Source organism: Copadichromis virginalis, linkage group LG7 (genome assembly GCF_057382275.1).
Source record: "Copadichromis virginalis isolate Kocher_CV1m ecotype Utaka linkage group LG7, C_Virginalis_male_GT1.1, whole genome shotgun sequence".
Lineage (NCBI taxonomy): Eukaryota > Metazoa > Chordata > Actinopteri > Cichliformes > Cichlidae > Copadichromis > Copadichromis virginalis.
The window spans coordinates 42,836,155-42,980,333 of NC_140624.1; the positions used below are offsets into that span (position 1 = coordinate 42,836,155).

At 39.1% G+C, this 144,179-nt stretch overlaps 6 protein-coding genes and 1 long non-coding RNA gene across 11 annotated transcripts; 4 read left to right on the forward strand and 3 right to left on the reverse strand.

Annotated features, from left to right (window-relative positions):
* Positions 1-21,232: 21,232 nt before the first annotated feature.
* Positions 21,233-25,767, forward strand: LOC146705701 (ubiquitin-conjugating enzyme E2 G1-like). 2 transcript variants are annotated; one of them, XM_085463489.1, is made up of 6 exons: positions 21,233-21,587; positions 21,967-22,069; positions 22,166-22,263; positions 24,132-24,310; positions 24,491-24,597; positions 24,850-25,767. In XM_085463489.1, the coding sequence occupies exons 1-5, from the start codon at positions 21,545-21,547 to the stop codon at positions 24,584-24,586; spliced, it is 519 nt and encodes a 172-aa protein (XP_085319615.1). In that variant the 5' UTR covers positions 21,233-21,544; the 3' UTR covers positions 24,587-24,597; positions 24,850-25,767. The 2 variants fall into 2 exon arrangements, with proteins under 2 accessions (XP_085319615.1, XP_085319616.1); XM_085463490.1 differs by having other exon boundaries at positions 21,236-21,587; positions 24,487-24,597.
* On the reverse strand, positions 25,066-29,159 carry arpc3 (actin related protein 2/3 complex, subunit 3). Its single transcript, XM_085463488.1, has 7 exons — positions 29,035-29,159; positions 28,559-28,658; positions 27,910-27,986; positions 27,420-27,488; positions 27,159-27,285; positions 26,531-26,625; positions 25,066-26,133 (listed from the first exon to the last, which is right to left on the reverse strand). The coding sequence occupies exons 1-7, from the start codon at positions 29,038-29,040 to the stop codon at positions 26,071-26,073; spliced, it is 537 nt and encodes a 178-aa protein (XP_085319614.1). The 5' UTR covers positions 29,041-29,159; the 3' UTR covers positions 25,066-26,070.
* A 58-nt stretch (positions 29,160-29,217) lies between these two features.
* On the reverse strand, positions 29,218-32,620 carry gpn3 (GPN-loop GTPase 3). The gene is made up of 8 exons (XM_085463486.1): positions 32,431-32,620; positions 32,185-32,293; positions 31,837-32,004; positions 30,542-30,666; positions 30,305-30,420; positions 30,011-30,107; positions 29,774-29,902; positions 29,218-29,582 (listed from the first exon to the last, which is right to left on the reverse strand). Exons 1-8 carry the CDS (start codon positions 32,476-32,478, stop codon positions 29,517-29,519), a joined length of 858 nt encoding a protein of 285 aa, XP_085319612.1. The 5' UTR covers positions 32,479-32,620; the 3' UTR covers positions 29,218-29,516.
* A 381-nt stretch (positions 32,621-33,001) lies between these two features.
* On the forward strand, positions 33,002-37,876 carry rnf170 (ring finger protein 170). The gene is made up of 7 exons (XM_085463487.1): positions 33,002-33,238; positions 33,904-34,067; positions 34,367-34,442; positions 34,930-35,044; positions 35,293-35,366; positions 36,606-36,737; positions 37,143-37,876. The coding sequence occupies exons 2-7, from the start codon at positions 33,928-33,930 to the stop codon at positions 37,410-37,412; spliced, it is 807 nt and encodes a 268-aa protein (XP_085319613.1). The 5' UTR covers positions 33,002-33,238; positions 33,904-33,927; the 3' UTR covers positions 37,413-37,876.
* Positions 37,877-40,057: 2,181 nt separating this feature from the next.
* Positions 40,058-64,480, forward strand: hook3 (hook microtubule-tethering protein 3). 4 transcript variants are annotated; one of them, XM_085463481.1, is made up of 24 exons: positions 40,058-40,259; positions 48,174-48,259; positions 48,511-48,583; positions 48,720-48,770; positions 50,117-50,249; positions 50,374-50,441; positions 50,727-50,789; positions 52,000-52,083; positions 53,930-54,093; positions 54,201-54,341; positions 54,675-54,762; positions 54,923-55,036; positions 55,162-55,272; positions 55,633-55,717; positions 55,823-55,892; positions 57,367-57,507; positions 57,862-57,949; positions 59,469-59,503; positions 59,598-59,680; positions 59,837-59,937; positions 60,050-60,154; positions 60,295-60,366; positions 62,365-62,501; positions 64,042-64,480. In XM_085463481.1, the coding sequence occupies exons 1-24, from the start codon at positions 40,203-40,205 to the stop codon at positions 64,055-64,057; spliced, it is 2,166 nt and encodes a 721-aa protein (XP_085319607.1). In that variant the 5' UTR covers positions 40,058-40,202; the 3' UTR covers positions 64,058-64,480. The 4 variants fall into 4 exon arrangements, with proteins under 4 accessions (XP_085319607.1, XP_085319609.1, XP_085319610.1 ...); XM_085463483.1 differs by lacking the exon at positions 64,042-64,480 and adding an exon at positions 62,665-63,771; XM_085463484.1 differs by lacking the exon at positions 64,042-64,480 and having other exon boundaries at positions 40,059-40,259; positions 62,365-62,622.
* A 10,551-nt stretch (positions 64,481-75,031) lies between these two features.
* Positions 75,032-77,149, reverse strand: LOC146705706 (uncharacterized). Its single transcript, XR_014921722.1, has 4 exons — positions 76,757-77,149; positions 76,258-76,314; positions 75,657-75,746; positions 75,032-75,568 (listed from the first exon to the last, which is right to left on the reverse strand). It is a non-coding gene; the product is annotated as an uncharacterized LOC146705706 (long non-coding RNA).
* Positions 77,150-86,230: 9,081 nt separating this feature from the next.
* On the forward strand, positions 86,231-143,955 carry trabd2a (TraB domain containing 2A). The gene is made up of 7 exons (XM_085463480.1): positions 86,231-86,930; positions 88,255-88,815; positions 112,516-112,662; positions 113,141-113,315; positions 138,227-138,317; positions 140,078-140,350; positions 142,650-143,955. Exons 1-7 carry the CDS (start codon positions 86,826-86,828, stop codon positions 142,855-142,857), a joined length of 1,560 nt encoding a protein of 519 aa, XP_085319606.1. The 5' UTR covers positions 86,231-86,825; the 3' UTR covers positions 142,858-143,955.
* The last annotated feature ends 224 nt before the right edge of the window (positions 143,956-144,179 follow it).

Genomic DNA, 144,179 nt, shown 5'->3' on the forward strand with positions numbered 1-144,179 from the left:
TGAGGGTGGGTAGATGCGTCTCTAACAGCATCACCGTCAACACAGGAGCACCACAGGGAAGTGTCCTCTCGCCACTGCTCTACTCCCTCTACACTTCAGACTGTGTGGCCACCCACGGGATAGTGTTCGTTAACAGTCTGAATGGACCAGGGGAAGAAGTTGTTTGTGAGTCTGGAGGTTTGGGACCTGACTGACCTGAGGCACTGACCAGAGGGCAACAAGTCAAAAAGGTGGTGCACCTGTGATGGGCATGGTTTTGCTGAAACAGGAGGATCTGGCGATGGCCTCCAGGTTCTCTGCTCTGCTCTTTTCTGGGACTACCCCGAGGGGGTAAAAGAAGAAGTGGCAAGGGATTGGATCATTTGGGCTGCTTTGGCTATAACAACTAGCCACAACATTAAATCCGCCATTTTTGGCAGCTGATCTTTGGAACCTGTGAGTTGTGGGGCCATTGTGAAATCTGATTTTTCAACCAAGTTTTCTTCAACCAAGGCTGAACTGGGTGCATTGTAATGTTTAAAGAGAATATTACTACTCTAATATCGGACACAGTGTGAACAATGTGTGCTGCATGTCAAGGCAACCCAAGCTTTCCACACATCATTGTAAACTGCTGTCTTTATGATCCTATTCTGGATTGCTAGAGTTGAATAATTACATCAGAATATACTAACCACTTTCATTTCTGAGATTTCAGAATTCTTCAACATTGCTAAAAAGAATCGAGTGCTGCAAAAAAAACAACAACAAAAAACCCCCCCACGATAATCAGGTAAACCAAAGTCATCTATAAAAGTAATAATGACAAGGAGTAACTTACTGTTAATCATACATACACATCTTGCTGCCATGATGTGTATAGGCGCTTCCTATGTCCCAGGTAATGTCTCCAATCAGCCCAATGACACAAAGCAGCTTTATGTTAATGACTATTCACGTAAAGATAATATTGCTGCCTATGACGGAGTATGAATAAAAACAGAGGTTAATTGCACTGTGATTGAATCGAATCAAGTGAAAGCAGAGCAGTTAAAACATAATTAAGAAGGGGATCTGGTTGTAGATGGGCTTTCAGTTAAACCCATAAGTCATGAAATTGATTAGGGAAGATGAGCAAAGATACCGGATGCCCAGCATGGATGTCAGGGAATGATAGATCACAAGTCAGGCTGATCACTCTGCATCATTACGGTATGCACTTCTGCTATCAAAAGATGTCAGCTGGAAATGCTGTCATAACTTTTGACCTATTGGTAAATTGATGTTGATGTCAATTTGAGTCAGTAGTGAAGAGGGAACCATTTCATCAGTTTTAATATAAAGGTAGAGATATACAGTAAAATCTATGTTATTCATATTGACAGAAACACAAAGTTGGATTATGGTAGCCGGGGAGTTTGGATATCTAACCATTATGGATAGCTGCTTGTGTGCAATCTGGCAAGAGTGAGGTATTACCTGAGGACAGACTTCCATCAATCATATCAAGCAGAACAATATATAAAACTAGGGAGGCACAGCTAAGAACACAGCACCCATTTATCTTGTCCTTCATTATGGTCTTTCTCAATTTGCATTGATTGGCTACAGAAAATGAATGTTGGCAGTGAGAGAGAAGACTGAGCAAAACAGTGAAAAAAAAGAGGAACTGTGTGCAAAGAAGAGATGGGGAGGGAGACAAAGACATAGTGTCAAGATTAGAAGGGTAGAAAAACTCAAGCCAACAGTAATAAAGAAAAAGAAAGGTGAAAAAATAGATAGCAACAGCATGTCAGGATGAGGAAAAACAACAAAATAACTCAGGGCTTTAGTGTGAAAGTAGAAAAAACATGCAGCCCGATTGTGATGCAGGTTAATCACAGGCTTGGCCCTTGTCCAGCTGCTCCTGGTCACGGAGAGGTCAAGTAGGCCACATCCATCAGCAAAGGAAGGCAGGATAGACTCTTAAGTGGCCTGGTTCCTCCCCTTCCAGCCACTACAGAGTGATGACGGCCTTGTCTGAGATAAAGGGCGATCCGTTGGCCTGATTTGTAGCCAGTAGAACAATTTCAATACCCATCTTTGGCTTGATAGATGAGGTCCCTGTTTGATAAAGGGCCAATTTGCCATTGGGCCAATAGGGATGAAATTGCAGCAGTCGCCTTTATTTTGTCCTCTCCTCAAGCCATAGCAAAAACAAGGATGAAGGGAAAGAACCACATAATGCAAAACAGATACTCTGAAAATTAATCTTCATGGAATATTGCTCTGTTTGCTTGTGATTAAGTCTGAGGTTTGCTTTGATCACAAGCGTATCATGTTACTTTAAACAGCAACAGTCAGATTTTATTACATGAATGGCAGAAAAGACAATAAAAACATCTTTAAGGGGCTAGGCTGCTCAGCGGTATACATGGAATATTAAATGTCTCAATCAATAGGCCTGGTTCAGCTGTAGTAAAATAAGATAGCACCAAAGGATCTGCTTCAGCCTCCTGTCAATCTTCCCTCTAGACTTAAGCTTACACTGGATAACTGTTAAGTAGGGAGATGTGTCAAACTTTGGTTGCCAATCAGAAATCTACAGAATTGATGTCAGCTAGAGGGTATGCCTGTCATTACTACTGAAGTACCTGGATCGAGTTCTCTGGATTCCAAATTACACTAAAGCAGCAGCATACTGATTGAAATCTCTGGAGATATCCATGATCCAGAGGCTGTATATGCATCTTTTCAATTTGAAGGAGTCAAGCACCCAAAATTGCCAGAAGCCTTTGGGAGCACAGTCTTCTGTGTTAACTCCCAGAACATATCTGTAGTAATTAGGACTATATATTCTTTAACTAGCAAAATTGAGGACAAGGAAGTGTGGTAGGACACTTTAATGTCATTCCTCATCTAAGTATGCTGTGCACACTATGAGATCAGAAAAAAAGACCCAAAAATTGTGCTATGAAGAGTCTCTAAAGTTTTTTTTCTGTTTTTATTCAGTCCATGTCACATACCGGGGCATGTGATGCAAAATAAATACGCTCTTGGTGTGGGTGACAGGGCTCGTGTGGAAATGCTGAATATTCAAGAAAAAAAACAACAGTAACAAAAAGAGTTTATGATTGCCAGGAGCTGGCTTCAGGACACTGAGGACTTGTACGTTTGCACATTCTGAATGCTGTTAGTTTGGTCTTTGGAAAAGAGAAACTGATTATTTAGCCAGTTCTTCCTTTTATGTCAGCGATTTCCAACAATTCCAGTCGGTAACCTGAGCAGTGTGGGAATGGACTCAGGTAATTCAAAGTACCATAAGTTGAGTGACAAAAATTGGATGGACTAGTTAACCATCTGAAACGCTGTTCACATCTACTTATTTTATCCTTATTTTATTCTACGGTACCGTACAAAGGTAGTAGTCTATTCCTCATGCCTGGCTGGAATTTTTGTTTGTTTTTTTGTTTGTTGAGCCACTTAACGTTGATCTGTTGAATCATTCAAGTGTAAAAAAAAAACTTTAGACACTTTTTGTTACTACTACATCATCTGCTCCCATTTCTTTATCTGAATCTACAAAAGATGCCAAAGATAACATAGTTTGACAAACACGGCATTTTTGCACCAACAAGGTGATTCTTAAAGACCTATTATCAAAAAACTCAGCATATCTTAGCAGGGTGTGCAGTGTGTCCTCTAAAAACATATCAAAACCAGACACGTGGAGGACAAAAGAAAAGTGAGAGGCCTCAAAAACACTATCTAGCAAAAGAAAAGTATCTGAACCCTACGTGATTAAGAAAGAGGAAAACATCAAGCAATGAGCTGAGACAAGACCTAAGAGATGCAGTTCTTCAGTTGATCCATCTGCTGTTTGCCAATGCCTCATTAGAAATGGTCTCAATGAAAGAGTGGCTGACAAGTAGCCATAGTTAAGGAAAAGGAAACAGGGACAAAAGGCTGAGGTATAACAAATTACACAAATTGAAAATCAGTGGCAACAGGTTTATGGAGAGTGTTTGTTTTAAATTCTCTTCATTTATATGGAGGAGGACAGGAAGTCTAAAACTGCTTGAAGAAGAAAATTTGCTTGAAAGAGTTCAGGCTGTGCTGGAGACGAAAGATGGTCACGCTTAATATTGACTTTCAAACTTGTTACAAATGTACAACTTCTGTTTTACCTGAAATACTTTATTTCCATGTGTGTTATTATAGATTTCAATAGATCACTGCATCTATTACCAGTTGGCTACCAAAATAGTTTGCTATTTATCCATTTATCTGAAGAATTTTGAAATGCTATTATTGCTATAAGTTCAGTATACATTGGACAGAAAGCATCAAGTATATTATCCATCTTTGAGAAACGTCCATAGATGAATGAAACACTATAGTGATACCATGACGATAGTGTGTTTGCCATTTGTGAGATGTGCCAAAAGAGAGGAGAAGTGACATGATCTTCTGTAAGATGTGATATAAAAATATGTGATTTTTGACAATTTTTTACAATCCTCGAGAATACTTTAAATTCAGACATATTGATGCAATATGTTAAATGCAATTACACTAACCATTGTTCTGATTGCACCACCTGCCTTCATTAAAGTCATGTTGTGGAGTAATACATCAAAACTCAGCTTCTCAGACAGAGATTATTAGTAATCTTGTTTCTGCCTCCTGAGTCTCGTTATGCTTGAGAATTTCCTCCATGTGCACTCTGAAACATCGATGGTAAATGAATTTTAAAGAATTGGTCATTCAGCCTATTTTTTACAGACACACGGTGAATGACACGGAAAACCATTCAATATATTAAAATGCTTTCAAAACATCAACCGAAAACCAACGTCTACAAAAAAAAGAAAAAACAAAAGTGTGAGAATATCTCCCCTATTAACACTGGTCTAATTTAAAACACTTGAAGAAGAAGAAATAGGAAAAGAGAAATCTTCCATTTAAAATCAATGGTACTTATGCACCCTAAATCAAGGGCTTTCTTCCTCAACTAGACACAATATGGCATAATCATACTTTTTCCCAAAAGTAGATTAATATTTCAAAGTGTAACGCTCTTTCAGTGGGATATTAAACTAATTTTAAACCCGGCTGCTGCCCAAGCCATTTGCGTGCATGAATGATCTCCGTTAGATGTTGCATTATCCGAGCCAATTTTGTTTTCATCCTGTAATCATGTTAATCAATTCAGCTTTCTCCTGTGTCATAGCTCGTTGCGTATTCGTGTAAGTAAATAAATAGGAACACTGATGAACATTGAACACATGCAGCCTTTCATTCACGGTCACCAGCTGAGAGGACAATCAGGACAGCAGCTATTCCTGGTCACATGCCTGAGGGGGCCCTCTGTCTATTACTTTGCTAGACAATGCTCATCGATAGAGCAGTTGGCTTTTATAAGCACAAAGCAGTGAGTATTGCCCTGGTTTTTGACAGTAAGTATTTACAATGTCAGTTCTAAAGGTCCTGTACTGAATGTCAGGCAGCAATAAAAAACGCATTAGAAGTCTGTTTTGCATAACAGCTGAAATCTGTCTGCTGTCTGGGGCGTATGAGGTGTTATCGTGTGTATTTGCATTTAATATATAATTTATCTTAGATTTTAAAGTCAAGCACTTTTACAGAGCTGAAGTGCTGTATTTATTTGCAAGTCTTTTTTCACAAGAAATCTTTTAAGTAAGAAAGGCGTTTGTTTTTCTTTGACTTCTTGTATTTGTTTTTTATCTCAGCAGAGCAAGAATTCAGGTTGGATCTCTCTTTTTTTTGGTGACTCATTATACACATTTTTGTAAAGCACCCCTAATACGAAAACCTCAGTGTGATGTGTCACCTATACAGTGACAAAATTAGATTTATTTACCAGCCATTTATTAATCATTTTGACTGGCTCACTAATTTCCGGGCAGAACGGGTAGACTCCGAGGATGTTTGTGAGGGATGAGTGCATTTAAATCAAAGCAGGATGTAATCAGCCATGCAGGGTTTTGCGCTGTCCCCGGGGGGATTTAATACTCCATTATTTAAAGCAAGGCCCCATCATTGTGAAAATAAAACAAAAAACTGGCAAAGGTTGCACCGAGCTGTCAAACATCAGACTAACAAAAAACACCTGATTTGTAATTTGACCACATATCAGATTAGTGTTTTTAACTGGAATATTTAATCTTTTGTGATGACTTTTATGCTGGAACATTTCTCCATGAATAAAATTTGAACCTCACACTTTTATCACAAAAACTTGTTTGCTGTAACCTTTCATTTTCTTTTTCCTCAAAGCGCACTTTTTTTTCTCGCACATTCTGAATGATGTCTTAAAGGCTTAGGCACAAAACATATCCATACTCTTTCCAAATTAACACCCTATGCTCAAATCTACAACTGTGCTGCTGTTGTGACTGGAGTTGCCCTATATTGTTAATCTGGTGGGAATCAGCCTGAGCTATCTGAAAATGCCAGTTTTCCAATTACTTCTGTGTTTATTTATCCATCCATCAATTTTCTTAACTGATTATCCTGTTCAGGGCTGGAACCTATTCCAGCTTTCGCAGGGTGAAAGGCAGGTTGCACCCTGGACAGGTTGCCAGTCTATCAGAGGGGGACAGATAACCATTCACACCAATTTAGGATCACCGCCATTAACCAAAGATACATTTCTTTAGACTGTGTGAGGAAGCCAGAGTACCTGCAAAGAACCAATGCAGGCACATGCAGGGAGTACATGCAGGATGGGACTGAATGGCACTGTTAACCAATCTGCCATCCCATTTTTTAAAACCTTTTTTTAAAATCCTAATTTAATTTTGCATTCTATTTACCGATTTACTACTGTTATGTATATACTACATGTATCCATTTATTCATGTATTATGTCATGGAGACATTTATTTACCCAAACTAATTTATTTCTACTTTTTCTTTTTACATTCCTTTCTGCTTTATAATGGAAATGAGGGGGCTGTCACTGCAAGTGCACCTATTGATGATCAATGGAGGGGGCCCATTTTAACCATAGAACTAATAAAGACTGAGATCCATTTAGTTTTATTTAATGACTTTTGTTATTATTTTCTTTCAGTTTGCTCCACTGTATCTCATCGTCAACTGAAGATGAAATCCTTTATGTTGTACAAATTGAAATTTGTACAGCATAAAGGAAAATCTATTCTGGGATGGCAAGATTTACACTGTAGCTCACCAAAAGAGCGGGAGGAGTCCAAAGTTCTTATCTATAACATTTAGAGGAATCACTGGTGGTTGCAGCAGACTTTTCTCTAGTGTGTTTGTCCAGCAAAACTGTACAGAAAGTTGCACACTAAGCAACCTCTCTCTTGATGGAAAATACCAGACAAATAGATATGCTGTCAAATCATTTAAATCACGTAAGTTTCAACCTGTGTAGTCTTAAACTTGTAAATCTAAGGAAGCAAATCCTTCCCGTGTAAAATTTGGTTCACACTGCCATCTACTGAAAGGTGACATCAACCCTTGCCACATGTGGACCTTTTCAGAATAGGAAAGCTTTTTTAATTGAATATGAATCTTACACACCAAAACGATAAAGTATTATGCATGTTGTTAGAAATGTTATTTTAAAGTCACTTTTGTGGCAGTTGCATACAAACTGTCCCTGATAGGGGCTTGTAAGCTATGCAACTGACATTTTATCATACAGTAAATGTATAATTTCACTAACAGGGAAATCAAATTCTCCTATTAACCACTTTAGAATCTACAAATAGCAAATAAGCCAATGTGATTTGATGCTCCTGGAAAGATGGTACTATTTAAAAAAAGAATGAAAAGAAAATAATGTTTACTTAATCCAGCAGAAAGTGGCTCTCGCTGACTGATGGCTGCTGGGGCTGTGTGTGGGTTGTGATAAAGAAACTAGCCTGTGCAACAATTCCTTGTATCAGTCTCATGAGAATGAAGGTTGTTAGCCAAACTGCAGTGTGTCATTCAAAAAAGTAATTAAGAATGACTTGTAAGTTTTAAATGCCATATAAACTACCACTGCTTTAAATGAAACTTTAATGCTTTGTTCTGGATGAATAAAACTCCTGTTGCGTTATACTACACATTGTTGTTACAAGCAAACAAACCAGCATGTAGTGAATGATTGTCTATTATGCAGATAATAATGTAAATGAGATGAGTGCTTAAAACTGTATCTCTCTACGGTGCTGACATATTCAATCCATATTCTCTTTTTGTAGCTTCCTGTGGTGCTGAAACATTCAACAAAGATAGCAGTTGGTTCTATAATGCCCTTCCCCAGTGTCTTCTCCATAGTAATGAAATATTATCGCCACCAATCAGTGATTATAAATACAAAAATTCTTTAACTAATAACCACAGGCATAGACTAGTGCTGCATTGCAAAACTCACACAGTGATTAAAATGTGAAAAGATTGTTAGAATAGAGAGAACTTGATCAGGATTATATGCAGGTGTACAAAAAGTTCAAGGATTCATAAAATGACCTCGCTTCAAAATCAAACAATCACCGAAGGGTAATCAGAAAAAGTAAGAGCGTGTCAGCGGCACTTGTGCTAAAGCAATTTTATACATGAAAATGTGTTTCATTGCCTCTGTAATTATGCCATTATCAGCATTAAAGTATTGCTAATGTTTCAATTAAATATGTATTCTGAGTGGAGATCATTGGCTCATTACACCTTGATGAATACAACAAGAGTTAAAATGGGATTTGGCAGGGTGGGGAACCATAAGATCCGGTGCAGCAGTGCAGTTTGAGCAAAAGAATCACTCAGAAATAAGTCACATAATATCTTGTACTGTGAGTTCTAGTAAAGATTTTTTTATATTTTGGTTCTCATCAGACTTGTGCTGCTACTCACATATTCATTGCTCTAATTCAACAAGATGTGAGCAGATGTTTTATGAGCCATATGGCTGATTTCCAACCCTTAGACACTATAAAGCTAATATAAAGGTGAAATCCAATGAGTGAATTGAATCAGCATCAATCTGCCTAGAATAGTATTTTCATATAACATACAACAGAATAGTTATAAGCGTACTTAATTTTATTTTGCAAGATTTAAAAAAAAAAAAACATAACTCATCAATCATGTGTAGATCCTGTATTTGATTTAAAAGCTTTTAATTTGACTATTACAGTGGGGCAAGAAAGTATTTAGTCAGCCACCGATTGTGCAAGTTCCCCCACCTAAAATGATGACAGAGGTCAGTAATTTGCACCAGAGGTACACTTCAACTGTGAGAGACAGAATGTGAAAAAAAAAATCCATGAATTCACATGGTAGGATTTGTAAAGAATTTATTCGTAAATTAGGGTGGAAGATAAGTATTTGGTCACCTCAAACAAGGAAAATCTCTGGCTCTCACAGACCTGTAACGTCTTCTGTAAGAAGCTTTTCTGTCCCCCACTCGTTACCTGTATGAATGGCACCTGTTTGAACTCATCATCTGTATAAAAGACACCTGTCCACAGCCTCAAACAGTCAGACTCCAAACTCCGCCATGGCCAAGACCAAAGAGCTTTCGAAGGACACCAGGAAAAGTATTGTAGACCTGCACCAGACTGGGAAGAGTGAATCTACAATAGGCAAGCAGCTTGGTGTGAAAAAATCAACTGTGGGAGCAATCATCAGAAAATGGAAGACATACAAGACCACTGATAATCTCCCTCGATCTGGGGCTCCACGCAAGATCTCATCCCGTGGGGTCAAAATGATCATGAGAACGGTGAGCAAAGATCCCAGAACCACACGGGGGGACCTGGTGAATGACCTGCAGAGAGCTGGGACCAAAGTAACAAAGGTCACCATCAGTAACACACTACAACGGCAGGGAATCAAATCCCGCAGTGCCAGACGTGTTCCGCTGCTGAAGCCAGTGCATGTCCAGGCCCGTCTGAAGTTTGCCAGAGAGCACATGGATGATACAGCAGAGGATTGGGAGAATGTCATGTGGTCAGATGAAACCAAAGTAGAACTTTTTGGTATAAACTCAACTCGTCGTGTTTGGAGGAAGAAGAATACTGAGTTGCATCCCAAGAACACCATACCTACTGTGAAGCATGGGGGTGGAAACATCATGCTATGGGGCGGTTTTTCTGCCAAGGGGACAGGACGACTGATCCGTGTTAAGGACAGAATGAATGGGGCCATGTATCGTGAGATTTTGAGCCAAAACCTCCTTCCATCAGTGAGAACTTTGAAGATGAAACGAGGCTGGGTCTTCCAACATGACAATGATCCAAAACACACCACCCGGGCAACAAAGGAGTGGCTCCGTAAGAAGCATTTGAAAGTCCTGGAGTGGCCTAGCCAGTCTCCAGACCTCGACCCCATAGAAAATCTGTGGCGGGAGTTGAAAGTCCGTGTTGCTCGGCGACAGCCCCAAAACATCACTGCTCTCGAGAAGATCTGCATGGAGGAATGGCCCAAAAATACCAGCTACTGTGTGTGCAAACCTGGTAAAGACCTATAGTAAACGTTTGACCTCTGTTATTGCCAACAAAGGTTATGTTACAAAGTATTGAGTTGTATTTTTGTTATTGACCAAATACTTATTTTCCACCCTGATTTACGAATAAATTCTTTACAAATCCTACCATGTGTATTCATGGATTTTTTTTTCACATTCTGTCTCTCACAGTTGAAGTGTACCTCTGGTGCAAATTACTGACCTCTGTCATCATTTTAGGTGGGTGAACTTGCACAATCGGTAGCTGACTAAATACTTTTTTGCCCCACTGTACAATACATCTAAGATTTAAATTTCCAGTTTATAAAATTTCACTTGCTAAGCAATCCTTACATTTGAAAATGGTCTTTCATCTTCCTTTCCTGTCTTCTCTTTCTCACGCTTCTCCATCTCTGAGCGATGCACATTTCACTTTCTCTCTATGGGAAATGGCTACCGCGACTGTACATTTACAAAATTTTACAAAAACTGCATTTTCTAAAAAGGTTATTCCATTCACGCTCACTCCTCTTCTGCAGCGCTAGCTAGACGCTGAGTAGCACAACCAAAACTTTATTTGCCTCTGAATTATGAAAGCATCGCAGGAAAGGGAAGGAGAAAAAGAGATGTGTTGAAGGTGTAAGCGAGTGGTAGGATGCAATTATTTTCTTATTAGTGAGCCAGTGCAAATATCTTCATGCCATCGCTGGAAGTAATGCCAGGCCGCAGCACATAAAAAATTAAATAATTTGACAGTAATATGCATTAACCTGCCTATCAGATTTAATTGCTCATTAACTGAAGGTGCTGGAATGGTGTTTCAGATTGTTCCGGTGCTGAATACAACTAATGTCTCCCTTTTTTAAGCTTTTATTGACAGGATAGTAGAGCGAGTAGACAGGAAGGCAGAGAGATAGCATTGGTGGGAATGACATTCAGAAAAGGGTCCGGTGAAGATTCAAACCCAGCCCCTCCCTCCAGTAGTCTTTGGCAAATGGGTCACCTGCTAAACCCAGGAGCTATAGAAGGACCCCAACTAATATTTCTTGAATTAGTGCCGATTAATCAGCTTTTTATTGTGGCTTTATTTAACTTATTAGAGCTATTGAAACAAATCTGTTCTTATCGGTTAAAACAGTTGAGCCAGTAAGTGAGAATCTTCATCCTGAGCCCATAACTTGCGCCTATCACTTTCAGAGGGAGGGTCAAGGGGTCAGATTTATTTTCTTTCAGTGCCTGAAGGTACATTGCAAACTTCTTGGCAAAAATGTGTGTTGTGCATTGATAAAAACAAATATATGGAGGCAAGTGTATAATTGCAGAGCTTTCACCTGGTTTCCTAAATAATAAGGTGTATGAAGTTTAATCTACCCATAGGCACAGGCACTGCTTGTTCGAGGCAGTGAATCATTGTGAACCTTTAACAGCAATCTGAATTGCATGAGAGTAAGTAATCCCACTAGCTCTGCAGTGCAATACTAGGAACAACCTTTTCACTAATTGCTTCAGCAACAGCATGGCGACTTTCCATCACAGTATTCTGCAGTTTCATAAAGGTCAAAGATATTCTTCATGCTTTATCTAGCCCTTTTCCCCCAAAACTGTAAATGGTTCCATGACCACAATCATAACTGAATTAAGAAAAGTTATACTAACTTGTAATTGCATTCTTTGTATATATATACATATGTATTTAAAAAAAGCAGTCTGCTGAACCAGTGCATTTCAAATTGTTTCAACAAATAGTGAAATAATGGAACTGACACCATGTTTAGTAGTAATTGCTGCTACCGTTACACTGGCACAAACAAGTTTAGTAACAAGCAATTTCATACATACATATGCTCATTGATCATTTAAAGCACCTCAAAAACAACAGTGCACATGGTTTAACTCAAAGTTAAGACTTCTGATCTTCCCCTGCCGGTGGCGGACTCCCTCAGACATCGGTGCGTTGGTGGTTCTTTGTATCTGGGGGTGGGCGTCCGGGTACACACCGGCTCACTCCTTGGCGGCCGCTTATTGGGGCTCGCTCGGGCCACTTTGGAGGTGGGGTGCCCCCGGCCTCTCGGCCTGGGGCTCGGTCACTCAGGCACAGCTGGCTGCCGGCGGAGCTCACGGGCGCGTCACTGCAACTCCCCCTGGCTTCTGCTCCGCGGCTGCTGAATGAGCTCTCATCTGGGACTCTCCTCAGCTCTTACTGGGACAGTGGCGCGGCTGCCCCTCTGTGGGTCTTCCTTGGTCTCTTGTGTTCTGGGGGCCTCTGGATGTCTGGAGTTTTGATCTCCTCCATACCTGCTTGATACCATAGAGAACAGGGCTGTGGCTCCCCACACTCTCTAGCAGATCATTACATGGAGAAACCTTTGGAATGCAAGCATGCTGATCCACACAGGTATGCACACAGGTGTACACATGGGTATTCACAGATGCGGACTACAGCTTTCTTGGCTGCTGCCTCAAAGCACACTGTGCGCTGTCTATCTTGCGTGCTGCACAATATCGTTTATTATTTAGTAACTATTGATATCTATGACTAGCTAGTTTATTGTGATGGTGCTTTTTTTTTTATTATTATTATGTTGCTCTTTGTTGTTTGCTGTCTCCCCTGTTTTTTTTGTTTTTCTTTCTCTCCATACAGGTGACCCAGGAGTTGTTTTTTTTTTTTTTTTTTTTTTTCTCTCTTCCCCCCCTTCTCACCGTCTCTTCTCCCCTTTGGTTTTCTTTCTTCCTCTCCCCCTCTTTCTTTCATTCTTTCCCCCTGTCCTATTAAAAAAAAAAAAAAAAAAAAAAAAAGGATGACAAAGGATGAACTGAAGCTCCGCCATCACGTGATGTCACATGCTGCTGTTTCTGATGTCACTTCCAAAAAAAAAAAAAAAAAAAAAGACTTCTGATCTATTCAGGCCAAAACGCTGTGTGAAACTGTGCACAACAATTGGCGTCTACTTTAGCTTTGATAATACTGTCAGGAATCACATTGCCATCTGTGTTGAGAAGCACATGAAGTAGCAAGTGTTGGACTGTTTTCTTAAAGAGGAGTGCCTAAGGCTCAAACTTGTGCTTGCCTTTCAACATTCAAAGATACAATGTTACCTACTGAGTTCAGAGGGCGATACACTGCGTGACTACGAGGAAAAAAGAAAACTCTTTAAAGATGTTTAGAGCGCCTTTGCCATGCAAGGTAAAGAGATCACACAAACAGCCAAAGCCTGAGACCATAAAGACAAAGTTGTTTGTGTGATGTGTCTAACACCACCAGATAGGAGTGTACCTGACTGAAATGCTTAAAACCACTTCTAAGGAAAAAACAGCTTTTATTGTTAAGAGGTGCTCCGATAAGATCTAATAAACCAGACAAGCACAAACACAAGTAATTAAAATCATTTCTCTGAGGTACTCATAACCTGCCACTTCATCGTTTTCCTCATCAGAACATGCTGACATTTCAGTGAAACACAGTGAGTATGGTATATCTGATTTCCAGGCTTCAGCCAGCCACAGCTGAATTACAAGGAGTGGGCACTTTTCAACCATTGTCACAGAGGTCTAAGTAAATTATCAAGTAAGAGGTATAGGTCAGCAGCTAGTTTGCCTTCTCAGTGCAAACTCCACTGTGATTTTGAGACAACTCTAATCAGTGCAACAAATTACATTCTAATAACCACTGCCCTAGGCTCGGTCTTTTCTCCCAGTGCAGTCTTTCACAGATGCAGATGTATGCAGCATTTTTACCATCATCATCCTATATCATAGTCTAATGATATGGCATTTAATAGTACCATAACGATAATCAAACCAGCATATATATACAGTAAGTACAGCTTCTGTTTAATACCATGGTTATTTTTAGTGTGCTGAGTTAATATCACACTTCCCAAGAGCTCCATTACATTCACTTATAAAATGGATGTTGCAACATTGCCCCTCCTGGACCCATTGTTTGTGCATTTGTCTTAATTGAGGTCTAAGTTTTTGGCTTTCTGGTATAGACAGTAACAGTCTGAACCCAGCTGTAGTGTGTTTAGGGTTACCACATTGCACGTTTGCACAGTTATGATTCTATACTAATCAGCAAATAGCTAAGCAGCTGCAGGATGAGACTGTGGATGTAAAACATGAACTGAGCAACCAGTTAGTTACTGCAAGCTTGACTTCATTGCTTTGGATGAACCAACACAGAGAAAGATGCACACATCCAATTTAGACCCTGCCTTACCTATTTTAAATGTTGGACATTTAGATGTGTTTTTGTTTTCTGCAGTTTCCTGCAATGTGGGAGTTATGGAAAGCAGCATATGGAAAATGACAGTTCTTCTTCTTGTTGTTTTTTTAGTCAGGATGACAGCAGCATCTGTGAGCATGCAAAAAAAATTCACCCTTAAGACCAACTGAAGTAGAAACTCCTCCTGATACATATTTGATTAAAAAAACTGTCTTTTCTCTGCATTTATAATGGGTGCCTGTGGGCCAAAACCAAACAAGTCTGTAAAGGACCACCTGGGGTGACTAGAGTGCTGGTTCAGGCAGCATGAAATTTTCTGGAGAAGTCACAAGTTTTAGAGGAGCCGAACAAACATGTGAAAAGAAAACAAGGGAGATTAAGGGAGATCTTAAAAAAGTGAGGATGTCAGTTAGGGTGCTAATTAGTTAAAGTCCATGACATTTAATGTGCTTATGTTTCTGTCACTAGGCAGGGAATCTAATGATATCTTTTTAGATAAACACAGATTTCACACATTCTTCTAGGGAGGAATGACTCATGTGATAATGCAGATGGTTAGAGCAATAGAGTCAACTATAAAAAAATTTTTTGCATTGCATTACAGTGTCATAGGCTCAAAAACATCAGCGGGGAAAGCAAGTAATAAATATTAGGGAGAGTAGGTGAACTGGAATCTAAACATGTATTTTATTGCACAAAATGATTAGATCAATAAATTACTACACCAGAATGGCCTTAGGGGTGGAGACTAGCAATGCAGTGTGAAATATCAACGGATAGCATGCAGTTTTTCAATTTCAAACCAAGAAAGGTGGCCACATACTAACATGCATACAGACCTAATGAATCAGCTTATCCAAGTCAGGGACCAGAGGTGGGGAGCCTATCCCAGCTGTCATGGGACAAGAGGATAGATAAACCCTGGACACGTCGCCACTCAATCAGGTCTAGCAAGGAGAGACAGACAAGCATTCACACTCATGTTCACACCTACAGCTAGTTTCCATCCATCTATTTTCTTATCAAATTCAGGGTCGCAAGGAGGCTGGAGCCTATCCCAGCTGTCACTTGGGAACAAGGCAGGGTACACCGTGGACATGTCGCCAGTCCATCACAGAGCAAAAATAGATAGGCAGACAACCACACCTATTGCCACTTTAAAACCACCAGTTACCCTATTGTGCAGTCTTTGGACTTCAGGGAACCAGTGCAAACTCCACACAAAAAGGTTTCCAGTCAATTCAAACTTCTGACCTTCTTATTGTGCAAAGCCCTTCACCACTGTGCTGCCAGCATCTCTAATGTGTAAGATAATGAAGACAATATTAAATGATGGCAAGCTAAAGATACATGCCCTGAGTAACAACATGGAGCCTTAAATAAATCTTTAAGAAGAGAGGAAAAATAATAGCCAAGACGGTGAAAAGGCAAAATATGTGGAGGCTGTAAAATGACTGAAAGAGAATTAAGCATTTCACCTTCACAGTATAACACATGGATATCTATTTCTTAGAGAAGGCTGCTACAACCACAGATGATGTTTTAAGCCCATGCATTGACAGCATGATAAAGGGATCATTTTTGGTCAAGCCTGGAGTCATTTTAGAGGTTTTTTGAAGATCTGTATTGGGTGTTTTTGGAATGTAATGGTATTTTTAGAGATCAAAGCACATGTAGGCGTGGAATGCTATGAAGATGTTGCTGTAGCAAGTAAAGAAGCAAAATGAGATCAGTGTATTTGAAATCTGACTTAAAGGGATTTAAAAGCGGTCAATCATAGAGGAAAGTAACAAAGAGCCAGTAGAGGGAGTGGGAGGAGAGAATTATTATTAACCTTTATTTAACCAGGAAAAGTCCCATTGAGATTAAAAACCTCTTTTGCAAGGGAGTCCTGGCCAAGAGGCGACAACACGTTGAAATTACAAAGTTACATACATATTATAAATAACAATTACATTTTAAAAACATTTTTCTCTGGCTCTCTCAATCTGGACTTAAAAGCATTTAATGAAATAAGATCTGCTATCTTCCAGTCTTTTTGCATCATGTTCCATGTGAAAGGGGCAGCATAAGTAAAAGCCCTCTTTCCCAGTTCAGTTCTGGCAAATGGAACATTGAGCAATAAAAGATCGCTTGAACGCAGGCTGTAAGAAACAGTACTTCTCCGTGTGAGCAGATCGCAAATGTAGGTGGGCATTTGTCCAAGCAGGGCCTTATAAATAAAGATGCACCAGTGAGCAAACCTCCTGGAGGACAACGAAGGCCATCCCACTCGAGCGTACAGATCACAACAATGGGTCAAGGCCCTACAGTTTGTAATAAACCGTAAGGAGGCATGATAAACTGAGTCAATCTTATGAAGACACTGGGCGGAAGCATTCATGTACAGCAGATCACCATAATCTAAAACAGATAAAAATGTAGCATTTACAAGACGCTTTTTTGTCTCAAAAGAAAAGCAAAATTTGTTTCGAAAGAAAAATCCCAATTTTAGTTTGAGTTTTTTCACAAGATTGTCTATGTGAGGTTTAAAGGTCAGAGAATCATCAATTAAAAAGCCAAGATATTTATACGTATGCACCACTTCTATGAGGTTTCCCTCAAGAGTGGACACCAAGGGGACAGTTTGAGGAAATCTCTTCATGTTTGAAAACAACATTAGCTTTGTCTTTTCAGCATTGAGAACCAATTTCAGCTCCAGAAGTGTGTGCTGAACCACGTCAAAAGCTTTCTGCAACGATTCTATTGCCTTTTCAAAGTTTGAGCCAAAGGAATAAATAACTGTGTCATCAGCATAAAAATGCATACTAGCATTGGACACATTTTGTCCCAAATCATTTATATACATGATGAACAGCAGAGGTCCTAAAATTGAACCCTGTGGCACCCCAGTGTGAATATTCAAAAGTTCTGAGCACAGATTTTCACATTTAATGCATTGAGTCCTGTCACTCAAATAATTAGTAAACCAGGAGACAACATGTCTAGACAGCCCCAAAGAAAGAAGCCTATGCTTTAAAATGGCGTGATCCACAGTGTCGAAAGCTTTTGACAGGTCAATAAAGAGAGAAGCACAGTGCTGTTTTTTATCAAGAGCAACAAGTATGTCATTTATCACTTTTGTGGCAGCCGTGACAGCACTATGCTGTTTTCTGAACCCAGATTGTAGTTTTGAAAGAACTTCATTAGAGTACAAGAACTCTTTTAATTGCTCACTGACGAGAGACTCAAGGACTTTTGCCAAAACACACAAGTTTGATATTGGCCTGTAATTAGTCAAAATGGCCGGGTCGCCTCCTTTTAATATTGGCGTAACAAAAGCAGACTTCCAAACAAGTGGAATTTCTTTATTTTGGATTGAAAGATTAAAAAGGATCGTAAGAGGTTGTGCAATGTAATCAGCTGCTATTTTCAGAAAATAGGGCTCTATTAAGTCTGGCCCTGGGGGTTTCCTGTGATCTAAGGCTTTAAGAGCTTTATGCACTTCCTGGACAGAAAAAGGAGAAAAATCAAAAAGCTCCCCAATATATGTTTGGGGTTCTGTGCAGGGAATCATGGGGGCTGCTCCAACAGAGTTAAATAAAAAACCAGTAGCTACAAAGTGCTTGTTAAAGCTGTTTAAGACCTCAGTTCTGTCATAAACTGGGACAGAATCTTTTAAAATGAATTTTGGAAGAGCCTGTGATATTTTATTTATAGATAAGGACTTAATTACTTTCCAAAATTTCTGAGGGTTATTGAGGTTTTCTGTAGTAACAGATAAATAATATTCTGACTTAGCCTTCTTGATAAGTGTCGTGCATTTGTTTCTTAATTTCCTGAAGTCTAACCAGTCAGTCAGGGAATCGTTTTTCCTAGCTTTTGCCCATGCCACGTTACGCTGATGGATGGACTCTGATAATTCCGATGAAAACCAAGGGTTCTCCCGTCCCTTGACCCTAAAATTTTTGGCAGGTGCATGCTTATTTAAAATCTTCATAAAAATTTCTTTAAAATAAGCCCAAGCCAGATGGATGTCTGGTATCAGACTCAAGTTTTCCCAATTTACCATAGACAAGTCATAATGAAACGCTTGCTCATTAAATATTTTAAAATTTCTTTTACAGATGATACGCGGTTTACATTTAGGGATTTTAGTGTTCCTACTGGTAGCAACTACACAATGATCACTTAAATCATTACAAAACACGCCTAGAGACAGAAACTTATGAGGGACATTTGTTAGAATTAGGTCAATCAAAGTAGATTTGTCAGGACTCTTTATATTTGGCCTTGTAGGTAGGTTGACCAACTGGCTAAGATTAACAGAGTCACAGAAGGATTTAAATTCATCAGAAGCTATATTCAGCCAGTCCCAGTTCAAGTCTCCGGCCAATAGAAGTTCGTTATATTTTAATTTGGACAGAAGATGCTTTAGAGATAATAAAGTTTCCTTTACAGCAGACGGAGGCCTATAGCACCCAACAACTGTTATAGAAAGAGACTTTACTATTTTAATATCCAAAGCCAAGAATTCCATTTGTTTAGGAATAGATACAGATAAAACAATGGATACTTCATATCTTGATTTAACATAAATTGCTACGCCTCCACCTTTCCTAGGCCTATCTGTGCGATAAAGATTGTATCCCGTTATGTTGATGTCATCATCTGTAATAGATTTGGACAACCAAGTTTCGGAGATAATCACAATATCCGCGTTTGTCGATTTCGCCCAAATTCTGACCAAGTCCATCTTGTGTAATAAGCTGCGTACATTTAGATGAACACATTTTAACCCTGGCTGAGATTTAAAATCGGCAGGGGTCTGGACACTTTTCAATTCAGGTCCAGGATTTGGTTGCACATCTCCGGATATAAGTAAAAGTAAAACAATCATCATTAACCTTCGTTTTATATTACATTTAAAAGCATTTTCGTACTTTGCGGATGTTAACGACAAATACTGCTTTTTCTTAAGTGAAAGTGAAAGATTATACAGAACAAGGGAACCTTGTAATTTGGGTAATACTTCATATCGATTTAAGCTAGCAACCAGAGCCAGATGAATCGTTGGTGACTCCAGGTGCACTGCTACAGTTGACCTAGTGCCACTAAAATAAGTTTCACCCATACTCAGCTCATATTTTGCAGAATGGACATATATGCTAGATAAGAGTTGATGATGGTAACCAGCACTATTATATCCCACTATATGGAGTTTAGTTCAGGTTAAAAGGCCTGAATAGAGCAAAGTTTTTATATAGGCCATTTCTGCGAATTCAGTCATCCAACACAGAAATATAAAGGCTTTAAAGTCTTCAAAGTACCATAGAAAAAACAGTCTTCTTATTAATGGCCTTTATGTAGTAAGTATAAACACTATGTAATGAAAGCTTTCCAACTATTGCTAACCCTGACTAATATTTCTGTGTGTTGATTTCCACTTTTTTATATCACAGAACAGTTGTAATTCAGTATTCTGTGTCAACATTTGCCTACATTTGAGTGGTTGAATTTACTGTGAACAATTGTATCCAGAGTAAGTCTGACAAGACAAACAAGGGATTTTTACTTGCTCTCCATATATCACAAATCCATGCTAATTTTTTTCTTGTTGAGCATTAAGATTTTTATTTAAAAAATTTCATATCAAAATAAGGCTGAGAATATTTTTTATTGTATGAATATATTATTTAGAATATAAATTTCTAAAGTTCTTTGTGTCAATATATTTAGTGCTAAGTTGTCAACTTTGCCCATACTGTTGTGTAGTGTCTGTAAAAGTGTATAGTGAGTGATGCAACAGCAAACAGGACTTTATCATACTTACCTGTACTTAATAATGTCTTAAATCTCAAGCAGGTATGAGGATAAATTATCTAACAGGTTTGTGGGTTGCTTTTATGCATACTGTATATCTCTTAACAGTAAAGGTTATACATCAGAGGGTTTATATATATATATAGCCGTGGCAATCGTGGCTCAAGAGTTGGGAGTTCGCCTTGTAATTTGAAGGTTGCCGGTTCGAGCCCCGGCTTGGACAGTCTCGGTTGTTGTGTCCTTGGGCGAGACACTTCACCCGTTGCCTACTGGTAGTGATCAGAGGGCCCGGTGGCGCCAGTGTCCGGCAGCCTCGCCTCCGTCAGCGCGCCCCAGGGTGGCTGTGGCTACAATGTAGCTTGCTATCACCAGTGTGTGAATGTGTGCGTGGATGACTGGATATGTGAAGCGCTTTGGGGTCCTACAGGCCATTTACCATTTATAGGGCCTTATGTTTTTATTTTGCTGTACTAATGTAAGGTGACCTTGACGATCTTTAAGGCGCCTATAATTAAAATGTATTATTATTATCATTATTATTATGTTATTATTATACATTAATATGCATAAAGGAGAAACAAAGTGTTTTAGTCAGTTATATGTTTGTTAGGGAGATTTTTAATATCTGTAGTCTTAATGTTTCCCTGGTTAATTTGAGGTAAAATGATAGTTTTTTTTAAGCTAGCAGATAACAGAGGTTTTTTTTTTTTTTTGTTTGTTTTTTTTTAATGCACGGCATTTGGCTGTTTAACTGTCATTACATGTGCACATGATTTAATTTACGTTACATTTTTTCTAAAACCCAGTTGTATTTTTATTCGATTTAATTAAATATTTTAGCACAGTTTTAGCTTAGTTTTACCCTGACATTTGTGGTATGCTACGTACATGGGGAGGAAGATTTGCCTGAGAGATCTGACTCAGGGTAAAAATGGCTCACTACTTCCTCAGACCACTTTTTTTATAAGTCACTGACGGCGCTGTCTGAGAGAGAAGAAACGTGGACGGTGTAGTTTAAATCGTTTCCACAGCTTTAGTTTGTGTTAGTTACTTCTTACTCGAAAACATACATTTGTAAAATGACGGGACAGTCTTCGTTGTTATTGCGTAAACAATTATCAGGTAAGTTAGCTAACTGTTGCTGCTAAGTCTGTGGACACTAGCATTTCACTTTGTTTTATTGTCAGTCACAAGTGAGAAGCAGACGTGTTTCGTTTGGTTGTTGTTTAGTAGTAGCAGTGTTTGTCATATGTGACCTGTGTGTTTTATATATAAAAGCTTGAAAATGTAGTTGTAATGCACGTGTCGCGCGTAGATAGCGTGTCACACAGCTGTTAGCGGACATATGACTAAGGCTAGCTGCTATTGCTCAACAGCTACTATTTAAAAGTCAGTACACCCCCATTCATTACATGTGCTTACTCTCTCCATGTCTACTTGATGTTATTCGAAACACACAGTGTGGTGAGTTTAAACACGTTTGATCACTTTGAATCTGCAGAACTGATCAAGAACCCAGTGGACGGCTTTTCTGCCGGGCTCGTGGACGATGATAACATCTATCAATGGGAAGTGGTCGTTATTGGACCTCAAGACACATTATAGTGAGTGATTCTTGTTTATTGATCTTAACTAATGGATTTATATCCATCTGAAGCTAAAGCTGGTCTTGTTAACACCATCCTCTTTCTCATTTTCAGTGAAGGAGGTTTCTTCAAAGCTATCTTAACATTTCCTCGCGACTATCCTTTGAAGCCTCCTAAGATGAAGTTCGCCACTGAAATCTGGCATCCAAATGGTAAGAGCAAGCATCTCAGAACCTCTTCCTCTTTATGTATTCTACATCAAAGGATAGAAAATTAGCATTTTTCTTTGGGGGGGGGCTGTCTTAAATTGTGGTTATGATTATGCAAACATTACTTCTAATCACAGCCAATGGCTTAGATGGTAATTTATATTATTAAAAAATACAAGAATTATGAGTTTTAAAAATATATAAGCCTTAGCTTAACACTCGGGTATGTACAGTAGTGCTGTGCAATACTGCAGATTTTGGTATTGATCAGATATGAAGCAAATACAGGGCCAGCATTGCCGATACCACTACCTTTACCCTATAAATGCAGCTTATATACCGGAGAGCAGCGTGTGTGATTTACAAGATTAATCATCATCATTTTGCAATTTCTGAACACATTTTAATGACCACTAAATCACAGTGAAAACACCTGATGTGGCTGTCCAACACTGGACTGGAAGACCTACATAAAAAAAAAAAGATGTTTACTTTGCTCCCAAAACACAGATGGGAAAGTAGCAACTGTTTGCTTCTGTGACATGCCAGCATGCCCTGAGCAAAGCAAGAGGCAAACTGTGTATTATAACTACTTGTAGTAATCATTTAGCTTTAGGTGTTTTTAGTTGTTTGCATTCCCAGCATTAAATCAGACTCGATCTCAGTGGGTGTTGGTCTCCGCCAAGGCTTTTATTTGTCACAGACTCGTTTTATGGGGAGAATTTCTAGACACAGCTAATTGACGGAGGATATCGGGTCTTTTGTCTCAGCTTCTTGCAGATGATATGGTTTTGTTGGCTACATTGAGAAATGACTTTCAGGTTACACCCGAGTGGTTTGCAGTCGAGATGAGAATCAGCACCTCTAGGTCTGAGGCCACGGTTCACAGCTGGAAGAGAGTGCCCACTCTGGGTAGGGGACAAGTTGCTGCACCAAGTCGAGGAGTTCAAGTATATCTGGGTTTTGTTCTCAAGAGAGAGGAGTTGGGAAAGTGACAGGCAGATTGGTGCAGTCTTGGCAGCAGTGTGGGTGCTGTACTGGTTCGTTGTGGTGAGGAGACTAGTGTAAAAGTGAGTCTGTCTGTTTACCGACTGATCTATGTCCTTACTCTCACCTGTGGTCACAAGCTCTGAGTAGTGACTGAAAGAATAAGATCACAAGTGCAAGTGATGGAAATGAGTTTCCTCCGAATGGTGTCATCTTTCAGCCTTAGAAATGGAGTGAGGGCCTCAGAGTAGAGCTGCTATTCTCTTCCAGGATGTCTCCTTTGCCCGTTCTAGGTGACATGTTTTGGGTCCCAGGGCTGATTCAATACATGCTAGACAGATTATGTCTCTCAGCTGGCTGATTGGTTTCATCATATATACATAACACAATTAATATTTAGTAGAAATGATTGAAATTGAGTGATACCAGAGTGAAGGAATGGTAAATCTGCTTTTTAAGTAATAATGTGGATTGTACTTGGGACAAAAACTAATTATATTTATAATTAAATTACTCAAATTTTCATTTTATAAAATAAATAAATTGTGAATCTGGAAAAAATTCTTTAAATGACATTAAATACATAACCAATAACACTTTAAGAAGAAACATGTTTTGCTTTTATTATCATTATTTTGCTATTATGATTGCTTCTTCAGTTGGTAGTCTGTGTATGTTAACTATATCAGTAGGGTGAGGATCAATAGATCCATCAATCGTGTACTTTTAAGTGGTATGACATGAGCCACTTTTACCACAAGTGGTATGGAATAAGCCTATACCACACCACTTGTGGTAAAAGTCCCTTAATGAGCTTTTACCTTTTATTTTATATCTGCAGCACTGTAACAGTCTGTTTATTTTCCTGTTTTCTTTTATGCCAGTGGCAAAAAATGGCGAAGTTTGTATTTCCATTCTGCACGAACCTGGTGAGGACAAGTACGGCTACGAGAAGCCTGAGGAGCGCTGGCTACCGATCCATACAGTGGAGACCATCATGATCAGTGTCATCTCCATGCTGGCAGATCCCAATGTAGATTCTCCTGCCAATGTGGATGCAGCTGTAAGTGCTCATGTTCTCCGCTAGCTTCAGACAACGTGTAAGCTCTAAGAGAAATGAAGTAAACGTGTTACAGGCATCTCTGATTTGTGCAGCTTGTGTGGCCAAGATGTAGAAACAAGAAGTGATGGAGGGAGTAAATGACACTGTATACAATCACTGTCTATTATACCCGGCAGAAAGAGTGGAGAGAAGATCCTACAGGAATTTTTAAGAAAAAGGTGGCGCGTTGTGTACGGAAAAGCCAAGACACTGCTTTTGACTAAGGCGTCAGTCTGATCATCAGTTCTGTAAGTACAATCACCCTGATTTAACCTCTTCACATCTGCTAGGCTGCCTTTGAGCAAGTTTGGCATTAGCTGCATTTTAAGTAATGACAAGAAGAAGCTTTATTGTTCATGCATTACAAATTTATTTATTTATTTTTTTTGTTAGTTTGTTTGATTTTTAGAGCCCTCTGAATTCATAGCCTTCTACCATAGTGATTTACTTCCTTATGAAACTAGAACAGAAACTGAAATGTTTATTTTTTTCTTGGGTAGGAGCTGGATGTGGATTGCCCGTTGAGGGAGATGGCTGGCAGATCTTTGCAACTTTTTGCCAGTGAAGAAACTTCTTCATGAATATTGCTGAACAGCAGTAACATCAATGCTGCAGTTTTATATCATTACCACTTTATCAGCATTTCACTAGCAGGACATGTGCAGCCTTTTTGTGTGGCTTGCATACTTATGGAATTTGACAGTACACTGCTCCTATTTTGTTTTTTTCCCCCAAAGTAAATGTATTAACATAATATTTAGGATGATTTCCATAATTTAAGTAGTGTAATGTTAAATTCTGTGTATGGGGAAAAAAATCATCAGATTTTGGAGAAGGCACCAGGATAAATGCACCTTCTCTAAAGCTTGTTTATATTAATCTATTTATTTGTAGTGAAGCTGTTGCGTGTCGACTGCTCGAGTTTTTTTTTTTCCTTCAATTTGCAACACTGAGCCACTCATTTCACTATATATGCAGTTTTTCATTAATCGCAGTCATTGATCAGATGGAAATCTAGAAACACATCTTCCTCTTTCTCAGGTGCTTCTTCTTTCCTTTGTTGGTGAACTTGAACACTGCCTTAACTTCAGCAAGGACTGCATTTAAGAGCCCTTTTTTTTTTTTTTTTAACTCAAGGAAAAAAGGTGTCTCATACAAACCAAAGAGAAACCGTGATTTTAATTATTATTATTTTTTTAAATTAACAGACTTTCTTCCTATCCTTGTGATTGCATATGTAGAGTAAATGTATTCTCTCATTCCTATGGAAGAGGTCACAGGTCAGCAGTTATTTTAATACCTCTTACAGAAGTTTATATGTAACAGCTTTTTTTTTTTATGGTTACAATAGCATGGATATGTCAAATGAAATATAGTTGTATTGATATAAGTGTGAATAAAGTCGTGCAGATACTGTTCTTTCTGTAGAAACCTTTTCTTCCCTCCGCTGTACACCAACACATCCTTAAACAGACCTCAAGTCACTGAAGTTTTCCTTCACACCTAGTGGCACATTTGGTTAAAAACTAAACGGCAATAACTGCACTAGTTTCGCGTCTCCATAATTGCTTTATTGAATTAAGCACCAGCTCAATATAATCAACAAGTGAAGACATGCTTGAACATAAACTGTATAAAATCTTAACACAAAAGCAGACCCTCCTTTACCACCCCACCCAAAAATCCATCTTGCAAGTGTAGAAAACTGCAGTCCTAGTTGCTCACTGTCCAGGGGCTGACAGGCTTTTGTTCATGAACTGCTTCTTGACGAAGCAAACCCACCACTGAAAGAAGAAAAAGTTGGTAAACTTTTCAGTCAAAAGGACACGTTTCAGTGTTAACTGCTGAAACCTGCACATATTTAGATTGTAGAAAGCAGCTTAAATCTAGCATTTGAGCCTGTATCCCTCCTGGGTTAGCTGTGTGGTGACCTAGATTTGATATTAAGTTGTATAAATCAGATAAAGGAGGCAGGAAATCAAGACAGGAACAACAGTTAATTTTCGTTCGCCTCTGATCCAAATATGAGCTATGCAAGTTCTTTTCTGTATTGCAACTTAAATCCTACTGGATGCATCAGACACAGTAATTAAGGAACAAGGGGTGCATTAGCCCTGAGACATTTCCCTTGTCATGTTCACAGACCGCAACAGCCAATCACTTTGGACATGCCAGACTTACCTTGCTGGGTTTATCTGTCTGGGGGTCAAACACACGATCGCATAGCCTCAAGCCAGTCTCCTGTCGGAGCTGCTGGAGGTAGGCCCTCATAGTCTCTAAAGAAGGATGAAGAGCAAATATTATCAGTCCAGCCACAGACAGCAACAACTACTGTTTAACAGCAGGAAGGCATGGCTTTAGTAGTCGACCTTCCACATAATATACTGTACAAAAAAAAAAAAAAGATCCAGGCATTTAGATTTAGGAGTAAGATTGCTGTAAAAGATCTGAGAGGATTCACTTGGATATGGAGTTCAGTAAAATAACTCGATATTTTCAGGAGTTTTTAAATAGGGTGGAATTCCATTAGTTTCATGTGTAACAGTTGGTACTTTATAAATGATAATCACATAAGTATAAAACAACATTTTCAGCCCCAGACCCCTAAAGCTTAAAGGTCAGCATTTCTATTTTTACCTTGAAATATAAGAGGTGTACAAAGGAACCAGTCTAATTCAGAGTCAGGGAATTGAAACAACATAACCAGTTGGTATAAATATGGTGAAATGTCAAGTTTGTTTTTACTTATTTACTGATAAACACCCTAAGGCAGACAAACATGTACTAATCCTAGCTTGTGGCTTCTTACCTTCCTCTTGCTTGTTTGCAGGTTTGACATACATAGCATTAAGGGGGAAGCCAGGTTCTCCAGGAATGGGAAAGTTTGTGATGCCCAGAGTGTACATCTCCTTTTCTCCCTGGCTCCTGGAGCTGCACTGTAGAGCCACATATCCCAATGGAAATAGTTTGATTATGTTTTCTGGTCACCTACTTGAATATATATATTTAAGTAGCTCATTGCTACAAGTGATGAAACTGCATTAAGCCCTTTGTGGGGATTTCAATTTACCTTCTGTAGTTTCTTTAGGCATTCAGAAATATAGAGTGTGACATAGATCAGTGTCCTGTCTGCCTCATTCTGAAAGAAACACATGTACACACACATTTTTGAAAAATTTATATAAAGCATTGAGGTTACTGTAATTTGTAGTAGTTAGGTCTCAGAATTGAACAGCCTAAACTATGCAAACTATGAAAAGATTGCACTGTTTGCAATCACAGGAAGAGGCAAGCCAGGGCATGTGGAAAAACCAAGTGCTCAGCTGCTCCAGAGAGTAAGAGAAAACAGAGGAAAAGGGGCACCAGTGAGGTGCATACCTGCCTCCTTATTCAAATAAAACTTATTAAGCTACTTTAAAAAAAATAATAATAATTATATGTTGATACAATGGTGGGGGCACAAATACAGCAAAACCACCCTAAGGTTTATGACTATTTTGGTCTCCTTAAACATGGAACACATGCAATCAAAACAGTGCAAATGTCAATGAATTGCTTACCTTGATTTCATAGTTCTTGAAGAAAACATTGGCCTTGAAGTAGTAGATAGCCTCGTCAATAATATCAGAATCTACGCCTAAAATTTAAAAAAGCAAAGAAGAAATCAACAAATTTATGGCTCTAAATTCAGTATTTGTGCATGTGCATATGTATGTGTCACTGTTAAAATGTCATTTCCCGTTTTGGCCATGCAGGCCTTTTTGCTACCAGCAGAGCTCCATTCTTGATTTATGAGCTGCTAACAAGCAACTAGAATCACCCAATCACAAAATATAATAACTTTATTATTCAATAGCACTGAACCTGTCAAACCCACAACACCATGGAAGACTGAAATGAACCTTTAGGTGGAGTAGACACTACAAAATGCACCGTTTTATTACAGAAGTGCTCATAGACTCTAATGAAGAAGTTAGAAGTTGAGGATGAGCTTTTTACACCATATAAGGAAGTGTATCTGATGCATGTATCAGGAAATACAGTAGGGGTCATAACAAGATACAACCCATTGCCTAAAAATGACTTAACCAAATCAAAAAAACACTACTATAGACTTCACTACAATTGATATGCGTTATGTGAAGGACATTATCGAGTAAAATATACTCGATAAATATTACACAAGTAAAATATATCGCATAGCCTTACCGTCTCCTCTGGCTGGTCCTTTAAACTGAGTTTTGACGGGGAGCAAAGCCATGTTCCCCACCAGCCTCGTTTCGGTGGCCATCAGGTTTGAGTGATACGCCTGAAAAATATTAAAAGAAAAAGTTGCTGTCACCTGATATCTTTGGGAACATTTCTGCCAGATAGCATCATTGCTACTATGCTAGCCTGGTTTAATAGTTATGTTATCGTAGAACCAAATAATAAGAAGTAGTATAGGCAGCGTGCTAAAACCTATTTGCAACAAAGCATCAAACGCGAATTTGCGCTTTCTGACATGTCAAACATCGTTAAATTGCGACCCAAATGGTTAGGTAATTAGCGAACTATGCTAACGTTAACTCGGAGGCCCCTTTTTTCCTACTCAGTGGGATTTCAGCGCAATATTTCTGCTCTAAACCTAGCAGTAAAGTTCTCTGCTCGTCAATAATAGTGTGTTCCTTCTTATTTTTACTCACCGGCATGTTGAATGATAAATATCAGTCCAACTGCTCAGCGACAGAAATATTCCAACACTTGCAAGATGCTGCTTCCGTGCTGTCCCACCCTTCGGCTTTACAGGAAGTGGCCACGTGTCATGTGGCGTATCAACCAGCCGGGGGCGCTAAATAAACACTTTACATCACACGGGCGGCAAAACGTGTATTTTGCGTTGCATTTTATTCAAAAAAATATAATAGCAATATTTTTTAATAACTGCTAAGCATTTAAATGCATCAAACCACTGTTTTAAAATATACTTTTAAATGAATAGCTTCATTTTCATCAAAACAAACAAAAAAAAAAAAAAAAACCATGAAACATTATTTATGATATCCACAATCTTCTTCACGTGTCCATTTCTCGGTATCCATCCAGTTACAACAAACAGTCCGATTGGAACTCCTTTGCCAGTCTTGCTACACAAAGTCTGTATTTGCAGGATTGGCCGTACTCCGCCTCAGCTGTTCGCTTTGTCTTGAAAAATGTCGTCATAATTTAGGTTAGCAGGCTGTTCCTCAACCTCCTGTAGGAAAACAAGGTACAGAACAAAAAAAAACTGGTTGATCATGAAAAGCTATATAATGCATCTCACACACACACACACACACACACAGTATATTTATTATATAAATATATATTTATTATATATATATATATATTTATTTTTTTCCAGTTGTGTTTAATTGGGGTGGGTGGGTTGTGCTGTTTCTTCACCTTTGGCTCCTTAAACTCCAGGTCCTCTCCGTACTGTATTGAGAAGTCAATGTGTTGCAGTACTATGTTAATACCTTCTTCATCAGTGCGGTCAAAAGGGAGGAATCTTACTATACTGTAGTCATCAATCTAGATACACAAACAGATACTGTCTCATTAAAAACAGACAAATATATTAATAAAAATATCAATCTGGTCATAAACATGATGCAGTACCAAATCAAGGCCTTTACTTACGAGACCACAAATAGCTTTGGTTAGCTTCTTGAACTTTTTGCTTCTGATTGTGTTGGAGCCGTCTTCCATCATCGAGTACATGTCCGGGTCCAGGTATCTTTATAAAAAAAAAAAAAAAAAATGCAATGCATAAAAATGTAAGCAAATTAAAACTAAGAATTGTGTCTTCAAACATGTTCAGGTTTTGAATAACATGAAAAGAAAACATTAATCTAGTCCTAGTACAGACGACAAAGGGAATTACTTTTGTAGATTTTGTGTGCACTTAACATTGTCAATTCATATGAAACTTACTTTTCAATCTCCTTCTTTGCTTTGGGGCTATGCAGATCCATTTTTGTCATGATGTTTACCTGAGGAATCTCTAATGACACCATAGCACTGAGGGCAGCCATGACTCCAGAGATAAACTACAGTAGGAGACAAGTAAAAGGTGTGCTCTCACTATTACATTATGTTTGTGTTTGTACAGAAATGAAGTTAAAAAAGGAAAATCAAATAAATCAGAGGAAGACACTGTGAGACTGTTACCTTAAAAGACTCCACCATGAACTGCGAGTCAACAAGGAAAACTCCACAAACCCGAAACTCCCACTGCTGGAGCTGCTCCACCAGCTGCTTCATTACAGGAAGGTGTGTGTACAGCTCAATCTGCCCTGTAAAGAGAAGCCACGCTTCACACCAGTTCTATGAGGCACACACGGACAACCACTTTTCCAACGATAACATACCTTGTTCCAAGACTGAAATAATGATATATACACTCATCTGCCAATTTAATAGGTTTGTTACTCTCTAATGGCAGCAGCTCAACTACATTTAAGCATACAGACACGTTCAATATGCTGAAGTTTAAAGCAAGCATCAGAAAAGGGAAATATGGTATGGTTATTGATGCCAGACGGGCTGGTCTGAGTATTTCTGAAACTGATCTGCTGGGATTTTCCCCAAACAGCCATCAACAACCATCCGTAGGGTTTACAGACAACAGTCCAGAAAAAAAAAAAAAGAGCGCCACTTCTCTGGGTGAGAATTCTTGTTCATGTATGAGGAGAAAGACCAGACTGTTTAAAGCTAATATGAAGGCAAGAGTAAACTCATATTCATTACAACCTAGGTTTACAGAAGAACATCTCTGAATGCACAACATGTTGAACCTTGAATCGGATAGGCTACAGCAGCAGAACACCACACCAGGTGCCACTACTGTCAACTATGACCAGGAAACTGAGGCTATAATTTGCAAAGGTTCAAGAAAACATAATTTAAACCCCACAGCCTACCTGAGTATTGCTGCTGACTACCTTATGATCACAGTAAACCCATCTTCTGACTGTTGCTTCTAGTAGGATAATTTGTCATACTACAAAGCTCAAAATCATCTCAAACTATGTCTCGCTGCATGCTCAATCATCCAGGTAATGAAATCCCAAAACATTGATCCTGTCCATCAAAACCATAGCACTTTCAGTGGGAGAAACATTATATCACTCATCCAAGTGCCTTCTTCAGTCTCAGATGGCCAAAATCAACGTTTTGGCATCTCAAACAAACTGACAAATCTGCAGCAATTTTGTGATGCTATCGTGTCAGTATGGTCCAAAGTCTATAAGGAATTCACCGTGTTGAATGTATGCCATAAGGAATTAAGGTAATTTTGAGGGTAAGTGGTCATGAGTGTAAATCTATTTTGGTGATTTTAACAAAATTAACAAATAACAGTGCCCAGGATATGTTGAATCCCATCCACACTCCAGCACAAACAACTGCACTGTGCTGAAGCTAATGGAAGTCTGGCTTCAACATACCCTCTTTGAAACATTTACCTGGACAGTCAAACAATATGTAGTCATCTTCCACGTGGCCCAGGCTTTCCTCCAGCCAATCAAAGTTGTTTGCGAAGTACTCCATGCAGAAAACCAGACCTCCGTTTGGGCCAAATCTTAAAGACTCGTCCTCCATCACGTCATCCACCTGAATAAGCTCACGAATGTCTGAGAGCAAACATAATAAAGTTACCATGTGGGTTGTGTAAAATAACTCCTATATGCTAAATACTAAAGCAAGAATTAATGTTAGAGCCTAATTAAAAGCCATTTATCAGGGTTAATCGTATCTTCCTCTCTTCTATGGACACTACTATGTCATATAAACTAAAACTATGCTGCATTTACCTGCCATGACAGGGTAATCAAAGTGCTCAGCTGCTGGGTCCAAATTGACCACCTGAACCGAACGGTTTAAGGTCTCTGAATGCTGGACCATGGTGGAGCAGTAGGTACTCTGAAATGAAAATGAACTCCAGTAAACAAAAAGCAGATGCAGTCTGTGTTGAACACAAGACAACCTCATGCCTTAGCATTAGCCGAATAGCACAACAAGGTATTTCAACAAGTTTAACTGAATGAGTGATAACTTACCTTACCGCTACCCGCGGGACCCATCACTAGCTGTGCATAACGAGGCATTGTGCCTCAGTTAAAGAGAGCTGTGTAAAACTGGGTCCTTTTTGTCGCCAAAAGTAGCTTCGTAGAACTGTTCGTAATATTGATGGTGGTGCTTGTGCTTCTTCTTCTCCTTCTTTTTCTTCTTCGTCTTCTTGTAAGAAACATCTACATTGTATTAGCACTTCTGCCACCTATTGGTCAAAGCGTGGTTAACAAGCTTGGATCATTACTAAGAAATTTTATTGTTAAGTTATACACTATATGAAGACGTCTTTCTATTTAAGGTAAGACATTTCCGTCAGTAGAGACAGAATACAAGTCTCTCATAAATAATGAAGTTAAATAAACGTAGGAGAATACATACATTAAAAAGCTAAAACTATTTTTCTGAGCAGTTAAATAATTTCAGAAATTACTCTCTCTTTGTATAATATGTTTAATTTATGTAAAATAAAACAAAAAAATAATGGGATAAAGGATAAAGTACAAAGATAACGTCATTACTAAACACTAGGGGGCAGCATTCTGTCGTCGTAGCTTCTAACCTGCATACCTCTAAGAGAATAAGAAGGAAAGGAAGTCGTTGCAAACCGAAACATTACCATCGGCATGCCAAGCAAGAGCAACAACACGCAAGCGATGGCTCCTGGTCTCCTAATTTGACTGAGCCTCTAAAATCTGTCATAATTGGGGAGGGAAATGTCTCGATAGAGTGGATGGAGCGGATAGGTGAAGCTTTTGGAAAGAGCTTACCGACTGGAGGTGGACTTCTTATTATCAGGTGAGCTCTTTCATCATAGTCCGTCTTGCAAAACGTTTCAAATTACTTTGCACGTTACGTAAACAGTATTAGCTTCATTATGCTCCGTGCCACACTCTTTTGCTATAACTTAAGGCGGCCCTGCTAAGCCTGTCGTCAAAGAGTCGTTAAATGTCCCGTAAGAGCTCAGACTTAAAGAGAGAAGCTGTCCTTCTTTCACTGGTACATAAATAACTACAGGGCTCAATATTGTCTATGGTGGAGGAACTTCCAAAAGCCACGCACTGTCATTACCAACAGTAGCGGTGCTCATTAATGTGTTAAAAGCTAATCTACGCCAGCGCTAAACTTGGCAAGCGGGCGTTGCTAGCTGATAATAGCAACACAGTGAACGGAAGAATGCTACATGCAGGGACAAGTAGGCTAGTAGACTAGACATAAAGTGTCGCTACCCTATTTTTGTAACGTTTTGGTAAGAATGGACTGATCGCTGCTATTGCTAACAGGTCACTTAAAAACAACCCTTTAAGTTCGCAGCTTAATTCCGTAAACCCACAGATTTGTGGCATTCACAGACTTGGGAATACATTAGTGGAACCTCATAGTCCGTTAAATTATATAGCTTTTACTAACATTTAAAATTGTAATTAGTGATCTTTTTCTTCTTCTCCCCCTCTGTTTTCCAGAGTTGTAGGCTATGAGTGTGGGTGATGGAGGACGGTCAGCATGGGGACTTGGACTACTTGATCCAAGATGAGGACACTCTCATTGAAGGTGTCAGCAACCAGGTCTTATTTGTGGTGGTGCTCAGTGTCGCCTTCCTTGCAGGCCTCCTCACTCTCCTCTGCAGGTAAGCAATTGTTGTTTAATAAAAGGAAAGTGCCGTTTTCTTTTTCTTTGGATGACAGGTGTTCAGGACCGATAATATATGCATATATCTGAGGGTTGTAATCATGTAGAATATTGCACTTTAGGGCTACTCGTAACACTGATGATGAAGTTCATCAGTGTTACCGTTTCATTACTGTGTTCACAGGCAGTTAGTGTATTAAAACTTAGCTCACTGTCTTGGATTTGCATTGTCATGCTCTGTTTCATAGTTTACGCTGACAAACATCTGATTGCCAAATCATCCTTTGACATTTGCAGACAAGAGCAGCAAAATATTCATCCTGAGAATCAGGAGCATGTTAGAGCCGTCCGACAACAGCTCCAGACCGAGCAGGTAAAGACGCAAGCGCAGCTCTAGCCTTTTTAGCCCTACGTATTACTTGGAATCCTTTGAGTGGTTTGAAACATCGCCTGAACATTTCAAACTCAGAAAAGCAGAGTTTTGAGGATTATATTTTAATTTGGAGGATGTCATCCTTTACTAAAACTATTATTTTGTTGGTGTTTAATTTCTATGTTATCTTAAGAAAGCAACCTCTAAAATTTATATTTATCTCTGAAATTTAAAAGAAGCAATTAGTTTTGGCTCTAGAACTGGCAAAAGTCCAGAAGAAGGAACTGAAAAGGTTTAAATTGTCAAGTCACAACAGGAAGTTGCAAAAGGGCTGATTATAGATAAATATTAATATTCTTTTACAGCTAGTAAATAGTTTATAATTTTTATTGTTCATTTGGAGGGAATGACTCTCAAAATTGTGCGCTCTGTTATAACAAATGTGCTAAACGTTTTAATTTGTATGCTTTTGATTTTGATTTTGCAGGATGAAAATCCCCAGGCTGAAGCCAGGCAGCAGTATTACACAGACATGTCGTGTCCTGTATGTTTACAGCAGGCTGTTCTGCCTGTGGAAACCAATTGTGGACACCTTTTCTGTGGTGAGATTATTGTACAGATTTCAGTAATGTGCACTAAACAAAACAATATGATTTCATTCTTTTAATCGCTTATTTCATTACTAAAAAAGTAGTACAAAAAGTACAAAATTTCTACAAATGTTGACATTATTTGAAAATATGCACATCAAGGAAAACATCATTTGAAGTAAAAAAAAAAATTTTATTTTTTCTTTTTTTTTTTTGTGCTTTAGTTTTACTCATGTGCCATATCCTGTATTCTTACACAGGCTCCTGCATCATAGCCTACTGGAGGTACGGCACCTGGCTGGGAGCTATTAACTGCCCCATCTGCAGACAAATGGTGAGTCTTTCAGTACTTGTTAAAATGCACACTAGGGATATTCATAAGTTGCCAGCTGTTCTGTATTCATATCTTTGAATGCACAAAAATACCTTAATTCTTTTTAGGCGTTTAGCTACTGCCACAGTTGTTGGAAATGAGTGTTAAATGGAATAAGTGATGTGTCAGTCAGAGCGGTGCTGTGTGACCTGTCACTGCTCTACATATATATATATATATATTACCACCCAGTTGATTTATAATATCAACTGGCCGATATAACTATAAATGAGTACATAAAAAGAAAAACACATGGCAAATTTTGGGGAAAACTGTTATCTATGCCTCTAATGTTTCAGTAAAGGACTAGATGTTACAATCCCAGACAATGCATTGCTTTTAATGGAGAAAATCTTGAAGGATGGCTGTTATGAAGAAAGCAGCGCAGAAACTTTACCAGCAGCACACATCGTCATGTGCCTTCTTTTACCCAAGCTAGCCTGCCATTTCCCCTGCTTAGGTTTAGGGATTAGAGATCTGATCTAAATTGTTAAATTTGCGACACATCGTCCGTAGTGGACCTTGGATTCATCGGGTGTTTCGGCCATTATCACTAGACTCCTCATCCAAGGAGGCCCTGCCAGGGTTGATCAGGCCCTGGAGTGTGTCAATGATTTATGTTAAAATTGTTTTTCTCTCCTTCTTTCTCCTGTTTAATTTTCTACAGTTTATTTTCTATCTATTCACTACAACTGAGAAATACTTACCTCTTTAGCATTTATGGAGCCTCATTTCTTCAAAGGGACAGAAAAGGTGACAGAGAGGAGTAAGACAAGTAAGATGAGATAAGATAGGAGAGAGCAGAGAGGAGAGCTGGAAGGAGGCACCCGATCTGGCTTCCCACACCTCCCCGCCGGATCTGGCTGTGCGCTCTACCTCCCCACTGCCTACCAGAAAAGGGAAGAAGAGCAGAGGGGAGAAGAGTGGAACGTTTTTCATTCTTCTTTTTAGTTAGTACTACCATGAAGTTAACTGCACAGTCCCCAGGAGGCCCTGAGACAGCTGTAGCAGTCAACCAGCAAAACTTTTAATGTTATGTTTTACTCTTTCGACGCCCCCTGTTGAGGCAGGCCCGTGGTGGGCCTGCCTCATGCCAAAAAAAAGTGTATATATGTCAACCGATGTATGTGATTATCATCAATATCAGTATTGGTATCCTTCTTAAAAATATCTTTAATTTTTTTTTTCTTTTAATTCCAGGTAACATTGCTCTTTCCACTATTTCATGAGCACGCTGGTCCTCAGAGGGTACAGGATGGGGAAGCTGAACCTCAGCTAATATTAAGAGATATCAATGATTACAACCGCAGGTTTTCCGGCCAGCCGAGATCTGTGAGTATTTCACAGTGATATTTATTTAGATTGGGGCTTTAAGTTCGAATATTCATTCTGTACAACCCAGAATATGGTTATATTTTAAGGGGGGGTGCTCATCTGATTATGACCTGATCTGTCTCCTTTGGTCTTGGGAGCTGCGGACTTCTCCATTGTATAACTCCTTCTTTGTCTCTGTGAGTCATAGTCTGAAACCCAACAACAGTTATATTCTTGATACAAAAGTTAGGAAAGTTGTTAAAGAAGTGGATGTTTGCTCTCTCTGCAAGTCTATCATGGGAGACATGCGAAAGAGAGGGGTTTAAAATTTGCAGCCATCCATGAAATGGCCGATATGATACTACCTTAAATGAGATAAACGTGAGTTATTATTGACAACTTTGTTTCTGTGGTTTACCTCAGTTTATGGACAGGCTGCGGGATGTGCCCACTCTGCTTCGTCACGCCTTTAGAGAGATGTTTACTGTGGGTGGCCTCTTCTGGATGTTCAGGATTCGAATTCTTCTCTGCCTCATTGGGGCAATCACCTACCTGGCCTCTCCGCTCGACATCCTTCCCGAAGCGCTCTTTGGTCTTCTGGGATTCATGGACGATTTCTTTGTAATCCTACTTCTCTTTGTGTACATCTCTATCATGTACAGAGAGGTGGTTACTCAGAGACTGAACGGCTAGGCCTTCTCAAAAGCCTCGGGAAGAGTGAAGTCAACATCTGAGGACGTGCAAAAAAACGGAATAAATGTTCAAAGAGCAGTTAGTCGATAATACAGATTTTGCTCTTGCTCGCTCTCTCTCTCTCTCTCTCTCTCTCTGAAGCCTTGGATGTTATTTTATCACAGGAGATGGGTTAGCAAAAAAAAGTACTCTCAATATTGACTCTGTATATAGAATTTACCATTCAAGATTCTAAGGTCATATGAGTCAGTACCAACAGAAGCAGAATATAAGGATGCAATGTAAAAATCTACTTGGAGTCAGGCACTGAGGTCAGTCAGGAAAGTCTTTCTTGCCTGTCAGTTTCCAACCTTAACTAAATAGTCAACAGTGCCATGAACGGGCATTTGGTTAACGTGTATGTCATCATTATGGAGACAATCGTGTAAAACTGTAATGTCTTTATTAAATGGATTTAAAGTCAACAGTCTACATTTGGGTTGTCAGTTGACAAGCAAAGGTGTGTTACAAGAACCCTGTTAATGGGGTTATTAGAACCTGCTTTATTCATTTATAGTTACGCCCATATTTCAGTGATCTGTAACCTGCATAACCATGACTTGAAACCAATGTTTGTGTCAAAATCACTAAAGTTTTTCACCTGGAAACGTCTAGATTTATTCATCCATTCTAACATGCTTCGAACTTTCCTGGGCTTACCCACGTGAAAATATAGTGAACAACACCAACCAGTCTGATGATGATTTCTCAGTTAGAGATGACTTTGTTTTTCAAGAAAAGAAAGAACTGATTAAAGTTCATTTTTAATCATCAGCTCACTCAAGTAATGAATGTTAATGTCATGTTTCAATGTTCAAAGATTATTTTAAGGATTCTCTTTTTTTTTTTTTCTTCTTCACATTTCAGGATCTTAATCAGTTTGTCAGTGTCAGTTCAGCTTCACGCACTACAGAGCTTTTCAGAACGTCAGAGTCTCTCAATCTGTCAGATTTTGAAATGTATTAAAGTCTTATTTATGTTCAAATTAAATTAATGTTCTATACAAAATGTGTTTTACTGAGGATATAAATAAATGGGGGATTACCAAACTGTTCAAGTGTAAATCCAGCTTGAACTTCTGACTGGTGCACAGTAAATATCTCCACCTCAACTTCTTTTATTATTTTTATTTTTTTTTAGTTGTGATTACTTAAATAGGTAGTGTTGTCTAGTGGAGCCAGAGAGGGAGACTTCATTATCTGCCCTTTTCCCTCAAAGTTACTGTGTAACCATGGTTACTTTTTGAGCAATGAGTCCAGGCTATTTGGTTTCTGGGGATTCAAGCCAATGTTTGATAAGCTTGTCATGGTAGGCAAAGTAAAAGGAGCAGGTTAACTGTAAATTTCACTGTATTTCAGAGATTTAGATTACCAAAAAAGGAGACCAGCAGCTACCTCATGGAATGTCTTGTTTTAGGGTGTGCCCACATACCAGTATGTGTCATACTTGAGTACTGCTCCACTAGTGTCCCTTTCAGTTTAAACTAAAGCCAGAGACAGCAGCATATGTTGTAATGCTCCAGGTGAACTACATTTGAGAGGTTTTTTGGAAGTCCCACCCTGATGTAATCTTTATTTTGGAAGCATCATGCAAGGGGCACTTTGTGCACAGACTTCGTGTACATGCCAAAATGCATGTCAGAAATGTGTAAAAATGCTGCTTCTCTCATACAATCTATTAACATAATTTCAAAGATATCACGTGCACTCATTTTCTCAGGGTTAGTGGGATTCCATCTAAATTAAATGGAATTGTGGCAATTGCATGAAGAAATCAAGTGGTTTTCTTTTATAAATCATTAGTTGCTTTTGATGGGAATTTTTTGTGTGTGGTTAGACCTGCTCCAACTTTTTTTTTTACAATAGAACAGAATAGCCCTTTATTGTCTTTGTGCATGTACAACAACATTTTTGTGTGGACTGATTCTGTGTGGATAATTTGAAAGCAAGAAAAATGATCCACATGTGAAAAAATATTCAAGACAGTTGCCAATTTTCGCAGGAGTGGATGTCCCCAAAAATCCACGCCTAGGTCAGACTATGCAATGCTCAAAGAAATTACAACAAACCTTAAGAGCTACAGCTCAACAACAATAAAAGCGCTATATAAATACAGGCCATTTACCATTTTACCATTTACCAATATCATCAGTTGAACAAGTTATTGAATCATATGTTGGACTTAGTTATTAACAAACTTTCTGTATTTTGGCTTAGTTTTCTTTTAAACCCCACTGGGTGTCTCACTGTGAGAAGTACCCTCTGGTGCTCTCTATAAGCATTTAGACTTATGCTTTTACGCAGCACTGAGTCAGCTGTATGTCTTCCCAAGCTTATGCGCTGCTTCCGTTTTGCTTGCCAGAAAAAAAAGTAATTTCCTTGGATTGTTTTGTTTTTTTGCCTGTGATTGTGTCTACATATTTTAGAACCATAAATAAATGAATGTTTCATTTGGTGCTTGTTTTGTGCTAGTTTTCAGATTCTTTTGAAATAATAATTGGTTGTGGACTAGCTTTTCATGTAATTAATACCTGACAGTACATTCAAAGTGAGAACTGCCCTTTAAAACGAACTATAGACTCCGCCCACACAGCCCGCCTCTGGTAGACGCCGGACTAGCGAACCAGCGAACCCGACCATTGGCGGACGGATTGTGAGACACCCAGAGAGCCAGAGATCTCGGGAGTGTATGAAGCTGACTATCAAGTTCAGGCTCTCTTCGCCACGTAAAGTCGGTCTACGTTAGATCACGATGAGTACATCAGAGTCTTTGGATCGTATGGAAGTGTGTGAAAGCCTCTTAACATGGGTAAGTAATCGAGTTATAGTTGTTTTTCCGCTGACAGACGGTTCTCCGGCGCCCCGGCGACGCTAGCTAGGCTAATGGTAGCTCGAAGAGCTAACGGGAGTAACGTTAGCTGGCTAGAGGAAAATGACTCGCCTCACAGTGGTTACGTATGCAGGCCAGCTGTTTGCTGTGTTTAGCTGCTGATGTGTTGGTTGCTAGCCGCCAGCACACCACATACCATGGCTTAACTATTGATTTTTGATTCATGCGCTGTGTAATCGGGCTTTTATCTAACGTTATTTGAGCTTTCGTTTACTAAATCCCTACCGAATGGTGTGTCAAACCGCATTGGCCTTGTTATGATTTAAAGCTTCTTTTGGTCAAACCTTTTTTGTCTTTTCTTATGGTATGAGGATAAACGCTCGGCGTCTGCTTTGGGGTTAAATTCCTGTCATCGTTGTTCAGTGTAGCATATTATTATGTTCGCCTTTCTTCCTCATTCCTTCTTCTGAATAAAATGTTAATGCTAAATAACTTCTTGGGCTTGGATTTTTAACCAGACATTACCCTATATTGTTGATGCTCAGAGGCTGAAAACTGGGATTTAAGCTAAAGGCGTCGGACTGTAGAGTCACGTGCTGCAGACTGGTATATGTTTACATTGATCAATGAGGTCTCCCAACACTGGGTTTCTAGAAAAGGCATAACACGTTGTACTTGGAAAGCTGTCACATCCTCATTTACCATAGTATGACGTGACGATTGCTGATGGTTAAACCAGTGACCTTAAGGTTAATAAAGTGCTGCTCAGGCATTTGACTGGATGGAACGTTATGAAAACTCTGCATGGAAAAATTACATGTTTTCACAATACTCTAGTGGTAGAAATGTCAGAATTGTATAATGGAAACATCTATCTGGTGTTGGTTATATTGGAGCCGAGTTCATGCATGCTACCCTGCTTCTCTAATGTCAGCATATCTGCACACAAGCTGGTTTCTGAGCAGGTTCACTTGGGTCACCTGGATGTTGTTGTGTGATACTTGAAGCCATAAAACATCCAGTGATTCCAGAAACTTCACTGAAGATGTGTCAAGAAGAGCAGTAGATGACCCCACAGATTAGTTTTACACACATAGCATAAAATAATTGATTCCCTTTGTGAAAAGGCCCAGTAAACCTTTGTCATAGTGATAATGGATCTGGCAAACATGCCTCACATACCTTACATGCCTATTAACAGTGAAGATACATCAGTGACTAATTAGGACTAAAACGAGACAAGTGTTACTGGTTTAGATTAGTGCAGCATTAAGATCAAGCATAGCTGATTTTCATGCATGTTCTTTGAATTAAATTTGCAAGTACTATTTAATGACTTTGTAAATACTAGATTTGTTTGGAGAAACACTATTTACCTTCCCAGCTTTCTAGTTCAAAGTCTATAATATCCAAATGTGTTTGCATGAAGAGCAATGCAGGCAATTATCCTTTAAATTCACGGTGAGCCATTCAGCTTCATGTATTCTGCCTGCTGAATGGTCCGCCTTGCAAGCGCCCACAGCTAAAACAAGTGGAATATTTCCCGGACTGAGAACACGTGATTATCTCCCACTGCATGCTACATGTGAGTGTGTGTAGCTTTGGTAATTATCCAGACTTAATGAAAAATTAACTAGATATTTAGTATATATATTATACTAATATATATAGTATAGATATTTCTCAACTCATACTTTAAATATATAGGGTTGCACATGACTGGAAAATACACATCATGTACTTTTACTGTCATTATATGAAATTACTGGATGTTTAAAAAGAATTAATGAATAAAAGCCACAGGATTTAATGTTTTTGTTGTTTTTCATTAATTTGCCCTTGGGAAGGTTTGGTATCACAGCAGGTAGAGCAGGTCATCTACTAACTGGAAGGTCGGTGGTTTGATCCTTTTTGATCCAGTCTGCGTGGCAGAGTGTCTTTGGGAACGATACTGAACCCAGAGTTATTCTTAATGCATGTATCAGAGTGTGAATGTGCAGCACTTAGATGCTGCACATTCACACATAGAGAGAAGTTATTGTGTGAATGAGACATGTTGTATAAGGCCAGAATGCTTGAGTAGAAAGCCCTATATGAGAATCAGCCATTTACCATTAAATCTGAGAAAACACACAGGAGATGGTTAGTCTGGTGTATTTATCAATGTTGTGATTTAGGGTTTCGATGCGCTGCAGATTTGAAAAAGGCTAATCCGGCCTCTTAATACGTGATCGCTTACATTCTAAACTTTATTTAGTCGTGCACACGTTCTCCACAGCTGAGCATGTCCTGACCCAGCTGTTACTGCAAACTTTTAGGTGTGGATTTCCTGTTGGGTCTCAGTCCACCCCATGTGTTACCACCAACTTATGTACTACAGCTGACATTTATAATAACATGATTGTTTATTGTTTTTGGTTGACTAGCTGAGTTTTTACTTTTCACTACACGCTCATTTCCAAAAGTACATATGAAACCAAGTTTACGTGTTGCAGTGGCTTATGAAACACATCTTGATGAAGCATTGTTTTGGTTCAGTGGCCCTTTATGGTCTATACTGTCAGTCAATGTGTTCTTATTAATGCAAGAATTATCTGTGATGGCCAAAAATGTTTGTGGTAAACCAGGTAGTCTAATGTGAAGTTCCTGGTCAACCCTTTTAATACACTGCTGACTCGTGAGCTGAACCTGAGCAAAATTGGAGCCTCCAGTTTACAATACCTCAGTTTACACGATACGTTTTTCATAACTATAGTTTGTATCAGTTAATGACCCATATGGAAAAAAAAAAAATATATATATATATATACAGTGGGGCAAAAAAGTATTTAGTCAGCCACCGATTGTGCAAGTTCCCCCACTTAAAATGATGACAGAGGTCAGTAATTTGCACCAGAGGTACACTTCAACTGTGAGAGACAGAATGTGAAAAAAAAATCCATGAATCCACGTGGTAGGATTTGTAAAGAATTTATTCGTAAATCAGGGTGGAAAATAAGTATTTGGTCACCTCAAACAAGGAAAATCTCTGGCTCTCACAGACCTGTAACGTCTTCTGTACGAAGCTTTTCTGTCCCCCACTCGTTACCTGTATGAATGGCACCAGTTTGAACTCATCATCTGTATAAAAGATACCTGTCCACAGCCTCAAACAGTCAGATTCCAAACTCCGCCATGGCCAAGACCAAAGAGCTTTCGAAGGACACCAGGAAAAGTATCGTGAGATTTTGAGCCAAAACCTCCTTCCATCAGTGAGAACTTTGAAGATGAAACGAGGCTGGGTCTTCCAACATGACAATGATCCAAAACACACCGCCCGGGCAACAAAGGAGTGGCTCCGTAAGAAGCATTTGAAAGTCCTGGAGTGGCCTAGCCAGTCTCCAGACCTCAACCCCATAGAAAATCTGTGGCGGGAGTTGAAAGTCCGTGTTGCTCGGCGACAGCCCCAAAACATCACTGCTCTCGAGAAGATCTGCATGGAGGAATGGGCCAAAATACCAGCTACTGTGTGTGCAAACCTGGTAAAGACCTATAGTAAACGTTTGACCTCTGTTATTGCCAACAAAGGTTATGTTACAAAGTATTGAGTTGTATTTTTGTTATTGACCAAATACTTATTTTCCACCCTGATTTACGAATAAATTCTTTACAAATCCTACCATGTGAATTCATGGATTTTTCTTTCACATTCTGTCTCTCACAGTTGAAGTGTACCTCTGGTGCAAATTACTGACCTCTGTCATCATTTTAAGTGGGGGAACTTGCACAATCGGTAGCTGACTAAATACTTTTTTGCCCCACTGTATATATATCTCTTATAAAGTTTGTATCTGTGTATTGTGTCTTGTGTGAAACTTGTATGAAAAGCATACGAGAGTGAAAACAGATATACTGTAAGATCCATTGAAAAATTATATATAATTGTAATATAATGTAATATATATAATGAAACTTGTATGTTTTGGATACTTACTAAAACAATATATGAAAGTAATGAGAAAGTGGCCACTTTCATGAGTAAATCATATAAGTTTTTACTATTTCTTTTCCATATGGGGTGCTAGTAAACATGTCGCTTTTGCCTGGTTTCTTTTAACGCAGAGAAAAATCCAAGTGAGCTCCAAGCGAAGCAAAATTCCTCACTACAAATCACATGAGAATTTTCACTCCGCTTATTGGCCAGATGGATTTCCGGAAGGAGCAATAAAAGTAAACTACAGCAAGAAGGTGCTGTGTTCTGGACATTTGGAGAACATGGAAAATTTTGGGGGTTTTTTTTCACGGCTAATTGCTAGCCCATACAGACCTTTGCACATCTATAAACAAACTGCTCTGTAGTTCATTTGGAGCCGCACTGAGACCAACATCTTCAAAGGGTCTCGAATTGGTTGTTTTTGTCCACACCTGCGATTATTGTGTTCACAATCTATAAAAGTGAACCACACCAAGGGGGAAAACAAACCAGAGTTCGGTTTTAAACATAGGTTAGGGACTATAGTGGATATCTAGAAGGTATCTTTGGACCGCTTCCCACTTGTTTAAGAGAAGTTGCCTTGAGCAGGACAAAAGGGTAGCTGTCGAAGCAGTTTTTCATAAAAATCCAGGGTGTGCAGACGGTACTATTCCAGTAGTTGCTGAAGTGGTTGTTGGCCTCATTTTGCTCTCTCGTAAGTGCTTCAAGGCTTCTTGATTAGTATAATCGTAACAAGCTGAATGGAAGGTGATCCTGATAATTAAGAGGACATTTATTAGCCCAGTTTTGCTCTTGGACGAGTGCTTCAGGGTTCCACGATTAGTTTAATTAAAATAAGCTGATTGGAACATGAGCTGATGATGTCATTCAGAGGACATTTAGTAGCCTAGCGCTATCTCAAAAGTTGACATCCCATCTGAAATCAATAAAGTTTGAATTAGGCTTATATTATAAAATATTATATATAATATTTTACACTGGGGCTCATATTCTGTTGCCCTTTAGTCGAGGCAACACAAAGGTCTATCACCGAAGTTTTCTTTCCAAGACAGTATTTACCAAAGCATAGGAAATACTAACTAGATTTAGTCCTCTGTAACTACCGATTGCATGTATTTAGCTCTTGATTCACATAAACGTAGAGACTATAAAGGGGATGGATATAAAATTAAATCATATTTTTTATATTCAGTGATGTAATCCAGCATATTGGTGATAAACATTAGGTTTGATTGAAGGCTGATTGGCTATTTGTGACTGATGTAATTACTGGGTTAATTGTTTTTAGATTTGTGCCTGATCAACATTCAAGACACCAAATGTGACATAATTAACTAATCTCTAAAGGCGTTTTTATGAGGATAAGTGTACTGAACAGAATGATACTTGGCTTCATTCATGGAAAACGTGACTGCACAATGTCCTGCACCTGCACATAAAGCAACCCACCTGCACTGGTCAGCTTTGGCTTTTATTAGAAATCACATCAGCATACATTCCTTTCCGATGCTTTGTTATATAGTGTTACTCTATGTATTGCGCTGGTTTGGACAGTGGGACATGCAGCTAAAGCTGTCAAGCTCACATTACCATGAAAGCCACTATTGTTTAGAAAGAATAGTGTAGGATCTTTTTCAAGCTACAGCCACACAAAAATGAAAGGAAATTTTTATCAGTCAGCAAAGTGGAAAAGTAGCTGATTGATTTAAGATGACTTGAGGTAATACGTTAAATCAAGCACAAAAGCACATTGCGTGTCAGGGGCCGTGAATTCATTTCTTTTGTACAACTCTCACAGCGTGTTGTCAGCTAAGGACTGCCCGGCATAGTGTCACGTTTGTTAGTGGTCAGTGTGGTTTTTGCAGGGCTGGCTATTCCTTTATTTTCTTTCCTTGTCTGCCTTTCCTGCAAAAGGAAACGATGCAGACCAAATATTGCTGTTGTGCAGTACTAAGTTCATAACAATAGGGATCCATGCAGCCGTTTCTACTTAGATGTTTGTCTTGTCTCAGTTCCTCTTAACTCAGTGGCTGTTCAAAAGAAAAGGGATTTGTGTTGTTGCCGTGCTCGTATTTTAGTAACACATTTTAATACTGCCTAAAAAAGCTAACACAGCAAATGTTTTAAGAGGCAAGTCTTGCTATTATCGTCTATCCCAGTTCCATCAAATATAGGAAGTTAGTAAGTAACTGTATCCTGTACTTTAAAGCTGGCAAAAGAGTTTAAGTGAGCTGGTAGATGGAGTGAAAACTGTGGGTGTGGGTAATCAGGTGAAGTTTCTCTGCCTTTTCCCCAGTAATTGGTGTTACATAATCACGACTATTGTTTAGGTTCTCTTTTGTGTTGGCTCCTGGCCAGTGTCTGGCTTTCTGTTCCTGCTGCCTAGGACTATTTGACAAATTGCTTATTTTGAAAGCAGTAATAGATAAAGTTTTGCAGCTAATTGGCCCCCCAATGTAATTACAGTGCAAAAAAAAAAGACAAGCGGAAAAGACTCAAAATTCGCATCTAAACTGTAGCGTTACCTTTCATGTCCAGCCTAAATACAACTCTAGTCTAAAAGCTTTCCTTGTAGATGGATGTTACTGCAATGTCATGCTCTCCTCATACCACATGAGCTGTGTCCTTCTAAGGTGCACAGTGTCAAGTGTCTTCTTGTTTACTAATCTTGTTCTTTCCTAATGATGAAATAGTGCCGTTAGTTGCTTTTCTGTGACATAATAACACACTTCCCATGGTCCCAGACTTAAATTGTTAACTTAAAATATAAATTAGTGTGAAACTGTTAAAATAGTTAGAAATCAAATTAGTTTAGTACAGTAAATTCATCCATCCATCCATTTTCTTCCACTTATCAATAAGTATGTGTGTGGGTGTGTAGAACAGTGAATTCATTTTTCATTTTTAATCTTGTTTAAAAAAAAAAAAAAAAAGATAAAACACTCAGTTTTAAATAAATGTTAAAACTCGGTAGTGACAGCAAACACTTGTAAAAGTCTTGGTCCAGTCAGTCTCTCAGACTTGCAGCGAGATAAACATGTATTCAGTTCAGCCTTTTCAATTTCAACCCCGGCATAACGAAGCAGGGTGGGAAAACGTACTAGACATGAATTAAAATGATGACACTCACAGAGACAAGCAGGTAGAACCGGGACAAAGTTGCTGGTGTCTTTTTGGTACCTCTGTGTCATTCATTCAGTTTATGTCACTCACAGAAAAATAGATTGCCGCAAGAAACAAACCTCACTAACCTGTGTCGTTGTTGATGAGCAAAATATGTGGACGGCTGGTTGGCTTTTACTTTTAATAGAGGCCTTGCATTATGTATATACTATACTATATAATAGAAAGTGAGGGAGACAGAATTATGTACAAACAGGATTTTAACTAGGTTTTTCATCCCTTTTCTTAGTGTATCTTCTTCCTTTGGCTCTTGTAAAGTTGGCATGCAGACTGATATCACTTCTTTCTGGGCAACAGACTTTCTGCCAGAGGGGTATGCTACAGAAAAATATGGAGGGTAGGAAGAGAAGACATGTGAAATAGTTAGAAGGGACATAATGAAATAATGATATAATAGAAATTGAGCAGAATGACAAGTGAAGTCCGCAAGAGCAGTAAGTGTGAGTTCTTGTTAGTACTGTGGATGATTGAGAGTTATTAAAAGGCACCATTATAAAATTTGCAATGCGTACGGTGGATCTGCTCAGTGGACAGCAGATAAGTGTGTGATGATACTAGCCAGCATACAGCTGTGACAGTATGATTGTGAGCAAGGGATTCCCTAAAACAGGGCGTTTAATCTTATAATAGGTTTTTTCTAGTGTTTCAAACATGTTATGCTGTTTTCAACACACTGGTTACTCCTGTATAATTGTATAGTTTAGTTCTGTAACCAGCGCTTTGTTTACTTATTTCAGATCCAGACATTTGGAGTAGAGGCTCCATGCAAGACTGTAGAAGACCTGACAAGTGGTGTTGTCATGGCACAAGTTCTACAGAAAATGTAAGTAGTTACTGTTAATGTTTGTGTAGAAAGAAAATGCAATGTTTCTAATCAGTTTTTGATGAATTTTATTACATCATTGTAAAGTTTAGGTAAACAAATACAGTTTAATCTCTATAAAGTTATATTAAATCCATAGTCCACAAATGAATAAAAAAACCCCAGTCATTTCATTTGGTATGCTTTTTTTTTAATTTTTACCAAAGCCCACTTTGCATTGTTTTGTTTTGTTTTTTGTCTGAAATTTCTAGAGATGTAGTGTATTTTAGTGATGCTTGGATTAGTAGAATCAAGCCAGACGTTGGAGACAACTGGAGGTTAAAGGTAAACATGACTTACTCTTGATTTCAATAATAGCAAAGTGTGCATGAGATGGGCTTTGTCAAATGGTCTCTTTTTTATCAGTATTTGCTGATTAAACCTGAATTTTACTAATAATATACGTTCCTCTCTTTTACAGATCAGCAATCTAAAGAAAATCTTGAAAGGCATCCTAGACTATATCCAGGAGGTGAGAGTATTTAAATTATTATAATGATTTTAAAATGAACTTTCAGTACTTTACATCCAGACATTCTTGTAGAGGAGAAGTGATTGTCTACTCTACTCCAGTCAGCTTAAGTCATCACAAGTCCTAATAATCCAGTTGTTCTTGAGGTTTCTGATGTGATTTTATTGTTTAAAATTTACTGTTTTATTGGATGTGATACAACTACCGATTGCTAGGTTGCTAAGACATTGCCATGGTGGTCTGTAGTTAATCGCGTTTACTTTTCAGGTTATCTGTCGTGTTGTTCTAGCTGAGGAGTAGGATAAGTTCATAAAGTGTGATACTTACTGGAAATGGAGACCATTCGACTTGTAAGTAAAAGTTGTGTCCTTTGAAACGTGTTGGCTGCAGCACTGAGGCACAACTTTTACTTTGTATAAAGCCCTTCATCATTTCTGGTTTGTTTCACTTTTGACAGTTTAACAGCTCGGAGAGTAGCTGGCAAGAGTTTGTCGACAAGTCCATCACTTCCAATCAAACTATAAACGCAACAATATAGTAGTGACCAAAACAATCACAAGGCGGTATTGCCATCTGGTTGAGGAATACACATTTTCCCTTGCGACAGGTTACACAGGCCTATGTGCCTGGCACTCTAGCAATCGTTTTCCCAGCAACTACAGTCAACTTCCAGCAATGACTTGCAACTGGTCAGTGAATACTATTTCTTTCACTCATCTGGTTGCCAGATGGACTAAACCCCAAAACACTGTATATGTGTGTATATAATATGTAAAATACTTTAAAAAATGCAGACGTACAACTCACTTTTTTAAATTGTTCATAATATTGTGCGCCACCCCCCAGAACACACAACCAGAGCTTGGAGCTCACAGCTCGAGGGGACTGTGAAGTTCCTAGAAGGAACTCTGCTTTGTTCCAATCTGCCTTTATGTTTAAAGCTGGCAGGAAGTGGAATAAGCTCATTGAACTACTGTTTATTGCCACTCTTTCTCATGTGATGTTAAAAGGGGGATTCTCTTTTATCCTCTTGATCTATTTGTGTTTATGTGTGACAGTAATTGTTATATGGGATTTGGTGCTGTGTTACAGTCTGTGTTTTATTGAAGGAACTACCAGTTGAATTTGTGTTAGGATAATTTTTCCTTGCTTACGTGATTTTGTGTATTTGTGTTTATTGCTTGATCTCCCCGGTGACTGTGGATAGAAATGATCTAGTAACTGATGTAAATCTGGTAGAATGCATCTCTTCTCTTAGGAGATTCATGTTCTTGTGCATTGACCCTGATAAATAAATACAAACCAATACAATGTATAGCCCTTACATATTTCATCCTTGTCTCTAGGTCTTAGGCCAGGATATTAATGACTTCCCACTACCTGATGTTAATCTTATTGGAGAACACTCTGATGCAGCTGAGCTTGGAAGGATGTTACAACTTATATTGGGCTGCGCTGTCACCTGTGAACAGAAACAAGGTGAATATTGGATTTAAGAGGCCCATGTTCTGTGTTGTCTCCCTGCTTTACCCACTGATTCAGAAAGTTATGTGCTACTTTATACTTACTTACTCTTAATTTTGGTTTTCTCTCTAATCCCTAGAATACATCAAAACCATAATGGTGATGGAAGAATCGGTGCAGCATGTTGTCATGACTGCCATCCAAGAGGTACCTTGTTATCTATTTTAGACCTTTAAAAAGTATTATGTGCATATAATAACTAATAAATGAAAGTAAGAGTCTTTGATTCTTGCTTTTTAGTGATCAACAGCTAACTGGTCACATTTTTATGGATAAAAAAAACACACTCTGGTCACTGGTATTGTTAATTATAAATTTGAAACCTATTCGATTCAGGAATGATGATAAATAGTAATATTGATACCAATAAAACTAATGGTATCCATCGCTAGTGTTGTTTGCACTTCTAATCATTTTTGTTTGTATCTGTAGCTGATGACTAAAGAGACTCCAGCTACAGGAGGAACTGACTCATATGTGGATCTGGACAGACAGGTATGTAGATTTCAAGCTTTGACAAGCTCCTATGCAGCATTTCACTCAGGTTGAGATCTAGACTTTGACTCCGTCATTGCAACAGTGTGATCGTTACTTTTTCAGCAATCTCTTGTACATTTGCTGCTGTGCTTGGTCTGTTGACCCAATTTTGGCCATGCTGTCAGACAGATGGCCTCACATTTGACTCTTCAATACTTTGGTATACAGATCGGTTCATGATCCACTCAATTACTATAAGGTGCTTCGTACCATCTGTCAGCCATATCCTGTGGCTGACAAATGGTAGGAGGTGTGCTGATTGGCTGTATTTGGTTTTTCCTCTGCATCGTCACCAAACATCTCCGGTTTGGTGTCGTCTGTCCAAAGATCTGCTCTTTTCCAGAGCTCTTGTGCTTTGCTCAGATGTAGCTTTGCAAACCTAAGCCTTGTTTCTATGTTTGTTTTAGTGGGGAAAAAATCCTGACAACCCATCAAAACTATCCATACTTGTATACTTGTTCAGTCTTTTTCTATGAACTTTTTCTCATAATCATGTTAGAGCAAAGAACAGCATAGGCTTGAACAAAGTTGTGAAGGTAGCCAGCAAAATAATAGTTTTCCCACAGTCTACTCCTTGCTGTATATGAGCAGCAGGTAGTGTGAAAGGGCTGAGCTATTGTGCTGAGCCAGATTCATCCCCTTCAGAGAATTTGAACCACTTCCTTCAGGCTGCAGACGGAGAAGAACACGAGTAAGATGTCATAGGATCTAAACTTTTTTATTACCTGTGCAGTAGCGTTCTTTAGTTTTATGTCTCTCTTATTTACCTTGTGGATTTTTGTTTGGTTTTTTTGGGGGGGGGGGTTGGAGGATTATGTCTTATGATTTTGTGTACTTGGAATCTTTTGGATGTAAATTTAATAAAAACAATAAAAACAACAATGTTTTTATTGTTGTGTGTAGTTTTACTGCTTTTATATTGTCTTTCTATAAACCTTCTTTGCTATTGGATTAGATTGAATTAAAATTATTATTATTATTTTGATCAGTGAATCCACTGATTAGCAGCACCTGACTGCTACTTACCCTCTTAATTTATATGAAAATATTAAGGATGTACTTAATTTTTCACAAGTCTGCATGGAATTGTTTTCCTTTTTTATTAAGTGTACTACATAAAACATTTTGAGGAGCAGCAGTTCTTGATTTATGCTTAATCTGTTTTCAGCTGAAGAAGACAGTTGAGGAGCTGAATGATGCTTTGGCTACCAAGGAAGAGATTGCCCAGAGGTGTCGCGAGCTTGACTTGCAGGTTGGTTTTGTATGAATAACGGCCAGTGGTTTTAGGCTCTTCACAGCTAGCACCGTGTACATTTACTCTTCCACTACACTCCACTACAACCTATTACAATAAGGTTGTGAACAACTTTTCTGCTCTAACTCATTTGTTACATAAGTGTCATACTTCATAATATAGTTTACAGATATTTTTAGTTACACTTTAAAAGCAGCTCCATTTTTGGATTGATGTCATCAAAATTGTTGATTCAGTTGCTACTGATTGGCATGTCCCATAGTTCCTTATTTAATAATTGCCTTGCCAAATTGGCGATCTGACCCACCAGCCCAAAATCTTCACTGTAAATGAAAGACTGTTAATTGCAGTTGTTGCCAAAAAGTGGAGCTGTAATTTAAAGGGATACTTGCTCTCCACTTGTGTTGAATCAGTTTCCTCTTATCTTTCCTCTTTACTCTTTCAATACTGTTTGCCTTGGTTTAAAGGCTCTCCGTGCCCAAGAGGAGCGTGATAGACTGAGGTTAGACTTTAATGAGCTAGAAGAGAGGGTAAATCCAGACTTTATTTTCTTTGTTTCTTTCTTATGTTCATGGTGTGTGATTTTCTTTAGCCTGCTTGCAACAGGTTCCCCTTTTCCAAATTCTGTGTGCATGTATGTGTACACATTTGTGCACAAGCATTTGTGCACAAGCATTTGTGCACAAGCATTTGTGCAACTGTACACATTGTCCTGTTGGAGCACACCAGGCACAACTGCAGTTTGGTCTGGCTGTGTCAGATGTGGCTTTCTTTTACCTTGGTGTGTCCCATGCTTTTCCACAGCAATAGTAGAAAGCGAGGGAAATAGGTTAACATTTGAATTCAGAAATGAGTCACTTATTGGAAAAATGCGTTCATCACTGTTTAAACATTATGCAGTCTTCAGATTTTTATTTTTTTGGTTGCATAACTCTGATCAGCAAGCAGTCAGCAAAATTATTAAGCCTGTACCTGAAGGCACTTGGTATCTTTTGAGGAACCCGTGTGCTGGTTTTGGAATTAATTGCAGCTGATTTTCACCCTGTTTCCTGCGTTTTGAGCTGCACGGTTCGCATCTTTGATGTGATACAGTTTTGTTGCCATAAGGGAATTTTCACAAGGAATTTCGTAGGAATTTTAGACATGGAAGTGTTAAGCTTTTTAGAAGAGAGAGTGAGTCACACCATATTAGTTTAAAATGCATTTTTAAATAAAATAAAAAAGAGCAAATAGATTCACTAGATAATTTTCCTAAAGTCCCAGAAGGATTAAATTATTTTCCAGTGTTTTAAGGCATGTTTATAGACTTGATCCAGGCAAATTAATAAAAATCCCTTCCTTATTGACTGATTATATTAATTTTTTAAAGAAGGTTTGTATTTTCTCTCAACAAATTATATCAATATATCTAATTTTTACTGTTTACATTAAAATGCAGCAGCAGCTTTTGCTTTGCTTTGCCCATCACACTGAGAAAACACCAACCATGTAGCTCTCTCTGCCATGTTGGAGTTAATTGATTTGCCTTATTAAGGTGTGTTTGGTGTGTGTTTGTTAAACTAATGGACCTGGATGCTGTAAAGGAAACAAGCAAATTAAAGTAGCTTACCTACATTGTGAAAGTTATAAATCATCTCTAACTTGTTTCCCTTCTGCATCTCTTCTTTTCATGTGTTTAAAATCCCTTCAATCGATCATTTCCACACCTTTTGTGTTCCCGTTAATCTTTCTTTTCTCCACGCTGTCCCATTTTTCACCTTTTCTTATCCCATTCCTCTCATTTCACTCATGATTTCGTGTATCCCATTCTTTGGCCTTTTCTTCAACACTTCCCTTTCTCCAGGTGGCAGCCCTGCAAGAGGAGAAGAGCAGTTTGCTAGCAGAAAACCAGGTCTTAATGGAGAGACTTAACCAGTCTGACTCCATAGAGGATATAAACAGCCCTGCTGGACGCAGACATCTTCAGCTGCAGACGCAACTGGAGCAGCTACAGGAAGAAACCTTCAGGTCTCGATTTGCATGCAACGTGGAAAGGAATTTCAACAAGTCAGGGTTGAATTGATTAATGCCCAAAATCTGCAGGCTCAATGACACTTGTTTCTAATTCCCTCTAGGTTGGAGGCAGCAAAAGATGATTACCGGATCCGTTGTGAGGAGCTGGAAAAAGAACTTTTGGATGTGAAGTCCCAGAATGAAGACCTTACATCACTGGCTGATGAGGCCCAGTCTCTAAAAGATGAGATTGATGTCCTCAGGTATTTTGAGGATGCAAAACGAACCCTTAACATATTAAAATTATTAAATTAAAACAAACTAAAAAACTAATAAGACAGGAGCTTTGTTGTTTGTAGTAATTCTAGCTAAGGTGCTGTGAAGCACACGTTTTAATTTTAGCATTCATTCATTAGTAGATGTATTGGCCTAAAGACAGAAAATAAAAGAGCCAAGAAAACACTATGGCTTAAAAAACTTTTAGCTTTACAGCTTGTTATCTGTCCATAAACTAAACTTTAACTAATCCAGTGTGGAAATCAGCAGGATCAGTATGACAGTGGTGAAAATAAAACTGCTTGTTGTTTTCATCGCAGGCACTCATCTGACAAGGTGTCAAAACTGGAGGGCACCGTGGAACACTACAAGAAGAAACTGGAGGACATGGGACTGCTCAGAAGACAAGTACAATCTCTCACTCACACGCGCGCACACACACACACAGCAACTTTAATACAGCTTTTATTCTCATGAGTGCTAACACTGCAGTTCTTGAAAACGTGTAAATCAGATTGTGAAACATGACTTTCAGTCTAAAAAAAAAATGTATGTCCGTATTTTCCAGAACAAGCTTATGGAAGAGAAAACCACAGCTTTAATGCAGGCTAATGTTGGCTTAGAGGAAGAGCTACGAAAGGCGAATGCTGCCAAAGCCCAGTTGGAGACGTACAAGAGACAGGTACCTGTTCCTAAATAAATAAGTTTTACATTTTCCAAGTCTTAGTACTGTTTTACAATTTTCATGCTTGTGTAATAATTTTTTAGCGATCAGGTCTTCTTTTGAACTGTCATCTCTCTTCACAGGTGGTTGAACTTCAGAACAGACTGTCAGAGGAGTCTAAAAAGGCGGACAAGATGGAGTTTGAGTATAAACGCCTCAAAGAGAAAGTCGATTCTTTACAAAAAGAAAAAGATGTACGTATATTTAATGTGACTAAAATTAGGACTGATGACATACAAAAGAATTACTTTAATTTTTTGTTTGTTTTGTTTTTATGAAATATGCCACTTTACTGTTCTTTCAGACCTGTTTCTCTTTTTAGATGAAATCAAATTTGTTACAGCTAGAAAAGCCAAACCTTGTAACTTAGCATGAGAGGAAATTTTGACCAAAGGCTCTTGATAACTGGTACTTGCGCAGCTGTCTGGAAAGTATTTTACTGGAAATGTTTTACTACTAAGCACACTGATGTTGATTCCAGATCCTGCACTTCTGCTGTTTGACCTTCTGTCTGTCTCGCTCATTCGCACGTTTGACTCTTTGTCTCTTTATAGCGTATGCGAAGTGAGAGAGATTCATTGAAGGAAACTATTGAGGAATTACACTGTGTTCAAGCTCAAGAGGGACAGTTCACATCAGGTGAAGAAATGTCTTTGTCCTGAAATATAATAGGTGTAGCTTTGCCTCTTATAAGTTTAATGAATTCTTGCTCATCTTATTTACAACTAATATCTGTATTTAAAGGTTTATTCCCATTGGGTAGCAACGATGGTTCTGATTCACTGGCTGCTGAGATCACCACTCCAGAGATGCGGTATGTGTGTGTGTGTGTGTATATGTTTTAACCCATATGTTTTTGTGCCAGTTTGATTATTTTAAATGAAAGAGAAGAATAATGATATTAGATCATCCTAGAAGTTGGTTTTTAAAATAAAAAAGAACAAAAAACTAATAACTGAGTAACAAATACAACAGCAAACTATGCAAAAAGAATATAACTAATGCTCTGGTAAAATAAATTCACTTTTTAAGGCTTGATTCCTAAATTTTGGATAGTAAAGTATGTCTCTAGTGTAATTTATTTTACAACCAGATAGTTTCAAGCCCGCTTCAAGGCTTTCTCTGCTGTTTTATGGTGGATGGGTTTAGCTTAAAAACCCTGTAGAGCGTTATGTAATAATTGAGTGTGAGTTACATCAGACTGCCAGCAGCTTTCCAGGACAGCTGGATTTTCTGTTGGCTGGATAATATGCTTAAATTTTTATTCAGTACTTGTGAACCCAGGAAAAATGTGGATTTGTATACAAATCTTCTAAAAGCTACTTTCAGGGAGAGGGAAGGTTAACCCCATCCAGGCAGTTCATTTACTGTAAAGGTAAATGATGAAAACATGTTGTTTTGTGAATGACTAATGACTTTATGTTCCAGTTGATGTCTTTTGGTGACTTTTCAGTATCAACATGCTGCTTTTATAAGAGGCACCTGTTGCCTGTTCATTTGATCTGAACTGTAAAACAGGGAGTCGCACTCGCAGCTGAAAATTCAGTCCCTCAGCCAACTGCACCTCACCTGAAAGTCGTAGTCAGTACCTGTAGTCAGTAATAAATTGTTTGGAAACAACAGTTCTTCAGTTGGAATGGATTCATGTGCCATGCCCTAAAAACAGGGCTTGACACAAAGCTTCCTACCCATCCTGCTGTTTTGGTGATTAGCTGAATGTAAGGCTCTCAGGTGCTTTATATTCATTTGGCTGTCTGTCACACTAGAGCCCAAGACAAGGCTGGCCTCAAGCTTTATCTCCTGCTGTATTAAATACAGGGAATATCCAACCAAATTTGTGTAGATAACATTTTTGACTCAAGTGTGGAATTTGTCAGATTTAACCCACTGCTGTAACACTGTCAGGAGCACTAAAACGGAGCAGGCCATAGGTATAATTCATTAAGCAGACAGTGTTGTAATAAGGTGATTCACTACAGTGATTAGTTGCGCTGAAGTGAATATCTCACTTACACTCACTACTTGACCTGAGCTTGCTTGTGTGTATGTTTCCGTGCACAGGAGTACACCATTTCAAAGTGAGCCCTCTTCCTGTTGTGGTTGAGGTTTCCCTTTCTGCACGTTGTGCCCTATACTAACACGAGATGATAAAATAAATAAATAACAAAATATTGCGAATTTTAAGTTCATCATTTAGACCAATATTCTGAAGCATTTTTGAGACTGTGGTATAAAACAAGAATGCTTGTTATTTGAGTTTAATGCTCTTGATGCTTCTGTGTTTCTAGAGAACACGTGATTCGTCTTCAGCATGAAAACAAGATGCTGAAACTGGCTCAGGAGGGATCAGACAATGAGAAGATCGCTCTGTTGCAGAGTCTACTCGAGGATGCCAACAGGAGAAAAAATGAACTGGAGACAGAGAACAGGTTGGCATCGAGCACAAAGACATATAGCTTATTGGTATTAACAGGAAATCACCTATTACTGAACCCAGTGTCTCACTGATATAGAATCTGAGAAGAGCAAACAATAATATTGTTCTTCCTTTTGGTCTGTTCATATTAATATTGAGCCACATTTTCACTTGTGTGCTGGAATGTGGGTGATTCTCGCCTTTACTTCTCCACACAGTTGTTCTTGTCTTTGTTGTATTTCAGTGAATGACTTATCAGCTAAAAATCTCCTTCTAATATTGGATCTACAACAGTTTATTTTGCAGTTTGGTCACTGATTTGTTGAAAATAACAACACTGTGGTGAAACGTTGTACTTGTTATCTAGGTTGATAAATCAGCGCTTGATGGAGGAACAGAGTCAGGTAGAGGAGCTACAAAAGAATCTTCAAGAACAGGGTTCAAAAGCAGATGATGTAAGTAAATGCTTGTACTCATGTACTCATACTGTGTTTAATTCCAGCACCAGTTTACTGGTGGCAGTAAACACAGAAAGCAATCAAACTACACTTCAGAGAGTGCAGTGCTCTGTTTCTACTGACGGCTTAGGTCCTGGAAAGTCATGTGCAATAGTGAAAAAGGCAACGAACATTTTTTTCACAACATCAGCCTTTTTAATTCTTGTGCTTACCTCAATGCACTGTAAACATTAACAACTTCTAACAGCTTTTGCATTCCCCTTTCTGCGCATATGTCATTTTATTTATTTATTTACAATTATTTCTGCTGTAGCATTAGACACACTAGCTTTCTTGGGATGATGTCTAGCCATGTTAAAGACAGGTGTTTGAGGCTTGATTGCGACAGTGAACGAGATTAATACAAGCTCCTCAGCAATTCAGCAACTCTAATTTTTCTCCATCTTATTAACACATTTGCCTGCCGCCTCACCTCTGATGCTAAATGTTTTCATGGCCCTCCTCTCTGTTCCTTGTCTCTTTCAAACTAGTTCCTAGTATGGGACAACAGATTTTTAAGAAAATGCGATTTGGAGCATCTCCCAGGAAGGTTGATGTGAGGAAGAGAGTTTACGTGCATGTTTAACTTTGTCTTTACTGCCTGATTAACACTGATCTAAAACTTGTTTTCTTTTGTGGGGTTTCTGGTTTAATTTCTTGTCCGTCACTGTAGATCTTAGATCTCAGTATCAGCCTCATCTTTCCTTTCACTCAATATCACGAGAACAGTGTCTAAAATCATGCAACAGAAAGAAGAGAATGGAAAACTATTTCCCTCAAATAACATTGAAAGTACAGATGCAACATTTATGTGAGAATCAAAGATGTGAAACTGTCAGATTATTATGTCACATTTGGCACCTCTTTTTAATTTTTGCCATTTTGTTCTTTTGTTATTGTTATTTTCCAACTGTTCTCCACTGTCAGACTATAGTAAGTATATCTTTGTGATTTCAGCAAGTTGCAGCTTTTAGACTTTTCAGTTCTGATGTTTGCATAGCTTTTTAAAACATATTTATATTGACAAGAATGTGTAACCGAATGTAGCATTTACACTTTAGAGTAGTAGCAAGTCGCAAATATTCTCTGTTCTTGTGAGTAGTTTTAAATCCCCTCCCCTGATAGAAACCCCAAAGTCCTTGTCTTCTCCTCTAGCTTCCCTGTAGCAATCGGAGCATGTAATCTCTCAGTACTCTGAAAATGAGTTTTGTCTATACTGGCTGCACGTCGCCTTGATGTCAAATTGGGGACTGGTGCTGATTCAAAATGTAAAGAAATTAGGTTCCTGCTTTAATTGTACATTCTCAGTATCATCAACACTTTGACTATACTGAAGGTCTCTTCATCTCTTCATCTTTCCACATCTTGGATCATGATCTTTTCCAAAAACAGTTCAACGTACAGGAATGATTGAATTTTGATACCACGATTTCTAACACATTCGCCCGTTTTGTTTGTTTTCTTCTTTTTCTTCCAGTCTTCTATTTTGAAGAAGAAATATGAGGAGCACATGTGAGTGTGTTTTAACTTAATTTGCCCATGTCGCTTAATTCTGCATTTCATATTGTGAGCTACCTGATATAAGGTGCAATGTTCTTTTTCTTAGGGAAAAAGTACAAGAGCTGAATAATGAGCTGCTGAAGAAAAATGCCTTCATTGATGAAATGGAGCCGAAATACAACACCAGCAGTGAGTTTACGGTGATATCTGAATATGCAAAACATGCTGACATTTAAAACATTTTGTGTGTAATGTTGCTGTACAGGTAACTCTTCATGCACTGACATTAAAATGTATGAGTCAGTTTAAAGGAAATCTAAACTAAGATGCTGTTTCCCCTCTCAGTCCAACGAGTGGAGGAGCTGGAAGAGGCCTTGAAGAAAAAAGATGAAGACATGAAACAGATGGAGGAGCGATACAAGAAATACCTCGAAAAAGCCAAGAGTGTGAGTAAATGTTTACTAGCAAAGGGTCCATAAATGAATAGTCTTCTGTAGGGCGGGCTGTATGGGACACAAAACAAAAAACCCAAACATAACCTGAATGTGTCCTTCACAGGTAATCCGAACACTGGACCCCAAACAGAACCAAGGTTCAGGTCCTGAAGTCCAAGCCCTGAAAAACCAGCTGCAGGAGAAGGAGAGGATGTTGCATTCACTGGAGGTAATCAATTATCTAGTTGGGAATTAGGGTGCCTGAAAAAAGGGCCTGGCAAAATAAGTAATAGACTCATGTGCCAATATTTGTTTTAGAAACATCCTCCACTCTAAGGTTGATTTTGCCTTCATGTTTCCTCCAAACAGAAAGAAATGGACAAGACAAAGAGCCAAAGAGATCACGAGGAGAAACTGATTGTGTCAGCCTGGTACAATATGGTAAGGAGCACCTATACAGTCTGAAGCAAATCCTGGTGATACAGACGATTGGTCTTCTTTTTAAAATGCACTGTGGCACATACAGCTGAGATTTGTGGCCAAGCAAGTACACTCAACAAAAATATAAACGCAACACCTTTGTTACTGCTCCCATTCCCCATGGGATGGACGTAGAGACCTAAAATTCATTCCAGATACACAATATAACCATCCCTCCCAAACAGTGGTCACAAATCAGTCCAAATGTGTGGTAGTGGGCACATCTGCTATATTGAGATAATCCATCCCACCTCACAGGTGTGCCACATCAGGATGCTGATCTGACATCATGAGTAGTGCACAGGTGTACCTCAGACTGCCCACAACAAAAGGCCACCCTGGAATGTGCAGTTTTGTCTCACAGCAAGATGCCACAGATTGCAGTTTTTTTCTGCCTGTCTGGGGACCCAGAACCGGTCAGTATCTGGTGTGACCACCATTTGCCTCATGCAGTGCAACACATCGTCGCATGGAGTCTATCAGATTGTCAATTGTGGCCTGTGGAATGTTGGTCCACTCCACTTCAATGGCTGTGCGAGGTTGTTGGATATTCGTGGGAACTGGTACACGCTGTCGTATACGCCGGTCAAGCACATCCCGAACATGCTCAATGGGTGACATGTCCGGTGAGTATGCTGGCCATGCAAGAACTGGGACATTCTCAGCTGCCATCTGCCCTGAACAATGTGAACCATGATTCATCCGTGAAGCGCACACCTCTCCAACGTGCCAGATGCCATCGAATGTGAGCATTTGCCCACACAAGTCTGTTACGGCGACGAGCTGGAGTCAGGTCAAGACCCCGATGAGGACGACGGGCATGCAGTTGAGCGTCCCTGAGACGGTTTCTGACAGTTTGTGCAGAAATTGTTTGGTTGTGCAAACCAATTGTTCCAGCAGCTGTCTGGGTGGCTGGTCTCAGACGATCTTGGAGGTGAACCTGCTGGATGTGGAGGTCCTGGGCTGGTGTGGTTACACGAGGTCTGCGGTTGTGAGGCCGGTTGGATGTGCTGCCATATTCTCTGAAACGCCTGTGGAGACGGCTTATGGTTGAGAAATGAACATTCAATGCACGGGCGACAGATCTGGTTGACATTCCTGCTGTCAGCATGCCAATTGCACGCTCCCTCATTGCTTGTGGCATCTGTGGCATTTTGCTGTGAGACAAAACTGCACATTCCAGGGTGGCCTTTTGTTGTGGGCAGTCTGAGGTACACCTGTGCACTACTCATGATGTCAGATCAGCATCCTGATGTGGCACACCTGTGAGGTGGGATGGATTATCTCAATATGGCAGATGTGCCCACTACCACACATTTGGACTGATTTGTGACCACTGTTTGGGAGGGATGGTTATATTGTGTATCTGGAATGAATTTTAGGTCTCTACGTCCATCCCATGGGGAATGGGAGCAGTAACAAAGGTGTTGCGTTTACATTTTTGTTCAGTGTATATGTAGCAATACACAGAAATAGCTACTGTCAGGAAGTAATTCATAGCTGAACAAAGCATCTACTAAAGCATTGAAAGACAAAAATGTTATAATTGGAGCTTTTTTTAAATGTTGCGTATGTTTTCTGCTGTAGATAACAGATATAATACATTTCTCTACCACAGAGGGTAAACACCCCTTTTTGTTTGCCCAAGAAAATCACCACTAGATGGCAGCACAGACTATTCAATAACGTCAATGGCTGTTTGCTCATTATATATCTCATCAGTTGCTGGTATTATTGTTCATGAGCTGCTAAATCAGCACTAATGTTGAATGTCAGCTAATTTAATTTCCTATACCTCAGGCTTGGTGGACTAACTAGCAGATAATCTAATGACTGTCTTAATATGTGTGTTAACAGTCTGCGCTCCTTCTTGAGGGCTGTCTTTGACTTGGAGTGTTGCTGATTTGTAGTGACTTTCAAATGGGGCCTTAAGCTTTCCTCCTCTGTTTCTTTTACCAGGGTATGTCTCTGCAGAAGAAGGCTGCTGAAGATCGACTCGCCAACACTGGTTCTGGTCAGTCTTTCCTGGCCCGGCAGAGACAAGCCACCAGCACCCGGCGCCAGTATCCCGGTCACGCCCAGTCAGCTACCGCCAGGTAGATGGCAGTAGGGCACGAAATGCTGCAGCCAGCTATTTTACAAGTCCCCCGAACGATGTGCCTATTTTGAGGCGTTCTGTTTTCATTCATTTCTAATGGAAGTAAATGTTTTCCTGCATTTCCTGCCGATTGATTTTCTTTTTTTTTCCTTCTTGATCAGATCCATGAGGTAGAGATGCCAAGAAAGGTTGCCCCCAAATCTTGCACCTTTTTTTTTTTTTCCTCCTCCCCCTAAGCGTATTTTACCTTGACGCCCATCATGCAAGACTTCTACCTTTTATCAGGCTTCAGCATATTTAATAGGTTCTGACCAATCACACCAAACATCCTTTCTTCCTCCCTCTCTACCACTGACCTTCTTGAACCTGTGCTATGTAGTAAACTTGTGCCATGCAGGTTTTCCAGACTGCAAGGCTCAGAAGAATCGCGTGTCCTTGTCAAGTTACTGTAATTTTTGATAAGAGGAACCGCTCTACCTGTTCATGCAGTATTTATGCACATCTCTACCTGTAGTAACATTTTCAAGTTCAGCTTGTTTTTTACAGTGGACTTGACAGCTTTTCTGTCCTGCGTCATCTATTGTAACTCTTTATGATGTAGCTTTAAGGAGGTAAAAGCAACTTTTAGTTTAATGTGTCAGTGTTTCATTTCAGTCTCGACCAGCAAATACATCGAAGCATAGGATTATGTAATGTCTCGTGTAAATCTTTGATTTGCTTGCTAAATGTTCTAACTGATTTAATTGAGTGATTTCAAATAGGACTGCATGATTGTTGGTAATGGTGCAGCAATAATTGTGAATGGTAGCTTTTTTTCCCGAAGAAAAAAAAAAGACTTCTTTAGGTTTTGAAATTGTTCCAGGTGGTGCAATTTAAGACTTGATAGATTTCCTGTGCTAGTGTACATACTGGTGTAAATTAGTTTTAAGTATCTAAGAGAACAAGGAGCCACCAGCATTTACAGAGTTGACAGACAACACCTTATGTGCCATAGTGTTTGATATAAATGTCTGTACCTTGGCAATCTGTCAGGTTTACCTTCCCCCTAATATGACGTGACAAAATAATGTATTCACAGAACGTTTAGCGGTGAGATGGTTGGAGAGTTTTAGACCTGAGGACTGTCTGTTGAAAGAGATTTAGTTTCTGGATCATCTGCAGAGTGGACATGAAGACCTGTTCAGTGTCACACATCAGAGTGGACTGTTCCATATCACTTTCTATAATCAGCTCATTGCTGTCACAGTAAAAAGCACTTTTTTTCCAGGTTTGCTAAAGGGTGTTTAAAATGCGCACTACATACAGGTATATAACTTTAAATGGGAGTCTTAAATAGGGTATGCTTTTCTCAATATGTGTTTAACCGATTGTTTGTTCCGTTGTCATTTTCCAGTTTTAACGCATATCAGGAATCATAACTTACTAACCTTGAAATAATTTTGCTTGGTGTTAGATCAGGAGCAGATTGTTGATTTTAGGCCCTGCCATCTGACCATTACTTCTTTTCTTTTTTTTCTTTTTTTCCCCTCCCTCAACAGCAATGTCCCTGCATGACTGGCACACCAATGACCTGCCCGAGCCTTGTGTAGCCTGGCCTGTTCTTTATGTGGCCTACACTGACCCCCAGCTGGGCTAGGCTGTGGCACGCGTGCATGAACTACCTACCTGTTTGCATGACTTTGCATTGACTCAAGTCTGCGAATAACCAGCCCACTAGCAGCAGCGCGAGCACTAACAACCCTCTGCGGTGTCACGCATTATAACCTCCAGACAAACCCGGGGAGGAACGGGATTGGAAAAGAAAACCTTCGCTCTCCTTTCCCCTGTTAATTTTTCCACCATTCCGACTCCTTTCCCCACACCCTGATGCTCTTTGTTACATTCTCTCCTCCTCCCCTCTTGTAGCCTTCATAAACATGCCTGCTTGTTTGCTTCCACACTGCATCAAGTCTGTTACACCTACACAGCAAAATCTCCAGTGTTAAATTAACACTAGAGAGTGTCTATATGGGTCCACACCTCTGAGTGTTAAATACAACACTGTTGAGTGTTAAATTAACACTTTTGACAGTGTTATATGTTTAAAAGTAACCTAGTCAGTTTTGAAAATTAACAATGACTAACACTGGGCAGTGCTGATTTTCTAACACTGAAATATTTCTAACATTTTGAGTTATTTTCCAGTGTTAGAAAATCAGCACTGCTCAGTGTTAGTCTTTGTTAATCTTCAAAACTGACTAGGTTACTTTTAAACATATAACACTGTCAAAAGTGTTAATTTAACACTCAACAGTGTTGTATTTAACACTCAGAGGTGTGGACCCATATAGACACTCTCTAGTGTTAATTTAACACTGGAGATTTTGCTGTGTATGTTACAAACAACCAGGAAAAAGGAGTGGAGTAAGCCAGTTATCTGTCAGTCAAGTTTTGGGTTTAAATAGGCCTGTTCTCTAGTATTTATGTCTAACTTGATTTTGTTTGGCTGCTTAGGGATACCTCAATGACATATTCCTGCATACTCTGTTTATTTGTGTGGCTCGAGGATTGGGGTAATATTTGAGAGGTATAACCGGCAAATCAGTATGCATAACAAAATAGGACTCCATTCTGTTTTTAACTTCTACAGTAAGTATTTTTATGAAAGCCCTGAACATGTTGCTAGATTGCATCTTAAAAGTGCTTTTACCTCAAGTATTGAATGCAACCAGTTTTGGACTAAAGGCAACAATGCTGCCCGAAAAGTGTTTGCAGAGATATAAATATAAAGTGTTTAAATGAAAGACATTGTTACAGATGTGTTTTGAAAAGCAGTAAAAGCCCCCATTAAGCCTGCTTGCAGTTTTTTGTTGTTTTGTTTTGTTAAACGCACATCTACATAGTGTTTCTGATAGTAGCCAAATTTCAGTTGATTCCTAATTGATTAATATTTTTTTTAGAAGCAAATAACCTGTGCCCTACCATATCTTGGTGTATTTTACCTTGGATTTGAAAATTCTTGGTAGTACAGACATGAAACCGTGCATTAGCTCATGCAGGCTGATGTGCCGTCTATTCACTTAAAGTAAAATTGGTTCATCACACTAAAATTGGAAATGGTCTCCAGTGGTCCTGCTGACCATAGACTCTCCTAAAAAAAAAAAAAAAAAAAAAAAAAAAAAATTATATATATATATATATATATATAATTTTTTTTTTTTTTTTTTTTTTTAAAGGCCCTTCACATCAGACAGTTGAGAGGCATCCTGTATTTGGACGCTTACTACTTAAACATGTTACAGTATTAGTAATGGAGAACCATTGATGTTACTGAGAGTAATATTGTACATTTTATGTAGCTTCTTTAAATAAATGTCATTATTTTCCCTAAAGATTATGAAACTATTGAAAAGCGGGACTCAAGGTTAAATGTATGTCAAAAGTATGACTGCATACATTAATTTAAATAAGAGCGTTGGTTGCATCATCTGATTTAGTGCCTTTTTTTATTTGTTATATGAAAACATTAATTTGGTCCTTTTCTTTCTGTAACAATAGATCTTACACACACATTTATTTTGTTATTTGGGGAAAAATGTTAAATATGGATTTTAACTTCATAAATTATTGTGTTGGGCTTAATGTGGGCTTTTCTCTGCTTTTAATCTATTTTACTTCTATTTGATATGTTACATAAGCTTAAATGATTCATGGTGTGCATTTTTTTTAAAATCTTAACAGCTTATTCTTTTGCTGCTTGTACAGCAGTGTTAAACTTTTAGTAGTATTATAGCACCACTCATATTGTTACAGTGGATGTAATTTATCCATCATTTAAATACTTGTCTTATGCAACAAAAGGAAGATAAAGTTTGTGAACATGTACCTCCCGTTTCTTAAGTAGGAGAATTTTCTTAGAAATCGTTTTATTTAAAAAGTTTTTTTCTTTTGCTTTAACAAACAAATCACTCTTTATTTTTAATTTAATAATTTACTTCAGCCCTACAAATGGTCATGTTTTTTAATGCCTGCAAAGACTGGTGGGTTTTTGTTGTTTTTTTTTTTTTCTTTTTAGTGGGAAAAGAGGTTCATTAGCTCTTGAGGATGGATGTTTAACTGCATTAAAATGTTATCTCTGCAAGTCATGTTTGTTTTCCAAAACTGAGTAGTGGATGAATATTTTCAAGTATGAAGTCAGTAGCAAAGTACGGCGGTGTCTTGTCCCAGAGTTTTTGAAACCATTAGCCTGTGACCTCTGCAGTTTCAGCTGTAAATGTTATTCCACAGAACTCTTAACCGTCCATCCCCATACGCTGGTAAGAAATCTGTATATAATGAAACACATCCACATTGGGGTTGACCTGTTGAGATTTATATCAGGGATTTGAGGAAAACGTTTTTTTTTTAATCTCCCTTAAGAAAAAGCACAATGTCTTAACCCCTTTTATCCCAGTGAAATCAGCTCCTGTGTTTTGTTGCTCTTATTTGCATCTGTTTGTTCTTTAATAATACATCAAATCGGCTAGTTTGGACTACTTTCAGACCTCGTCAATGCCACTTCTTTGTCAGTACAAAGTAAAGTTACCTAATGCTGAGGTTATTACTCATTGTTTTCTAATTAACCGAACTCTAATTGAGAAAAGCAGTAATCCTACAAAACTCTGTCCTAATGTAGTGCATTTTTCTTTTAAAACATGCTTAAGATGAAATGACTACCCAGTATTCTCTGTTGTTAGCTGGTTGCGCACCTACAATGGAGACCAGTCAAACTGTATTAGAAAGAAAATATGAACAGGGAGCTGTTAACAAGTCGTAATCATAACGTGCAGTGTTTGCTGTAGGTTTTTGTTTTGTTTTTGTTTTTTACTCTGTGAAAATGAACAAAATTCGTATTGAAGTAGCAAATAACCTTCCATTTGCCAAGTTTTATATAGCTTGTATACAAACACACTATGTACATAAGTATGTGACTTGGGAAGCGTGTAGACATTTTAAGAATGAGGAAAGTAGAAATCCTGTCTACTTTGGATTATAGCACCTGTCCAACGAGGGCTTACTGATGAAAACGTGCTTCCTACACTGCTAAAAATGACATTGTAAATAAAGCTTGTATAAAACTGGCTGCTGGGCTTTCTTTTGTTATCACCTAAAACCACACATTTCCATTACTTGCTGTTAAAATTAATCTCATTTATTAAATAAGTTAAAATGTGTATTTCTCTTATAAGGCAATGATCAGTTAAGGGTAAACTAAAAGATTCTATATGTAAGAGGCCGTAAATGTCATTGCCTTATTAATCTCTTTACAACAAAGCTTCTTTCATTTGATCATGAGACAAATTCTGATGATTGTCTGTTAAAATGGCTTTTAAATCGAGGGTGTTTGTTATTATTTTGTTCCTAATGCAGAATCACTCTTACCTGCAAAATGCAAGTGTGGCATTAGTGTGCTTTCCCTATTATTGCACTTTGCCTCGTCTATCACCCCATCTTTGTTCTTCAAAGTCACTAATGCCAGAAGGGGTAGTGTTGAGTTTTGATTCTGCATGTCTGCTTGTCTTATAAACTGAATTTGCTCACTCATACTCAACCCGGCCTGGGAAACAAAGCAACAGATGCCCCTTGAGGCTGCAGACGCCAGAACTTCCCTGTATCAGTGTCCCATTCTTCGATCTTCTTTTTCTCACTCTAACCTCAGCCTCCGGGTTCTTCCTCGTGACACGTCAAGGCAGATGTCCAGAGTCAATATAAATACACTTCTCTGGTTACTCACTTCTCACACTGACAGTATGATTGAAAGGAGGAGAGGTCATCGTTGCAGTCCACAAAGGTAGGTAGGAGGCCATGGTGAACAAATGGATCAGACACAGGCCTGTCTCCCAGTCAGTTTGAATGTGTGCACCATTTGAAAATAAGGATACTAAATATTTCTTTTGGACTTACAGTTGCGTTATTATCTTAATGTCTTCCTCTTTTATGGTTTCTCACTGTGTTTTGGTTTGCATGGTCATAGAAAACTGCTGGGTTAGGTATAGGAAATGATTATGGGTTGGGTCAGGCGAGACCCTTTGACAGCATTACTCACATGTTAGAAAGTCTTGCTGCTAAAGCCCTGAAGGCAAGCTTCTCCCATGTTCACCAGGAAAGAAAGTGTAGGTTTACCTCCATGTCATACTTACTCCCTGTTGGGCTGACTGAACTGACCTACAAGTTACTAACAAAATTGTTACCGAAATTTCATCTGTTGTATATCATATCACAATTTCTCGTGAGAAAATGTTAAAAATCAATATATCAGTGTTTGAGTTTATATGAGCTGGAAAGTATGGACACTTCACATTTTGATTGTTGTATTGCAGTTTGCTAAACTTGATTTTGTATAATTCAACTACAAAGAATTGGAGAGGAAAAACTGAGGCCAGTGAAAGTCACAGACAAACACCGAGTCATGAACAACATGAATAGAGACTAACCAGAAGCACTGAAAAAAAATGTGTGGATTAGACAAATGCCATAAATTCTTCTTCTGTCTTTTGAAACCTAAATACATAGTGTCTGCTTCATTATAATGCCATCATGGTCAGACCTTCTCTGAAACATAATAAACTCAGAGATGAATTAATTTTAAAAAAGAAAGAAAAACAATGTTTCACATACATAAAATGAGGCGACTGTAATTTTACAGTTAAACTTTATAAGTTGTTGGCATGGATGAGGTGATTCTCTCTCTTTAATTTATTTTTCTAAAAATGTTGAACAGCTTGAACGCTTAAAGGCTGTGGAGCCATTGGAAGTGTGGTCTGTACAGTAAGGTACACCTATTTTAAAAAACATTGTTGCTCTTAACATGCTGTCAAAGAAACAGCATTTTTTAATATCCAAAGAAAATGTTGTCATTGATGCCAGATGTTTTTTCTCCCCTCCTTTTTCCTCTCTCCATTTCTCAGTATTGAAGTCATTACGGAAACATTCCATTGAAAGGAAAATCAGAGCAAATACGAGCTGTCATTTCCTTAATGAAAGAGCCTGTTACTATTTCTTCATAACTTAGCATTTGGCTGACAATATAGGCTTTATGACACTGTCAATTTACATTTCAATCAGGCTGCTGGGGGGGTGCAGAGGCCTGATAACACAAGGCTCTCACTGATGCACGAACGATAACACGCACACACACACACACACACACACACTCGCAGGCACACACGGATCAGGTGGTGGCACTTTTGGATTGAAGCCTGGTGGGTACCTGACCTGAGATTTTGACATGCACACAAAAACCAATGGGCACACACACCATCACTGTCAGCTAACACACAGGCAAGCCCTCCAATTTTCCATTATCATTTCTGGCATGACTTCAGTGAAACATAGGTGAGAAGTGCACCGGTGTAACTGAAACCTCATGCTCAGCCTGTTGACACAGTCAGAGAGTGAAAGGAAGGCAGAGTGGCTCTTTATATTGTGTTGACCCCTGCGAGAAAGGAGAACTGAGCAGAGTTTGAAGGGATCAGTTTGACAGACAGCTGCTGTGCGCAAAAGGCTGCGGTTTATAAAAAAGGTCCAAGCAGGCGATGCTTTTTGGAGACACGAGGCTTTCATTTGCCACGAAGATTTATTTTTTTCTGTCATATTATTGGCCTTATCACAGGCTTGTTAAAATGCCTTTGGTTGAGGGATAGGTTACAGAGTTCAGTAAACAAACAGAACACTTCTTCTCTACATGAAACTCCAGCCTTTTTATGTATTGGCCTCGTGTCCTGTATACAGATTGCTCATTAACCTCTTCAATTTCATTGCATAATTTATATATTGATTTTGACTTGCATCTCATTGTCATAAAACTAGTATGTACCATATGATGTTCTTGGTTAACCACATGCTTTGAAAAATCTTATTTTCCAAGTAGTAGCACGTGGCTTTTACTACTGATGCCCATTTCTCTATTTATTTATTCATAGTAATAAATGCTAATAGGAGATGTGGAGTATTCCTACATATATGGGACCTTTGATTCTATAATTCATTAATTTTTCTATCGTCAGCACAGAAACAGCATGTCACATCATAAACATGAGTGGTTAACATGCAGAAAAATGTTTGAAATGTTTTAAGTGGGATTCGCACAGGACTGCAAAAAGTCTTGAGCCAGGCCTCATTTCTTTCTTCATTTTGTTTTGAAAATTTAAAGCATGTGTAGGTATTTCAAGGTACATTGAAATACAGTATATAAGGCAACACAGAGCTTGTACAATTCTAACGAGCTTGTAAGTCAATTTTTGGTATGAGCGCCTTTATTCTTCAACACAGCCTAAAGTCTCTTAGGCAGCTTTCTTTTTGTTTCTTCAAGTAGTCTCCAGGTGTAGTTCTCTGGACTTCTTAAAGGACATTCAAAGCTCTTCTTTGGCTGCTTTTTGTTTTGACCTCTGTGAAGATGATCCCACACTGCTTCAGTAATCTTGAGGTCTGGGCTTTGGGGAGGCCAATCTATGACTGATTGTGTTCCATTGTGTGTGTGTTTTCTGTCCAAGTATGCTTTTATTGCATTGGTAATGTGTTTGGGATCACTGTCAGTGTGAGAAATGAAGCCAATCAGATGCTTTCCTGGTCGATCAAAATGCAATGGCCTGAAATGCTGTTCCAAACCATGACAGAGCCTGATGCTGATGACAATTTTAACCAAAAACGTCAAATTTGAATTCATGACTCCCGTCCAGTTCTTGTGTAATTTGGCAACCTCAGTCTTTTCTCCCTGTTTTCCTTCCACAAGACTGGAACTGAGATTAAAAAGCTCAATGATCAACTGAAGGTCCAGGTGGATTTTTTCCTGTTTCTTAAGAATGTGACTTTGGATACTGTTCATCTGTTGTAGACAGTTTTTAATGCCTGCTACTTTTTCTTTGCCCTCCACTTTCCTCAAATTTCTTAATTGCACATACAGATCAGAGATGTGCTGAGATATGCTAAGTTTTTGGCTAATAGCTCTTTGGGACTCACATTGTTGATGTAAAAATACAATGTTATACCTATTTAAACTGTGTAATCTTTGGGATGATGTGTTTTTGTAACAAAACAAAGTGCCCAAAGATGCAATTTAAGGTCAGTTAAAAGGTCTGGACTGTAAATGAGTGCAAAAGTAGCCAATGCCCAAAGAAAAGCTTTGAATGACCTTCAGAAAGCCTGGAGAACAAGACCACTTTAAAATGACAAGAAAGTCTGGCTCCTTGGAAACAAAACATTAAGAAAGAAAAAAAAAAACCCCAGTGCTCTTGCTTTTTAAAAATCTTTGTCCTCGAGAGGCTCTAAGCTGCGTAAGTACATTACATGAACATTAACCTTTACACCATGTATAAGTAATCAAGTTCAGGTACTGCAGATAGTACACACACACACACACACACACACAGGAGCAGAAATCCACCGGGCCAGAGGGATAAACGTCTGAGTGATCTCCATGGTTTTTGAGCCAGAGTGAGTAACACTGGGCGCCGTGACCACTAAATCAAAGAGCTGTTTGAACAGCTGCATTCCTTCACACCCCTTCATCCTCTCATTCTCTTGATGTGCAGTAATTCTAATTCTGGCTTTGCTGCTGACCCAAACCCTGTCCCCTTTCCATGTTCTGGTGTGATGGAGATCAAACTTAATGGAAAAGGAGTGCAAGCAAGTTTAGTCATCCTCTGATAATGAAAAGGTGTCTGTTTGAGTTCCAGTGTGATGATGAGACAGAGAAAGTGCAGCAGATTTATGGACACATGACAGCCTGAGTGAGTCGACCTGCCGTTGCTTTTCACATATACAGCTGCCCTCCTCCACACTCATTTACTGTTAGGCCTTTAGTTTTCAGTGACAGGCGTGGTAATTGGAGCGGTATGGACAAATCTCATACTGAAACAATTCTTTTGTTTTAGGTTTCTGACATTTTACTGGTTCAGTATCAGAATCAGAATCAGAATACTTTATTGATCCCTGGGGGAAATTATTTTTTGTTACAGTGCTCCATTTTAAACCAACATTAAGACAAGACAGACAATACACTAACTAAGAATAGTACAATATATACATATATATACATACATACATACATAAGTCACTCATAAATAAATAGTTGGAAAAGAAACATGTGTAGTTGTAGCAGCAAACAGTGTGTTAAGTGGATGCGTTGTACAGTACTACCTAATATTACTGTGCAATCATGTGTAATGATTATATTAATGTTTCTGTTCAATATTTCCTCCATGTTCCTGCCCCGATTTTTAACTTGCATGCTTAGGGTGATGATCCTGATCACTAGGCCAGTTTTATTCTACTCTGCATGAGTATTTAGCAACATAAACAACTTATCAGTAAAGTCTGGCATTTGACATTGTTCCTCCTACTTTGGGGGCCTACAAGTTCAACTTCAGGCCATGCAAACTATGTTACATCTGGCATTTAGTGATAGATCCTGAAAAAGAAATGAAGCATCACAGTTTCTCCATTAAAGTGTCATCTTTGAAGTCATCTGTTAACAGGACCAAACAGAGATGCTTACACTGGCGGTTTCAGGTGGTAGTTTCAGGTGGCTCTTCATTTTGAGAAGTTGTTAGCTTTTTTTTTTAATATAGGTATTTCCTATTGTTATTCACACTGCCTGAAATAAAACAGTGGTTTAAAAGAGAGAGCTAGGGGAACATTTAAGAAACATGTGCGTATTTAATATCCCACCATTATGACTGCATCCTTAGTGAGTATTTGTTGCTACAATCTCAGGAGAATCTTTTGGAAAATTGAAATGTAACTCTGAAACAAGTCATTTTTAAAAAATCTGCTTCAAACCTGAGGAGGAAAAAACACTGAAGGAGTAGTGCCTGCTGCAGCACTAATTCAAAACAGATGAGGTCTCTCAGCTACCATACTGGATTATAGGTTGACTTCTGTAATGATTCATCAGCATGGTGGACCCTGCAGGCTCTGGGATGGGTTTCATTGGTCTTAGTTTTGCTTTATTTCTTATCAAGTTGCTTTGCAGTTCTGTATTTTTATTTTTGAGTCTTGTTTTATTTAACAACATAATTAAAACCAAAGCAAGTGTGGATACAACATGTAATGTATGTAAAAGATGGACGTACCACTGTGATGTCACCTTTTGGACTTTGTATTTTGAAGCCTTAGCATCAGTGTTTTGATCTGATGGTTGAGTTAATTTAATTTCAGCCTCAAAGAAAATGGATGAATAAATTTTTTTCCACAATCATTCTAAACAAAATACCCTGCAAATAAAAAATGAAAAGAAAAATACATTAAAACTTCTTAATCTAGGTGTTTTTAATGAGATTGCCTCACCTAACACATATCGTGTATTTTTACATGTTCATTTCCCAAGAAATTGAAATCTTAAATCAGACCATGCCATTTGAAATCCCAAACTTTCTATTGTGTGATATAAAATTAACAGTTTAAATGACAGTTTTAGTGATTTTACCAACATCCAAAATAATGCTCTTTTATATGTGTTTATTTTTTTTAAAGAAAAGATTATCTGTTTCACTATACACAAGTCCGTGAGGAGAGGAAGCACGTTGAGCAGGTACACAGGCTGAGAGAAGACAGCGCTAATAAAAGGGTAATCAGGGAATTGAACACAGGAGGGAAACACAGGTGAAACAAATAAAAACGGTCATGCAAGGGGAGAAATATTAAATGGAACAAACAGGAGACAAATAAAAAATAAAACAGATAAAAGTAATTAACAAATACAGAGGTAGATAGTCAGCAACTTTACAGTGAGGAAAACACAGAGGGAGCTTGTTTCCACCACTTTTTTTTTTTTTTTGGTCAGTGGTGGAAACAAACATGACTTTTGGCCAATGCCAATAAGTTAAAATTTCCAGCCATTATCCCAAAACTCAACCCACCAACTCAAATTTCTGAGAAAGTAACTTGACATGTTGTGTTATCAAGTCGAAACTCTGACATAATAACCCCAAACCTCAACTCATTGAAGACAAACTTTTTTTTCATAGCGGCAGTAACGACCTTTCCTAAAAAACTGCAATTCACAAAATCCAAAAACACTATACAAACCTCAGAAGAAGAAAAAAACATCGATTTGAAACTAGAGTTCAAGGCCACAAAGAAAGTCCACACTCTAAAAAATATTTTGTTGCCTCAACTTAAAAAAGTAAGGTAACAATTTCCACTCAGCTTTTTAAGTTACAAATTTTGCATATTATTAAGTAAATTCAGCAAGTAATTTTTAGGTTTGGCTAACTCAACTTGTTTAACAAACCAACATGATTTACCTTGACCTCCACAAGCATAATTAAGTTTATTCAACCTAATATTAATTTAAAATTTCTGGTAAAATTAAGTTGAGAAATTACATTAGTTGAGTTACACCAACGAACTTTTTTACATATATCCTACTCACAATTATCCATGCCAATTAGTTTAGGTTTCTATAGTAGCTTTTCTAAAATCACACAAAGCCATTTCACTTATTCCAATTGATTATTTTATTACAAAACATTTTCAAAGTAATACACTTCTGTGTCAATACAACATAAATGAGACATTACAGCAGCCCTTTAATTATAAATGACTAAAAAAAGTACTTCATGTACATTAACATTAACATAAATTGGTATCAACTTGTTCAACTTGTCGCAGAATCAAGGAAATGACAAAAGATTTTAATGTTCAACAACAGAACAATCCAAAGCTAAGATTATATGTATTACAAACTTTTCTCAAAACTACACTCATCTAGGACTGCATACAAAAACGTAAGAGGCACATCGGAATACTACAGTCCAATTCACATTCGTTTCATGACAGAAGTTTGCACTTAACAGACATTACCCGTGGACTGGTTTAAGCCCATCAAGTTCCAGAAATACCTCTAGTGTTCTTTACTTGTTTTGGGTAGCTCAGATTGAGAGTGTATATAAGCCCCATCATTAAGGCACACACTCTGGGCACATCAAGGTCTTCCAGGACTGCTGTTCCTTCAATCACAATTTTAGCGACAGCTTTGAGAGACACTGCTGCACGTCTGGTGACTACAGTCTTTACCATTTCTTCTGGGAACTGTTGTTCACCATCCTGGCAAGTAGGTAGTTTAAATGGAAACATGTCAGCATTTTATGTGCCATTTAAAAATAAAACACAAAAGAATGCGAGATTCACCTACCAGCTGTTCTCTGAAGAGATCCTCTTCCTTCTCTTTCAGATACACCTTCAGGCAACGGGTTGCGACCTCTCTCTTCATTTCCACCGAACTCTGGAGAATAAAAAAAGCAAAACAAAACTTAAACTTACAGTTTATTAGGTGAAAAGTCAAAACTATTACATTTATGTGACTTGCATTGTGCCAAATATTGATTTTAAATATGTTTTTAAAAGAAATAAAGATGTAATCTTTGTAACTTCAATTTAAACTGTTACACACTGGCCTGCTTTAACTGCCCACTTTGCTAGCAATAGGATGAAGTGACTAAAAGTAAATGTAACCTCAATTTCATCAACAGCACAATTGTGCTTTTGATGAATAGGACCTGAATCAGAGAATGACATGAACTATAACTGTAACTGTAACAACTAATTCATCAATACACCTGCGAGGTACATTATATATACTTTCCAGTTTTAGTAGTAGGTGGGCTAAATGTTTCTCAATTAAATTAGGCAATTCCCCAATTTCTTCATCCTCTTCATTTGCTACATCTTCACACAATGGATTTTCATTATGTTCCTCAAGAGGATCATCTCCTGCATTCAAACGACTGACACACCTCTCTATCAGCTCAGGCTTGAAGTCATCCAATGAGTGAGGAGTGTGTTTTCGGTTCCTATGAGAAGCATATGTTCAAATGAGCAGTTACTTTTAGTCAGGGATAAATTCACCACATTTTACTCTGTCAGTAATTAGTTACCTCACCCGAGACCATCTTGTGGAAACACGAATTTACTCTGACACCATGATAAAAATGCAGGCAGCTACTGACCGGTTAATTTGAACATATACGGGTTCAAATTGAACATGCTCTGCTGTCGGCATGGTCTATCAGCTAACCAAATGTACCCTGACAAGTGACATGTTTTAATGTCTCTTTTATTTGTGAGGAACGTTTGCTAGCTAAAAGAAACGGCTAGCTAAACTTAAAAAAACAACAACAGCTCTACTCTGCTAAATTACGATTTAAACCATCAAATTTCAGTTTTTTTTAAATATGACATTTTAGAGTGTACAAATATAACTTGTAATTCATCTATTTAGAATTCAGTACTTACTTAACTCACCGAACACAGTCGAGGGCAAACACACCTCTTCTCCCACGAAGCCACAAGAATCCAGAAACTGTTGCGCAAGATACGAACATATGCTACGGGGTTGCCCTCGTCTGTCTGAATGGTCTCAATTCAAACAGGAAGGATGTTGAAACTCATTTTTACATGTTACACAAACTTAATATTTTCTGTTGTTGATTGATGACAAAAGTATTTTATTCAATATACTCAAACATTTAAGTTAAGGAGCTGTTTTTTAATTTTTGTGTTGCACTGACTTCTAACATTGATTATTCAACTCACTGAAACGTGTACATGTAGGCAACTTACTTTTTTTTAGCAGAAAAATGCTTTTTTGTTAAGTTCTACCGACAAACACAAGGAATATTTTTTAGAGTGCAGTAAGGTCACAGATCATCTTAGTGGTAGAGTCATCCTCCGGCTAACTTCCATGCAGGAAACCCTCCTTGCAAACAGAGAAGCCGTCAGTATTAAACCAAAAGTGCAGATTTAAGATCTTGTCACCTTCACCTTTTGTGTCACAGTCGTAACCACACTTTGATTGGTTCTTCATTAACTTTTTTAAAGATTTTTTTTTTGACTTGGTATAAATGCAATCCTCTACATATGTTTTTAAGTCAAGTTATTTAGCAACAATTCTTTGAGAATCAGAAAACTACTTCAAATTGTCACACGATCAACATTTTTCTGCTTTTTTACACCTAAGGAAAACCACACCGCACGAATGTGAGTCAAATATGAAAAACGTGAAAAACAGAGTTCAACAACAAACACTGAGAGGAACAATTACGAACATAAGCTGGGATCAGAGCTTTGGATCAAGTATACAAGGTATGTGTGTCTGCCCACAGATCCGCCGGGACACCCTGGATTCCAGTAAGTGCTTTTTACCCTGAACACCACTTCTGCCTTTGAAGCTGTGACTAAAGGCTCAGTCACACAACCACTTCCATCACAGCTAACCATACAGTCATGTCTTTTCTGCTGTCTGTGCCATTTGCCATTAATGTCATGTTTGTTTTTGAAACGCGAAACTATAGATGTTTACAAGTACCAGATAATTAAATGTGCTGTGACTATCAAACACAACCATCATGTGGTTTGTGTCCCTGCTAAAACTAGAAACTCTGTGTTGAGAAGTCACAGATTAGAATAGATGGGATTACTGTAAGCAGAGCAAAACAGCAGGACAAATTATCATGTCATAGGAAGAAAATGTGTGTGTTTTTCTTTCTTTTTCTTTCCAAAACCCAAAAAGATGTCATTATAAAAGTCAAATATCTGTGCAATAAAGTCATATTTTCTCTGCCTGACGAAGACAAATACCCTCCAGGACTCATTTATAAATACTCTAAATGACTCTGATTGTATCACGATTTTATATGACCACCTCAAACACAGGACACAACCTAGATCAGGATTTGCCTGTAGAGGACATTCCACAAGGTACCTCTGTGTGGTTTGTATAGTTAATAAAAACTATGAGTCACCATCTAGATTGTAAAAAAAATTAAGAAGTCTCTTTCAGTAAGAATATACCCAAATGACCTAAAATACCTTTACCCTAAATAGCACAGACAGACTACAGGCTTTGTTACTTTCCTGGGCATCTTCTGAGTCCTGTGTTTACCAAAAATATACCAGATCTATAACAGGTAAACAGATGAAGTGAAGCAATCAATGAGGGAAAAAAAAGCCATGTTGTGACAAACAGTTTAACATCCACAGCCTTGTTTTTTATTTTATGCTATCTTGTTAGCACACAAACTGTCCCTCAGCCTCTGGATCTTCTGTTTGGTCTAGTTTCTGTAAGAGAGACATAATGAAGTCTGTCTTTGTATATGATCTGTCTGACATCTATGTATTACTTACTTCTGATCTAACTTGATCGACTGATGTTCAAAGTGGTAAACAGAGATGGGCAGTAACGCATTACGTGTAACGCGTTACTGTAATCTGATTACTTTTTTCAGGTAACGAGTAAAGTAAGGGATTACTATTGCAAAAACGGTAATTAGATTACCGTTACTTTCCCGTAGGAACGCTGCGTTACTGCGTTACTAAAACCGTGATTTTTTTTGCGAGAATGTCTCATGACAGTGACGTAAGCGAGTGCGACGTTCGTGGCAACAGCTGTGTGCAGATCAACAATGGATCATATATCGAGTTCAATTCAGTTAAATTCAATTCAATTTTATTTATATAGTGCCAAATCACAACAAAAGTCGCCTCAAGGCGCTTCATAGATACAGGGAAAAACCCAACAATCATATGACCCCCTATGAGCAAGCACTTTGGCGACAGTGGGAAGGAAAAACTCCCTTTTAACAGGAAGAAACCTCCGGCAGAACCAGGCTCAGGGAGGGGCAGGGCCATCTGCTGCGACCGGTTGGGGTGAGAGAAGGAAGACAGGATAAAAGACATGCTGTGGAAGAGAGACAGAGGTTAATAACAGATATGATTCAATGCAGAGAGGTCTGTTAAGTGCAGGAGAGAGTATGAGCGTGCAGCGTTTAAAGCGTGGAAGTACTGACCTTACTTTGAGTTTGATTCCATAAAAAGTGACAAAAACATTAGTGTCCATTGTGCGTGGGAAGAATACTTCTTTTTACAGCGGAAAAAAAAAACCCTAAACGTCCAAGCAAGCACCGAGTGCGCTACGACGTAATGGGAAACTCACAGAGAAACTCGCGGATTCTTCCACTGACCGCTGCGGCACACCTGCACCAGGGTAAACCTCCGCCTACCTCACTCCTGCTTTACAGGTGAAACTAGAGCAAAAGGACCGCTGAGTCTTTGACTTTATTTATTTTCTGCTGTGTTTTACTTGCATCTATTTGAAAGACTGAGTGTAAACACAAAAAAATATTTTTTATGTGCTGGAATGTGCAGAAAATAAGTTTAAATGTTAAACTAATTTCTTCCAGTCAGAGAATGTTGCATATAATTAAATGTTTGCTTGATGCATAAAGTTAAAAGGTTAAAACTAATAAAACAAGTTTTAAAAAGAGACTTTTCCATTTGATTACATTTTGTATGATGGATTATGCAGAAAAAGTAGAATTGGGCAGAAAGATCTATCGCTTTATCACCTATTCAGGTTGTAAATCGTGTTTTTAAAAAGTAACTAAGTAATTAATTACTTTTGAAAATAAGTAATCAGTAAAGTAACGGGATTACTTTTTTGGGGAAGTAATCGGTAATTAGTTACTGATTACTTTTTTTAAGTAACTTGACCAACACTGGTGGTAAGTTTAATTGATCCAGTGAGACTTTGGCATGAACATCTGCATCTGCAGCCATTAAAGGAGGGAGATGGTATTGGAAGGTCACTTCTGGTCTGGCTCATTTGTTATTGAATCATCTATAGGAGCTCAGAGAACAATCAATAAATCATTTATCACCCTTTTTTAAATAATAAATTCGAATGAAAATATTATTTTAAACTTCACAAAACTCTTTGAAAACTAAAAGTCTTCATCTGTAACTTGAAAATGTCTGAGGCTAAAAACGAAATATAATGTGTACTATATATATATCCTGTGGCTTAATATTTTATGAGAATATCAAAACTTCTCTCATATCTGCACATAAAGCTCCACTCCAGGTTTAACTGAACACAATCTGCTTTGTATAATAATGTGTGTTGGAAATAAAAGCCAGACACCTCCACTAAAACCACATAGACCATTTTCACGCATGAACTGCCGCTCTGAACTTGTCTAGACATTACCACACAAAGGTACACGTGACAACACTTGGGATAGTCTTTAATCTGCCAGCTCCCTAGTAAAAAGTCCATGTGATGCCTGATTGGGCTGATGTGAAAAATATCAAGCAGGTAACTGTCCCGAGAAATCCCAGCTAGCGAGTGGGAGTCATGTCTCCTGGGTCCTGCAGGCTTTATCTGGGCCCCTACGTGCCTAAACCGAAGAAATCTTTGGAGTGAGAACATCTCCAAAGATTACTGTGCTAAATATCAAAAAGGGCATATTTGGATAATTTATCAGCCGGATTCCTCCAACATTATCTGGAGGTCATGTGTGAAAATGTCTACAGGCAGGCAATGCAAGCATGGAGGCAATCAGGCATCTGCCAGCACACAAGCCGCAGATACTAGAGCCAGGTCTTTTCAATTAGACACAATAAGACAGTGGTTTATATGACTGACCATCTGTAATCGGACAATTACTGGAACTGCATATGCAGTCCATATGATTCTCATCTCTTCCTGTTCTTTTTTTCGTGCCTGATTCAACACTTCATCAAAATGTGCTTTCCACTACCAATATCCACAGTTTAGGTCAGCTATTTTTCTCCCTGACTGATTACAGCTCAGGACAGGCCCTGGTTTCCCATCTAGAATCATCTGTGGATTTGCCAAAACCTCGTTCAAGTTAACTGAACTGTTCCTACATCACAGCTGTAGTCCTTCTGTCCCGCAGGTACTTGTCTACTTCTTCTGGAGGCCTCTAGGTCAGCCAAGCCCAAATGGTCTTCTTTTTCAGCTTGACAGCTTCCTTCATCATCGGTGTCCCCTTGATGATTCTTAGTTTGCAGCTCCAACAGGCGCTGACAGCCTACTGACCACAATTCAAGTAACCACCAGCACTGGGTCCAAACGTGGCTTTCTTTGCTTCCATGTCTCTAATATCCTCACAGTGTATCCAAAAATGTCCCGTGGAGGAAAAATGTGCCACAACTACATGTTAGCTGTTCACCCACCCAAGTGTCCAAGAAATCGCACCTCATATCTGATGATACAATCAGAAAGTCAAGCTTTGAACTTTGACCTTAAGTGTTTTGCTGCAAATAAGTAAGCCTGTGATTGCTAATAAGGTGTTTCTAGCACCGGAACCCAACCATGAGGTCTCACAAACATTCAGGAATATTCTCCAGAGACAAAACACACAACTCAGGTATAGTGTCCATTGGGCACCAGAGGCCACAACAAACTCTGGAAAATGGAACTGCAGGAGAATGGAGGCATAAGCCAGACAACTCAACTACTCAACCTCCCACACCAGCACGGGGTACTTCCCCAGCAGAGTGGTTAGCATGGTTCCATCTCACAGACGAAAAGTTCCACACCCAGGTTTCGCTGTTTAACGAGCCCTAGTGGATTTCAGTGGAGAGACCCATCTCCAAACAGGACATGTTTTGTTTATGTTTTTATGCATTCTTCTTTTGACCCAATATAAACTTCTTCTTCTTCTTTTTATTTGTTATATCTTGTTCATGGTGTTTCTACACACACACACACACACACACACACACACACACACACACACACACACACACACACACACAGTGGGGCAAAAAAGTATTTAGTCAGCCACCGATTGTGCAAGTTCCCCCACCTAAAATGATGACAGAGGTCAGTAATTTGCACCAGAGGTACACTTCAACTGTGAGAGACAGAATGTGAAAAAAAAATCCATGAATCCACATGGTAGGATTTGTAAAGAATTTATTCGTAAATCAGGGTGGAAAATAAGTATTTGGTCAATAACAAAAATACAACTCAATACTTTGTAACATAACCTTTGTTGGCAATAACAGAGGTCAAACGTTTACTATAGGTCTTTACCAGGTTTGCACACACAGTAGCTGGTATTTTGGCCCATTCCTCCATGCAGATCTTCTCGAGAGCAGTGATGTTTTGGGGCTGTCGCCGAGCAACACGGACTTTCAACTCCCGCCACAGATTTTCTATGGGGTTGAGGTCTGGAGACTGGCTAGGCCACTCCAGGACTTTCAAATGCTTCTTACGGAGCCACTCCTTTGTTGCCCGGGCGGTGTGTTTTGGATCATTGTCATGTTGGAAGACCCAGCCTCGTTTCATCTTCAAAGTTCTCACTGATGGAAGGAGGTTTTGGCTCAAAATCTCACGATACATGGCCCCATTCATTCTGTCCTTAACACGGATCAGTCGTCCTGTCCCCTTGGCAGAAAAACAGCCCCATAGCATGATGTTTCCACCCCCATGCTTCACAGTAGGTATGGTGTTCTTGGGATGCAACTCAGTATTCTTCTTCCTCCAAACACGACGAGTTGAGTTTATACCAAAAAGTTCTACTTTGGTTTCATCTGACCACATGACATTCTCCCAATCCTCTGCTGTATCATCCATGTGCTCTCTGGCAAACTTCAGACGGGCCTGGACATGCACTGGCTTCAGCAGCGGAACACGTCTGGCACTGCGGGATTTGATTCCCTGCCGTTGTAGTGTGTTACTGATGGTGACCTTTGTTACTTTGGTCCCAGCTCTCTGCAGGTCATTCACCAGGTCCCCCCGTGTGGTTCTGGGATCTTTGCTCACCGTTCTCATGATCATTTTGACCCCACGGGATGAGATCTTGCGTGGAGCCCCAGATCGAGGGAGATTATCAGTGGTCTTGTATGTCTTCCATTTTCTGATGATTGCTCCCACAGTTGATTTTTTCACACCAAGCTGCTTGCCTATTGTAGATTCACTCTTCCCAGTCTGGTGCAGGTCTACAATACTTTTCCTGGTGTCCTTCGAAAGCTCTTTGGTCTTGGCCATGGCGGAGTTTGGAGTCTGACTGTTTGAGGCTGTGGACAGGTGTCTTTTATACAGATGATGAGTTCAAACAGGTGCCATTCATACAGGTAACGAGTGGGGGACAGAAAAGCTTCTTACAGAAGACGTTACAGGTCTGTGAGAGCCAGAGATTTTCCTTGTTTGAGGTGACCAAATACTTATTTTCCACCCTGATTTACGAATAAATTCTTTACAAATCCTACCATGTGAATTCATGGATTTTTTTTTCACATTCTGTCTCTCACAGTTGAAGTGTACCTCTGGTGCAAATTACTGACCTCTGTCATCATTTTAGGTGGGGGAACTTGCACAATCGGTGGCTGACTAAATACTATTTTGCCCCACTGTTTATATATATATATATATATATATATATATATATATATATATATATATATATATATATATATATATATGATATTCTTTTCTCATTTTGCAATATTGTTGCATTAGAAAACAAAAACCCCCAAACAGTGTTGTATGAGTCACCTGTCAGGATCAAATGCATTCACCACCCCATCTGTAAAAATGAAACATATGTGGTCATTTCCATACTGTGAGACGCTTTTGAAGATTTTTCTAAAGAGGCCGAATCGGATGTTTGCTCAGGATCTCTCAGAAGACCCCAGTTCTGTTTGATCTTCATAAACAAAGCCACTTTAAAGTGGAAATATACAGATGTAATGTTGCATCTGTATTGACAGGAGGTCACTGAAATCCATTCCAGATTTCAAACAGACTTACTGCACTCAACTTGAACAAAATATTGTCAGTGTTTTTTGGAGTATTCAAAATTAATTTAACTAATAAAACTGTGGATTACTGGTTTAACATTTAGTTCACTTGTGCAAAAAATCTGACCATAAAACCAAATCATCTTTAAAGTCACCTGGTAAGGTTTAACTTATATCATTACAATAAAAAAACATTTTTCAACCCACAAGAACATAAAACTAGGTGCGTTTAATCTCCCCACATGCTGGTGTGTCATATGGTTTTTAGTTGCAAAGGTATTTTGCACTGACGTGACATTTTTAGCAACGTGTTAGTTAATCTCTGAGGAGTCATGAACCCCAGACTTCATTCTGATCCTCGCTCCAAGCGAGGTACTAAAACTGTGACTTCTGCTGCAATAAAAAACCATAAAAAGCACACGTTAAGGGCTCTTACACCAGGCATGCCATATGTGATGCTACATTGAGCTGGGGAGGATGATCGAACAGCCTTTGCCAGATAAAAAACAGGTGTGTGCTTAGTCGCACACAGATGATGTTCTTTTAATCTTCATACAGATGCACAGAACAAATGATCAAACACACACATGCGTGCACGCACACACACACACACACGCACACACACACATTCGAAGTTGTTTTCGCTTCTCTCAATGTGTCCTGCCAACAGATTGGACAAATTAGCTTAAGATAAAGATCATTTCCAGTAGATTGTTTATGTACATGATTGACAGTTTCCTGTTAGTCACTAACATCATTAGAATAAACTCAGAGGGACCGGCTTCTTTCTCAACGTAACACTCTGTCTGACACCGCTGCTTCTTTTCTGTCTTTACTTTTCTGGACTGAATTTGTCGTCTCACCCTTCATCCTATCTTCCATCCTCTCTGCTTCCTTTTTCTCCTTCAGTCCAGTTCTGGAACTTGCAGAAACGACTCTATCCACTAGGAGGCGCTTTAACCGATATTGGTAAAGTTGGTTTATTTACACACAGCTATGCAAAAACACAGCAGATTATTAGTGTACCAAGGGGAAATGTATGCACATGCAGCCACATATCTGATTATCATCATTCACTGCTAAATGATTTAAACGGATTTAAATCGCACGAGTCAACGCTGTCAATTACATTCGGTGAGCTTGACTCCGTGAGCTTAATGTCTTGCACTGTTGAAACCAATTATCATGCAAGACACTTTTCTCTCTCTCTCTCCAGCCGGTTCTATTTGTATGCAAACAGCAAGCGACAGAAATCGGGCCCCGGGGTCGTTCCTCGCGTCAATAAACCATTTCGTATTTACTCAGACGTCTGAAAACATCAACATGTGTTCACTGCCCCCGTGTGAACCAGGGGTTTCGAGCCAGAGCGCACAGATCGGCCTCGAGACGCAGATATAAACCTCAAGGCCTTACTTAGGAAATTCAGTCAAAAACTGCTAAAACATTAGAAAATGTAAAGCTGTGTTGGATCTAATGATAATACGACCTAATAAATATATAAAAATAGGTTACAAATACATTTTCTGCGTGGACCCTGAATAGTAAAAATGTCATATTGGTAGTCCTTATTTATTCAGGGCGAGGTGACTGACCTTTTCTCAGCTGCTGCATGTCTCTGCTGGCCTTTCATGAAAAGGTGAAGCTCTGCGGTTTCCTTGTCTGTCCCAGATGTAAGCCAGTGTTATGGCAGGTTTTCTCATGCGAATGCCTCCTGTTTGTAAGGCATTAAGGACTAGAACATGATAATCTATCCACGGGATCTCGAGCGGCACCCAAAAAAACAATGCCTTTGGGGCCTGCTTCTCTAGGGCGACAAAAAGAGACCTCATCAGTCTAACGATAATTGAAATCAGGGATAAATGCTGTAATCGGTGTAGCTTTTGTTAATCACACATATCGGTGATAAATTGCTCTTGATTTAAGTCTGGTAAAGGTATGCACACTGAATTCATTGACATATGAATTGTGATCGACGAGGTGACGTTTAATCAGATTACTGTATGTGAGTGTGAGAGAGAAAGCGAGAGAGAGAGAGAGAGAGAGAGAAAGGAAAGGGTGGACTGCAGCAGGGTGGTGGCGGTGGGGTTTATGCAGACAACCTGGGGGAGGGGGTGGGGTGGTAGGTGCTCATTCACACACGTCAGAGAGAGAGAGAGAGAGACGCAGAAACAAACAGTGCACGTCTCCGTGGATAGACGGAGCAGTGTGCGCAAAAGTTTGGGGTTTTTAAATATCTATCTGGCAAGTGCAGCTTCGTGCACCACGCTCACATTCACCGAACCAGACATCAGGAAAACAGAGGTCAAAACGTAATCCCGAGTTTTATTCTGATGTTTAGCTTCAGGTGCTGGCACGGCGTGGACCTGTTGCTTCAACTTTTGCAGGCAACTTTTGGATAAACTCGCGCAGTTTTTCTTGCCAGAAGGGAGTACAGAGAGGGGAGTGTGTGTCTGTTGGAGGGGGATCCAACATGACCAGCAGTGAGAGGATGATGTGACCCTGTGTAGACTCCTATGACCGCCTCTCTCTCTCTCTCAGACACACGTGAAGCGGCAGCGTCGAGTCCAGGAGGCTGAAGTCAACATGATTCTGTCCGGCGGTTTATCGGATACTTGTCATCTCATTTTACGTGACCGCACGGAGCCCAAGCTGTGGAAATAGGACTTGGTCCATGCTTTTTTGGTATAGTTGCTGCAAACACGTTGTGGTAGAGTAAACACAGGCCACCGTGCACGGTTTGGAGACAGCTACGATGCGGGGCACTTTGGGCGCATTCATTCAGTCCTGCCTCATACTGTTGGTCCGAGCAGACCAGTGGAGGCTGAAGGACTCCGCCAGCTGCGAGCTGAACAGGAAAGTAAGTTGTATGAAGAGAGTGTATGAGTGATCACACTGTTTCAGTTTGCAACAGTGTTGCTTTTTGTGTCTTTTCATTTGCTTTTAATTTTGCACTTTTTGCATAACAGATAAAATAGTTGATCTCAGACTGGACCTGTCTTGGATTTAGTTTTTTTTTTACTTAAACCCTCCGAGGGTTTTATAACTTGTAAAATCAGCCCAGTTTGTTTTTTGTGCAACTACTCACTTATCGTCATTATTTGTTTAATTAATAAATTGATGATCTGATCTTTGAAATCTGAAAAAAAGCTTCCAAATCTCTAATGTAGCTTTAACTTGAAAACTAACAATCTTACAAAGAAGTGGATTGCCTACAATTTTCTGTCAGCTAATCAATGAACTATTTCTTTTAACACTCCTTTTGTGTATTGGGATTGTGTTATTTGTAGATCTTTATCTAATCTACAAAAAGATGTGTGCATTCATAAAAATAACCTTTCAGTCTCTTTGCGAGTAGTCTTCTTGTAACACCGTTCATCATACCCCAGAGTAACTCAGACCAATTTGAGGTCAGATCCAGCAGCAACAGGAAGGAAAACATTCAGGGCAACAGCCTGTAGTCTGACAGTCACTGACATGTGTATTGTTCATTTGACACTTGGGCTCTAAGTGGCCTGTTAATAAGTCATTATCAGCATGTTAGTGGTCTGTCTAATAAACAGCCACTCACAGACAAAGAGGCAGTTGGTGTCAGACAGGCTGTAATGTAAACATAATGGAAAGACTGTAAATTTGCCCCTTTGTTTCTTTCTCGCTTGTTTTCCTATGTTTTTTTCTTTTCTTAGAGTTGCTATTGTTTAGATGCTACGTGCTTGGGTGATAATTTGATTACTTGAGCAACTCACAATTAGAATTAATTAGACAATCAGGAATCTCCTACATTAAGGATTTCTATATTTCATGAGATTGTGGTTTAGGACTATCGAACAAACATAAAAAGTAAAATATTTAGCACGTTATTATGAACCACTCAGTTTATGTTTGTTTGTGGTTACTGTGTGGAGTTTACGTGTTCTCCACATGTCTGTCTACACTGGCCTCCTCCTGCACTCCAAACACATACATGGGATTTAGTTAATTGATGATTCTAAATTGTGAATGTTTGTCTGTCTCCGTGTGTGATTAGCGACGTGTTCAGGATCTATCTTGCCTCTCGCCCTATCACACTAGGGATAGGCTGCAGACCTTCTGTGACCCTGAATTGGATAAGTGGAAGAGGGCCCATGAACGGGTCTGTCTATCTTGATTGTAGCTTTGCTAATATTTTTTTCTTGTACCCACAGCAAACTGACCTAAACTCCTTCCTGTGGATGATCAAACGGGACCCTCCTTCATATTTCTACGGTACAATCCATGTTCCCTACACACGTGTTTGGGACTTTATCCCAGAAAATTCCAAGCAGGCCTTCCAGGAGAGCAATATTGTCTACTTTGAGTTGGACCTAACAGACCCTTACACCATCTCAGCTCTGACCAGCTGTCAGCTGCTTCCTCAAGGTGAGAACCTGCAGGACGTATTACCCAGAGACATTTACAGGAGGCTTAAAAGACACCTTGAGTATGTAAAGCTCATGATGCCTTCTTGGATGACCCCGGATCAGAGAGGGAAGGGACTCTACGCAGACTACCTCTTCAATGCCATCGCTGGGAACTGGGAGAGGAAGCGACCCGTTTGGGTGATGCTGATGGTGAACTCGTTAACCGAGGCAGACATTAAGACGAGAGGGGTGCCGGTGCTGGACCTGTATCTGGCCCAAGAGGCGGAGAGGATGAGGAAGAGAACAGGAGCTGTCGAGAAGGTGGAGGAACAGTGCCATCCACTCAATGGGCTCAACTTCTCCCAGGTTAGTTAGAGAGATGTACTTCTTCATACCGTCTCATCTTTGCTTGTGTGAAAGTGTCAATATTGCAAAAATAACAGAAACACAGTGGTACAGCTGTAATCCTACAGCAGAGACTGTTTCAGATAAATTACACATGATGAGGAGAGTGAGGTGGACACATTGAAGCAATGCTATTTCCCAAACCTACAGTTACAATTTACACAAGCATAAAAAGGTCGCTGGGCTATAATTATCTCCATAGTCAACATTTAATGTGTAGCAGCACATAAGTTTCTAATAACTTCCACAGAGGAGTGATCAACTGATTGGACTTTTAAGATAAACATTATTTTAAGATGTGTGCTTTATCTGAACGCGATTATGTCTTTTCGAGTCTGAACAACATCCATCTCATGCTGATGATGCCAAATGATGTGATGTTACATGAAGCAGCTGGTGGGTTCAGGCTTCAGCCTTCATGCATCAGGCTTGCTTGTTTCAATAAACATCAACCTCCCCCCCCAACACTCTCATATATTGTAAAATACATCAGCATAAGACACTAGTATGTGTAATATAAATGATTGAGACTGTCCCTTTCCCTCTTTTCCCATAGCTTATGTGGAGAAAGGTGTGGTGTGAGTAATCAGCTGTATAAACATCCAAGCGCTTGTTTTTTACATCCTTTTGTTATTAAGAAAAAATGGATTCTAATAACTCAAGTCTGAAATCATCAGAAAAAAGGGAACCTTGTTCCTCAAACCTCTCTCACAGCCTTTCTGTTTATCTGTCTGTGCCCCTCGGTGACCCTTTCAGCATTACAAACATGTCTCAAAGACAGCAGCCACTATGAAATCATGTCGCATATTACTGTGGAATTTCTGCCAATGCTGGCCGGGAGTTAGAGGGATTACACCATTTAGCCTAACACCCAGAAGCTTAAATTGTTGTTATTTTAAAGGACGCCCTGTTGGCCACCATAAGTCTCAACTCAAACCACCCAACACCACTTATATAAGCATTCTCTAGAGATGGAAACAAGGGTTTTAATAATCTCACAGCACATATAATCAGTCATATGTAAAATGAATTATGCTTTTTTACTTGTTGGTGTAGGCAGTTTAATAGAAATCTTTTTTCCCCATGGCAGTGCTTACATCTTAATAAACACATGGCGTGTGAGTGATAGATGACAGTTACTGTGAAAGCATTTTTTCCCTCTCACTGAGGTAAGATGATTAGCTTGTGCTCTAAACATCTAAGACTGATTTAAGAATGGCTTTGAATAACTGTGAGTGTTTTTGATTAGAGTCCTCTAATAAATAAGAACTACAGGAGTATCAGCTAATTGCTAACCCCTTTCTAGAAAGCATGCTTTTTTCGTAATTAGACAAAATATCCAATGGCCAGTGGATATATTAATATAGTTTCGATATTTCCAGGAAATCTGCAATAATGATATTTATGACACTTTAGAAAAAATATGTTTTATTTGTTATTGCAGCTTGCAGCCAGTGACATTGATTTCTGCTACCAAAATTTCCATTTTCAATTCGTTGTTGTCACTGATTACAAGCTATGTAATTTGAAGTGAGAACCTACTGCTACAAGCTCCCAGCAGCTTTAGCTGAACTCTAAAAAGTCTGTCAGCGTAGCAACTAATAGTTCCCACTGCACACAGCAGGCAAGAATAAACAGCCAAACTTAACTCAACTGTTCCGCATAGACGAGACACAGTTATTTACAATATCTTAACTCAGGCACTACAATAATTAAACTTCTGGGCGCACACATCAGGCACAAACACAGGTGAGCCAATCCATTATAAAAACATTAAAGAGGATTCAGGTATTGCAGCTGTTTAGTCTCTAAAGATACAGCAGTCGGGACATACAACAGGCCTGTTTGCACACAGATTTAGCATATAATACTCGCCCCAAAGCCAGATTTGCACAGCATACAATATGGTCAAATGCCCTTCTGCAGCAAATGTAGGACTGTAAAATCACTGCCTAATAACAATATTAAACTGCAGCAGCTTATAATAGGCCAAAGGGTTACTTTCATCTGCGTGCACAAATATAATACTCCAAAGGTGCTCCGAGGTTTAGGCAATGAATTTCTTCACGAGTTCTACAGAAGAAATTGTCCCAAGTTTTCAAAATGTCTTTGAAGGCATTCATCAGCAACAGGTCTGTGACTTTCATCTGTAATGCATTGAACAGTAACCATGGCGTCACTGGAGAATAATCACTCTGGTGAGGCCAACAGGAACAGTTCTGAGAGTCATCAGGGGGATGATGCTCTATAATATGCTGGTCTTTTGCTGTGCTCTTTTATAAGCTAGCTGATAACAAAACAAGTGTTTTGATATTACTGTCATTTAAAAAAATGCACCATGTTTTAACTATTAGTGGCTACTATGTAAAGTCATTTGACCATGATAGCTGGTGATGTTTAAAGAAAAGAAAAAAACATCATTACTTGGCATTTTTAATATATTACAACTTCCTATCACACATTTCTTAGACAGCTGATAACAGGAACACTCTTGCCACTATAAAGGTTTTTAACACATTTACCTAGGTTTTTTTGGCACTTGGCAGGGGGTGCTGCAGCACCCCTACTTACCACGACCTTGAACAACAGCAAAACTGAGAGGAGCCCAATTCAGAACAAAGTTGAGCCCATTATAATGTAGCAGTTGTGACAAAGCATTATATAAAGTGATGTAACATAAAACAAATGTAAGCATAAAACTAGAAACATAACTGCTTAACACTTTTGTTTAACAGCAATTAAAATAACGGAATCTTAAAACCCTTCAGGAGCTATGTAATATTTTTATGTAATAAAGTAGTAATAAAGCAGAAATTCAAAAATATTTTCTAACCTGGTATTTTGTGTCTTGGGTTGATCATTTTAACTAGTTGGCTAAATCCCACCTTTTCCATCATGTAACAGCATCAGTAATTTCCATCCACCATTTCCTTTTTCTGTCTACTGAGCATGACTAGCAAGTGTTCCAGGGATGCTAGTTGAGTCATTTACTTTATTTACTGTTGGATTGTGTTGGGAGTGGTGAAGCAAGTTTGCCCTTTCCACCTTTAGCAGGATTAGTTTGTTGGAGGTTGCTGAAGTAGCTCCCTATTTAGGTACTACATTACCATCAGAGGCTAGCATTCTGTTATGGCGATATACTGATATTACGGCAGGCTCTGTATCCAATGACCACTGGTATTGGCCCATGTTGGTCTTGTTGACTGATGTCAGAGTATAACTAGCATAACCGGCTATTGTTATCTGTTTCGTCACATCAGTTTTATAAAATGTTTGAAGGGACTGAAAACCTAAACAACTTCATATGTTCTATGATGATTTCTGTGTTGCCCTGGCACAATAATGAAACAAATAACTAACACAAGATAAAGAAAACAGAAGGACATTTTGGTAACAACTAGTTGTCTGAAGTTTGCACTGCTTGTACTGCTCAAATGGTGATTTGGTGTATGCACCTGACATTATCACCAACATTTGCAAAGAAGTTTAAATGCCCAGAATCATTTACGGGAGGTGGCATATCTCCTAATTCATTTCCCGAATCAAAGTTGGCCTGTTATGAAAGACATTGATACTTTGCTTATTTTGTTGTATAGACATGGTTGTTAGACATTATTAATATCAGAGAAAGGTTGCGGGTGGCTGAAATTGGGTTTGTCAACAGACCTGTAAAGTGATTAAACCTTCCATCATCGCAGCTTCCATTTAATTAGGTCCACAAAACCTCCAGAAGGCTCAACAATGGATTGTAGTGTCCTGAAAACAACCCCTGTCCTGATCCTATCAAAACAACACACAGCTTGGCACTCCGTAATTTCCACACTCAGTTTCAGTCTAATCACCAGCAGCTCGACTGACGCCTTCACCCCGCTGGCTTAAAGCAGCCTGCTTTATACCTTTTTTCACAGTTCTGCCTTGTAGTTGAAAAGGGCAATTCCATTTAAAGCCTTTTAGCTCAACTCAACTGTAAGATGTCCAGATAGAGTGTGATGAGTGAGATACACGCTTGGTGAAACAATACTGCCGCCTCAGCCACCAGTCTTGACAGAGATGTTTAATCAGGCTGCAAATAGAGAAGCACATTTATGGTTTGTAATAGTCTCTGTAATGTTTTCACTGGCTATTTGGCTCTGGCATGGAAAATAAAAATATTTAATGTACTGAAACAGTGAAAAGTTCTCTCCTCGTGCCTTTGTTAAGGACAAACCAGCATGTAGGCCTGTTCACTTCCAACAACTCAGATGGGTATGCATTTGAAGTAAAATTGATTTTCAAAGCCACAGTTGATGTAGACATTCTCTTCTTTTGTGAAAATTCAACACAAAACCTTTCCACAGCTGATTGGATGACTGCACCACTAGCTTTATTTCTGACTTTCGCACTGGAAAATCATGGTTGCCCTTCAGGAATTTTACCAAAACCTTGAAGAAGTTTAAGACAAATAGGTTTTGCAATCATGTATAATTGGACATCCAAAGTACATCTTTTAATGGGTTTTGAAGGCTTGGTATTTGTTCTAAGAAATGAAAGAAAAAGAAGGAAAGAATTACACAATCATCTCACTGTCATTTAGTTTTCATAATCTCAACTCTTTCCATAATCAGCTAATGAGCCAGCTTCCTGCCTTCTCTGAATATATCCAAACAGATAAATTCACAGAGGGGAATGCAAATGACATAATGCAGTCATTTACATATAAAGATAATGCTGTACATTTTGAACAAATCTTTCCCTGAAAGGTTTCTGTGGTTTTGTACTTGAGACATTCACAAAGAGATAAAGTAATTGCATCAAGCAAGGAAATTTGAGCTCTAAAGTATATGAATTTTTGAAAAAGTTTAGATGTTGAACTACTGCATGCAGCAGGAATGCTTCTTGGACCGATGGCTTAGGAAATTTAGAAAAATTACTGGATTCATGGATCTTAAAGGCAGGCAATTTGTTGATACCCTAGAATATTGGTACCCGGTGCAACTTTTTTACATAAAAAAGACAAGATGCGGCTTTTTTTTTGCTTGTCAATATAAATTAAGCACATTTAGGTCATTATTTTCATGCCACAACTTATTATGCTTTCTTTTGTCGCATCTCTAATCTGGCTAAGCATGACTGCTCTTATTCTTGCGTGGTGCCCCTAGTCTTTTGAAGAGCGAGCTCAGCCTTGCCCATTACACTAAGTGAGCTTGTTGAGGACAACAATAGCTGCATGAAGGCTGGCTTTCTCTGTCACTGTTGCTGGATACCCACAAGACATTCCACACCTCAGTGGAGCGGACCTGCTAATGAAAGTGTTGTTTCTTTGCTTCCATCATTGGGTGTAATGGTGCATGGAGAGGTGATGAATGCGGGTCTCAGTGTACGTCTAGGAGAACAGAGAAAGAATTTTTTGAGCCCATTTGGTTCATTCATGACCAGGAGAACAGGGAGAGCTGAGATGCAGACTGAGATCAGTAGAAGAGCCATTAGGGAAGGAAGGCGTGACTCCATCTTCATTAAAGGTATCATGACGTTACCTCTGTTTGACAACCTTGAAACTCCATTTGTGGTATTTTCTTTTCACAAGAACTGACGAGCCACTGAGCTCTGGATGTGCAAGGTTTCATAAGTCGAGGCCTCATGATATCTGAACAAAACCCACATTTATAACATCACAGACTCAGAATGAAGCTGTTTTCTCTTTCGATGGAGCAGTTCAGTTCTCATTAGACTTTCAGTTCGCCTCTCTTCCCTCTTTTTAGGCTCGTCTTTTTTGCCTGAGGAGAAGCATAAGATATTAGAGAGATATTTTACTAAGGAAAGCCAAACACAACTTCTGCCTGATGTGAAATTCAACACGGACAAGGCTCAATAGCACTAGTGATTTTAACCTAATTATCATATCTTCCTGCATGTCTGTAATCCAAGCTGTTTTCACACATGCACATCAGCCCTGAACTTTTTGAGCCATCACCCTGTGGAGGTGCACACGAAAAGCAAATGTAGATCGGATATGAGGCCGTCTTTAACCTGCTGTCTCCTTACAAAGTTTCTGTGCTGTTCAATCGAGTCCACTTGAGAATAGCACAGGTCACTGTCAGGTGAGTTCACAGTGAGCGAGTTGGTGTCAAGTGTCCTGCCTCCTGCATACTTTAACCCGGCTGTGCCCTCACCTAAGAAAAAAAACCAGAGTATGTCTTGTAGTGAGAATGTAACCGTTTCAGACCATTGACAGCAGTGTGCTACATTTGAGAAAGTGCAACTTTAGACAGTGTCCCAACCTGATTCACCCAAGAATATCTGAGGTTCACGTGTGAAAATGAATTGCAACTGTTTCTGGCCTCAAATTCAAAAAGGCTTCTTACTGCACTAACGTACCCATTGCATCCTTTTTTTTTAAAAAATCTCTACAAAACTGTTTGAACTTTAAATACAATTCTACATTTATGTAAGAGCATCAAAAGAAGATATGGTAACAGAAGTGTGCTGTTACAGGAACATAATACTAAAGAGCAACTACATGAACAAAAAAAGTATTAATGCCCATGGGAGGAGCTTGCCTGTCAAAACCGAATCTATTGTAAGCAATAAACAATATAAATGTTAATTGTTTTGGTAATTTCTCAGCTTTCAGTGTGCTGCTCTGCACAAGACTTTGTCACTTATGCATGAAGCCACACTTCCTCCATGGTTCAGATTAACTGCACAGATATGAGCGCATTCGTAACAGTTTGTCTAACTCTCAACCGGAAAGCAAAGAAATGTATTTCTCAGGGATTTACTGACTAGCATATTCTAGGCCACTAATGATTCAAATGTTCCATCCATCCATTCGCTTCCGCTTATCCTTTTCAGGGTCGCGGGGGGTGCTGGAGCCTATCCCAGCTGTCATAGGGCGAGAGGCGGGGTACACCCTGGACAGGTCGCCAGTTTGTCGCAGGGCCAACACACAGGGACAGACAACCATTCGCACTCACATTCACTCGCACATTCACACCTAGTGGCAATTTGGATTATCCAATTAACCTATCCCCTCAAGCTGCATGTCTTTGGACGGTGGGAGGAAGCCGGAGTACCCGGAGGAAACCCACGCAAACACGGGGAGAACATGCAAACTCCACACAGAAAGACCCCGGCCTGATGTTGGAATTGAACTCAGGACCTTCTTGCTGTGCGGCAACAGTGCTAACCACCGTGCCACCGTGCTGCCAAATTAAAATGGTTTTATTTGAAAAGGAACCATGCATTGTACCAGAATTAGCTTAAGGCTGGCAACTTAAGTTAACTATTTTTATGTAGCCTGGCATCCAGGCTGTTTAGTAGCTTCTACTATGGGACGAGACCTGCCTATGAGTTTTTGTTCAAATATGTTGTGGGGTAAGATTATAGATAAATCTTTTTTTAATTAGATAAATTAAGTTAAAATAATTTAGCTCTTTATCAAAATGCAAAATTCAAAACTATTGCTACACTGCAGGTAATTGTTGGTCACGGAATCAGTGAATCATCATCACTGCGGGCAGGGCAGTGGTATTGGTTTTGGCTGGGAAAACAAAAATTCTTTCGTTTGAGAAACAGAGAACATATGGAGTCATAATGACAGTATTACACAGTAATACACAGGAGCAAATCTGATTAGAGCTCATTTGTCCAACTGAAAAGTCATAGCAGTGAGCATGTGACGAGAAAAATGTCTGTGTGTGCTCTTATGGCTGCAGTCAAAATAAAGGGAAAAGAACAGCATTTTAACATTTTAACCTGCACTTGAATTTATTAGGCTCATTACGGTACTCTTGAAGTCGAAGTTAAATGCTCTGCCAAATAATTGTCTTGGCTTAAAGAATATTAATTTGTTATTTTGGAGAAATGATGAATCGTGCATATTTTTAAAATAACTTGCTAAAACGGTTTTGGCAACGAAACATCACTGTTTGAAATATTAAAGGCAAACATGCAGTGCAATTTTCAAAAAGCCAACAAAGCAGATATGGACTGAGCGCAGGAGGACACGATCTAGTGAAAAACATTTATTTACATGCAACCTGTTGCCCAGGTGTTGCAGTGCAGCTGCATGATCTCATTCATATTGCAGAAAGTCATTTGTATTCTTATGCCCAGCATTAACTCGAGCATTTCGTCTCTAAATTGTTTATAAAATAATTTATTATCTTGCTTCACTCTACTTTGATCACAGGGAGTAAACTGCACATGTTTAATTACAGCTTGGGGCGTGTTTGTCCAGTGTATATTTTTTCATATAATTGCTTGTATCCGTTTATTATTGCTTGCATGTGCACGTGAATATTTCCATGTACATGTGCACTTCTGTGCTTGTTTGCAGGAGTTGGATATGAATGATGGTTTGTATCTGTGTGTATGCGTAAGTGCATGTTTATGTGCATATACAGCTCTATGGTTGAACTTTGAACATGCCCTTACAGCTTCTTTCCTCGGTTTCATGTCAAATGGCGGTGCTTGATTTCCTCCCCACTGTTGACCAAACAGTCCCGTATTAGATGTCTGGCATTTCCTCAGACATTATCTGTCAATCTGTCTCGATACATGACACCAGAGACAAAGAAGCGGCAACTGTTACTCCCAAATCACTTTACAGATAGAAACTGAAGCCTGGCAACAAGTCAGAAAAGAATACAAATCAAAAATCAGCAGTCTGTATCGACTCTTGATATGTAGTTTGTATTGGCTGCTTTCATTTTAACAGCAAAAAAAGAAAAAAAAAAGAAAAGAATAAAACACCAGAGATTTTGTTTTTCTCCTGGTGGTTGAGGAGTTGAATGTGGTGCCATTCGCTTTGGTGATTGCAAATATTCATGTTCATATTACAGCGCTCCCTTCTTCGCTTTAAAGTTTACACGTGTAACGTCTCAAATATTTGAGGAGATATTAGAGAGAATTTCTTTTATTTCTCTTGTTGTCAGGATATTCTTTGTGTGATCACTGCACACCTTTTTAAAAGAATCATTAGAAAACCGGCGTCATACCGAGCTAGAAAAATGTTACAAATTCCATTTTCCTGTCCTGTGTAAGTCCACCCATTTGCATAGTTTTATTTTTTGAGTATATTTGCTTCAAAGTGGATGAGATTCAGCTGGATGGTGCCAACTGCGTGCCAAGAAAAAGAGCTTTGATTCCTGAAAGTATATACAGTAATACACTCCCGCCGAGCGGAGTTTGACTTTTTGAGACTGCCGCAGGCTTTTCCTGGTTGTGTAACACAAGCTTCTGCTGCTCAGTTAGGGATTTAATAGCTTGTCTTTCTGACTTAACGCTAAGTCATGAAAGTTTCTGCAGGTTCCAGACAACATTACACTGCATTCATACATGGATGCTCCAAATTAAAACATAACACTTACACTCAAAGCTTTAGAAAACATAAGCTCTTAAAGAAAACATGTAAAACTGCACATAATAGCTGCCACTTATGTCAAATAAATGCAAGTCACTAATCCTGATCCAGGGTAACACAAGTTAAACACACTTCATTAGAAATAATTCATCGCTGACTTGATCTTTTTCAAGGATTAATGTATAATAACTGAATTGGGACATGTAAAAATAACTCAGATGAACAGAAAGATATCTCTGAAACTGCTTATTTTAATAGGCAGTTTTCCATCCACTGTTCCAACATCTGATTATGAAACCTTACTGAAAGTAAACAGCTCACAAAGAAACATGGATTTTGTTGTTTCACAGTGAACCGCCGCCTTCATTTAAATAAGAAAAGCTCAGCATCTGCAAATGAACTTAACCCTCACATACTAAGGCCTTCGCTTAATTAAAGCTAATGTAGGTTACATGTAAGAGCTGCGGGAGTCGTTACGACACTAATTTCAATTTGTTTGGTGCCCATCAATCCCTCTATTGTAGTGTAAGTTAACATTTTTGCGGGCTGTATGTGGTTGAGGCCCCGGGTTTGTTGTTTATACTAAGTCGTGACCAATTAGCATTAAATTAGCATGTGACTGATGAAAAGTAAGAAATCCCATACATGCTTGTTTTAGTGTAATTTATTTCTGTGTGTTGCAAAAGAGATACAAGCTAAGTAAAAACAGTTTAGAAGTAAAAGTGTCATGATAAAGGATTTGTTAAAAAAAAATAAAAGGTTGCTTCTCATGGTTCAGTCTTGACTCTGGTAAATTTTATCCTGTTTGTTTTCCCATGACTGATGAAGCCATTGATCAGGATTACTTGATAGCTAAATTGCTGTAATATCGCTAATGGCTCAGTCACACTAGAGTAAAAGTCCACAACTGCCTTGCGACTAGGAAAAATCAGTGCCTCAGTGTCCGAGGCAAGCGTGCGGGTATAACTCCCTCAAACGTTAGTCAACCAAGGTGATTGTGCGAGGTAACGTGTCTCCAAACAGTCACGGTGCGACTGTGACTGCAGACAGATTGGCAAAGATTTGCTAGCAATTTTGGAAAAGTGACAATTCGTGAACAAAGAAATATTGCAAACACACTGCAGTTGATCTAAGTCAGTCTTCATTGGTTGTATTCTGGTTATTTTACTATATAAAAGCAAGGTTGCTGACCGCCTGAATTTGAATCACATCACTATTTGTGGTGGAAAATCTGGATTTCAGTTTCAAATGTGTGAGGTTCTAAGTAGCCTCTGAATGCAAGTAGTTCATGTGGATTTCTGTGTGTGTAGATGTGCAACAGATTTGCAGTTTTTGCTGGTAGTTAATCGCTGTTTCATCACAAACAAACCCTATTGCCAACCTGACCCATTCAATCGCAAACTTACAGCAGACTAATAACAGACTGGCCCCATCTTAACAATTCTTAATTGCTATCTTGGTGCACCAAAGCTGCTTTGAAGATGGCAACTAAATGCAAGTGGTCACAGACCTGGCCTCTGTCTTCAACAACAAGATTGTGAAATAATTTCCGTTGTGTCCGCGGTCTCTGACCTAGAGAAAACAGTGGAACACCTTTCAAGGAGGTATTATCAAGCTGGATCATCACTGAATGCTGAAAAAAACATGGAGATGCTTTTTAAATTAACCTTTCGCCGTATGACATGATTTCTCATAAATTCTGCCTGGTAAGCTTATGCTTTCTGTGTGCTGCTGAGGTTTGTGGCTGGTCTGGATTAAATCCAGTTACTCCACTGCCTGTCGAAGTGAGCCAAACCTGGCTGGACTTCAGCCGAGTGATACAAGGCCAAAGCTGTCCGCAAGCTCCCACACAGAGGATTAATAGTTTCTGTGTCACCTGGAACTTGTCAAAAGGTTTTTTTTTCTAAAGGACATTTTTTAAAATTAGGAAAATAATATATTTATCATTTTTAATTTGAAGGAATGTCAGATAATTATATTTTCATATGTTTGCTTTGAGGTCAGCTTTCTCATACTTAGAAAAAAGTTGATTAAACATTTGTAGCACGTATTTCCAGTTAAGATTTTTTTTTTTTTGGCTTCGGCTTCAGTCTGTAAAATACAATGATGTTATTGACCATTAAATGAAGCAGGTAAATGATTCTGATAATACTTAATGTGTTTGAATAAACTTTTAAAAGAGATAAATGACCATAAATGCACTTGTGTCCTTCTGGCTCCAGTCCACATTTTTGGGGTTTCGGTGAAGTTTCACAGGTGAGTGCCACACAGCACACTTTGTGAGAGTTCTGCACAGATGTTTTGAACTGTCTCAGTGCTGTTACACACCTCATTCACAGCAGGTCTGTAATGAATAGCTGCCTTGAGCATCCACTAGATTTCTCCCCCCCCCCCAGCTAGGTGATGATTTCTTAAATACATTGCAAAGCTGCTTTTTGACCATTACGTGCCATTACTAACGTGTCACTTGCCAGGCTGTGTTCAGTTTCAGAAAACACAGCTCGACCCACTATTAGATGCTTCTGAGATATTTTTTGCTGCGTGGCAATTTCTACAAATTAGCTGAAAAAGTGAAATGTTTTGTAAATGACGAATAGCTGTCATGTTGGGAGTGGAGGCCAGGACCTTACACATGCTGCAAATGCAGCGAAATGAGGAAGATGCTTTTGAAATGATCTTTTTGCTGTATTCTGCTGAGAATTCTGGTAATAACTTTATTCATTCATTAATTTAAGATTAGCTACAATGTGTGTATGACGAAGGAACCAGTCATCGTTTAAGGTAGCCTTTGACAATTAGAATCATCTTCATAGTGCTGGTTTTTAAGGTTAGCATGAGCTGGAGAGGCCCAAAAAAGTTACTCTGTAGCTTAGCTTATTATCAGTGTTCCACTGTCAGACTAAAATTGCTCCACAAAACCTTGCCCACATTTTCTCCTCCTTTTATAACTTTGTATTGACAAAAATTGCCATGTGGGTAGCCTTCACATGATTCAGATCTGGCACTTACTTCTTTGTGTGGGCATAATTAAACACTCTAATTTAACTCTTTATAGAATTAGGCATGGTAACCATGGTTGATTAGACAGTTGTGATCACTTACACGAATATCTGACATGAGCTGGCAAAGAGACACCGAGCTACACATGCTCCACAGCTAATCAGGACCTGCAAAGGTAATCAGATAGCCTTTACCTCAGGCAGCAGCACACCACAGACATTGTCAAGCTGTCCAAAGGAGAGGCAGGAAAATTTCTGTCTTTCCTTGGGCTTTTGTTAGGTGCCTTGCATGCAGACCTGGTCTTCTTTCATTGTGAAGCAGTACACCTTATGGTGAAAGCATTTGACAGTAAATAGTGCTGCAGACACTCTGCACATGTCAGGTTAGGACACTATTTAGCTGATTTTTCTAAAAGGAATTAAGCTGCTCACATTCTAAAAAGAAAAGCATTAGACTGTCAAAGTAACTACTAAACATTGCCTCACCTGTCCCTGCCTCATTTTCTTACCCAATTGGAAAATTGATATATATGTGTTTTTGGCTGAGAACAGAGCTAATTGGAGGTTTGAGTGTCACACGGCCTGCACAGTTTCCCTTTACCTGAACGAAAAAAAAAATGGTAAAAGCAATTTTTCCAATTCTGGAAGCCCGTAGTTGATTTCGATAAGATCTTTTCAGAGGAACACTCCTTTTGATAAATCGCTGCTAAGATAACTGACACATATTGGTCTGAATACAACGGCAAATGTGATGGTCTGGTGATTTGACTTGTTTTGTATCTGTAGATGAAGACAGATATGTTGTATAAACTTATGCGGTGTGTGGTTTTTGTGTGCCGTGCATTTTTGTCTGCGTGACGTGCTATATGTGTGTTTGAATCATTTTTTGAAAATAGTCAAATATTTTACATTATTGACATTGCTGCATTCAAATACCAGGCTAAAATAACGTTTAAAAAACCTGCTATGGTGTACCTAAGCCTTTGTGAACACATACTTTTCCAGCATTTGTGGAATTTCTACTCAGAAGTTGAGGCGTTTTTAGGTTTGGCTTTTGAGGTTTGAGTTTCAGGTGGTTTTGTGACTTCAACAAAACTGTTTGGTAAGGTTTTTAACCTATGTATTTCAATACCATCGATATAACTAATTTTCATGGTCTGTTACTTGCGATACTTTTTCTGCCCCCAAACATCGATTTTGTTTATCTATTTTCAAAGTAATTTAGAAAGCAAAACCTACCAGACTCACTCTGATGCAAACTGCTCAGGTGAGTACTTGTTGCTTTTTATTTTAATTTTGTACTCAGTATCTTTGTTGTTGGGGAAAAAAACAAGCACGCTGTATTTTTTTTTCACATTTGCAGTTTTTCTGAAGTCACACACTTTGAAACTGTTTCTGAGTCTGCAATAATAAAGAAACTTTACAGACATGATGCAAAGTTTGATTCCTCACCATCTAAACTTGTATGCAAACCACTCTTTGACCCTGTGTGAATCTTTCATTGGCTGTTTCTTATTTCACAGTTTCCTCCCCTTATCTAAAACGTGTTGAAGCCTCTTCGCTTGCTGTTTTTACAGTATATTTCATCATTTGTGTTGCTTTGACAGTTGCTATTTTGGTGTCAGTTTGCATATCAGGATGCTTATATTTGTACCATTCACAATAGTTGCAGAGGGACACTTCTCTGAAAACTGAACTCCCAGCACATTTGTGATGTTTGGATGTTTTTCATATTTTGTTGACTGTTCATAAATCTGTGGTTGTGAAGCTGTGGGAAGTGGTAGATGTCTAGACAACAACAACCATCACACTCTCTGATTTTCACTTGGCCTACCTATCTTTTTTTTAACCGCTATTTCTTTTTCTTTCCGTGGAAACACGATTCTCTCTTTCCTCCCGCTGTTTGTCTCAAAAATATTTTCACCCTCTGTTGATCTCCTTTACTTCCTTTGTCTCCTGTACTGATCAGCCTGACAGAACAATAAACAGATTAATTTCTCAGATGGTTTGGATGCAAGGGCCCATTTTCCATTGCATAGACTTATTCTGTAGGTGATTGGGAGGTGTAGCGTTTATACTGCTGATGGCGTTAAAGGTCGATGTTGAGTTTATTGGGATTCCAGTCTCTGTTTTTGTTTAGAATAAGAGAAGTGATGCAAGCTGACTGAAAGTGTTCACATGCATATTACTGTAAATAAGCGTGTGTGCTTGTGCATGTGCCTGGCTTCTTCAGTTTGGTTTGCCCGCGGTGATTTGGTTCTGAGTCTAGGCCAGTGGTAAATAGCACTATGTGGGTTTTTAATTCCTGCTGTGTCTTTATTTCTTGGAGAACTTGGAGAGCAATTTCTTATCCTGCTGTCTGTTGTTGTTTTTTTAAACATCATTTGCCCCCATCATCCTGTGCAGTGAGGAATTTGGTGTATTTCAATTCAATGTCCAAACTTTTTACGGGATTAATATACAGATTCAAAAAAGTATAAAATAATCATCTTAACAAAGCAATTTAGTCAACGCTGTTGGATTAAAGTTTTGGGCATGTAGTAGTAGTAGTTTGAGTTTTCCCTTTTCCTCTTCTTCCGTAATTTACATTTCCCATGTAAACCTTTTCACCTTCAGCCTCTTTTTGTCTTCATATGTTTCCATAATTTCTTTGGACTTCTGCATCTTGACTCTTTGCAGTTTCCTGTTTTCACATGTGTGCTGAATAAAGGTTCAATTATCTGTGTAGCATGATGTGGATGACTTAGAATGCATGTGATTGGTCTGTGTTTACTCTGTACATACACTGATAAAGACAAAAAGCTGGTTAAAATAACCTTACTACAAATACGAGAGTAGTTCTGCAGAATATAACAGAATTGTCAACTCGAAAATAACAAACTACGTCCATTCTTTGAATCACTGTGGTTTGGCAGCGATGTAAATGGATAAGCTTTTAATAAATACTCCTCTGGCCTTGCAAGAAACCATCAAGCAGTCTTGATCTATGCATTGTTATCGCCACAGGCTAAGGATGAAATAGCTGCCACCATCACCAAGGGGGCAAAGTTTGTGGAATGAGTGCACTGAGTGGGATTTTTCTGTTTCTGCAGAGGTTGGAGTGCAAAAGAGCACACGGACTAAAATGCAATTCATGCATCTAAAACTATGTTTTTTATAAACTCGACACTGAGATATTTCCAGATATTGGAAATACTGGAAAGTCTTTTTCTTGCCTGTATCCTTGCTTGGCTGTTTTTTTTTTGTCCAGCTGCGATTCCCAGTTTGTTGATGGCCAGCCATTTGTCTACAATGGCATACAACACTCTGCTATTGAAGCAACCTGCTGTACCGAAATATTACAACTTTTTCCCAGATGAAAGAAGATAAAACAATTTATTTCCGACGTGGCCGGTGGCTAATTTTTGCCTGTTTGAGTGTGGAAAATCTTGAATTAATCTACTCTTCTTTCTTTGCCTGTTTGCGTGATAACACACATACATTCTCAGATGGTCAGTGTGCGTCTGCAGTAAGTGTTCGCAGCTGTTTTGGCTTGAATCTCGGCATGAAACAGCTTGGCAGTGTTGTTCTTGACTCGTGCTGTCCTGAATTAATAGTGTTCTTTCAGTCAACAGACAGTCGTCGAGATTGATGGCTGTTTTCCTTGTGGCTCGCTGTGTTTTCAAGATCTTTGTGTTGTGTCTTGGTGGACCGAGTCGCCGAGTGGCTCGCTGGTTGCTGTGTGGGCCTGTTTTGTATGTACGTGTGAGAGAAAGGAAGAGTGACAGGCAGGAAGACAGAGGCAGGAAAATTTTGCGAATAGTGGACACTCCTGTTTGGTCACTGTCAGAATGTGTGATGACAGGTGGCAGCATGTGTGTGTGGGAAAGTGTGTGTTTACAGTGCTTCTATGTTGATTAGGAAATTAGCTTTGCACAGAGAAGCCACTGTTGTTATGTTAATTTATATAAAAAGTTAGAAAAGCTGGAGTTACTGAACTTTGACATTTTGGCATTTTTACTTAGACAGTCAATCAGGTATAAGAAGACATTACAGTAAATCAAGGGGCTGATCACAGACTAAGAATGACCCTTGTGTGCAAACGGCGTGTTGTTAGGACTCCTGTACAGCTTGTTCAGGGTATAGCGAAGCAGTATAGCCGGATAGAGCGCGGGGGTTTGAGAAGTTGACATTTCAATCACCACAACCCCCACGATCTGCGCGCGCGTGCACACACACACACACACACACACACACACACACACACACACACACACACACACAATGCGCGTGTAGAAACCTCGAGCCATTTGGTTTGAGGCTGATTCCCTGTGACAGCCTAAATATTTGGCTGTGTCAGGCACCAAGGTAAATGCACCCCGCAAGAATGTTTTTACAGGGCGAGAGAAAGGGAGAGAGAGACAGAAGGGAAGCGAGGAGGGCGAGAGATAGGTTTTGGACAGAGATAAATAGAGAAAGAGAGAGAACGCACAGAGAGGAAGAGAAGGAGAAGTGTAGTCACGGTTTCATATGAATGTGGTCTGAGTGCTGGCCGCTGGTTTCTCTGTGATGTACATGGAGCATGTGCTCATTTTTTTTATGTGCTGAAGTCTGGAGGCATAACTCTACTCCAAATAATTAATCAATAAGAAATTGTATCGACACACTCTAAGTTTAAACTTCAGCCTCCCAAGAGATCTATGAGGAAACAAAACATGCACATTAACTTATTCATTGAAAACATTTTTAAAAAGCAGACAAAACAAACATATTACTTTACTGATAACAGCTATTAGTGAAATCCTTGCTCATCTTAGATGACTTGGCTTTTATAAACACACTTGTGAAGTAAAAATTGCTTGCTGATGATTTTAGTATTTTAGTGATTTAAAATGAAACTGTGGGCTTAACCTGGCTATTAAAGGAGTTGTTCATGTCAGCATTAACTCACAAGGATCATAAGGATTAGGAAATATAAATGGTATATGAGGATACTTTTTCCCTAAAGAGAGAGAATACGTTTTTGGTCATTATTATTTTCAAAGCTTTGGGCCTGATGACTTTTTTACTTTCTCCTCTTTCTTTCCTGTACAGGAAATCCTTGCCCAATACTTTCCTTCTTTTGTTGCATTGGAAAATTAATAAATCTTTCTTCAAAGGTCTGCTCTGAGTTCTGCAGAGCGGGCAGTAATCCATGATGATGAAGCATTTAAGCACACACACACACACACAAACATATAGGCACAGACACATACATGTACATATAAACACACTAAGATGAGACCTAATCTTGTACAGGTTATACACACGTACATACACGAAAACATACACACGGAGCGAGGAGGTCATTAGTGACCCGAGGAATGTAAGGGTCAAATCTTAAAAAGATCTGATAGAGGGGATCTATAGGATCAAAGGAGAGAAGGATGGAAAAAGAGGGAGTGAAGGAATATGCAGGATGAAAGAGGAGAAGAAGGGAGGTATGAAACGATGGGAGGATAAATGTGTGAGGGAGAGATGTGTAGGCAAGTCGGAGAAAATATGCTCAGGGGAGTTGGAAGGAGGGAATTGAAAGAAAGAAGCAACAATACGGATAAGTCAAACTGACAGGTGTGCGTATCTGTGTTTAAATGGTGGGTTTTCAGCAAGAAAGTGAAAAGGTTGCGCTGTGGTGAAAGATTTATGTGTGTGCGGTGGGTTTCTGTGCGGTGGGAGTGTCAGTGAATGTCTGCTGAATAAAACACTTTATTTCCACTTTTGCAGCCGCAATAGCCATTAAACAGCCGTTTCTTTACAAACATAAAGACAAAAATCATAAAACTGGCAGTATCTTCACTTTTTTTAACCACAGTCTTATAGAAAAAGAAACTTGCTATGTTTTCTTTCGCTTTTCAGCTTGTAGTTATGGTTTAAACCACCTTTTTAGTTTATTTAGGTTTTCTCTTTATTTTCATACACCTTTTCCTGGCTCAAAACCAATATTGGATATTTATTTGACCAGAAAGCAGCAGAAAAATACAAAATAAACACGTTATGTTGATTTTTTTTTCTCAAGACTGTTAGATGTTACACTGAAACGCGAAAGTTCGTTTTTCATGGTTTTAAACCTCTGAAACCTCTGAAACTGTGGAGTGGACAAATTGAGACTTTCAGTTTAAAATACACAATGAGACTATTATGAAAGAGAAAACAATCAATTTGAAATCAGTCACATTTTTTTAATCATCTTAGGTATTAGAAGTTCAGCCTGTTTTGTCTGGAAACTCAGATAAAAATAGACGTTACTTCCTGAACCCCATCACAATCAAATCACAGGGCATTGGTGTTTAAATGTTAACTACCTGAGGACAGCACAAGGTCTCCGAATCACTGTTTTGTGAAGTCCTAGCAGTGCTGCTGTGCTCCTGATGGGTCTTGTTTTAGGGCTGACTGCTCTGACTAACATTTCGCTGATAACATCACTCATAAGTAATTCAGAATCCCCGTCTCTGCCTACTTCTGCCTGCATTCGTCTTCGTCTATACTCTCATCCTGAGGTTTCATCGATAACAACAGTAGTGAAAGTCTTTTCACTACTGTTCTTTTTCTCTCCCTTTTTTTCTTTGTTTTCTTCTCTATTATTGGTCTGAACCTTTCTCTTACTGTTGCTGGTATAAATCATACTCAGTGCCTGTTTCTGTCTTATTTATGTGCATGTATGACAAAGAGAAAAGGAGACTTGTATTACTGTGATAGCATCACAAGCAAGTAGGAAACCGAGGAGCTGTTGGGAGTCTTCATTTGTACTTGGGAGATTGCCTGGAAGATCTCTGTCTCACTCTCTCTCTTTCTGTGTGTGTGTGCACGCATCTGTCTGAGGACATGGTTTGTCAGCAGTGTGGATAGCCTACTTTATAAAACGTGTGTTACTCCATATGCTTTTTCTGCTCACTTAGGCACACAAAAACAGAATATTTGGAAAAATCACAAAAAAACCACAAAGACGCTTGCACGCACCAGCACACATGCTCATCTTTAGTGTCTCATTAAAGCCCAGCTGAAAATTAAACTAGTCAAACACTCTCTAAATCTCAGTGCCAGCTCTTACAATCAGAATAACATAAATTAGCTGGAGGCTTTGCCATAAAAGGAATATAGCTTTGTGTTTACATGTTGGTCACATTATGCCAGATTCATATTATGACATGATCTCTCGTATAGTTTACATAGTCTATATATTTATATACAGACCAAATGTGTTGATGACATTGTTGGCGAGATTAAAGACGTAAAGTCATCTTATCTTTGCTTGTTATGATTATGGTGATTATGATGGCAGCATTAAGGCCGAAATATACTGAACCTAAAGTAACATGAAGCAGACCAGTGTTGAATGCTGCTGGCTGTTGTGCCGCTGTCTTTCCCTGGATACAAAAGAGGTCCTTCTCTAAACTGTGACACTATTCCTATTCCTATATTATTCCTGTGTTATGGAATTAATTGTGCTGACTTATTTATGGTGCCATCACATTAGTACTGAATAGGTTTGTCACCAGAACTGAAAGTTTCGATACCTTTTGACACCAAACCAAAAAACACTGATACTCGAATACTAATTGATAAAGAAAAAGCACAGATTATATCGCATTAGATACTCATTTGCAGCAGTATTGAAATCAACAGTGCTTTCTTCACTTCCACCAGCTGACGCTCTGCTTTACACAGCCCCACTGTAAGCTGACAGGCTCACAGCCCTTCCCCTCACTAGAAGCTGAACACATGAAAAGTAGTGCAACAAACTTGGTGATGCTTATTAAAAGACCAACAGCCCACTCTTTATCAACAGTTGTCATACATGTTAGCCTGGACACATGTTACCTGATTAATTACAGAGCTGCCGCGTGCTATCATTAAAATAGGGTCTAGTGGCTTTGGCTAACAATAAAATGCTAATGCTAATTTTGGACTTAGGGATATTTTATATTCAGTGCAGTGAATTGACGTCAAATCTGCTGTCACTAGCCACCGTTTCTTGGTCGTGCACTTATCAAGTTTTGTAACCTGCTTGAAGACATGACTGTGTTGTTTTTTTTCCCTGCTGTTTTAATGGTATATCAGTAGAAATGCTCAAACATTCACAGATTATATAAAGGGAGATGTTGGAACAGTTGAAAAGATGATACTTTGTGGACAAAACTGGAAAAAGCAGTTTTTTTCTCCTTGTTTTGATCTCTTCTTCTCCTACATCAGTGCACATGTAGTTCTCTGATCAGGAAAATAATGTAGTGGCTACCTGCTTTGCTGCCATAACAGAGAGCATAAATGAATGAGGCCGTGAAGCCAGCAACCTGGTGGGTATACTGGGGCCTTTAGAGAGCAAACATTATCAGTCCTGCTCATCTGTGTTGTTAATGGACAATGTTAGTTTGTCAAGATAGCAAAAATTATTTGTTTTTAAAAAGTATTGTGTTTCTTTTAAAGAAAGACACCTAGACAAATGATTCAGTAGATATATCTATAGCAGGAACTTTTCATCTAATTGTTTGTCCATTATCTAACTTTGGTGTAGAATGAATGACAAGGGATCTTTATTAATAGAAAAAAGCTGTAAAACGTATGAAAATATCCTGAAAAGTTCAAAATTAAAAAAGCCTTCCAGTGAAACGGACTGGCATCTTTGCTTGCCCGATTTTGACCCCCGGGCCTTATGTTTGACACCTCTGCTTTAGAGAAAATCAACATTTGGCTCTGGTACATGTTCCTTCACATGATTTAAAGCATCTTTCCACTTGGCTCGCAACCAAATGACAATTTTTACTAAATAGTTGAGGAGGTGTAACACCTTAACAATACTCTACAAAACTCAAAACCTTAAACTAAGACTCCAAACTCCAGGGCGAGAGCAGCAAGAGTTTTTTGAACACTCCAAATCTCCACATGTGGGAATCTGACCGTGATGATGTTTGCTCTAGATGCACACACCCACCCCACTCCATCTCCACAAGAGGGGAGATTTCCATGACAAAGGACAATTATTGACTTTCATTGGCTCCGCTTTCTTTGATATCAGCAAGGGGTGTGTCTGTGTGTCTGTCTGTGTGTGCAGGAGGGGGCGGGTTAGGGGACAGCAGAAGAAACAGGGGGATCTGATGAAAGGAGCCGAGTGGGGAAAAAGCACCCGCTGACCCGCAATGGAGTAGTAGAAGAGGACGATTACAGCAGAAAGAAAGGAATGATTTGTTAAGGTTTTCTTCCTTTCAGTCCTCCACTTTACTGCTTTTTTTCTGTTTCCTCACTTTCTGGTTAGTGTTTTCTTTCTGTCTGTCTTATTCCTTCCCCGCATTTTTTTTTGTACTTTAAGCTGCCTATATATGACTGATCCTCCCCCTCACCCACACCTCCGCTCCCTCCTCCTCTCCCTTCACTACCATAATTTAAGGGGCTGAAAGGCATGGCGAGCACAGAAAGAGGAGAAGGGAGAGCAGTGAAAAAGGGGAGACCCTGCAGATGAGGGCCTTCCTTCACGGAGATGGCACAGATGTGAGGGTGTTTTTGTGAAATGAGTCGGGGAGGGGCGGCGATAGGCTAATTTGCGTGGCATAAAGACGGGGGTCCTTTTCATATGCAGAGCTCCACTTTGATGCGCGGCCGATGAAAGCTGGAGGGAGCACAGAGGAGAGGAGAAGAGAGGGTGACGGAGGGGTTCTTTGTCCCCCTGACAAGAAGGCATCTGCTCCACGCTGCTCTCCTCTCCTGCTCTCTTCAGCTATAAGGAGGCTCCCACAAAGGGGAAGCCGAGGGGGAAAAGTGTCATCGGAGCACCTTAGAAAGCAGAACATAAAAAGCAAAAACATAACAAAAAAATAGCCGCTCAGGTCCGCCTTGCATACAGATACGCATATCGTTACAGAATTCAAGAGCTGAGGCTTCACACACAAACTGGTGAATTGCAAAAACATGCTGACATACTGTGGACAAATTTACATAGTTCCACTGCTAACCAAAAACGTATTCACTTTGACTCATTGTTCCTTTTGAGAAGCAAATAAACTATACAAAACTTTCTTCTGTCACTGGGATTGAGATCAATGGCTTCCAGGGTGAAAGGTGTGTGTTTGTGTGCATGTGTCTGTGTGTGTGCGGTGAGAGATCAGAGGGAGACCATGCACTGAGGTGACTGGCGGTGCTTTCTGTACGAACCCCTGTCTCAAGTCTGATGTGTAGACTGTACAGCTTTCTGAGCATGTGCGTGCGCTGATGTGCAATTGTGTATATCTATATTTGCATGTGCATGTGTGCATATGTCTTTCATCTCACCAGGCCTCTCTAACCAAACACTGGCTGATTTCATGCTCACACAAAAGCTGAATCTGTGCTGCAAAGCTGAAAGGGGTCCAGGCAGAAAAAAGTGTCCTTTTTAAAGTGGTTAATTCAATAGGACACGTAAATCAGAATTTTATGCCCAGTCTTGCCTAAAATTTAACATGTTTGCTGTTTGCTGACAGTGTCTGTCAGTCAGACTAGTATAGCTCAACAACTTTTAAATGGAATCCTATAAAGAGTGTACATAAAATAGTTTTCAGATAATGGATCATTTTAACTCTAAACCAGGCTGGACTCCAAAAGGCTAGGCATGCTGCGCTATGTTGAAACTGATAGCTCCTCTCCATTTCCCCACTGTGGCAGTTACCACTACATATCATCACAGCAAAAATCTTCCTTATGTGGATTCCTCGCTTCTCAAGATTTTCCGCTCTAGGTGAGCTATCCTCTCACCTTTTATCAGACATTTGTGTTTTTTTTAGCAGCAGAGCTCCTCTCTCTTACGGATAATTGACATTGTCTTGCATTGACAGCCACATGTGCTGTCATTTCTCTTGATCCTCTTTCTTTGTTGTTTTTGTTTTTTTGTGTTGCATTGCTCAACAGCTGATCTGGGAATATCTTTAACTCTCAATTTGATTCTCTTTGTTTGGCAGGCCTTGAAATAAAACCTCAGAGTCACAGAATGAAGCCTCCTGAATACAACTGTCATCATTAATAGCATTCTTCAGCTGCATGGCAGTTTTAGCAGTGGCACACTGCACAGCCAATAACTGTTCAAAGATTGCTTTGGCTTGTAGTTGAGAGGGCACTGTTTATTGCTGGTATCCAGTAATTACACCAGAACATACCAATGCTCACATGTATGTGTGAGGTTGCTGACTCGCTGCTTGTTTGATTGTTAGAAGTTGTATTTTACACATATAATTGACATTAATTTGCTTGATCTTCATATTTTTGACCCCAGAAAAACCTCTGGGTCTTAGAGGGAGGTAGAAATAAATCTTTCATTAATTGGTTATCCCTGTCTTATTTTAGGTGATCTTTGCCCTGAACCAGACTTTATTACAACAGGAGTCTTTAAGGGCAGGAAGCCTACAGGTCCCATATACCACTGAAGACCTCATCAGGCACTACAACTGTGGAGATCTCAACTCCATTATCTTCAATCATGACACATCACAGGTCAGATCATCCACAATCTCATCTTATCTTGTCTTGTCTTATCTGTAACTTTCAGTCTGTCTAATAAGCTTAGATTCATTTTGATCTTAGGTTTGTCCAACTGGCACAACCCTTAACCTTTTACTTTCACCCCTAACCTACTGACCCACCTCACCTTCTTCTTCCCCCACCCCACACACCCCCAGCGCACACATGCACTTTCTCCATACTTAGCTACTTCTGTTCTTTCTTTGCCACCATTGCTATATGTTTCTCCTGCCAATCTCATGAGATCTTTGTCAGTCCAAAGGCTTTTAAGTCAATTGTACCATCAGTCATGTAAAGAAAATAAATAAGTAAAAACCCTTGAACGATATGTCTTAAGAATTTCAGATTTTTTATTGATTCAACCTTAGTCAAAGGTTTGCAAATAACCTATAAATAAACAATCATGTCTTCTGTGTTTTACTTTCATGGCCAACTACCTTGGGAACTATAGGTCCCTAACTTCAATAATGTGACACTGCCACCCAATGAGCAGGCCACTGCCCAGGAAATAGACAGCTACTTCCGACAGGAACTCATCTACAAGAGAAATGAAAGGATGGGCAAGAGGGTCAAGGCTCTGCTTGAGGAACACCCAGACAAGAGCTTCTTTTTTGCTTTTGGAGCAGGTTGGTGTTCTCTAATCTACACAAAATACACACAGAAAAAAATGAACAGTGAACTCTGTGATCAGTGTTTGGAGTATCAGCTTTATAATATGCAGTGTGGGTTGTTGGTTTACTAGTGTGTTATTAGATACAGTAAATGCCGCTATATACGTATAATATCCCAAATCCACGAGTTCCTCCCCGTGGATACTTCTATGTGTATGTGTATTTGTAAAGTGGTAATGAGATCTTTCCTTCAGTCCAGACCAAAACTCCTGGACACAAATTTACTTAATTACCTTCAAAATGACTGAATGAGTGAATGGTCTGTGTGTGTGTGTGTGTGTGTGTGTGTGTGTGTGTGCGTGTGTGTGTGTGTGTGTGCATGGCGGGGCCTGGGGCTCACTAAGCCTTGACCCCTGTGGGACATGGTCCTGCTCCCGGCTGGATGCTTCTGCCCGTCTTTGGGATGTGGATGCTTGTTTGTTCTGGGGTGCGTGGCTGGATGTTCCAGTGTGGTTGTTGGCTTGCTCCCTTGGTGGCAGGGTAATAATAATTACTTTTATCCATTTAATATAATGACTTTAATTCCAGTTTTGTTTGAAGAGCACTCCTACAAAGGAGATTAGAGACTTCTTAGTCAGAGCAGCTTAGCAAACTCAGGTAGAGAAAGCAAAGACATCGTAACCTCCTAAGACCCGAACTCTTTCATGGCATGCATTTTTAATTTCTCTTTGCTATTTGGGCTGATTGGGACCGGATGAATGTAAAAACAAAGAATTACGTGATTTTTATTTTTTTTTTACCTGATTTTTGTTTCTGAGAAAAATGAGATCCACATATGAGGGCATTCGCTTTAAATTTCGATAGAACAATAGCAGTATAATGTCCTCATAAGTGGATATCAGACACTTGTAGAGCAAAATGTAGTATTTTGGTCTAAACAACTCAAAATGTGATGTCCACATATGTGGACGCCAGGTCCTAGGAGGTTAAGGAAGAGGTGAACAGAAGCCCCAGAAAAGCTGAATTTAGCTTGTCTTCCCAGAACTGAAAGGGCAGAGTCCAGAAACACACACATATATATACATTTATACATATAAGTGGGAATTCGTGTCTCTTACTGTTGTCTTTAAATAAAGAAAACAATTTTTTTGGATGTTATTGCATTGGATTTATGGAAACCGGTGCTGCTAATCAGCCCTATGAATGAATAACTCACTGACTGATAGATGGTCTTTATCAACTTTGAGTCCAAATAGTTTAGTTTAAAGGAGATCTTCTATAAACCATAATTTTATCAATGCAGGGTTAACCAGAAGCAGACTTGTGGTGTGTTTGAGTCATTTAGAAATGTCAGCATAATACTTTGAATTCTTTTAACACTACATAGCAACCTCATAAGTATCACCCATCTAATAAAAGAATCCAATGAAAACAGGGACGGTGATAAGAACAGAAATCAAGCATACTTCTATGTGTGTGTGTGCGTGTGTGTGTGTGTGTGTGTGTGTGTGTGTGTGTGTGTTCACTTTATGTGTGCATAAGTCCATCAGCCAGACTTTCTTTATTCTGTTTTGAAAATGGACAATCAATTGATTCATTCATTTTCTCTATCCTTTGAATTTGTCTTTGTTGTAAATCACTGATTGATCTATTGATTATATTTTGGACAGTTTTCTAATGTAATGTCCAACAATCAGCTTATTTTTGCATAAAGTGTTTACAGATAATTAATAACACATCTATAAACTATTTATTAGCCATCAATAAGGGGAGTCTTATTGAAAAGTAGCGCCATTACATTCTGAATTTGGCATGTCATAAAGTTTCAGTTCATTTCATACTTCTTATACAGAGCTGTATGAGAAGAGTGGACCAAATTGTATTAATTTCTTAATCCAATTTTGTTGTTTTGTTTTGTGTTTTTTTGCTTTTAAGCAATGTTACTGTGTAAACCTTTGGGGGGTCATTTTTGAGTAGAACAGCAGTGAGCTTTGAGCAGAAAGAGAGAGGCTTTCACAGACTATTGGTCTGCTGCAGGAAACAGATGAGGAAAAGCAGATGAACACACACACACACATACACACACACACACACACACACAAAACCCACTCCCAGTGCCTAACAAGGAGTACATTTCAGAGCTATCCCCTAAGGAGGTGCCTTTACAAGGGCTTGGTCTCTGAAGGTGTGTGCCTCTGTGTGTATTTTTGTATGTATGGGTGTGTGCTTATATGTGTGTTCACTGTGCATGTGTGTGTCTGCATGTGAGCTGGTGAGTGAAAGTGATATGGCCAATCAGCCCAGAAGCATTGGTCTTAGACATATGGAGGGCAGGTTAGGTCGTTGTGTACAAGGAATGGGATGTGGCACACGATGGTCCCCACACACACACACACACACACACACACACACACACACACACACACACACACACACACACATTACACAGGCCCCTGGGTATCTGGGTAAAATGTGTCCTTAATTATCCCGGGTGGGGTCAGAGGACAAGCACACTCACGCACACACACCGGCTACAATGGAGCCCATTATGTCAGGGTACTTCGTTTCCCTGTTGCTATCAGCTGTGAGATCTGTCTTATCACTGACCTTATCATGTCCCTCTGATTCGTTAAAGAATGTTTAAACAGATTAAAGATTTTTTTATGTTCCACATTTTCAAAGCTTTAGGTAATCTGTGATTATGAATAATGTTAACTTTAGATTAAATTTGATTCAGAGGAATTAGAGTTGTGCTTTTTGAAACAGCAGTAGCATATTTGACATATTTCTTTTCCCGGGTAATGATCCCATTTGACTGCAGAGGTCGGCCTGCAGATTCCTGACTGACCTATGTGGAAAATTGTTGAGGGTTTTCATTTTTGCTTTCAGTAAGCTTTATTGCCACAACAACTTAAGTACACTGGAAATAAAATAATGACCTAAAATAACTTCAGCATTAACATTCTAATATAGTACAAAGTTAACTGTGATGAGGAAATATGGCTGTTTTTTTATATTTAATTTTTATTTACATGATCAACGCAGTTTGTCTGTTTGTCTGTCAGCAAGACAATTCACTCACTGGCCACTTTGTTAGGTATACTTCAGTAGTTCTGAAGCGCACTTCTACAAAGGAGATTAGAAGCGTTGTAGTCAGAGCACCTTAACAAGTTCAGATACAGAAAGCAAAGTCAATTTTTAAGTAACACGAGACAGAAAAGCTGATTTTTTTTCTGGAACTGATGGGTAGTAAATGGCACAAATTGAGCCTAATCAGCCAGTCACATGACACAAACTCAGTGCTTTTAGGCAGATATGTGCATATAGACATGCTAAAGTTTAAACTGAGCGTCAGAATGGGGAAAAAGGTAATTTAAGTGATTTTGAATGTGGCATGGTTGTTGGTGCCAGACGGGCTGGTCTGACCGTTTCAAAAAACTGCTGATTTGCTGGAATTTTCTTACACAACCATCTCAAGGTTTTCCAGAAAATTGTCTTACAAAGAGAAAATAGCGAGCAACAGTTCTCTGGATAAAACTGCCTTGTTAATGCCAGATGCCAGAGAAGAATGCTATGAATGCTTCAAGTTGATAGCAAGGCAACGATACTTTAAATAATTACTTATTATAACTAAGGTATGCATAAGAGAACCTCTATATGCACGCATTTAATGCAGATTGGCTACAGCAGCAGAACATTACACCGGGTGCCTCTCCTGTTAGCTAAGAACAAGAAATTGAGGCTACACTTCAAACTGGCTGGTGAACAAGCCGAACTAGGAGACGCATAGTCAAAGGAACCCGTAAAGGTTTTGTGCAGATATGTATACCTTCTGTCATAATTGAACAATCGTGCACTGGATTTGACCCACAGTTGTTATCTTTGACTGTGTGAGCCATATTATGTGAGTATTTAGGTGTTTTTGCATTGTACGAAAAAAATAAATAAATCCATGAATGGACCGTAGTCACACACTAGAGTAAAATGCTTTCGCACCCTAAATAATTTCCCATACAGGAACACATACACACTGATTTATACACCAAGAAAGAATTGCTTTGTTACACGTGGGTGGAAAACGAGGCCCTGCCAAAGTCTTTTACCTGAACTGAGCTGTAGGGGCTAAACTGACTGGTCAACTGAGAAATTGTTATTTAATTTCTTGTCATCATTTTCACACTCATGTTAAAAATTCACCAGAATGTGGCCTGTGATTGGTTTGCATCCCAGCTTTCACTGTTAGATAAACTTTGTTTTTCAGCAGTCTGGCCAGAATAGTGGTCAGGAAGGCAGCAGTCAAACAAACAGTAGCGGTCGCTGGTCAGTACCTCACACTACACTTTAAGGCCCAATGGAGCAGACACATACACACACTCTCACTCTACACTGGCTGTGTCTCTCTTTACTCCCACCTCACACTTTGTTGTCTAGAGTCCTTTCTTCTTTTCCTTGTGCAAACTGCCTGTTAATGCAAGTTCACAGAGTGCAGTGGGTAAAGATTTGAAGAAGGAAAAGAGATGCGGTGATAAGAGCCGGTTATAACAGAGTCACATTCATGGTGCACAGACCTCTGTGACCACCCAGTAGTTCTGGTTGTTATGAGAAAATTTAAGGTAGAAAAAAGTTTCATACACCTGCAGCACAAAGTACCCTGTGTCATGCTTAGTGCCCCATCTTTCTGCTAAAGCATAAAAACCAGGCTTATTAGAGTAACAGAGACATTGCCCCAGTCTTTCCTGTCATCCTCATACAAAAACATGTCAATAAAAAGATTTTGACTATACTGGGATTTGAGCCAGCTTTCAGCGATTTGCCTTTTTAAAAATTTTTTAAAAGTTTTTTTAACAACATAACTCATAATGGTGTACATATAATATTTGCCAGTTCTTTAGTCCTAGAAGGAGCAGTGATTTTAGACTCAATATATTCTGCCCTTGTCTTGACCATAATGGTAAAACTATGAAGGTTTTTCCAGTTTTACTTTGCGTAGCTAAACAGCTATCCTGTCACAACTTTGTACTTTACTGTACTGTAAGTAAATACCTCCTAGAAATTTGTCTTTTCCCCCCACTTGTTTGTCTGAAATACCACGCCCATCACTCAACGTGAATGATGATGTTGAAAACGTGCCATATGTTCAGACAGACATATGGAAGTGGTTATTGCTCCGCTCCATAGGTACAGTAACCCAATCCATGTATACAATCTGAACCCTTGTTCCCTTTATAATCTCTGCCATACCCTGGCACGCTTGACTTTAATAAAATGGTGTGTTTACATATCGCTAAAGGCCGAGAGCGACGTTCTGCCTGCTCTCAAATGTTTTTTCTTTTTCCAGGCTGAACTTGAATACATCCATGTTTCAGCCTGAAGCTCCTTAGCACACCATGATTCCCCTGAAAATCTGCTCCAAAACCACAAATTTAAATATTTGCGGCAGTGTAATAGCCAGTGTGGTTGACAGGCTCTAACGGTTACTGTACTTTGAAATGTTTGACTCTTTTCACAGACAATTAAGGTTTGACTTTGGATCTTTTGCTGTTTAGGTTGGTACAGCCTTGCTAAAGTGAATACCCCTTGGTTAGTGAGCTGTTTAGTACTGTGGGTATGCCTGTAATAAATGGATGTTTTGGCTCATGAGCTGCAACTCATGACAGAAGTTGACATGAACTCATAACTCACACAAAGCACCTTGACAAGTCAGTATGTGGGATGCTCTTGGTACTGGAATCCCTTGATGAACTGCTGAGTCCTCTAGTTTCAACATAAGCAAAGGGTACTAACATAGCCACATTTATAATGCATTTGTTTGCCAAACTATTTAAAAGCAACTTAAATAATAAGAATATATCTGGCATATTCCAATTGGAGCCCCCTCGAGCCAATGGACATGACAGTGAATCCAAATCCCACTACCATTTTAAGATGGTAGTGTGACAGTAACCATTTTCAGCTGCTACTTTATATCAGTTTTTATGTTAACAGTGAAGTTATGTGGCTTTTATTGACACATAAGTGCTGTACCACAAAAATAGAGTGAAGCCAATAAGATAACCGTACATTTCTCACTGTAAATAACTCAGAAGCTTTTTTTTGTTATTTTATGATGTGATAATGATACAGTTATTATTTCACAATTATGTGAAATAATACATGCAGAAGCAAAAATGTTCTGTATCACATTTAATGTTATAGATAATCTCAATTGATATTTGGGATTCAGGTATTTGTTTTTGTTTAATATTTTAAAGCATTATTTGCTGCCAATGGTTGGTGCTGCTCTCCCAAAGTGCAGAGTAGGATTAGGATTAGGTTTAGCAGATACGATGACAGTCATATGGGAGACGGGGTACACTCTGGATAGGTTGTCAGCTAATCATATGGCATGAAGCAACCACTGACACTCACATCTACACCTACAGGCAATTTAGAGTCACCAGCTTACAAAGCATGCTTTAGTCTGTGGCAGGACTTAACCACTGGCACAGTGATAACATTGAGCCTTGGGGAGTCAGTAAGTTTGAACCCAGCGGTAACAGCGCTAACCACCGTGCCAACCCCATATAAACATAGGTTTGAATATTTCCCTCAATGTAAATATAGTTGTGATGAAGAGTTAAAACAAATTGATGCAGAATCTATAGTTTATGATCCTGCTACACACTGCAATCAAACCATATTCAGCTCATTTGAAAAGCATTACATTATAACTGTTGTTACAACACTTTTTTGTGTAAATAAACTAAGCCTCTACTGCCCCTACATACATAAAATGGTAGCTTCATAGGATTGACTAGAGATTTCTCCAGGTTAAATCTTCCACATGCATGGCTCAGATCTCTGCTGTGTGTTTTTACTGTATGCACGGCATCACCGCTGCCACTGCCCCTTTGGTTTTTCTCGCCCAGATGGTGTGAAAGTCAAAAAAAATATGGTGCTTTTTTCACAGCAACCTCACACTCATAAACAGCCAGTTTACAACTGTTTGGGGTAGTCGCTGACACAAGTAACACACATGTCATCCAACACCATTAAAATCCAGACCAGACCTACCACACACCGGTTAGGGAAACAGGCAGCTAGGGCCAGACCATCTGCCAATCCTACATTAAGTCCCGGATTTAAGTTTGAATGACACCTTTATGCCTAACCTTTTTTTTTAAGGTTTAGTTTATGATGATACATTTAATGATAAATGAAATTATCAGTTATTAAGATATTTAATCATGTTGATCGAATAAAACAACAGCTATCAGGTGTTTTTTTTTTTAAAAAACAAATCTGAAGAGGTGGACACGGTGTGTTTACCACCTCCAGAGTGGTAAACACACTGTGATGAGGTTTTGTGTCAGAAGAGAGGAACAACTAGCTGCTTTGAGTTCAGCCAGACAGACTTTTACTTATTATTTAAAACTGTGAGTAGTTTCTGTTTGCATGTATAATATTAAACTCAGCCCAGATTAAAAGACAAAACATTTTAGCAATCAGATGTTAAGATACCACGATCTGTAATGTATCATTAGCACATGCAATGTCTTCTTCCATGAGGATAAAAGAGCGATAAACCTGTCAGCCCCTCTGGGTAACTAACTGCTTGTTAAGCTGCTGAGTGAAGCGCTCCTAAATATATACATTTTGTTGAAGTCATCTGGTCAAAGGCCTCAGCCTCTGTACTTGAAAGACATATTTCCTACAGCTCACGCTTCTCTCTCGGCTGCAGCACTAAATGCTTGTCACAACAGTTTGCTGTGATTTATTAAAAGAGTTGAACTCCTCACCCACTGACCTCATTCAAACTCAGGAGTATTTCCTTATCCACCTGGAAAAAGGCTTTTTACATGCCTGCCCAGAGGCTCAGTTTCATTTGGACCAGAGGTAACTCGCTTCTATATAAAAGGGGAGAGGGAAAGAAAAATGACATCTTTAGCAGCAGCAGTGCATCTATTGATGATTTTGAGTGGAAATTTCTCATGTACAGTTCCTGTATGAATGAGTCTGTCTCTGGCTGTACGGTGACTCTGTACATTCAAACAAGCAAAGCAAGGTTTGACCTCAGTAACTTCTTTTCTGGCTTAGATTAGCTTTATGTGTCCTGTACACAGTGTTGGGAAGGTTACTTTTAAAATGTATTCCACTACAGATTACAGAATACATGCCCCAAACAGTATTTTGTAATGTATTCCGCTATGTTACTCAATGAGAGTAACGTATTCTGAATACTTTGGATTACCTAATATATTATCATGCTTTTTACAACTACATGAATCTACATTGCTGTGTGATTTATTACTTTTACTGAAGGTTACTCGCCATACCAATACCAACTAGATGTTAAAATCTTAATATAAAGTGAGTAACAGTAGGTGGACATTAGGTAAGGCTGCACTTTTTGCAGCGATCTCGTATAGAAAACTATTCCGCACGTATATAAAACAGGTCCACGGCTCCGAACCCTAACGGCATAAAACCGTAAAGAGACCTCTGGCTAATACGTCGGGTTCCGTGTCGGGATCGCAGCCGAATACTAGCTTTACTTTGTTGTCTGGGTCAACTTTGTATATATATATATTATATATTTACATGCTTCCATCTCCTGTTTCTGGTCGGTGACATCTCTTACTTTTCGACTCTCTTTCTTGCTCCCTCGCTCACAGACACATAACGGGTATGGCAGTCCATTCTCCCTGCAGCACGGACTACACTGCCCATTTTTTAGTAATCTTTTGGAAAATGCTACATTGGCTTCGATGTAGGAAAACTCATAGGAGACGTATTAATTTGGGTCTAATTTGATTTTGAAAGATGGCAAAAACTCACAGCTCAGGCTTCAGTCACACAGACCTTGAGACAGGTAGAGGACACCCTTGCAACCTCTGGCTGTTAGCGAAAAAAAATGTATTACCCAACTGGTTGGCAAGTGTTTGCTGGAGGTTGCTGGCTATTGCTGGCATGTAGCACCAAAAACCTCTTTGTGATGGTTTTGATTATGTTGCCATGGTTGCTCACAGTTAGAATCAAAGATGCTTGCGAACTACTAGCCGAGCTGCAGTGAAACTACTGCAACACAAACGAGAAATGGAGAATCTTCACCTTCAAAGTAAAAGTTGTCCCCTTGCAGCTGCAACCAAGATGTTTCAAAACGTGCACCTTTTACTTTTAAAGCAAATGGTGTCTGTTTCCTTCATTCATTGTTTTACAAGTCAGAATCTTCCATGCAAGCTACAGTGACAGCAGCAACCTGCCAGCAACCAAGCATTTGCCAGCAGGGTTTTGATGCAGCACCATATGTCTTTTGGTGACCTATTTCATTTTGAGATTGCCAGCAACCACTTTCCAACCAGTCTGGGGAACACAGATGTTTTCTTAGCAACCAGATGTTACCAGGGTTCACTGATTGATCTCTAGGTCTAACTGGAGTTTTAAGTTTCACAGACAGCCAGCAACCACTCACCAACCAGTCGGGGAATACAAACTTTTCCCTAGAAACAAGGGGTTGCCAAGGAGTTGCCAGCTGGTTTCTAGGTCTGTGGATTGGGAACTTAAGGCTTCACAATGGGACTTAACTAACCAATGGGTGATGTCACAGTGGCTTTCTCAATTTTTATCTGCAGTCTGTGGGATTAAGTAAGAGTTCAAACACATACCAGAGCTGACAGAGTAACCGAGCGAGGAGGAGAGTAGATCAACGAGGCACTCAGAGAGGTTACCTTTGCTCATGGCTGAACAAGGGAGCTGTACTTTACTAATTTAATTCAATTTATTTGGGACAGTGCATGTTAATGAACATACATGTAAAAAAAATGTCTAACTGATGATATTTCTCTGACCGCTTATTGCTGAAAGATTATTTCTGCTCAAGAAATGTAGGTCACTCTAGCTTTTACTATTTGGGGGAGGCCTTATGCTCAGGGGATTCTTTTCTGTAACATTAGGACCTGACACTTGGACACTTGGAACCTCTGCCTATGCAACTTCTATTTACATCTGCAGAAGTATGAAGGTTAGGCATACTGAAGCTGGGGAGTAGAAATCACCTTATCTGGAAAGAAGAGTAAACACAGACAAACTCTGAAGCGAGGGGCCGTCCTCTAACTCCCTGTGAGAGTATAGCCTACGGAACTGGACGACCTAGCCTGCCCTAACATGTGCTCATCTTTTTTTTGTAGAAATACTTGATTGATGTCATTTCCATAACAAATGCATTTTTATTTTGTGTTTTACATCTGTGTCCTCTCAAAGATTATATCTGCAAGAGGAGAACTTGGTCTTACAATGTTCCCACAATACTGTTTGTGCAAAGAAGAAGCAAGGAAGTTAATGAACTACCGTTTTAGTTGAACAGAGTACAAATAGTCGTTAGCTTCATTAGAGTCCTAAAATGAATGACTTGATAAATGAGTGAGTTTCATGTGTCCTAAATTATAAGCATTAGGGAAATGAAGGTGCTGTCCTCCTGCTAAAGATGCAGAAAGAACAAAATAATCAGCTTAAGATGGTATGGTTTTAATTAACATGTGCTGAAATTACCCTTTTGTGGGTCATAACTTCTGTTTGGCATTTAAAAAGATCTGGAGTGAATGAGAGGTTTTAATCAGAAAAACATCATTTTTAGGTTTTGCCCAAGCTGCTTCGGATGTTTTAGCTGCTGCAGAATGTTTTCTTATGAAGCTAAAATGAGAAAGCTGGAGGATGTAGGCTCACAGTTCAATGCAGGTCACAATCTTTTTAAATAGGTAGTAAAGGATAAAACAAGAGTGAATAGAGACAGAGGACGAACAACCGGGAAACTGTCTGAAAAAAGTGCTTTTGAATTTGTCAAAAAAAGGAGAAAAAGAAAAGTGATTGTGTTGTAAAGGCAACACGGCAGTCACAAACGTCCGGGGAGACTTTAAAATACTCTGTCCCGTGGATCTGCTTCTAGTTATAACACAGACCTAAAGCAAAGACAATATGCAGGCCTCGTGGACAACTGCTACAGCTCTTGCAGATTACTCAAACTAAATGGGCACAAAATTGCACTCCAAGCCACATGTTTTAGATGGAAGTCCTGTGAGAAAACGTCTGAGAAAAATGACGATCTGGAATTCTTTTTAAAAAGTGAGAGGGCATCCGACTCCCCTTGGTATATTTTTTTTCTGTGCTCAAACAGTTGAAAACCTGAGCAGAGACTCACAGCAGGATCGCAGAGGTTTGTGTGTGTGCGTGTCTTGTTTTTGTTTGAGAGGAAGTGGTTTTTGAGGCTACAGTATGCAACCTCCAGGAATACATTCTGGTGGCAGAGTGTAACATAACTGGCCATGTTGTGTAGACAGTTTTTCATTCTTTTGCTGTAAAAAAAACAACAACTGATAACTTTTGACAGTCTTTAAAACTTTCTGGCTTTTCTGGATTCAGTATAACGGTAATCAAAGTCTGCAGTATGTGTTGCTCACACAGAACAAAGCTTTGTGTCTTTGCTGACAAGTACACTCGTCTACCTTTTTATTAGCTTCCAGTGTCCTGACCATGAGATTGTGAACCACTGGTCAAACAGACCCAGAAGAAAGGATAATAATAATTACATACTCATACTCACTCATTTACCTGCTTATTAAATATCTCAAATCTCAAATATCTAATCAGCCAGTCACATGGCTGCAACATGTACATGCCTAAATACATTTGCATGTGGTTTCAGCCAGTTCAGCGTCAGAATTGTTTAGCGTCAGAATTTGGGAAGAATTTAAGTGACTTTGAACATGGAATGATAGTTGGTGCCAGATAGGCTGGTCTGAGTATTTTAGAAACTGCTGATCTCTAGGGTTTACAGAGAATGATCTGAAAAAGAGAACATGCCCAGTTGATGCCAATACAAAAATGCCTGTTGTATGCCTTGTTGCAACCAAGTTATGCAGAAGCGTATCTCTGAACACAACACATCGAACCTTGACGGACGATGCCACTCCTTTCAGCTAAAAACAGAAAAGTGAGGCCACAATTTCAACAGGCTCACCAAAGTTGGATAACAAAAGAATGGAAAGCTGATGCCTGGCCTGATGAGTCTCAATTTCTGCAGCAACAGTAGGGTGGAAGAGTGGCTCCATCCAGCCAGTGGTGGTGGTGTAATGGTGTGGTGCATGCCTACCATGCACGTCCCTTTGGGACCACAGTGTATCCATCTCCTGATTGGTTGCTTTCTACAGGATAATGCGCCTTGTCATCTCAAATCATCTCAAACTGTGACAACTCATGACAAAGAGTTCACTGTACTCAAATGGGCTCCACAGACATCAGTCTAAATCAGGGGTGTCCAACTCCAGGCCTCAAGGGCCGGTGTCCTGCAAGTTTTAGATATCACCCTGGGTCAACAAACCTGATTCAAATGATTAGTTCATTACCAGCCTCTGGAGAACTTCAAGACATGTTGAAGAGGAAATTTAGCCATTTAAATCAGCTGTGTTGGATCAAGGACACATCTAAAACCTGCAGGACACCGGCCTTCGAGGCCTGACGTTGGACACCCCTGGTCTACATCCAACATATGACCTTTGCAGTGTGGTAGAACAGCAGATTTATATTATGACTGTACAGCTACTTTCTGATGATATCATTTCAATATGGACCCAAATATGTGAGGAATGTGTACAGCACCTTGTTCAGTCTGTACCATGAAGAATTAGGAGAGTTCTGAAGAGAAAAGTTGGCCTAACCTAATACTAGCTAGGTGAACCTGGTGAGTATGTAAGCTTGTATAATATTGAACTTGCAATAGGCATCTTTTACAAAGCCTGTTTCTTTTTCTCAAAAGAATATATCTGCATATATCAAATTGCCTTCTCTTTCTTTATATAAATGTCTTCATTGTGCATACATTTTTCATCTGTCTCACTTTACCGTTTCAAAAAGTCTCTACCATGCAGCTGAAGAAACAATTAAATTTAACATGAAATCCAAAGACTGTATATCAGTAAGAGAGCGTTCTCAGTCACGGGTATTCAAACACACGGGTATTTTTTTCTCCTTCTTGGCGCTTGAGACGCTGAACTGGATATAAGCACTGGAAAGTGACGAGTACAGTTTTTTAGGAGCTTTACTTTGATATTTCCACTTTATGCTACAGTCAGTTCCAGGCTGTAGGTGGACAGGTGGCCCAGCACCATCCCCTATTAAATATTCTCTGAAACTTTATTTGTAAAATGAGACATTCAGTGGTAGGGACTTTCAGAATTGGCATTGCTCCGGTTTATTTTGTCAGAACTGCTCGCTTGTAAAGAATTTTCCAACTTTGATCACTTTTTCACAGTCAATGAGCCGGTGTGTACTCAAGTCCCTTAATGTCTTGGCAGAAGGAGCTAAAAATGAGGACTGCGCTGAGCGAGAGAGTGTAGACTATTGCAGCCTGACAGATGTAATCCCTAACACGGCTCCAAAGTGCTGTGTGCCACCACAAATTTTCAAGTGAGGGTTTATTTAAAAAACAACCTCACACCACATACCTCTTATGTGCCCTGTTTTTCATTTAGGCTCAGCATAAATTTAAAGCTGCAGTTGCTCAGCACAACCTTAAAAACTTCTTGCAGACCCTTGAGCGGTTATCACACTAATTATAAGCATGGTTCATGTTTAAAAAAAACAAAAAAATGCACAAAGCAAGACAAAGTAATTAAATGACAAACGCATTTAATGATCCGTCTTCATCAATTCTGCAAGTGCGAACAAAGTTGCAGCAAATTTGCACTAAGCAATGCAACTCCATGTACTTTCTCTCACATTCTCCCAAATAACATCCACATTAAAGAGACCATTATTCCGAAACACTTGTCTGGGACAGAGACGGTGATCATTAAATAACAAATTGGTGGTAACAAACAGTGTCAGATGAGATGAAGGCAATGTAATCGATTTCCTCTGAAGCACCTAAAACCTTTCTGATCCAAATTATGTGAACGAGGAGTTCACGTCTAGTTGTAATGTCTTCTCAAATTCACATTTCCTAATCTCCGTTTTCCCTAGTTTAGCTTGAGCTCAAGATATTTGGTTAATTGTTTGAAAACCACCACCAAGCTAACACCGTGCTTCAAACTGTCTTGTCCCCACTCATTTATTCAGGTTGGTGGTAGTAAGCCAACTTTGCGTGGGCACAGCTTCAAGATACAGTCTACAGAATCTCAATAGTTTGTTTTAGCTGTAAAACTGTGGCCTTAAAGGATGCTCTTGTCCTCTGCTATCACAGTCTGGCATCTGAAGTCTTGACATTCCTGTATTGCTTTGCAATCTGTTTTTCTTTTGTAAGAAGGATAAATCTGCTCTTTTGTTTCTGCTTCTGTCTTGAATTGCCTTGTTTTCTGTCTGCATTTATGTCTAGCTTCTTTGTTTTGCCTTCCCTGTGTGTCTCGCTTTTTCTTTGTCATCTCTACTTCAACAGCTGTGTCTGTTTACATAATCCTGATTGCTATCAGTTTGATTGTAAATTGTTTTATTTCACTGAATTAAGCCTATTAGTGAACTGTCTGTCACACAGTAACATGCCTGAGAGAAGTACAAGGAGAAATGTTTTGGTATTGGTGGAGATGTTAGCATTCTTTGGCCTAACTCTATAAAGGTACGTGGTGTGTGGCTTTCTCTTGTGTATGATCAGTCTTTCAAATTCTTACAGCCGTATCACAACCATCATTTATCACAGCTTTCTCTTATCACTGGCATCTCCCTTTCAAAACCACATCCTGGAGGAGTTTGAATGAATGAGGTCTGATTGTAATGATGTAATATGTTGTCGAGTCTGACTAAAACAACACATGAAGCTCTACTGCTGTCCTCTGTGCTGGACTGCTCTGATGCTACAGAGTCCACCATTTTTAAAGTCTTTGTGGTAAGTTATGTTTTTGAAGGACCTGCAAGAGATAAAACTGTACTGAGTTACAATGTAATATAATCTACAGTTAGAAAGTTGATGTACTCCAATAAAAGGCTTGAGACTTGGGTGGAGACTAAATCCGCTGGCTTGTATGCACACCCGTTTAACCAAAGCTGTCTTGGTTTTGGCATTCTCTCTTATGCTTTCACGAAAAGAGTACCCTTATCCTGCAGGGGGTTTGGATCAAAATGACAGCACATATTTGCATGTAACATCATGCTAAATTTATTCCAGGCAATGACATTGACATTAAAAAAAGTTTTTTTCCATGACTCATCCAATGGTAAAAAAAAATCACGGTGCCCACAAGGATATGAATAATGTTAACATTAAGAGTTTCAGCGCCACAAGCTGGCTGCATGAGATAATCTAGTGTATGCCTCTGATACAGGATTATTTGGGCTGTGATTTTAGACCATGGTGGCATCATAACATATCTTGCATAATAGCATTTTTGTAGATAGAAATTAAATGTCAAAAACTATAAAGTGAATATATATAAAGTGAAGTGCTTTAGCATTTTATAGTTCATGTTTAAAAAATCAAATGTTTTAGCCCATTACTAGGTGGTTGCTAAGCTGCATGCTAAAGTCATGCATCACGAAAAGTACCTTGGATATAAATTGCATTCTACTTGTTGTGAAATTAAAATGATTTGATGGTTTTATATGTGTATAATATGTGCATAATTGGTACAAATTTGTACCAATTATCATCTGTAGACGGTTGCTTGGCAATATTTTGGTTGTTTATCTTTTGAATGTATAAGAGGAGTTGTGACTTTGTGCGTTGTAGGAAGATTATGAAAGTTTCATGTATGTAGAACAACAGCTGTTGCTGTGCAATCACACTGTGGTATTCAGATTAAACACTCAGTGGTTATTTCATGTATTTCCATTCTGTCACCTTCAACAGCAGTGTTATCAGTGTAGCTCTAGTACCAACTATGCATTTCTCTGGGTAGGTATTTGATTTGCTATTGTAAAATTCTCAGAGTCTCAACTGGATGAAAACTAGTGACTGACCACGCCACTAGAAAGTTTGTTTTGTTCAATAAAATTATACTATTCTATTATTTTAGTTAACAATATATCAAGTCATATTATGCCAGAACTTTTTATATGACCAGTACTTTGGTTTTATGACCCAAAGTGATTTTATTTCCCATCACCCTCAGCGTACTGTACTTTTATTTCTGTGGTCACTACTAACATTTTTTAGTTAAAGTAAGATGGAATACCTGCATCACATGAGAAATGCATCTTATTCAAAGTGTTAAGTAGATTTGCCACCAACTTTCCTTGCAACTTTTTTTTGTTTAAGAAGAAACAAAAATCACTGCATCAATATTTATTAATTATTTAATACTCATTTGTTTTGCTCCAATCTAAACTTTTGAGTCAGATTTTAGTTTCTTGAAAGTAAGCGGCACTTTTATGTAAAGCTTTTTTGATTTCATTTGTTGTACGCCAATTGTTCATTTTTTCCTTAAAATAGAAAGAAAAAAGTCGTGAAGCCTGCTTTAAAATCAGTGAAACAAACCATTCACAAAAAAGAAATCCAGTATTTTCAGCTGTATCCAATGAAATGTTTTATCCGTCTACAAATTATGATAGAATAATAAAGTGAAGATTGATAGACTGTATTACAAGGCACTGTGTGTAATTACTCTTAACTAGCTTGACAGTGTTTAATCATCATGCCTGTGGTTTGATATTACTTCCAACTAGGGTTGCCAACCGTCCCTTAAAATACGGAATCGTCCCGTATTTCGAAACAAAAGTACACGTCCCGTATTGAGCTAATAAGGGACGCACTTTGTCCCGTAATACAGTGAGAATCAAAAGTAGTCTATAAATGTTAATGGAATTAACGCTTTGTTGGAAAACATAATTCCCAGCCCCTCTCCTGCTTTGTGACCAATGAGCTGACAGCACACTTATGACAATTCGAGTATGACAATTCAGATTACCGCTCATCTCATTGGTCGAGGAAAGGTCGCTTACGGAGAAAATACCGGAAGACAACAGATGACCACAACAAGAAGCATGGCCAACAGAGAAACAAACGCCGACACGGCGGTGCAAGTCTCGGACGACAGTACACCTAAAGCTGGGCAAACACTGTGCGATTTTTTCAGTCACGTTATTCAGCTCCTGCTCAAACTGCACGATTGACTCGCAGGGGTTAGACGTTGGTAGGTCACGATGCAGGGTCTCACACTATACCGCCCGATGCTCTGATGCGACCTGAGTGCTCACACTGTGCCTCCATAACATGAAGGTTATAACAGAAAATCTGTCGCGCTCTCTCTCTCTCCGTCTTACACTCACACAGACACACCACCACCATCAACTTTGCTAAATTGCTAATGAAAAACATGATCAGGCAGCTGTGATTGAGCAGCAGTGTAAATCCAACTGTTTTCACGGTTGTTGTGGTCGTGATAATTTTGTGATGCCACATCGAAAAGGCTCGGATGAGCTTTTCAAAGTTCTACAAGTTGTGCCTCCATCGCTTGTGTCCAGATCACACGCTGCACAGCCGTGCTGCTCCGTCTTTTACACCAACGTTTACGTGTTTGCGCGCGAGCAGTGTGAGCGGCTGTGGTGAGAACCTCAAGAGCGATTGATGATCGGGAGCTGGTTGTGAGGTGTTAATCACTTCTCGTTACCCCACGTATACTACACGATGAAGGCCAAAATCGGTCCGATCACTCAAAAATCGGCTCAAAATGGGCCTAAAACCGCACAGTGTGAGCCCAGCGTTAGAGCAGCAATGTTTGTTCCCCTCAGAGAAAGGGAAGAATGGGAAAAGGAAAACACCTGGCTGGAAAAAGTTAATATGGGCATGTGCGGTGAATATCAGCGCTATGTGGCCAGAAGTGTGATAATATAATTTATTTTGTGTAATAAACAACTGCAAGGATAGATGATTACAACAAATAGATGACTAATACATAAAAGTAATACATAGATGAATAATGATGATGAGTTAAGATGCGTAATCATGGGAACAAGCGGGTTTACAAACAGGAGCAGCTGATTAGCATTAGAAAAGCTGAAATAATATTTCAACTGAAGCCGATTGTACTAAATGCACTAAATGTGCACTGTTACAAGAATATTTTTCTTTCTATTGTTTTCTATTATTTTAAGTTAAGCAGGACAGAGTTCTTTTAAAGAAAGATTTACTTATATTCTCAAAAGTTAAGCATGACAGGCTTCTGTTTAAGAAGGAGACCTGTTTTATTGTGTTAATGTTGTCATTTTGAGCTAAAAATAAATGGCTAAATGATCATTTGTTTCACATGTGTTCATATCACAAAGAATACACATCTACTTAAATCAAATTCAAGTCAAAGGGTTAAAAAAATAATTTCACACACAAAAAAAGAGCTAGAAAATTCACCACACTGGGAAGGGTGAAGACAACTGGGTCGCCCGGCCCTGGCCACGAGGTGTCCCTTTCAGGGAGTTGGCAACCCTACTTCCAACGGTGTCCTGTTCTTTTCAACCAAATTGCATGTGACTGATAATTGATGAGGTTTCAGTTTAATACAAGGAGGAATTGACTGTCCATCAAGGACATGCAAATCTATGACTTAACCAGAGATTAAAAAAGTGCAGTGTAAGCAGAGCCCGTATTTCCAGACACTTGATATGTGTGTTAATACTGAGCTGGCATTGTTTGAAAAACACCAGGATGGCTGTGTGATTTCTATGTGAGTTGATAACCAGTCATTTTCTTGTCATTTGCCTTTGACATGACTGTTGCCTCCATGGATGGCTAAGTCTCCTTGACAGTTGAAGGCACTGAGGTTTTGCTCAACTTTTAGCAGCTCAAAGAGCCAAAACTGTGATTTTCCAGTAAAATCTTTGGCAGGTTAGTACTTCCGACGTCCTAGAGATGTCAGATCATGAAATTCAGTTTGTTATTTTAATAGTCTGAATCTCTCTGTTTTTATAGCTCTCTTTGTCTCTGTGCTATAATTTATGCACAGTTGATGTTCAGGAAACCGCTGTAGCATCAAATATCTGAACAAGAATAGAAAAACTGAAAATGACCATTTGAGCCAAAGATTGTGGCTCTACGTCTTGGCCAATAATAGTATCTTCCCGAAAGAAGCAAACCAAACGCTCCACACATCAGATATCTTATTGTCATCGTCTTCAGTAAAAGGCTTTATTCAGTGCTCAGTGGTCATGATTATGGGCTGCTGGGTCCAGCTGACTAGCAAGGAACATGTGTACATAAACGGAAAGAAAAGGCTATGTAGGGCAGAATGTCCTCAGCGGTGCCTATACGTGTAGAGTTTGTTTATCCAGCATGCTGTAATGTTATGAGAACTGCTGCTTCAGCCTTAGTTACAAGTTGTAATGTAAATATTGATGTGTATGGAAAAGGAACAGTATTTAAAGCTTACCATATGTTCTAATAATTTGACACACTGATTCTGAAAACTGGATAAGCGTTTAAGGACAAATACTGCTATGGTCCTTTTCTGTTAGAGTTAGCAAAACTGTATTTTGTTCATGTTACAGACAAATATTCACATTTAGCACTTAAAGTCATGTGAAAAGGTCCTGTGGACTGCAGAGTCTAGCATGTAGAACCTAGCTTGTAACTAGCTAGTAGCACCACCTGTAGCAGCAACAACGAAGTAATAATTTTTTTGTATGGCTTTCTAAGTCTTTCACATGGTTGTGGAAGAATTTTGACCACTGTTCTTTACAGTGTTGATTCAGTATGGGCAGTAACGCGTTACTGTAATCTGATTACTTTTTTAAAGTAACGAGTAAAGTAAGGGATTACTATCGCAAAAACGGTAATTAGATTACCGTTACTTTCCCGTAGGAACGCTGTGTTACTGCGTTACTAAAACTGTGATTTCTTGCGAGAATGTCTCATGACAGTGACGTAAGTGAGTGCGACGTTTGTGACAACAGCTGTGTGCAGATCAACAATGGATAATATATCGAGTGCAGGAGAGAGTATGAGCGTGCAGCGTTTAAAGCGTGGAAGTACTGACCTTACTTTGAGTTTAAAGTGACAAAAACATTAGTGTCCGCTGATCACTGCGTGGGAAGAAAACTTCTTTTTACAGCGAAAAAAACCCCTAAACAAGCACCGAGTGCGCAACGACATAATGGAAAATCCACAGAGAAACTCGCGGATTCTTCCACTGACCGCTGCGGCACACCTGCACCAGAGCACACCTCCGCCTACCCCACTCCTGCTTTAGAGGTGAAAATAGAGCAACAGGACTGCTAGTCTTTGACTTTATTTAATTTCTGCTGTGTTTTACTTGCATCTATTTGAAAGACTGAGTGTAAACACAAAAAATATTTTATTTTACCTATGTGCTAGAATGTGCAGAAAATAGGCTTAAATGTTAAACTAAAGTCAGAGAATGGTGCATATAATTAAATTTTTGCTTGATGCGTAAAGTTAAAAGATTAAAACTGATAAAACAAGTTAAAAAGAGACTTTTCCATTTGATTACATTTTGTATGATGGATTATGCAGAAAAAGTGGAATTGGGCTGAAAGATCTATCGCTTTATCACCTATTCAGGTTGTAAATCGTGTTTTTAAAAAGTAACTAAGTAATTAATTACTTTTGAAAATAAGTAATCAGTAAAGTAACGGGATTACTTTTTGGGGGAAGTAATCAGAAATTAGTTAATGATTATTTTTTTCAAGTAACTTGACCAACACTGTCTGCCACAGGACTCACAGTCTCACTTTGATTGGGTCATTGCAACAAACCTGATTTGTTTTGCCAGTGTTTGTTCTGTAGATTTACTGGTGTGCTTGGTATCTGCTATATCCCCAAATGTTGACCATTCTTTAGCTGTTAGATAGATTGCCTTGCAATTAGCCTTTAGCTCTAGACTCCGGGCCCTGTGGTTGCAAAACAAGCTAAAATCGTTACCAGAAGTTTGGTTGTTTGTTCATTTGCAACTTTGCAATTCCTAAGCTGTCATGTTCTTTTTTTTGAGAAGAGTCTTTCCCCTGGCAACCATGCCAAACGAGGCATATCTGTTCAGTTTTTTTCTAACTGTTTTGGCATGCTGAGAAATAGCTCCCGGTTTATTCGCAGCTTCTTTGAGCATTCCACGTTATGACGTTAGTGAGGAATTTGCAGGGAAGACTGTGGCATTATGTGGCCTCACGTTAACCTGTTATGTTAACACACATGCTCCAGACCACCAAACTGCCAAAACTATTGTTTATACAGAGATGCTCACACTTGCTGATGATCGGTTAATCGTGTGCATTTGATTAGCAGCATCTGCTTACCCCCTTGATTCCTATGGAAGCTTTAAGGGTGTACTTAGTATTTCACAGGACTATATAGAGTTACTTTCCTGGTTTTATAGTGTCAACCAGGAAAGTAATGTTATCTCAATATCATAATAAAAGTTCAATGAAGAGAAACATAATTTATTGAGATACAGAATTCAGTTATTCTATGTGGTGATGAGACTCAGATGACCCATTATAACAACAGAGTCCCGGCTACGATAGGATTTAGCCCAGGACCCCTTGGAGTTTAGACGCTAGTCGTGGTGCAGGTGAAGATGGAGGTTTGTATAGAGTTTTGAGTGACTACGGTGAGGCGGAGATGGGCTGAACAAATTAGAGCCTGAATGGCAGAATGACAAATGAGCAGTGATATTTACAGCACACAGAATGGAGGCTAACTGGCTTACAGAAACCAGACAAGAAAATGACTGGACTAGAGCAATGATGTCGGCATTGAGTTTGACAGTGTGGGAAAGTGGATGTAAGAACTAGACTAGCCGCTGATGTATCCATCTTTCCAGCAAAAGTCTTTGCAACAATGCAAATGACTACCTTGTAACAGCTTTCAGACACAATGTTTAAAGAGTGTTTTGAAAGATTTTAGTTTTCATGTTTATTGTTAGACTCTGCTGGTAGATGATTGTAAAAGATGTCACTTTTATATAACCATAACATGAACTGGTCCATGGTACTCCAACTCAGAGGTCCATTCATGTATGCATGTAGCTCCACGAAGGAAGTTAGCTGTGAATGAAAGCTTTCAGGTCACAGGTCTTTATCTGTACCATTCCCCCCCTTCTCAGTGGTACAAAATAAACCATACAGTGAATATATTGTGCAATAGGACACAAAGTAAAAGCCAATTTCATAAATGTAAAATGTATGAAATTGGTCTAAATGAGTAATCAGTGAAAATATGTCAGATGTCACACATGTTATTCTAGAAGTGTGCTCTTAAAACTGTGGCGTGGGCTGTATGCTGGGCGGCAGCCTGCAGCTCTGTTTTGAATGGGACCCTATAAATATAAACTACTGCTTATGTACCTAACCCAAAACAACACGTAACAACACCTTAACTTAGAAAACTCTAAACTTAATTAGTAATGAGAAACATGGTGAGTCAGTAGACTCCAACATTTCCAACTTTTATAACTATGGTACAAAGATATGTTTGTTTTGATTTAGCTTGAGACAACCAGGAGTTAAACTGTGCTGGAGGCAGCCGTAGTGGAGCTCTGCTTGTTGATACCTTTAGATATTATCTCTCTCGTATGCAGTAGAACACTGCCTTCCTTTTTTCTGTCCATCCACCCATTTCCATTTTCTTAACCACTTATCCAATTCAGGATCACTGGGGGGCTGGAGCCTATCCCAGGAGTCACAGGGCGAGAGCAGGGTACATTATACAGGGCAGTGGTAACTTTAGTAATTTTTTTATCCATACAAATTACACATACTAAGAAGAATTTGCTTTCACTGAAGAATCATATTTTATGGTATATGCTTACATCTGGGTGTGGCCTTGTGTATGTTTTGTTAAGTTCGTGTAGGCTAACCTTTTCCATTAAATTAGTGAAAATATTGCTTCATCTTATCATCAAAAGGCACAGAGTGTACTAAAATGAAATGTATCCAAAAGTAAGAATCTTAGATTTTATTTATCTTAATTAAAATAAATATAATTAATGAGCAATGTTGTTACTCTGGACAATTCACATTAATATAACACAAATGAAACTAGTATCTACAAAAGAAACAGCCTATAAGGTTAAAGCCAGTGGCCAAATGTTACAGCATACACAGGCCATATTTCATCAAAATCCAGGCCTAACACATAATTTTCTTTTCCCACTTTATACCTTTTTCCTGGGGCATCAATCATTTTTAATCAAAGATGTCTACATTTTGTTTTTGTTTGTAATTTCATGAGTTGGGCGCACCATTAGAGTGCAAGTTTCCCATGTTTCATGCTAAATGGAACACTTATAAAATGGTCTTTGTGTGAAGGGTTTGCTGCATGGCATCCAAAAAAACGCCTAAAATAAAAATGTCCCTCTGAAACAAGCATGTGAAAGTTTAAAGTCTCACCACTTGTGTTTTCTATTATATTGATTAAGCATGCCCTAAAATCTGCTTTAAAGCATTGGCTACATGTTGATAAGATAGCTTGTTATTAAAAAATATTTATTATTTAAAGCACACAAATGTCACTTTCTATTTTATTTTCTTGTGCCACAGGATTAAAAAAAAAAACTTTTTTAAACTCAGGAATAAATGAACTCTAATTTTTTTTCATCTTGTCAAACATGCTCTCACTCCCCGTGAACACACTGGCCTTTGGGGACATGACAGAATTGATGGCTTACCTCCTTGGCGCTTGCGTGTGTGTACGTATGTGTGTGAATTGTGCTCCTTTGAAGTTCTGAAGTCCGCCCATCTCTCTATGGCTCTATATTGTGCTCAACAGCTCCATTTATCCCACCTTAATCCCCTGACTTAAACTTGCATAAATCACGCTGAGTTGTTTCTAAACCTGGGCAAGCTGGAAAACAGTGTCTCTGTCTCTGTTTCGTTCTGGTTCAGCTCTCATTGTGAGTTTAAGGGCTTCTGGATATTTAGCCGACCATGCTAATGATTACTGGACAAGTACAAAAAATGTCTTTTTATGTGGCAACTGCGTTTTTTCTCCTACACATTTTAGCAAACCTGAATTAGGTAAATGTGCCTTAAGACAGAGAAAACATAAGATATGAAAGCATAATTAATGGTATTTTTTCTGTTTATACATTAGAAATATACAGTTAGCTTGTAGCGTAGGAAAAAGAAAAGGCTTTAGAAGAAAATAGGGCTCATGGGATCAAAAAGACTTCTAAGACTAAACTCACAAAGTTCACACTCACAAATCGTTTAACTGTTTTACTCTAGCAGATCATATGCAAACATTGTAGAAGTCCCTTCTCTGGCCTTTTTCTATGGCTGGGACATAATGTGACATTGTTTTAACCAGCATTCAGTCCAAGTCTCTGGGCAGCATCACGACACCCATAGTGCATCTAAGCTAACCTCTCTCTATCGATGGCTCTAGGCCAGATTAAAGTGCTGGGGCTCATTGTTTACACAGCTCTGTGGTGCCACGGCTGAGCAGGCCCAAACAATGGACCCCTGCTCCCTTTTGTCAGAGTGAGAGGAAGAATGGAGACCTCTTGACATGGCAACCTGAAGCCTCAATGCCCCTACTTCACCTAGCTGAGAGGGTCACAACGAGAATGAGAGGGGAAAAAAGGAGAAGAGGGGAAGTTGGACATAAGAAAGAAGGAGAGCAGAGAGAAGAAAATGGAAAGGGAAGAAAAGAGATATAATATGGAAGGTAGAAGATTAATTAAGAATGGAGGAAGAAAGCTCGAAGTAAAGGACGTGGAAGAGGAATGGGAAAAGGAGAGGCAATGACAAGTGGATAGGAGATGCAGAGAAAAGCAACACTGAACTTACTTATGTAGGAATCATAAGTTTTGTAATGATGACAGAAGCAGATATGTAAATGTATGCGTAATAATTTGATTGGTGATATCAGGCTTGCTTTTTGTTTTACTCTTAAGTTAAACGAGAAAGAGAACTAACAGAGCTGGTGCTGTCCTGACAATGTTCCGCTTATTTTAGTTTGAGATGGCTCATCATCTCCTTTCAGAACAGCAAATTTATCATTTTCTACTTATTGGTTGTAGGTCACTTTCTGGGTAACAACACAGTTATTGACGTGCTTCGTCGCCAGGGATATGAGGTGGAGCACACACCTGCTGGGCAACCCATAAACCGGTGAGTTTGCTTCAGTCTAATCATCATCATAATGCTGCTTGTTTAACAGGACTGGACCGTAAGACATCCATGGCTTTTAGATGCAGTTTCTCATATACTATATGGTGTTTTCGGTAACATCTCCCCGCCTGTGTGCTTTTTGCAAGTCTTCTCTTGTTTCAGCTTAGATTGTACTGGAAGATAAGTGTCACAAATTCCCCGCTGGCCACCAATGAAGTGGTGTTGAAAAGGCCAATTTAAGTAGGGTTCTCACCTCCTGCTGTGAAGCATGTAGTGCAGTCTACCTTGGCACACTGAGGGTGGTAATCTCGCTTTAAATCTGTGTTCTTGTTCCTGTGTCTGAGTGAATGAATAGGTAATTCTACTTTCTCACACACAGCCCCCTGTGTTTGATACGGTATTATGAGCCTGAGATGAACCCACATCTTGCCTGTTCATAGACTACCTTGATGTTGTCTTGAGAGAACAGACAGCCTTCATTATATCCATGTATAACAATTTATTATTCGACTTCTCATTAGTATATCTGACATCACAGTTGTTCAGGTCTAAGTGCATTTACTCTCTTTGTTACCAGTATTGGTTTATTCATGGTGATTAACGTGTCTTGAAAGGAAAACTAGTGTCAAATAGTATCAAAAAGAAGAGTTTAGGTTTTTCTGTCATGCTTCCCAACTTGTAATTTGTTCTTCCACAAAAAGAAGCTATGTTAACTATTAGACTGTAGTTAGTTTTTTGTCCTTCCATTGCATCCTGAATGGAGAAAGAATGGAGACCTGTTTATAATAATATATAATATTAATAATTAATAATACTTTTTTCTCGACTTCGCTCTGCTCGTGATTTGAAAGTGTATTTCTCCTGCTTGTTTCACTGCCATTTACTTATTATGATCAAATATTCACTTTAAACTGTCATGTTAATATTTTATTGGCAGGCTCTTTAACAGGACTGTCAGGTGGAATAAACTCCTGGCCTGCATAAAAACACTCTAACCTGCTTTCAGCACTTTGCTACTTTTGCTCAGCATTTTCTCTGCACTTGTAGACTCTCCCACGAGACTATAATGCCATGTTTCAGTGACCTCACAGGAAAATGTGATATTTATTTTGCCTGTAACAGCAAAACAGACCTTGTCCTTACATTCTTTGGTGTCCATGGCAATATCCTTGGACAAGGCACAGAGGCTGTAAGATGTGCTCAGTTTGTTTCATCTGCATCTTCTTTGGTGCATTATGAAAGTTCCATTTATGGCAAAGCCCTCCAGACAATCATATGCAGGGTGAAATGTGGGCAGGCTGCAGTGTGAAGTGTGAAACCAACACTGGCTTCATCGCCAGTATAGTCCAGCATCACCTTCGTATCCATGATCATTGTTAATTGGAGCTCATATAGTTCACCACACTTGATGAGTTCTTCAACAGTGATCTCTTTTTGTCCCACGTGATTTGATTAAAACAGCCCCAAAAATGTGTTTTCAGCATAAAGATGTCAAGTTTTTGCTTTTGCTTCGGACAGGCAAACATCATCTTATAATCTTCATATGGTTCCTTGCCTTGTATCCCCAGTTTTCTGCTTCTGATCACCTAGGCAGGGTAACTACTCTTCTTCTTTTGCAGACAGGCTTGGCACCATCGTTGGCAGGATTAAAGATGATTAAAGACTAAAGTTGATGATTTTATTATAAAAGTGACATGCAACGAACCCCTTTTCTCTTTCTTTCTAAAGCATCTTACCCTACTGTAATGTGCATCCTCTAGGCGATCATCATCTGGACCCGTCTCACCAGAGCTGGAGGACCATTACGATGAGTCGCCTCAGCTGGAACCTTTCTTGCACGAGCTTCCTCACAAAGAGGAGGGTCAGGGGCATACTCTGGAGGAGGATCTGTTACCCCACATGCTTCTGCCACCAGATAGCCTGGAGGTTCTGGAGAAATCTGAGAGAAAAATGCTAAAGAAAAAGAGGAGGAATAAGCAGAAGAAACAGCGGCACAGGCATTTTAATGACCTCTGGGTTCGGATAGAGGAGAGGTAAGATGAAAGAAAGAGGGGTAAAGAGGTGAAGGTCTTTCTTCTCTATATATGGGTTATCAATGACTAGAGATGAAAGGCCACAGGTGAAATGAGAGTATGATAGCAAGAGCTCAGAAACAAGCCAGAGAGGATGTAAAGGGAAACTCACACTTGTATATAGAATAAAACTGACACTTCCTGGTGCAGTGCTGCAGGCTCAAACAGCCACCATATCACATCACCATGCACTTCATGCAGTTTGCATAAACTTCAGCACATACACATATGTGCCCTGCAGTGGTATATGAGTCCTGACTAGTTCCAAGCTAGTGTAGGTGTCTTGGTTATGAAAAGAGCGACCTGGGAATTCCTGCTAAGTATCGGGATTTGGTCTCACAGTAGCTCCAGGCAGGAACTCACAGGACAGCACGATAAGATCACCTTTCAGACAAAGAAGAATCTTTTGCACAAGGTGTGGTCTGCCATGTGGAAACATCCCTGCATTTTTTGCAATGGCAAAACACAGTTTTGTCATTGGGTTGGAAGCAGTAACGCTAATATGAACTTCAACACATAAACAGTCCTAATCTATTCAGTCACACCTTTGGGGAATTTAAATTTTCCATGGCCTTGCCCAAATTTGGGTTGCAAGAGAAAAGACAAAAGGACAACATGTGATCTTGACACAAAACAGAGAAATTTTTATCTTAATTGAAACAGAGAATGGGTGAACAGCTAACATTAGCGTTATTCAGATGTAGATCTGGACTTAAGAAGTTGTTGCAGGCAGCAGTTTGTAAAACTGAACTTGTGCTACCAGTATTTATTATTTCAATATGCAGTATGCACTAGTCCAAATTAGTGATGGAAAGAAAAAGCTAAACAAATAGTGTCACTTCTTCATGTGAACAGAGGAGGTTTGTGAACATTTGTGTACATTATTTCTGCAGAAGTGTTTTCTCTAAATCTGCAAGATCCTGTATTTTGAGCAGAAATGAAACGGACTCTTTGTGCATGGACGTTACAATGTTATGCACGTTCTTGTATATTTTAATGTCTAAAAAGGTGGCTGAGTAAGAGAAAGTAAGGCAATTTGAGAAAAAGAAGCAACTCCAGTCTCACAGTTCTTTGTTGTGTGGCCATGGTATGTCACACCTGGTTTCTTTGCGCCTCTTAAGGCCTTTTCACACAAACTAAAGTTAATTTCTCTAAAACTATGCCCCTTGAGTATTTGGCTGAATGCAAATAAGTATGAAGAGTAATGTAAATTTGGGGCAAAGTGGCATTATGTTAGGAGTGTTTCTTTTTAATAAAAATGGAAATGCTATGATGTCTGTGTGGTTTTGACCACCTCAAAGCAGTCATTGCCTCACAGACACTTCAGTCTGTGTAATTTGGGGATGAAGGAAGAGTAACAAAGGGCATAATAGCTTTCAGGTTTATTGGCAGTTGGTCATGTGACGATCAGTGATTTGAGCACCCAGAAATTCTGTCAGAGAACTTTTTCTTTGTGGCTTTCATCATCATTAATGTTTCCATTGTTGACTTTCTGCAGTCTGCATATTTTCTCTGGCAATTTTTGACAATGTGTGGATGTGGAGAGAGGCTGGTTTTCCTGCTGATCCTGCCACAATTTCCCCTACAGTACCAAAGAATTGTACAGTGCAGAAACAAAACAAAATGCTTTTTGTTTAAAAAAAAAAAAAAAAAAGTAAAAGTCTGGAATTAATAAGACCCTACCCAGTCTGTAGTGATTCTAAATTGCAAAATGGGAGCCAGTGCCTGTAGAAAAATTATGGTGTAGTTTACTAATTGCAGCATACAGAGTTTTAAAGCCTCTGAAATTAAGATCTGATGTTGTTTTGTTTTTCCTGTAATAAAAAGAGTGAAAAAAATCAATGAATGTAAGCAAACGTTAATGTCACAGCAGTGAAGATGGGTTCATTGTGAAAGCCGTCATTCAGTTAACCCTTTAAAGGCTAAACCATGATGTAGTTGACAGAAATTAAATTATTTTGCATTAATGAGTGTTAATTTGTGTCAGTGTGCAATGCGCAGCGTCATTGTGCAACCAATTTTTTTTTCAGTTGGGGAGCGCCTGGGGGGGGGGGGGAGTATTACCCACACTAATACTCATTCCCTTTGCCCACAAACCAGTGAAAGAAATGCAAATACAGAATGAATGCAGGATCCTCGTTAATTATACCAATTAAAATCATTCTGTTTTGTGTTCATCATTTACGACCCATCATTCAATTGAGAAATATTATAAATCTTCATTATTAAATCCATGTTTTTGCCTCTTTTCTCTCTACAGCTCTGTGGTGCAGTCCCCGCCTCCCCCAATGGTTCGCATCATCAATGGTTACATCACGGTGCAGCCGCCTGACAGAATCCAAAGCCAGTACAACTATCATCGTGTTCCTTCAGCAGCACCAGCGCCTTCGATCTTCTCGTTGTCTTTACTGAGCTTTCACCTCACACTACCTATAGTGATCTCACAGATATGGACTGTGGCCCTCTAGTAAAATGGTTATAAGGACTCTAAATAAAACTGGTACACGTACGCGGTTTCAAATATACTGCTCTTAAAAAAAAGTCTGGTCTAGCTGTTCACTCCATGGATGTTTGGGCACAGAAAGTTTGCTATGTTGGAAGTGAACTGGAAAGGTGTGGCAGTAGGGCTCATCTCTTTACAGATTGGGCTTTGATGTGCATGCGAGTTCATATAACTTGAAACATAAAGGTCTGAGTTTCACTTAATTTACACAGAGTGAGCACAGAGTATGCAGTAGGGAAAACAAGAAGCTCAAACTGAGGTAGTGTTATCACTAATTACACAACTCATCAGTGCCTTGCTGGGTTACACAGTTATAGTAGACAGCTATTAGTTGCTCTGAAAATTTGAGAAATCACTTAAGTAATTTTTCAGCTTAAATATTTTCTCCAACAGCAACTGGGACCACATGTCCTTTGAGTATCTCTGTGAGAGTACGTGGGCGTGGGACAAACAACGTCTATCGGCTCTTAAACCCACTGGGCTTGCAAACACAAGTGCTCAGACTTTAATTTATTCTTCTATTTTAGAAGAATCTGATTTGATTACATAAAAACCTGCTGCGGGGAGAAAATTGTACATACGCCTTTTGAATATTATAGAAGTATTTTAGAATTATTAAAAAAATTAAGATTATCAGAAGCATTGTTGTTTATATGGAAAAGTATAAATAGATATGCAGTATATTTTCAAAACAAAATCAGGAACTAACCACCATAGCCCCATGTCATGTGTCTCACTGAAATTACATTTTTGAAAGGGACAGGTGATTGTATTGTACTTTATTAGTGTTATCGACTGCTTTGATGTATATGTTTGCTGAAAGAATTTATGTGGATGTGTCTGGGCGTGTGTGCGCGCGTGTGTTTTACATAGCATTCATTCATTTTTTATTTATTTAAAACTGTAGTGTTGCTGTTAGCCATGTGAAACATTCCCTGTGGCTTTTGTTTTTATATATTTCATCTCACCATGATGCCAAAATGACTTGTTTTTCAAATGTTCTTTCAGTGTAATTTCAAATGCATATCATGGCAATAATAATTAAACTGACTACATGAGCAGACCGCGTAGTGCTTTACGACCTTCACATTTCATTTATGGCACGAGATAGCAACAATAAAATATTTATCTGGATGTAAAATTGGTCTTCGATGCTCGTTCTTCGCTGTGAAGCAAATCAGTGGAAAGTCAGGGGAGAGAAATTTTTACAGCAAAATAACCAGTGTTATATTAAGTATAGATCAAATTATTTTATGTTCATCACAACGAACAAACGAACAGCTTCCC

Coding starts and splice junctions, on each gene's coding strand:
- LOC146705701 (XM_085463489.1), top strand. CDS start 21,545: ATGACGGGACAGTCTTCGTTGTTATTGCGTAAACAATTATCAG. Junction 21,588..21,966: donor ATTGCGTAAACAATTATCAG/GTAAGTTAGCTA, acceptor TTGAATCTGCAG/AACTGATCAAGAACCCAGTG. Junction 22,264..24,131: donor TGAAATCTGGCATCCAAATG/GTAAGAGCAAGC, acceptor CTTTTATGCCAG/TGGCAAAAAATGGCGAAGTT.
- rnf170 (XM_085463487.1), top strand. CDS start 33,928: ATGGAGGACGGTCAGCATGGGGACTTGGACTACTTGATCCAAGATGAG. Junction 35,367..36,605: donor GCCCCATCTGCAGACAAATG/GTGAGTCTTTCA, acceptor TTTTAATTCCAG/GTAACATTGCTCTTTCCACT. Junction 36,738..37,142: donor TTTCCGGCCAGCCGAGATCT/GTGAGTATTTCA, acceptor GGTTTACCTCAG/TTTATGGACAGGCTGCGGGA.
- arpc3 (XM_085463488.1), bottom strand. Junction 27,489..27,909: donor TCAAGAACTATGAAATCAAG/GTAAGCAATTCA, acceptor TGTTTCTTTCAG/AATGAGGCAGACAGGACACT. Junction 27,286..27,419: donor GCCTAAAGAAACTACAGAAG/GTAAATTGAAAT, acceptor GTGGCTCTACAG/TGCAGCTCCAGGAGCCAGGG.
- trabd2a (XM_085463480.1), top strand. CDS start 86,826: ATGCGGGGCACTTTGGGCGCATTCATTCAGTCCTGCCTCATACTGTTG. Junction 88,816..112,515: donor ATGGGCTCAACTTCTCCCAG/GTTAGTTAGAGA, acceptor GTCTTATTTTAG/GTGATCTTTGCCCTGAACCA. Junction 112,663..113,140: donor TCAATCATGACACATCACAG/GTCAGATCATCC, acceptor TGGGAACTATAG/GTCCCTAACTTCAATAATGT.
- gpn3 (XM_085463486.1), bottom strand. CDS start 32,478: ATGCCTCGTTATGCACAGCTAGTGATGGGTCCCGCGGGTAGCGGTAAG. Junction 32,294..32,430: donor GTCCCGCGGGTAGCGGTAAG/GTAAGTTATCAC, acceptor TTTTCATTTCAG/AGTACCTACTGCTCCACCAT. Junction 30,667..31,836: donor CATATTGTTTGACTGTCCAG/GTAAATGTTTCA, acceptor TTCTCTTTACAG/GGCAGATTGAGCTGTACACA.
- hook3 (XM_085463481.1), top strand. CDS start 40,203: ATGAGTACATCAGAGTCTTTGGATCGTATGGAAGTGTGTGAAAGCCTC. Junction 50,250..50,373: donor CACCTGTGAACAGAAACAAG/GTGAATATTGGA, acceptor TCTAATCCCTAG/AATACATCAAAACCATAATG. Junction 54,342..54,674: donor GATGAGATTGATGTCCTCAG/GTATTTTGAGGA, acceptor TTTTCATCGCAG/GCACTCATCTGACAAGGTGT.